The sequence below is a fragment of the Bradysia coprophila genome, unplaced genomic scaffold (assembly GCF_014529535.1).
Source record: "Bradysia coprophila strain Holo2 unplaced genomic scaffold, BU_Bcop_v1 contig_94, whole genome shotgun sequence".
Lineage (NCBI taxonomy): Eukaryota > Metazoa > Arthropoda > Insecta > Diptera > Sciaridae > Bradysia > Bradysia coprophila.
The window spans coordinates 4,587,501-4,712,336 of record NW_023504022.1 but is presented as its reverse complement, the minus strand read 5'-3'; the positions used below and the strand labels follow the sequence as shown (position 1 = coordinate 4,712,336).

At 34.6% G+C, this 124,836-nt stretch overlaps 4 protein-coding genes and 1 long non-coding RNA gene across 6 annotated transcripts; 2 read left to right on the top strand and 3 right to left on the bottom strand.

Moving 5' to 3' along the window:
• Positions 1-1,993: 1,993 nt before the first annotated feature.
• LOC119085048 (chromobox protein homolog 5-like) lies at positions 1,994-3,386 on the top strand. The gene is made up of 4 exons (XM_037195260.1): positions 1,994-2,161; positions 2,250-2,384; positions 2,448-2,547; positions 2,832-3,386. Exons 1-4 carry the CDS (start codon positions 2,159-2,161, stop codon positions 3,101-3,103), a joined length of 510 nt encoding a protein of 169 aa, XP_037051155.1. The 5' UTR covers positions 1,994-2,158; the 3' UTR covers positions 3,104-3,386.
• A 12,814-nt stretch (positions 3,387-16,200) lies between these two features.
• On the bottom strand, positions 16,201-52,861 carry LOC119085047. The gene is made up of 5 exons (XM_037195259.1): positions 52,124-52,861; positions 20,022-20,779; positions 19,694-19,923; positions 17,783-19,630; positions 16,201-17,717 (listed from the first exon to the last, which is right to left on the bottom strand). The coding sequence occupies exons 2-5, from the start codon at positions 20,609-20,611 to the stop codon at positions 16,294-16,296; spliced, it is 4,092 nt and encodes a 1,363-aa protein (XP_037051154.1). The 5' UTR covers positions 20,612-20,779; positions 52,124-52,861; the 3' UTR covers positions 16,201-16,293.
• A 9,149-nt stretch (positions 52,862-62,010) lies between these two features.
• LOC119085046 lies at positions 62,011-65,276 on the bottom strand. Its single transcript, XR_005089209.1, has 2 exons — positions 65,026-65,276; positions 62,011-62,927 (listed from the first exon to the last, which is right to left on the bottom strand). It is a non-coding gene; the product is annotated as an uncharacterized LOC119085046 (long non-coding RNA).
• A 6,207-nt stretch (positions 65,277-71,483) lies between these two features.
• Positions 71,484-89,470, top strand: LOC119085045 (heterogeneous nuclear ribonucleoprotein 27C-like). Of its 2 annotated transcripts, XM_037195256.1 has the most exons (8): positions 71,497-71,847; positions 73,662-73,865; positions 73,935-74,539; positions 74,612-74,710; positions 79,475-79,558; positions 82,868-83,002; positions 83,590-83,685; positions 83,817-89,470. In XM_037195256.1, the coding sequence occupies exons 1-8, from the start codon at positions 71,804-71,806 to the stop codon at positions 83,840-83,842; spliced, it is 1,293 nt and encodes a 430-aa protein (XP_037051151.1). In that variant the 5' UTR covers positions 71,497-71,803; the 3' UTR covers positions 83,843-89,470. The 2 variants fall into 2 exon arrangements, with proteins under 2 accessions (XP_037051153.1, XP_037051151.1); XM_037195258.1 differs by lacking the exon at positions 79,475-79,558 and having other exon boundaries at positions 71,484-71,847.
• A 7,411-nt stretch (positions 89,471-96,881) lies between these two features.
• On the bottom strand, positions 96,882-123,906 carry LOC119085044 (growth/differentiation factor 8). The gene is made up of 3 exons (XM_037195255.1): positions 122,126-123,906; positions 99,214-99,602; positions 96,882-97,932 (listed from the first exon to the last, which is right to left on the bottom strand). Exons 1-3 carry the CDS (start codon positions 122,982-122,984, stop codon positions 97,564-97,566), a joined length of 1,617 nt encoding a protein of 538 aa, XP_037051150.1. The 5' UTR covers positions 122,985-123,906; the 3' UTR covers positions 96,882-97,563.
• Between the last annotated feature and the right edge of the window lie 930 nt (positions 123,907-124,836).

Below are 124,836 nucleotides of genomic sequence, written 5' to 3'. Positions count from 1 at the left end.
ATGAAAAAATCCTACGTTACTTTGTTAGTCCGTCCGTCCGTCCGTCCGTGTTTCCTATCTTCTAAAGTCTTCTTTAGATTTTGTTGAAATTTTGGGAGTAGATTCTAGTCGTCATTCTAAGACATTCCAGAAAAAAAAATTGGGGGGAACCGGCCTCGTTTCGGAGCTAGGGCTCCTCGAAGTTCCCATATAGGCCCCATATAAGAACACCTTTAAGTGTGTGTGTGTGTGGATGGGTATGGTAGAACTTTGTTCGCTTTTGGTATTTGGTAAGCTCTGCTCGCCTCATTTTTTTTCCTAAATTTAGTATTTTTTAAATTTTTCAAAATTTTTAAATTTTTTGAAATTTTTCAAAATTTTTAAATTTTTTGAAATTTTTCAAAATTTTTAAATTTTTTGAAATTTTTCAAAATTTTTTAAATTTTTCAAATTTTTTTAAATTTTTTTAAATTTTTTAAATTTTTTAAATTTTTCAAATTTTTTTAAATTTTTTAAATTCTTCAAAAATTTTTAAACTTTTCAAATTTTTTTAAAAATTTTCAATTTTTTTTTAAATTTTTAAATTTTTTTTAAATTTTTCAAATTTTTATAAAATTTTCAAATTTTTTTAAATTTTTCAAATTTTTCAAATTTTTCAAATTTTAACTAATTCTTCCAAAAGAACTGATATCAGTCAAAAACACTCAAAAGAGTAAAAGTGACACAAGTCCCTGTGCATACTTCCAAAACAACTGATATCGCTGGAGGTGACGCATTCTGCGCTTGTACGCAAAAACTGTAACAGCAAAAATTTGACCAAAGAAATTCTAGAAATAAAATTTTACCAAAAAAATTTTGCGTCACAAGTGGTACACTCTTTTGAGTGTTTTTGACTGATTTCAAGCTTAATTTTTGGTAGTTGATTACCAAACTGGTAGTTGACGACCATGCTGATAGAGATGTGGAAGAGATGTTTACTGTTTGAGAGCTCACCGACTGATGAAATTATTTAGGCTGTTTATAATTCGATAATGTGGTAGTTGACTACTAAATTGGTGAAAGTTGGTGGAGATGTTTATTGTTCATCTGGATATCGACTAATGAAAATGTTCTTCCTGCTTACCTCCAGAAAAAATAGAGAAAAAGAGAAAAGACCTCATCAGGCTTTAGCCGGTCTATTCTTGTTATTTTACTGTACTCGGTTTCGCATCGAACCATTTACCATTTCTCGAACATAAAGTACTCTTTACAGTTCTTGTAGCATAAATTAACTAATATTTTACTGTTCACGTCGGTATGAAGTAACATTACAAAATTACGAGGGTTAAACAGCTAGCTTGAGCCATGCGATATGATTTTAGCTTTGTTAGCTTTCTAACGTCAAGGATATAATTTTACAGGGAAGGGCAATCAAATTTCGATCTTTCAGGTGAAAATCAGCTGCAGCAAACTTAGGCTGAAATTCGATTGCCTTTCTTTACCTTACATCTCCTTTATTTTATAGCCCGATTGCCTGATTTATTTGACCTGACCAAAAATGGTAAAACTTGATTTAAATTAGGTCACATTCAAGCACCTGTATTGACCTGTATTCAACGAATCTGAAGTGATGAATTTCATTGGGTTCAGGCACACTAATTGCACCTGAAATCTAAGAATACGCGCTCAGGTCAGGTCCAAGTGCATTAGCAAAAAATATTTATCAGCTGAATAGTTAACCTTACTGTGTTCAAAGCCGTTACCGTTATCCAAGCAATGAAAGTTTTAAAATTTTTAGACAGAAGGTACTAGTAAACTGAGGCTTCACTTGAGCCATGAAGAACACTAAGTCGCATCGCTTTTCCTAAAGTTAACAAATATTTGGCGTAAATGACAAATTTTTAGACCGAAACCGATCTTTCCCCAAATTTGTACAGAATTACGCGACCTGAAAAAATTGTTTACGGTTGTTGTTGTTGTTGTTGTAGCGACAAATAACATATGTGGCTTTGTTGAATGATTTGTTATCCTCTTGTTCAAGTCAAATTCAACTCCCTTGTTCATTGTCGAAATATAGCTGGGTCAGCTGCACGCGGTTCGATTTATTATTATTTTAGTTTTACTTTTATTGAGTGAATGTTGTGTTTTCGTCTTTTATTTGATTTTTTAACAAATTTCTTCATAAAAATTTTCACAAAAAATGGTAAGCGGCAAAATATGCTGGTGTTCTGTTTCCGAATAAAACCTTGCTTTTCACGAACCAACCTACCGCATTTGAATGTACAATGTAGGCACGAACTTTCGATAGAAAAGCTCAGGAATCATTCCGAGAATTGGAAGATGAACGGTGCTGCACACTATACGCCGACGATCCGAATGTTTTCGCTGTTGATGAAATCGTAGATATTCGAGCAGTCACCACTGAGGTTAACGATTCAAAGTTTTCATCGTTAATGTGATTAAGCGATTGATAACGATGCCAATTTCAGATTGAATATTTGGTAAAGTGGACCGGCTATACTGCGGTATGGAACGAATGGGTATCCGAGCGGAATGTGACTTCTGATTTGAAGAGAGAATTTTCAAGAGGTATGTTCTAATTGATCATTCTTCGGAATTAGCTTTAAAAACGGTTTTTCTGGTGATCCAGAATCCATTATGTCATTTCATATTGACATTGAATTATCGGTTCAGTAAGGAACTCATTTTTATACCGAAAGTTTCATCCAAAAAATTAGCAGAATTGAATTGATTTCAATTCGTTCCAATCCTTCACACAGAAGATGTTGAAATCTCACTCGATTTAAACCTAGATTGAATAAGATTATCAGATGACAAACCATATTGTCAAAGTGTTTGTTCCTTTGTTTCAGCGAACAAGGAGAAAGTGATGAAATGGATGAAGAGAGTAAGAGCGCTAGAGGAACGTCGAAAAAATATCAAAATTGAGACCGGCGCTACAACAACTATTAAGAAAGAATTCGAAGAAGAGAAGCCAAACGAATCTCAGCTTTCACTATGGACTGCTGTGAAAAAAGAAGACAATGAACGAGAGGTTACGCCGACGTCTGCGACATTGTCGGATCAATCGATCATTGGAAACAATATACCGGTATCGGTTCAGCTGAAGACGGAATTTGAATGAAGAAAATTGGTTCTTTCCAAGAGCGCGTAAAAGATATCTATTTTATTCAGTGGCCGATTAAATGTGATTTCTCGACCAATTTCGATCGCGGCGCGTTAACTTGTCAGTGAAAGTGATGATTAAAGATGTCAATTAACTTTGGTCGATCGTGTTCAAATAGTGAAATGAATGGAAATTATTTTTTTTTTGCATCGCTCTGAGAGTTGTAAAAATCTAGTTTTATTACCTCGTCGTTCCCTATTTTTAAATTTGTATATTTTTTTGTTAAACCTAATTAAATCCTCAAACGTTGTTCTGTTAGTTTTCATTTGAGAGCAGCGACGATTTAAATTGTAACTGAAAGACAATTTCAAACATATCTGTAAAACTGATACTCCTGGCCAATCGGGATTGTATCGTTACATGAACTGTCTTAGAGGAATCAAAGGGAAATTTAAAGGGAAAGTAAAGGCTGCATCTGATTAGCATAGAACTTATCATTCGCTATCCTCCAATTTTGTCAAGACGTAGTATTTTGCCTATTTCTTCAAGCAAATAAGCCTTAAACTAACTTCTATACTATCATGGCCGATTATTGGTAAAATAATTTACCGAAACTAACTGAAATTACCAAAATTAAGCGAATTTTGCTGAAATTTACCGCATCTGTATTTCGATAAATTCAGGAAATATTCGGTAAATTTCGGTAAGTTAGAGAAATAAATTTACCAATAATCGTCGTTCCTGCAAACCAAAGAAAATTTTTGGTGTATTTCCGTCAGCCTCGAGACTATTATCAATTTACTTGGATAGATTCAACTGACTGCTGATACATTTAAAACAGCTCTGAGAGAAATAAATCTAAATTTTTACCAACCTTAAAATTTATGGTGCCGATAATTTAATTGGTTCAATCAATCACACATCTTTTCATTTCACTAAATTGAAATTGACGAAATCTAAGTGAGTTTTGAGAAGTTTTTTCTTCAAAAAAAATTATGATAACCAGCTCAAAATCAAATTACATTGCAAGGCTCTGAAGAAGTCGAATTCACTCAATTACTTACTTTTAGAGACTAAGGACCTGTTAGGAGATTCTAAACCTTGAATACGTTCACCGCTGCATAAACGATCGGTGCAACGGGAAGCTGGTGCTGTTGGCTACAAATCTTACCAATTTCGATCTTTTGTCTATAGGTTTATCCCAACAAAAATCTCTTCGAGAAAAGTGTGACGCAGTCTTTGAAATACAATTTCTAAAATGAATGATATCGCTAGAGTTGACGCTTTCAGCTTCGTTACGCAAAAATTAAATTTTACACCCAATTAGTTCAAACAAGCTGGCTTAGGTTTTCTCATCATCTGCCAAATAATTTTTACAAAAAAAAATTTAGACTGGTAACAACCAAAATTTTACCAAAAAAATCTGCGTCGCAAAGTGGCAAATGTTCTGGAACAGACCAGCAAGAAAATTTATCTGCCACATGCGGTGTAAATGGGTGTAAAATTTAATTTTTGCGTAACGAAGCTGAAAGCGTCAACTCTAGCGATATCATTCATTTTAGAAATTGTATTTCAAAGACTGCGTCACACTTTTCTCGAAGAGATTTTTGTTTGGATATCAGTCGTTTTAGAAGTGTAATCAACACTGCTTTTTATAACAGTTTACAGTTTTAATTCAAAAATTTTACGAAATTCGAAAATTTGACTAAATTCGAAAATTTGATGAAATTTGACGAAATTCGAAAATTTAATGAAATTTAACGAAATTCGAAAATTCGACGAAATTCGAAAATTTGACGAAATTCGAAAATTTGACGAAATTTGACGAAATACAAAAAATTGACGAAATTTGACGAAATTCGAAAATTTGACGAAATTTGACGAAATACAAAAAATTTGACGAAATTCGAAAATTTGACGAAATTTGAAAATTTGACGAAAATTGAAAATTTGACGAAATTTCAAAATCTGACGAAATTCAGAAAATTTGACGAAAATCGAAAATTTGACGAAATTCCAAAATCTGACGAAATTCAGAAAATTTGACGAAAATCGAAAATTTGACGATAGTAATTCTCTATCTGTCACCATTCAAGAAATATCTCCAAAACCCCAATTGACCCACCCATTTCCAACTTTCGACATTTTTCACATATGCCCCTCTGATCTACTCGTAAAACTCTGAGACTTTGCCGAAGAAAGTAATTCTCTATCTCTCATAACCCAAAAAAATATTAGTCCTTTCATCCTACGCTCGAGTAGCTCAAAATTTGGTCACTCTAATCACTCTAGCTCAAACGAATCTGCCCCGATTTTTTTAATAATTTTTTTGTTCGAATCGTGTTACGAATACCTTTCATTTGATGGGTCGCACGCCTCTGTAGGTTTCAATACAGCTAAGCTACAGCCGAAAACGCGTTCCCGACCCTCGAAAACCACACTCAGAAACCACTTCGAGGCCAATAAAACAAAATTCTGGTTTTTCCTGGGGTAATGGCGTATCACATTTTCATTTTTATGCCCACCCTGAGGTTCCTGCAAAATTTCATGGAGATTGGCTGACTAGTTTTCGAGATCGACCGTCGATAGATAGACAGACAGATAGATAGACAGATAGATAGACAGATAGATAGAAACATATAGAGTAAGTTGAAAGATTTTGATTGTTTGGAAAACGTTAATTTGGTGCATTTTCTATGAAAAATGAGCAACTTCAAAACGATGTATCTCCGGCAATTTTAAAGTTACATAGTCGAGTGATAGCTCGATTTGCTCGTATTTGAAGCGCGAATAAGATAGAATAGGATTTGTGGTGATACAGGCCAAAGGAAAGAAACTTAAATTCTCGCCTATATATAGTTGCCGCGTCTCAAAAAAATTTCTTCGTTCTTTTTTTGGAAGTTAGACTGCGTCAAGTCCTCCGCTAACGCTCCGGGCATGATGGATCGATTGAGTGAATTTTCCATGATCAGAACCGAACTTAAACTGTTCCTAAGTAAGGACCTAACGTTAAGTGTAGTAGAACCAAGATTTATTCAACGATTCTAAGGGCCACCGATGCTTAGCTGAAATTGTAGCCTAAATTTGTGCGTTTCGTTATTTATTTTCTGTGATATCCTTTTTGAAAAATGTACGAGCGCAATGACGAGAACGAATGAGCAGCTTGTTTTCAATAAAAATTAAATTTGGTTGTAACAATTTGACTAGCAGTTTACACTTCCGTGGTGGTCATTGTGGTCTTCCATTTCTAGAAAAGGATTTTTATGAAAAGATGTCATCAAAAACACAGGATTCAAAAATTCCCTTTAATGTAGACCTTTCCGTGTAACCATCGGCGCCTCTTTATAAACAATTTATTTGAAGCGGATGATCTTCGCAGATACTCGAAAATATTAACTTTTCGCAATTATTTTACATTTTCTGACGTTAACAAAGTATTCGCTATTAGCGTCGACTCAATAGCGCAGTGTGTAAGTCGTTAGCCTCACACTGAATTATTGTGCTGAAAGTTCGTAAGTTCGAAATCGCTGACACATTAATAAAAAAATTATTAATGCTATGTGATATACGAATCCAACGAGCGAATACATCAGACACCAATCGCCATCTATCAGCAAATGGTGGGAACAAAAAGCTCTTCAGTCAGCAGTCAGCAAGCGATTTAGTAAGGTGCTTGGCTACGTCGTAGAAGACATCCTCATAGAATTTCTGGTCGGTATTATCATGGGAAAAGCTCTTCAATCAGCAATCAAGCAAGCGATATAGTAAGGTGCCTGGCTATGTCGTTGAAGAGAATGTTCTCAAGGTCTGGGTTGCTGAAATACAGATGTCGCAGTGAACGATGCTACCATCATCAAAATGAGATCCAATCAATGGAATGGAAAAACTCACACACGTTCGGCTGGTTGTCTCTAACAGAGAGACAGTTGGTAACATTTGTCATCAATAGTAATAAATTAACATATAAGTTAAGATTGTACTATAGCATACCAATAAAGGTGTCAAAACATGGTTTCATGCCATGTTTTTTAAAAAAAAAAAAAAAAATTAGCGACTAGCGCTACTAGCGAATTAACAAATAGTTACAGTCAAACTCAAGGAGCAAATATTCAGCCAAAAGGAAATCTTTCAAAATTTTACGAAAGCAAATCCGGAGATTCGTAGAAAATCCTCAAAAAAATCCACAAAATCATACAATTTGTAAACCAAGGGCTTATGCAGAATCAGTTGAACTTCACCAGCTGATCAACAAACACACTCTACTTGTAATATACAATCGAAACACATTCTAAACAACGAGTTTACTACAGTCATACGTGTTACGTGCGCTCATAGATGACCTTAACGTATGTAGCTTGCCTTTGAATTGTTTTCGATACAAAGGTATTGGCTCTGTCGACCAACTGGAGATGTTCAGCTGTTGCTGATTCTGTATAAGCCTTTCGTTTACAAACTGTAGAAAATCAAATTAGAAGAAGAAAATCTTTGAAAACTGAAAAAAAAAACTTTTGAAAAACCATCCAGAATCAGTCAAAAATGATTTTTGAAAATTTTTGTCAACGGAATTAACAAATAACTGCCCCTCGGTGAAAATCGACATGTTTTCTGTTTTGAAAGTTGTTGTGGTTTGTAAACTTGGGATGAATAGACCGATTTTTTACACAACAACATATTCAAGTAATTCCGAACAGAATGAGCCGCTAAATAGAATGCAAGATCATCACGACAAGTACTTTTCCGGTTGTGACATTTTTGATGATTCATTTCGGTCGTTCAAGAATTCGGTCATGAGCATTGGAATGAATATGGTATTGGATCAGTAGTGACTGGAATGGAAAATGGTTATGAGATTTGAATTTTCTTTAAAGATTTCTGTTTAAGATTTGTAAATGATTGATATATTATTGGGTCGAAAGGCCTGTTTATTGATCAATAAACGAATTAATAAATAAATAAAAGTAAATGATACCACACAAAGTTTGTGAATATAAAAATCAAGATTGTTTTACTTAAGTGTTTCATTCTTGTTGCGAGCACGAGCCTAATCAAAATTCAGAAAATAAAAATCTAGGTTTGCATTTGTTCAACAAAGTTCTTTCGGAATCAATTACAGTCATTCCACGCAAAATTGAAACGAAAAAAGTGAAAAATTGAGGGAAATTCTAGCAAATAGTTACTAAAAATAGTTGGTTTTTTGACCAAAAAGTTGGCCAAAATCTTGAATAAGAAGAGATTGGATAATATGCTCTAAGCTTTATTTATTCCAAAATAAATGTACATCACTTCACTATTGTGATTCTTTTGGGTTTCGCAATTTCGCTATAGTTGAGTGACCTGCATGACCATTGTCTCTTTCGAAAAGCGTTGCTAATGATAACTATTGATTGACTTTTAGGTTTTAGATTAAGTTTAACTCAAAGTAGAAGGCGTCTTTGTTATGGTAGTACCACATATGTTTACTTTTTCATTGTCATTAGCAGTGATCATATGTCGTAACGCAGAAACCTGCAAAACCTAATAGAAGTAAACATAAACTGAATAAATACGGGCATCAGACCCTACCATATGATGACTAAAATTTAGCTAGTAGATCCAAATAAACAGAACCGTTCGAGGTCTATACCAGGCGGCACATAGGGTTTCACAATTTTTGAAGAGTGGTTTCGAGACCAATGGGTGTAGACCTTTTTAGGCATGTATAACTCACCTTTGACAAAATACGTCAGATTTTCCGAAGTCGAAATCCAGAAGAACCACTCTCACTCTTTACTGCTGAGTTAGAGAGCACTGTAAATGTGACAGATGCACAATTACAATCCCGAATTTCATTCACAACTTGCAAATTAAGAATGAAAATTCGGGTTGTAATTCACGCATCTGTCACATTTACATCGCCCTCTAAATGGTCGATTTTGGTGGTATTTTCGAGAAAAAAAGTGAGTAAAATCGAAAATAGTTCGAAAAAGTGGAAAGTTAGGCAAATAGTGCGTCACTTTTTCATAACGACGGAATAGTTGGAAAAAGTGAGAAAAGTGAGTCACTGCAATTACAAACCACAATAACTCCCGAATTATAGAAAATATTTCGAATATCATTCACTGTACGATTTGTCTCGGAATCGACAAAAAAAATTTCGTAGAGGCGGCCATTTATCGTGTCTGCATTGATGACGAAAATAAGCTGTTGACGACACTTTAAACAAGACGAAGTAGCAGATTTTGAAGTTTAATTTTATCGTAATACACGTTTGTTGAATCTTGTACTGTGGATTTGATTGCTGCAATAGAAATTGGAAGCGAAAATCCGATTTTTTTTAAATTATTTTTATTATACACCGTATATTGTATTTTATTATTTTTTTGTTGGTTTTTCTTTTTATTTTAATTTAATTTAAATTATTTTGTACATTTACAAAAAAAAGACAATTTTCTCTTTAAATTATTATCATTGAAATTGTGTTTAATTATATCTCATATCTCAATGTTTTTTTTAAATCTTTTTTATCTTATTGTTATCCTCATTCATATTCATATACATACTGCCTTTCGCATCTTCCTTCTTCTCGTTCCATTTTCTCCTGTTTAATTTTAATTTATCAGTGAAGTGTTTTTTGTCCCTTAATTAATTATTTTAATTTTTTTCATTTTTAATTATTATTTTTTTTAAAGATCTGTTTTCTTGTTCATTCAAATATTCAAATAGCATTAATAATAACCACGTACATTATTATCGTTATTTTTATAAAAAATTATATATCCGTAAAAATCAATGCATTTGTTGGGTTTTTGCTTCTTTTTTTTTCTTTTTAAATTTAATCTCGCGCGTTAATTATTTTATACTTTTTTTTGTTCTTCTTCGTCATTTTCTTTATAACTTTTTTTATAGATATAATTATAGAATTGTTTTTATAATAGAAATTATTTAAATATTTTTTTGTTTGTTTTAAGAGTTTTTTGTTTGTTCATTTATTTTATTTTCATTAGATTAATTTCCCCCTCCCCCCAGGCACACAGAAATATTCGAATTTCTTTAAAATCAATAAAAAAGAAACATCAAAGTCATGGTAATATGGACCGAGAGCTTACTCTGCACATCAGTCACTCATAGGAGACACGGTTTGATATCTATTGCCATTTTGTTACACTATACCTAAGACGAAAAATGTTCGATCTGGCTCTTTTGATTCTCAGAACTTTAGTTTTGTCTACATCGGGTTGCATTTAATGCATATCCGAAAAATAATGATTGAATGGTGGATGAGGTTAGTGCAGTTAGAGGCAGTGAAGTTTCGGCATGAATTTGCCTCAGCTGTTTTTTAGCGTTTTTCACGCACGTGCGTGGTCGTGCTAAAACCGTATGAATACGCGTAAACAGTTTTGATTGTTATATGTGGATCAGCTGAAAACATCTGAAGCAAATTCATGCTGAAATTTCACTGCCTCTGACTGTAGTTAGAGACAAAAATATTTCGAAAGCGAATGCCACATTTCGCTCACAAAATATTCTTTTGACTCAAAATCACTGGAGAAATTTTTGATGAACTTTTTTCGAAACGAACTCAACCTGACTCTCATCCAACTGATCTCCTCGGCCTGAAAATATGTAGTACCTTCCAAGCACCACCAATTTTGAGGTTTTATTCGAAAAAGAAATGTAATTTTGGTAACGGATAGAGTGAGGTGATTCCAGGCTAAGGCTTTTAAACCGTAGAAACAACCAAAAGTTTTCGAAAAATTAAATTTTATTTTTGGTGTCATTTTCAAGGTATGGAGTCAGGTATTACAGCGGAACGACATCTGGGACGATTTTTTACCTCATTGTGGTACAGATTTTACAATACCTTAACTGTGGTAAACTGTGGTAGTAAGGTCGACAAGGACGATTATCTAAAATTGTTTTCTTTCAATTTCTTATAAATATCAAATTTCTCAAAGAAAATGTCTCAAATTTCTTACAAATTCTCTAAAAAATATCTCAAAATTACTCCCTGCCATATAACGTAAGCCAAGGCATATTACTGGGAATTTAATTTACTGAAATTCCTGAAGTTTTCCGAAATGTTTAGAATTTACTGAAATTTAACGAACAACTTTTTCGGTGTATTCTGGTAGATTTTCAGCAAATTAATTTATATATTTCGGTAATTTTCAGTGAACACTGGGACTATCCTCGTTACCAGGACGCATTATTGGTAAAATTTACCGAATTTCCTGAAATATACCAAATCTTCCAAAATTTACTGAAATTTATCGAAACGTAAGTTCGGATCAATAAATTTACCAATAATAAGCCCTGCTCGTTACGGTACTCGTAACACTCAAAAACAAAAGAGCCAGAGCCAACATTTTTCGTCCGGTAACAATGTGAGATCGGTATCGAACCGTAGCCCCCTATGAATGACCGATTCGTTATGTATGCAAGAAGACTCTTGGTCTAAAATATTTTTCTATTTTTTTAGTTTCCGTGTTCATTTTTAGTTTTATCGGGCTATTTTAGGGATTATAATAACTACATTGATCAATTATTTCATTCATTTTAAACCAAAAAAGAAATTTTCTCTTTTTTTTACATTTTTCTATTTTAGTTTTTTATGAAATTTTTTGTGATGTAAATTTTACCGGTGTGTGTGTGTTTGTCATTGCGACAATAAGAGTGAAGTGTTTGAATATTTATACATTTAATTTGAAGTAAATTTTCCATTGGCAGTACATTAGGGCATATTATCGATGATACATTTAAGTGATTTTGTTTACGTTAAATCTTAAGTTAGGAAATAAATAGTGATCAGATCGGGGGATGGTTTCAATTCTGTCAGTGTTTGTCATTACACCGTCAACCACAGTCTTCGTTTAACTTGATTGTGAATTCAGTTTGTGGCTCCTAGATATGAAGACAAAATGTTAGTTCCCTGCTGACAGAAATAAAGACAGCCACAGGTTAACAGGTTCAGAATTTTTAGCAAAAATGGACCGTCGTTACCCTACAAGGTAAAAGCGCAAACCAAAATAATTCGCAATCAAGCGCGTCAATGTCAATGTAAAATACACATCGAGTCTTCAATCACTCCGAAACGAAACATTTCCTAAATTTCTACTTTTTTTAAATACAAACAAAAAATTGTCATCACAACTTCGGAATCAGTCTTGGAATGAAGAGAAAAAAATACAAGAAAAATATGAGCTTAGGTCGGCAGTGGTGTTTCGGTCGCGAGTCGTCAACTTCTGGTACACTTGGTATTTTTACGAGAAACATCTAACTTGAGGAGAAACACGAAATGTTCGTCGATTTTGGATTTTCTTGTAAAAGAACCAAGTGTCCCAGAATTTGATGGTTCCGCGAAACAGCCTATTGAGTGAGCGGGAATAGACGTACAATATCTATGGGACACGGGACCCCCACAGAAATGTAAAAATAAACGAGAGCTAACGTCAGTAAATAAGGAACGCTTTTGTTTTACATTATTGAACAAACATAATTGTTTCGAAGTAAATCAATTCAGTCAAGCAGTTAGATTTGAGGCTTCATTTGAAGTTTTAAAAAAATGTCTTTTAAGTCGGCGGTTCGGTAAGTAAACTGTTAAAATCTATCAGTAAATGTAGCACGTATTCTCTCAAGATTTCCTCCTCAATTTTAAACCCAAAATATTTTTTTTTAAAATAATTTCGTAATCCTACTCAATAGCGGAATACAGTCAGAGGCAGTAAAATTTCAGCATGAATTTCGTTCGTCACACAATAATTAAAACTGTTTATACTTGCTTATACGGTTGGAGCTACTACACGCACGCGCGTTGGAGTGGTAAAACCGTATAAAGACGTATAAACAATTTTGGTTTTTTTTTTGTGAATCAGCTGAGAAACAGCTGAAGCAAATTCATGCTGAAATTTCACTGCCTCTGACTGTACTTTGCAGTTCGAAATTCTTTTTTGCACACAATTTATTAGAGATTATCTCGACCTAACTACTGAATCATAATTTTAAATTAAAAAATGTCCCATCACTGACGATAAAGTAAAATTTAATAAATGCAGGGAAACGTTCTGTCATCGCTGTCTGTACAAACTGTAATAATATCGGAAAACAGAGGCGACCGCCTTTCCCTGACTAGCACAAAATATTCGAAACGAACACAAAAAAAAAATATTTTTCTGTCTGCACTGCCACACATATTCAGTGACAATATTGAGTAATTCCTCGTGTGTGGCTGGTCTCTAAAATATGCTATACAATATACAATACACTTAATCTTTCTGTACAAACAATATAGGGGGTAATAGTCTATTCCTTACAGCTAATAATTCTTTTTCTTCTTAATAAATATTTACAGAAAATAATTCAATTTGCTTTTTCTCTTTATAAATTCTGATTCGTAATGAGCTTTTTCAATTTTATATTTTTAAAAAAAATTTCAGTTTTCGTTTTTTTTTTGTATACTTTACTCTCGCTCTCTCCCTATCTCCCTATCCCGAATGCATTGAAAATGTTTGCAATTTGTTCTCCTTCATCAAGTCATGGTGCAAAAATATGTTTTCTATAACAAAACATAGAAATAAAAGAAAAAAATTGATCGATAACGGTTTGACCGCGCCTCTACTACAACGTCAAGCAACAAATACTAATTTCATTTTCCACAACGAAACTATCCAAATCAGTCTATCCAATTAATGTTATTCTATATAATACGAGTGGGAGAGATGGGAAGGAGAGAGCCAAAGAGAATAAGAGAGAGAATGAGTCAACTAAGTTCTTATAGAAGAGAATCAAAAATTGTGACCATAATTGAAGGTAGCCATTCTGATTCCGATCAAAAAAACCCTTGACATACCCGAAATTTAGGTGAATTATTCACTCATCTCTTTTCTCCACGCGCGGTTTCCTCTAGCCGTTACTTCTCTTTAATCCGAAAATTAATTGATGCTTTAAACAACTTATATCACGGTGTCAATTAAGTACAATCGAAATCTTGTAGTTCCTTGCTAAACTTTAGGGAACGTCAGATGTTCTGAACAGGAAATCCAAACGAAAACACAAACGGAAACGCAAACGGAGAGGACAAGTTTGACAGATTCACTATGAAATAATTTAAATTCTGACTGCAAGGATTTAATTAAACAAAGTGTCATTGTGTAGGGCATGATCTCAGTCGTCCAGTAATTGATTTCTCAGTCAGGGCAATATTTTCCGAGCGATAAGACTTTCATCAATACGAATATCATATTTTCAAATGCTTATCGTTCGGCATATATTGGTCCGATTGAGGAAACAATTAGTTTGCCGGATTCCTGAGATCATGCGCTGCACAATGACATTTTGTTAGCCCCGTACGAAGTACGAAGGGGCTTATAGGATTACGATGCCGTGTGTAATTGATGGAATTCGAAGCAGACGGTAAGGGCAAAGTGTTTGCCTATGTTCATAGATAACGAATCCGCAATAAAAATTTTGTCCGTCCGTCTGTCACGTCGATATCTTGAGTAAATCAAATCCGATTTCAAATTTTTTTTTTTCCTTGAAAGATAGTCAAAATAGTGAGGCTAAGTTCGAAGATGGGCGATTTTGGGTCGACCCTTCCGGAGCTGGGGCCCAATAAGTGCCTAACTGTTTTTCGACGATATCTCCAGACATTTAAGCACTACACTTGTAAGTGATACGTCAAATGAAAGGTATCGACAAAAGTTTATGGAAATTGGATGACCGACTCGTGAGTTAGACCCCTTGGTGTGAACTAGGTAGAGGGCGGCAAGCCGTTTTTGCTTGTAGGTTGGTCAAATTTGAACGTATTTAGATGGATTTTGCTTTATTAGATAGGTATTGACCGTACCAATCAGGGAAAAAAATGATTATGAAATTCGATTCACCGAAGCGTGAGCTAGGTCTCTTGGAGTGATCTTATATGTGGCTACTCGGCCGTACAGTGAAGGTGGTGTTTTTTGTTTATATCTCGAGTAAACTTTGACCGAATTTCAAATTTTTTTTTGTTTGAAAGGTACTAACGAATGTAAAGCAGCCGTACTACTTTCCACCTCCTAACAAAATGGCCGTCGGCCGCCATTTTGGATTTTTGTAAAATCAATATAAATCGGTGAAAATGATACTTACTTAATTTTAGGTCAATTCGAAATTTGTGTTACATTTGAAAGGAACGTCGTACGGGGCTTCGTAATTGCGCTATGCGCACTTTTTAAGACGTACACATTTCATAAGAATTTTACTTTACCGACGTTTACGGGCGCAGTAGGCTTACGGTAAGAGTAGGGCGACGGACGAACTAGGGTCACGTACGCAATAGATGTACGGGTTTGTACGGGGCTCAGTCGCAGCAAACGCTCCGACTGTTCTGACAGCTCGTTTGATTAAAATCCTTGCAGTCGGAATTTAGCTATTTTTCAGTGAATCTGTCAAACGTGTCCTCTCCGTTTGCGTTTCTGTTTGTGTTTTCGTTTGGATTTTCTGTTCAGAACATCTGACGTTCCCTTTTTCCTCTTTCGCAGAAACAGTCCATTGCGTCGCAAGATAACTATTCTCAGAGATATGCATTTTACATTGTGATAGGCAAACTGTTATTTTAGGATGGTCGTTGGTCCATCAACTGCAATACTTGTAATCTCAATCAAAGTTTCCGGTCATGGCACAAAAGAAGTTCATTTGAAAACATGTAAAACTCGAGGTAAAACTAGTGTCAGAACAATTTAAATGCGACGATTGTCTCACTTCGATGACAATTTAACCGCATCAACGTTTCTCATTCTGACTTCTTCTACTAGTAACATGGATGACGTAACGTTTAAATGGACTCGAAGGAGATTTCCAACCTACGTTAAGTAGCTGATCATGAAATGGTTTTAGGTTGGCAACGTATCCTGTTACTGATTTATCACACACATTGACATTTACATATAGGAACACTGTTCACAGATGACCCCGAAAATTGAGTAGCAATTCTATCGAAGGAACTTGAGCAACTCTCTCTGGAAATGTTATCTTAAAAATGAGGACAATGTGGGTAAGCGAACGCAACGAACCGTTTTCATCGTCATTTCGATTCGTAAAATTTTTTCTCTTCGTTTTTATGGTTTAGGAAAGTTATGTTTCTCTTAAGCCTAAAATTCATTTTTTTTTGTTTAACGTTAGCTAGCTGGATTAAATACTTTACCTATGTGCAACTATGTACAACCATTGTCGATACCAATTGTTTTCTAGTAATTGTACTAAGAATTGGTGAATGCACGTTCTTTGCTACGTCCCGTTGTTTGGAATGGCGCGTTAGGATGTTGCTGTTGTGCTATGCCCGGACTATGCTTCATAATTCCCATATCATCTAATGCACGAAATCGAACAAAACCGTGTTCAGCTACCAGCATACTTCCACTAGTCGCCGAGTCGCCACTATTCTGTGCATCCGAACTTCCGCCGTTAATATCATGCTGTCGATGCATTTGCTTAAAATGCGGTCGCTCCGGTTGGTAACACACTCGAGTAGGCTGCATTCCGGCAGCACTTCCACCACTACAACTGCCACCATCACTACTGGCATTGCTTGCACTATCCAATTGACGTCCGCCACCGTAAGCATCTTCGGCCATCATACTGTAGCCAGATGCTAAATGACTTGTGCTACTTCGTTCAATCGACGACCTGTGACGATCCTTTCGTTGTTGTTGTTGTTGCTGTTGGTGTTGTTGAGATGATCGACCGGATGTATTCCTTTGCAAATGGTGATGATCTTGGCCTCTTAATGTCTGAACTCCGGACGCTCGTCCCGACGAATTGGATGATGACGATGTGCCACCATTATTCACAGCATTGCCACGTCCATGCACAGCACCGATATTGTTTAGTGTGCCACTTTTTCGTATACCACGTCGATCGAATGAATTACTACCGTGGCCGGCACCGTTGTAATTTAAATTGTTGAGCGTTCGGCCAGCGGTAGCAAATGAATGATTTGAATTTGAGCTGCGACGGTCCGGATTGTCGTAATGTTGTCGGTCGAGATGGTTCAAATTGTTTGCGTTGCTGTTCTTCATTGCCTTCAAATTTTTCGATGCTCGGAATTCCGTGCCGCTGTTTATCGGTGCCAAGGGTGTTGGTCGTTCGAATGTAGGTTTTTCGAAATTTTGAAAATCGAAATTCTGTTGATCACGGACGTCGTACCGTTCGCTGGCACCAGTTGGTTCGTTGCCAATTGGCTCGGCATAACAGTTATCCATCACCAATTGATGATGTCCGCCTCGTGTGCTCGGTCTCAATTCAAAGTCTGGATTTTCATAATGATCCGGCATGGCACCGCTGTCATTTAAAAATTCACCATCGGTCGCTTGGCGATCAGATGTATGGGTCGATGACCGGGCACTGCTAGTTTCGTATGTTCGAGTAAACTCATTCGAATTCGGCACTTGGAAATCGCTGACTGCCTCTCTGCCAATTGCTTGTTGCGGAACCGGATTGTCCATACCCAAGGAATTCAGTGCAAAGTTGTCGTCGTAGATTGGTTTACCCGTACGCATCGTATAGGTGTGTAGATTCGTGTTGGCGTTGCAAATGGCAGGATAGTCGGTCTCGAAATGTTCTTGACTGGAGCTTGATGTGCAGGGGAATAGAGCGAAGCCAGATACGTTGTGCGTTTCCATACCTAGACAAACAAATGGAAATGAATAAATTTGAACTGCGGAAACTTAAGCACCGCGAGCATCTTACCTTTCTCTCGCTGCAACACTTTCGAGGCTCCAGTTTTTAATCCGGTCACCCACGACAGTAGTGTTATGATGGCGATTTCTATCAACCGTAGCGAAAATTGATAGCCACATTGGAGCCAGTCGATTTCTGTCGATGACGAAATGAGCGGCCTAGTGGTCGGTATGCTAATAGCACCATAAACTTGAAGCAGAGCCAACAGTACGAATAAGAGTGCCGTGGCGATTGTAATATGAATTGCGTACGACAAATTCTGATAGCCGTGGATGTAGTTCTGCGACTTGTTATGGAGAACTCGCTTCAGTACCCGATACACATACAAGTAGAATATTCCCAAGCTTAAGCACACGAAAATGTAGATGATCTGACAGATAAGCGACAGCACTCTCGGTGGACTGTGATGAATGTTTCCCCGAAGTCCGTTGTACTTAGCTTGAGCATACATTTGATTCTGGTTGCTGTTGCTCTCCACGTAATGCAACGTAATGCACAGACCAACGTGAACACTACTACCCACCACAACAGTCAATGGTCGCATCAGTGCCGAGTAACGATTGTTTTTGTGATTCAACGATCTGATCAACAGGAACAGTATCAGGGTGGCAAAAGCCACGGTCAAAAATGTGGCCGGCAAATTGAGCAACAGCTCCGATATGAATGTGTGGAAGCTGGAATGAATGTTGTACGCATCGTAACATAAGAAGAAGATCCGTGCCAGGCAAATGATGATCAGAATCAGGTGGATGCAAATGAAGTAGCTCTGATTGAACAGATGCGTCAGCTTGTCGTAGAAAATCATTTTGAAGATGCTGTAGACTGCCAGAACGGTGAATAGTATAGCCGACAAATAAACGTGGATGTTCCATGCTACAGTCCAAGTAGCGGCACCATTGCTCGATTGATGATTCGGTTTGTTGCTGACACTGCCAGCAGGCAAAGCTGTCGTGTGCAAAACATTCCTTTCGTTTACATTGGCCAAATTTTGAATGATCTGTGTCGAATCGGCAGTATCACTTTCGTGGTAGGGCGACTGAGTGGATTTTGTTGCACTTTGTTTGTTCGTTTGCTGATTGGGTTGAGGTTTCGGTTCTTCTGGACTGATATCCTGTTCAAACATGTCAAAATCATCCGAGTCCTCTTCAGCATCTTCGTCGTTCTCATCTTCAACACTCAGACCATCGTTGTCGTCGTCTCGATTTTGGTTTAAGTTTGAATTGTCCTTGGCATTTGATCCTGAGATGGGTGTCTGTTCCACAGATCCAATCGGTGCTTGATAGTTAGGTCTTGCCGTAACTGATCGAAGTAATACTTCTGGAACGACTTCTTTGCGACCATTCGAACCTGATAGTATTCGCGATATGCTTGGAAAATGGAATACGCCGCCATTCGGTAGTGGGTCGCTTGAATTTCCATTTTCGGAACGATCACTTCCAGATGCGTCACCTTTATGTTTGTTCTTATCGGCTGGAGTATTCAGTGCCTTCTTTCGGTCCGAATTTGTTGGCGTCACTTGCTGATGTGATGTTTGTTCATGTTGCTGCTGAACAGCCGTTCCACTTCCGAGAGGAGACAACGGTGCCAATGGTTTTGCTCCTACTAAATCTGGCGGTCGAAACGGTATTCGTTCCTGTCCCGGCGTTAGACTAGGAGGAGGTATTGGTCGTCGGTTGATATAATTGTTTGTGTTGATGATTCCACTGTCGCTATTCGTTCCACGAAGCGTCGGCTTGTCAGCGAAAGGATGCGGAGGTTGTGGTGGCGTAAACGACGAACGTGCTGGCGGTGAATACGGTGGCAAATCACCCTGATGCATCGGAATCGTTGGCTGTCCTTTCTTCAGCAAATTGTGAACTGAAATGGAAGAACGAGTGTAAGCTACGGTATTGGAATGGAAAGTCTATAAAATTGTCATGCCTGATGGTGCCGGTGTTGAATTAATGTGCCGATGTCGATCGTGGTTATGGTGACGGTTCGGATTCGGATATGTTGGATTACTGTTACTCTTAAGTATGTCAGCATTTGGCGCTGACGTTGGGAGTGCATGGTCGCGTTCTAAATCAAATTCGTAGTTTCGATGATAGAGATTAATTTGTTGCTGATGATGATTCTTGTCGTCTTGAGATTCCTTCTCGCGGTCCCGATATCTGTAACAAAAATCAAAAGCGAACGAAAAGTCAGTTGAATGTACAACAAGTGGTGTTGGTTACACAACACACAATATGATGTATGGCAAAGAACTTACCGATACGTTGTCAATGGAGGTGTTGGTACAGTGGTCAAACTCGGTACGAACACATTATCGGGTATGCTACGTTTGGTCGTTGTCGAACCGTACGCGACTTTGTTAAACACCGCAGCAATACTTTTCTCTAAATTTCCAATTTTATCTAAATACAATCCACCGGAATTTCCGCTGCCTCCACTGCCAGCGCCACCACTTCCGCTCACACCAAAATTAACGTCACCATCCCCATTGATAGCTGATGAATCCATCAACAATGCATTGGCACATTCGGTTTGTATTGTTAGCATCGCTAGCAAAATACAAACAACAGCACAGCACAACGAATGCCATGTCGTGGTCTGGTATGGCGCTTTGATAAATGATCTATATCGATTAGATGTCACTGGCTGTGATGACGGTTTTGTTCGAACTGATAAGCTAGACGGAACGGTATCACGAGTATCACTGTCTGATTTATCAGTTTGTATTTTGAATTTGTTACGCTTGTGTCGATGGTATTTTCCGCAACTATTTTCACCGAATAATAACATCGTTAACGATGGTGTTATCGTTCTACTTTTGTGTCTTTGCACAGTTTTGTCACTCATTTTCTTATTTGACTAAAGTTTTTGTTTTTTCTATCGATTTATACGACAAAAACATAGTTCATTACACGCTCACATATCCGTTACGTTTCAATATTTATATACACCGTTCCGTGCTGAATCAGTCATTTTAGCTAAACGTAACGATGGTCCCAAGATGTTGTGTTTAATCTGCAAGAAAAGAGAGGAGAAAAAAAATTAATTAAAGTCGGTGCTACTACCTTCGTGGGATACATAAATTAATGCGAGTGCGACAATAAAAAAAAAATGAAAAGAAAAGAAAAAAATGTTTTGTACGCTGGCCTGAGCTCATTAGTCGGCATTTTATCCTGGATACACAACGTCGGATAATCCAACATTGTATCGTACCCAAAATACACCAGGAAAAAAAAACTCGTTCGGACATGAGCGTGAAAGCAATATTCATTGGAAATTCATTTCGCTCATCATCCGACCAATTTTTTTTTTGTATAACAAAGGAAAATGAGACATAGACGGAGAATGTGTTACATCAAATTTTTGTTGTGTGCATCCATCCACCTAGAAGAAATGAACGAACGACGATGGAACACACATTGTAGTTGGATACAAGGTATATATTAAAAGGTAGAAATCGATCGGTGAATGTAAATGTTCGGCTGATCAAGACAGTCAGTGCCGCATCTTGCATATTCAGAGCACTGGGACCATTCAGATCTCAGTCGCATATTTTTCTCGACCAGCATAATTAGGCAAAAATTAGTAAAAATTGTCGTTTCCCTTTTCTCTCGATCATATTCCATAGCCCAGGACCATGATCCAATTGGTCTCTATGAAGATACGGCACTGGATATAGACAGTTTGGATAAGGATGAACATTAAATTCGTTCTAGATGAAAGTGCCACGTTGGCAAGTTCCTCTTCTCTTCTTTTTTACTGAGCTTTAAATTTTTTTAGAATCATAACAGAAGAAAAAATTTCTTCGAAAAACGCTATACCATTACTTGGCATGGAGCTGAAAGAGTCAAGCTGAGCCAATGACTTTGATTTTTTCGGTTTATTTGTATAGTGACTTTTCTGGTCTCAGAACCATGAACTGCCGGAGCAGTTTCCACACTCAAAAATAACAAAAAATTGATGGAAAAAGATTTGGTTTCGATTAGTTGAAATTACTTAAATCAAAAGAAGTAGTAGATTGGATGTGTATGCTGTAAATGGTTAAATAGAATAAGAAACTCTTTCCCACGCCATTCATTTTTTTATCGGGGTCTGAACATCAAGCTCAACACCTCATTACAAGAAATGTTTTCTTCGAATGTATTCTAATGCATTCATCGACAGACCCACCCCACATATTGAAAAATTCTAAAAATTTAATGTAATGCATGTGCGTGCACGTTAATCATACATCTCAAAAACTGTAACAGTTTTACGACATCATAATTCAGCCGGGAATGAGGCAGGACATTGTGTACTTTAAAATGGGAGAGGATCTTAGACAATTATTAAAAAAGAAAGAAAATAGTTCGACGTGCAAACGAACCGAGCACTGGGGGCTTGTTCGCCATCTCTACATTTATATAAGCCATTTTCCATCCTCAACTTATTTTTCATTCTGAAGGCTACATAAATCTTGGGTACACCCTTTATATACGGTCTATTTTATGTGGCAGGCTCATGGTTTGTAATAAAAATCCGATATAAATATAGCTCAGTCCTGTATAGTGAATGAACAGACACAAGAAAATTTTAGTAAAATGATTTGTTTTTCACACAAAATATGTGGTGGGTTCGTTGCTTTATTTCCTTCAAAAATGCTTGTCATAAGAGTGAAATTAGTAGCACGTGCTGATGGTGTAGTAGGTGTGTTCTTGTTTTTTTTGACGTTTTGATAGTTTAGCTACATCACATCACTTATCTCGATTAGCCCTATAATTTGGCGAAACAATTTATTTGTGTGTGTGGATAAATCAAGAGTCTTTTGATGCGAAAAGCTTTTTAATTTCACCGAATAAATTCATTAAAAGTGGCTGTAATGCAATAAACAGTTACGAAGATTGTAAATGTTGCAATTACAGCGGAATAATGTTGAATAATAAATTTTAGTCGAAGAATTTGCTCGCCATCAAAATTGATAAATTTCACATTGATATTATCTTCAGTATTTTACCTAATTTTCAGGCGAGTCACCAGTCTCTCGTTTCTTGTTTCAGAAAACACAATTTTATAATTTAATCTACCACCACTACTGGTATAGTATATTATATATGCGCTTTATACGTTAAATTTCTTCTCTTTACAAGCGATATATATATATATACGTGTGTATACACTGTACACACTGTATCGTTTCCTAAAGGAACCCAACACAAAAAACGGTGTGCTGGTGTATAAAGAAGTATAGGTAGGTACCTTCACGGTAAACTGATCACATTAATTTGTCCGAATAAAATAACGAAAGCATCAATATCATAAAATATACAAAAAAAAAAAATTCTTTACGATACGATGCTTTAGTAAAAAAAAAACGAAAAAAAAGAAGAAATCCACGAAATTACATAGAAATTAAATAACAGAACAGTTGTACGGAGCGCACACAAAATGTAAGATAATCCATAGTCATGCATTCTTTTGAATTTCGATTCTAAGCTGAATGTTAAATTTTTAGGTATATTGCTTAGTGCTGAATTTCATTGTACAGAGCCAACCGACGTTGTTGTAGATTCGTTTTTTTTTGTGTATAGACATCTGTTCTGTTTATGCTAGTCTATATTTCAAGTTTACTTTACTTTCGTGTATGGTTGTATGGTATGTTTTTGTTGTTGTTGGCATTATGGTGATGTTTTCGAGTCTCTTTTAAAATTTTTATTGTGAAAAACTAGGCATTATATTAACGAAATTAGGGCCAAGAATCTATCATGACACCTACAAGTAAAAAAAAAACTTTCTGTTGAAAATTGTAGTTTAACGTCATATTTTAACCGACTGTATACCGCGCCGACGTTCCAACACAATAGACAATTGCCATTGAAAAAAGGCACTAAAATTGTGAAAGTTTCGATTGCTCAATCGGCCAATAAATAAATTCTTATTGTCTTCACTGAAATTGTTTTGAAAGAAGGATATAAGTTATTAATTGGCTATATACGGAGAGACATATTAAAGTTTACAGGCACAACGATTGGAAGAAAAAGAAAACATTTCCATCGGTTTATCCCTCTCATATTTTAACGTACCAACGAACCCACAAAATCATTTTCAATTCGTTTAGGATCAACATTAGTGTTCGTATTTTAGTCCTTGTCGCCGACTTTACGGCACAACATGGTGCTAAAAATGTCATATCATTCGTAGCCTCACTTTGAGTAGTGCACATAAAATCACCATAAATATATTCAGAAATTTCTATCGATTTGATATGAAGCCATCGGAAGCTATCGCTTTTTATTTTCATAAGAAATAGATTTTGATAACCTTAACAGCACAACTACCCAGCTCACATATTCACATTCTGTAAAAACTACAATTTATGCTCCTAATCACGATCACATTTTTTATTCACCTGCACTTAGAGTCGACGACAGCGAATTTTAGACATGAATTTGCCTCAGTTGGTCCACTCATACAAACAAAAGTTCTTTGTACGTCTTTATACGGGCTAAATTGTTACACACTTGCTTGTACACAAGCCATGGTTTGCATGAGTAGACCAGCTGATAAACAGCTCAAACAAATTTGTATCTAATTTTCACTGACGTTTACTGTATTTTGAGTGGTTCATGAAAGTAATCCACCTTGTCTATTTCCCGAGCCCTGGACTGACGCTTAAAGGGCCATCTGATGTTGCCAGAAGAATTGAATTTGCTCATCATCTTTCTATAAAATCATTGCAATTGTCCAGCAACCGTTTCATCCAGTACAACACAGAGAAGATATCAAGTGAATTTTCTCCTCTCGTTGTACCAATGGTTTCGAAACCAATAGGTTAATAGAGTCTAAAATCTTATGCCTGTCTTGAGCCTTAACAATTAGTTCCAGAAGAATAGCTACTCCGGCTCTGGTGCTCATTCTATCCAACTATATGTGGCTTTTGAGATACCAACCATCGTTAAACACACAATGATACCTTCGATGATAGTAGAAGATCAATATTTAAATTTTTAACACCCGAGCACTCGGTATAAATGTATTTAATGTATAACAGTACACTCATATTACACAAGCACTCTACCAACTAAATTAACTATTGGAGTTAAATAGAAAATCCGGAACAAAGTAAAGATTTCTCGAAATAAATAGCACACAAACACCGAGCATCAGTTGTCTAGTTGTAGAGTATATATTATGACGTAAAGTGTTGGTTTTTGCATGGAAAAGATGTATTCTCAGAATAATCCCTCTTTTGCAGGTAAATTTGCTAATTAGTTCGACTAATGACCGAGTTTTATTTTGTAAAACACAACGCTTAACAAGGGGTCGTTGAAGCGCTCGAAAAAGTAAATAAATTTTCGTTCCATTTTATTGTGCCAATCATTATATGTAGGTATTGCGTTGACCGATTATGGATAGACTTTCGTAATCTTAGAATTATTTCGTAATGGAAAAGGTAGACAATGAAGTATTCTCGTACAATATAATTGAATATCCATCCATTGAACTAATTGCTTTAAAGAAGGGGTTTTTTGATCGTAAGACTAAGGTAATAGTAACCAACACAAAAGTGCGTTGAAAAATGCTCATCATAAAAATTTTGACAGGATGAAAGGACTCCCAGGGCGAACGCAAGGTATAATTTTTTTCTTTCATAAAAGAAGCATTATGTGCTCTATCAATGTTCATATATGTACAGCATCTTTAACAGATCTCCTATTGTTAATAATATCAAGGTGTTATGAGCTTATACCGATTTAAACAGTTCGTTTATGTCAACCACTTTTTCTATACAGAGGACGTACCAAGCATATTGGATTAACAGCACCGACCCCATGCATACAATTTGGATTCAGATTTACTGTTTTCTTTTTGGCAATTGATAAGTACTACGGGAGAGACTTTATCCTCAATCATTGTCAATACAATTTAGAAAATGTAAATCGACAGCCTTGCTTTTCGATTTACAATAATCGAGACGATGGACTAGCCCACAATGTTGAGGCTAAAATATTGGAACCATCTCGATTATTTATGGTTATACTAAAAAAAAGTGGGCTGTGAAAAGGGGAACCACGTGATTTACCGTGGGAGCTATCATACGGGCATGTCATAAATAACAAGGTCAAACAGTGTACATTTCCTACGATGGTTATTTATATCCAAACATAAATAAATTTTCATAGGAAAAACCAAGAAAAAATTTCTTTATTTTCGTTCGAGAAATTTGATATAAGGAATCCATTGAACAACAAGTTCGAGGATATTCGACAGGATATTCATGTGGCTTAGAAAAAAAAATTTGATTTAATCGGATGCTATGCGGAAGAGTCTAAGTAACATTAAAAGTGATAAACAAAAATAAAAATCAATTCCTCCCACAACGTCGTCTGCGTCTAAACGCATTAACTGGTATTCCAAAAATACATTTTTTTTCCTTCAAATATTCTTGTGAACGATTTCATATTCATATCTGTGCGGAGGAAAATTATCATAACAAAAATGTAAATGTACACGTTCGTTGTGTTTATATGGGAGCTCCAGCACAAGGATATATTGTATACTAATATTTCAAAGAAAAGAGATGATTTCCTTTTGTATAACTAAAAGTTCACCAAATTATGATGGTTGATGATGGGTTGGTTTGGCATGGTTAGGTATATTAATACAACATTGGTATCTAGAGTATAAGTATGAATGGTAGAGTGAGAGAGGGTTTTCTGTCTGTATGCCTCTGCTGTCATTTATAATGGACACAATATATATACAACACATATAACACACACACGGTATACACACCATAATATATCATGAAATTCTTTTCATTCAAAGATTTATACTGTGATGATTGTTTTTGTGAGAAAAACATGTTTTTATTCTCGTCATGATGGTTTACAATGGGGTCGGGGATTCGGGGGAGTTGAAATTGTAATGTCGAAATTAAATGGAAATTTTTAGTTTTGTTGGATGTTCGTTTCATGGATACGACAAGACTATTATACAACTAATATAGAACTGGAAGTCATACAAATAGCAAATAGGAAAAGTTGTGCATTTTCAGTTTTTCATTGTTGTGAATTATAATTTTTCGCATCCGGAGTTGGTTGTCCCGTTTATTTTTTTTAACAAGCACTTCTGATAAATTTAATCCAATTAAATTCCATTTATAAAATTTCTCTACCACCGAGTTTCCCATTATAATCATCTTTGAACAGGAATCATATTCAGACAATAAACTGTTACGCAATATAATGCTGCTATTAATTCGTACAATGTCGCTATTAATTAAACTCTATAATAGATGGAACTAGTTTCCGGTGGTACACCTACCACTACATACAGTATATCGGAAAATTGTCCCACTTTTTTCTTCCTCTTTCTCGTTTGACAACTTTTCACTGGTTTTCGTTTATTTCATTTTTTTTCCCTAATCGATACGGTTTTAATACAATTACTTGTCATCATTTCCTCATAAAGCCTTTTGCGCCATAAATAGCAGCATATTTTATTGATCTGAACGATTATTAAAACGCCTTTCGGACGAACAGTGAACAAAAAAAACCTCTCGCTGCTGTTTTTAGATTGGAAAATAGGCATTCAAAGCAATGAAATTTTAATTAAAAAATAAATTCACACATCCAACGATTAGTAGTTCATGTATGAAGTGGAGGTTTCGAACCAAAAAAAAAACCAAAACGAAGAAGAAATGAATCAGACGGTAAAGTAGGATTACTTCATAAGCATAAATCACCGATCGAAATTTAAATAATTTATTGCAGTGAAACATTATAGACACATTAAAAGTTGGAGAACAAAAAAAGATTGGTGAGGTTTTGCTATGTTTTATTGCTTTTTGAAATCTTTTTGAATTTCGGTTTCACAGCGACATTCTTTGGCCTTTAATCGCTTTTTCATTTTATTGCACGAATATGGGATGTGAGTAAATACCATTCGAAAACACATAAAATGCTTAATTTGCCGAAACCGATATTATAGATTTTTCGTTCGACGAAAAAACAATCACTCACACACATCACGTTCGCCAAACAAGCCATTTTTCCGCTATAATCATGGTTCGATATTTTTATTTTTATTTTTAGCATGACTGACATCGGAAAGAATTTCAAACATAAATAATTTCTGTACAATAAAAACGGAACGTAATCAATCCTCAATCTCATTTGGTTTGTCGGATCCATAATTCGTTTCTGCGACCACAGCCGGACAGTTTTTATTATTTCGTTTTCACAAATCGTTGAGTTATAAAATCTTAAAGATTAAATGGGTTTTCGGGAGGGAAATAAATTTAGTTACACTCTGTGTGTATCCCGGACCTCTCTCCGATGATTGTAAATTATATATTTTGGCCATTAAAAACAAATTCGCAGTAAGACACTTCCAGTACTGAAACAAATTGAAAAGAATTCAATTTATCGTTGATAAAATCACAGGGAAATTAATACAACACAAAATTGTGAGTAATCTGTTTAAAGAAAGGATTTAAAAGCAGAAAAAAAAATTTATTCACAAAAAAGTAACCGCATTACCAGTGTTAATCCAATATATTAGCGTGGAAATATTTTTTTTCTCTTATTTTCGTTCGTCTTCTCCATTGGGTGTTGTAGACAAGCACAACATTGATTTTATATTTTTTACACAAAAAATATTCGAACTCTCATGTAATTTCTGGAGGATATTTTATGTGTGTTTTAATACCCTGTGTGTGTAAGTTTGCGCAATATTGGCCCAGATATATTGTATCGGCAAAATATGTTTACCGTACCATATTTTTGCACACACATCCTCCGAGCGCATAATGTATAAACAAATTGCTTCAAAGATAACCAGCAGAATTCTTTTATGTTGCGAGTCGATCGAATCGTGGTCATGACAACCTCATCTACTCCTCCTAGAAATTGACTTTATTATTGATGCAAAGCAAACAAATAAATAAACTTCGGGGCACTGTTGAATTTAACTCTTTGAAACTGATTGCTTGAAACCGAGAACAGGATGGAAAAGTAACAACTTTTCCAATAAATTAGACGGAGCAGAGAAACGCTTTGGAAAACATGAATGTAATAACTCTAGATGTGCATTGGCATTTCTAAAATTGGAAAAATTTGTTATATTCAGTTACACAGACTGCAAGTGCTATTTAGAGTAGCCATTCATTGGACCGTTGTCCCCCTTTGCTTAAGTCAATTTTCAAAAACAGCCAGCTATGACTTTATTAATAAACATCGCAGAGTTTATGGGGATTTGGTATTGTGAAATGTGGAGAGCTTCACGTGGAGACGTTTTCAATTAATTTTCGTCATAAAGAAATCTGATTCCAAACAAAGGCGACAATACTCTTAGCAGTTGTAGCAAACAGCGATTCGTTCCAGACAATGAATGTTGATTCAACGAACCCATAACAATATGCAAACAGTGTCATTCGGGTTTGAGTCCAAGCTCAAGCAATAGTGTCGCTTAATGAACAATTTTCCGAGAATTATACATGAATTGTCGCTATCAGCATTTCAGTTTACATATTGTATTTTAAAGACTCAAAGAAGTTTAATATCAATTCCGAATGATTGCAAAACACTTCAAGAAAATATGTATCAACCATTTCCAAAGCTGATAGTATGTGAAAGCAGGTCTTCTGATTTTGTTAAGTTGCTCTTTATATACAGCACATAAGTGTTTTGTGTATTGGAAATTCAATAATGTAAAAGCTGATCAATTCGCTGATACTCGCCGTACACATACGATTTTGTAAATGATTCAATAAAATCACATAATTAAGGATTGTTAAGGCTTTTATACACAACGAACATATATATATAGCGTTGTTGTTACGATCCATTCGGTTTTGATGTTACTTTCGATTTTTTTTTCAGAAAAATGGCAGCTTCAAAGACGCGTCTCGTTGTAACAAAACCTTATAGACACACGGTTTTACTATTATTATACACACGAATATGTATAGAATGCTCCACTCGGCTCATAAATATATGGCGGGTGTTACGCAATAAGCATATTTGTTGTATCGCTCATAACTTAAATCATATTGCTCACATTGTTCTGCTTTAAATATAATTTCCAATGAAAAGCATAATTGCATGTTTCGTAAGTTGGGAGTAATTGCTTCAGCATGATCATTATAGACGGTTCTTAATTAGACCGAACGAACGAAATGGAAAATATTATTTATAGAAAATGAACACAAAATTAATTTTAATTATATTTTTTGTGTGAATTGATTCCGAAATTGGGGCTAAAAATCACAATACCACAACCATGTAATATAGAGAGTGGTATATGTACGAAAAGGGAGTGTTAAATATATGAGAGATTTAGATGGAGATAATGAAAAATTTGTTATTCATAATGACTGTATGGTTGCCTCAGATCCTTCCATTGCATTGTTTGAAAAAAAAGAAGCAAAAAATGAACGCATTCGACGTCCCTTTCGTATAGGCATTTTTGTTACCATGTTTAAAATACTCGCAACAGATCGTGCTCTGCAACAAAAATCATTGAAATAATATTTCTCGGTGTAGTTTCTCGGTTGCTAATGCTCTGTTGTAACGATTCTACCCAACAAATAACAACGAAAAAACAGGTTTTTTAGTTACAAATCTCTGTGTTTCTCTACGGTTCACCATACCATATCATTCGAATTTATGTCTATATTTTTTTGTGTTCGTTGTTTATATTATATACCAGTCGGCAGTCAGTGCACTGATGTCTAAAATATTTCATATATATAGAGATACTTATACGTATAAATAAGAAGTTCGAAAAGGGAGAGAGAGTATATGGCTCTTGAGATGTATCTTAAAAACCATATGTTATAATACTCTGTTAATGCTATGGTCTACTTAAGTATGGTTTACGTATTCTCAAGTACTAGACAAATCGTGGTACAAGCAAACGAATATATTGGCAAGTCAATATCAGCATTTTAGAAACTTAGAAGCAAATCTCGTTTTTTCCCCGTTTCTGCTGATTTTTGTGAATGTTATTTTTCTGAACTCAGCTTTTAAAATTGTTCATTTTTACCAGGAGAGAAAAATGTTTGCCATTAAATGGATCGTAATTTAAATGTACCTGGCTCAAAATTGCGTTTAATGTTTGATGGAATCACGGAATATGGCTGAAATTGTTTGGTTTTTTTCGGAGAATGGAAGAGTAATTTTATTATGATGGCAAAAAAATGTTTTTGTATTTATATTGCAACATCACATTATTATTAGGTCACTTCCAGCGAAAGAATTCATTTACCTGGACAAAATTAAATTTCTGTGCGAGTGGGATACATTTCAATTAGAGCTTCAAACGGTAAAAAAGCTAAAACTAAAACTTGAAATATTTGTCGAAGTGCATTCAAGTGGAATTAAAATTAAAAATTTAATTCCATTTTACTGTGAAAATTACGATGAAAAATTTCCTTTATAATGAAAATTATGTTTACGTCGGATTGTTCAGAAAAATGTCTGGTCTAAGTCATTCGGCGATAATAACAGTCAATTCGAACATGCATTCACATTTTCTACGGATGCACACAAAAGCGCGCCTTTCCACAGGCACATTTCTCTTTTGTGACATCAGACATCGAATTTGGATTTTCTTCCACTGTCTTTTCTCATATAATGCCTTATTACCAATTCTTTTATGAGCATCCTCACACATCCTTAGAGCGGCTGGAAATTGTGTTTTCTTAAACGGTATTGCTTATGAAAAATGATGTCTCCGATGTCATTATAGGGCGTATGATTTGAATACAAGTTTTGAATGTACATTATGATCCGTAAGGCATGTTGTCACAGTTGTGTGCAGAGCGAAACATTTGCGTTCGGTATATCATCTTAACGTTATTGATAAAACGCAAAATATTTTCGAATTTATTCGATATTGCTTAGTCAAAAAACTGTTGATACAAGTGGTCTCTGCGTTGTGCACTTGATTTGGTTCAACATTTTTGCGTGCCTTTTCACAGAAATAACCAAAAATGGTTAGTATGGTAATTGCATGCATGGGCGTGGTATACACGTTTAATTGAATAAAATCGGTACTATCAAAGCTAGCAGCGTCATAATAGTTCTATCCACTTTCGATATTCATACATAATTGGCACTCATAAATACAACCGTTTCGAAATATAGAAGGATACCGATCTTTATGGAAAATAATTTTGCCCTCGCAGCGAAGAATAATGAAGTTTTCGTTTTTATTACTTCCTCGTAATTTTGCTTTGAGGGGACCCAATTCATGTGTATATACAACCCCTCGTTTTGAAAATGTTGCCGCATTCTCGTCTCTCACATTTTTTTCCGCCAGATATAAAAATTTCATATTTTTAATTATTTATTTTGGAAGTTTTGGAATAATTTCTCTCTACTACTCCCTAGTGAAATAGTGGCGTGGCGTTGTTTTTTTTTTCCCGTCTGTGCTCAACGACAATATTTTTCAACATTTGATGTCGTATAGGTCATATGTTACATTATATGTACGTACACCGATAAGTTTTTGTCTGATGTCGTGCGTGTATGTAAAGTTGATAGTTGTTATAACCGAAAAAATGTGTCGCTTTTGTAATTTATCCCGTCTTTCGTTGATAGGGTGGAGCTTTAAATTGAATATAAAGCTCTCGTTCATCGTTCGAATATAAATGCAATGGAAGGCAAAAAAGAAATAATATTTAACAGCCTGCAAATTGGAAGGAAATTGTGAATCAATTGATTTTTGCGTTTTTTCTTCTTCTATTTTTTGTAATTTCAATATTTTCTTTTCCATTTTATGTACAGAAAAATTGGAAAATATTATTTCATATAAGCGGTGTGGTTAACTTTATTTTCTTCACTCAAAAGATCATGAGAAAATGACGTTTTCATGATGCTTTGTCTGATAACAGTTCGGGAAAAAAATTTCCTTTTTCTTCCCTCTCGCTTTAACGGGGAAGAAAATAGACATTTTCTCAACCGAACTGTCACTTTTGATTTTGTTTTGAAAAATTGTGTTGCTATTTGTTCAAATAGCGAAAAAAAAGTTGGAAATTGCATTTCGACGATGCTGTTAGGTCACCTGAGAAAATTAAGTTGTTAAGTCACAACGTTTTTTCACAACAAAGTGAACGAAGTTTCAGGAGAGGGGAGAAAATGACTATTTTCTCGCCTGAATTGTTAAAATTGTTATTTTTGTTTCATGTTGCGATTCGCGCCCTTGCTCCGCTCTGGTGACAAGACTTCGCTCTTTTTGGAATTACCTATTTTCTTGCCTCGGTAAACAGATAACTATTCCAAGCCTTCGTATAATTCGAGCAAAAATAACAAAAAACTTTGCGAAAATAGTTAGAAAAACTTAAATTGACACAATTGCACGTACTTAACGCGTCTCTCCATGTAATCCATCAACAATCATGTACATTCGCTCTCAAGCACCGACTGAATAAGTACATCCTTCTCAATAAGTTGCCTTCGTTCATGGGTGAAAAAAATATGATCTGTGAGCATCGTATGACATAACATTTAACAGCGTGCGATACATTTGGTAGAGAAAAAAAACTTTAGTTTTGATATATAAAGGAATCAAGAACTGAAAGCGGGATGAACATTTTCGGGGAATGGGATTTGATTATCATTCGTGATATATACATAAACTGGTGGCTGCGTGTGTATATATTCTTTATCGCGAATATGAACTTTAATAATGTCAACTCCGAACGTATATGGTACGTACGTACATGTCACCTATATAAAACTTTATATTTTTGTGTTATAGGAGAGTGTCGTATCCATGAACATGAACATTGTACAATATCGCTTGATGTAAACTGTTAAAAAAAAGGAAAGCAGCAGCGCTCTATGCTGATCCCTCCGTATACCAGTAAAAGATTATGGATTTGGAGGATTTTCGGGTTTTTTTTTATGAATGGTGTGGCTGGATAAACATATGCGGAAGAAATGTTTATTATGAAGTGACAAGGGAATTGCTTTTTTTGCTATGTGAATTTTGAGAAAATATTATCGCGCGTTCATCGAATGACAACATCATGTAGACACACATTGTTTTAATTAATGTAAACAGTTCCGTGTTGTAGGAGGGGGCGGAGGTATTGCGGTGAAGGAGAACCGTTTGTTAAACGAGAAAGAATAAATATATTTTCGGATGAATGAAGCACGTGACACTGGTACATTGCGGTTTGGGATAATGTTGTATGTCAGAGGGGTGAGTGGTATATACAAGGTGTTATGTCTTCTATCTTGTTTAGTCACGCTATAAGTTAACGGTTTGCGTAAGGGGACGATGTACGGTATTATGTAACATGTTGTTTTCATACGTTACCATCACAACACGGATCTTGTATTTCCTTGGCAATTTTCTTTATCAATACCAGATACGTGATTGACCGCTGTTCAATAAATTGGTTAAATGTAAAAGGTATTTCGTGCAGCTTTTCTTCCATTTTTCTAATTTCCTTCTTGAATATTTTCGCTTACTTTCTGTCCAGTAATCACGTTTCGGAACATTTTAAACACGACACAGACAATAAATTTGTTTCGTCATTGTGTTATTGGAAAGTTTGGTGACATTGCGGTTTGAACGGCAGAGGACGATGGTATGTTTAAAGATAATAACAGGGACAGAGATAAAATCTCTATTCGAGTGACAGGAAAATATATATTCAAATTTCAACCATAACATGAAATTATGCTCGTCTGCATTGTCTTCGTTGTAACACTGAACATTGTGTACACTACGTTTAGTAGGCTGTACGTCGTATACGTACGAACACAATCATCTATATAATTACTAAAGCGAAAATATTGCGGATTTCGAAAACGAAAGTTGGTCGAAAAGAGATTTTTTTCGTTGTAAATGAATTTTCTTTCATTCGTTTCGTTTGTTATTTATCGAGGGGATGAGTGTATTTAAGGACGAGACTTGAGACTATACAATAAGCACCCTCCGTCGAGATTGGTGGATAAGCCATATTTGATTGAACTTTTGAAAGTGTTTTATATTGAACTATGTTTGCAATAAGAATCAAATTTATTTATTGTGTGTGGGCAGGAAAAATTCGGCATTCATTTGGGCTGTCGATATAGGGATGTCTGCCACATTTTTCATAACAAAAAATATTTTTTGTTCGATTAGTCGATATAATGAGTTGTGGTTATTGAAATTAGATTTATATTTCAGGCCACAATATATACACGATTTGCTGTTGTGTGGTTGGGAGTTTGTCAGATGAAAATCATAATTTAGCGGACGTGTTCGGCTTCTTTATTTTTGTAGCAATTTTCGTCGAATGAAGTCAATTTGCTAATGTCAAACCCGGTGACCTATTCCACGTTCACTGCACTAAACTTATCACAAGCTATAACAGACGGGAAATCAATTTTATTTTTGTAAAGTAAATGCGGAGGTCGTCGCATGTACCACTAAATAGATTGGAAATAAAAGTGTTCGTCATTTGAAATGCATAGTTTCGATTAGGAAATTTAATTATTTTTATGAAAAGTGGCAGTTCTTGATCAGTTTTAAGGTTGTTCTTTATCAAATGAAATATTCTCAAGAAAATGTATCGACACAAGTCGTCACATCCCTGTTTGCGAAGAGAGTTCCACCCTTTTTCGCTGAAAGAAGAAGTTCTTCTGAAGGAACTAAAACACAGCTGTGCCGTGATACGGAACATAAAATATGACCAAATTGACTATTCAACCAAAAACAGTTCAAAATTGTTCGAAGGGCGTTCTGTGTCACGATGTTCTATTTCTGGTGTTTTTGGTTGGATCAGTATGGAGCAATTTGCTGAAGAGACAGTCAGCTAACTTGAAAACAATATTTTTGAGCAAAGCGTTCGGGTTTCCCGAAGCATGTAAAACTGTGCGATGATATTTTTATTAACTTATGTCGCCTCTGCGCAATGTCGTATGAACGGATTTTATCGCATTAGTGCGATAAAGGATTTGCAGGGGGTTTATCGCACTTGTGCTGACGTCACACTACGATTATCTTCGATATTTATTCGATTTTCTTCATTGCATAAAACGTTGTATGCAACACAAATCGTATGCTGTTTATTATGGCACACGATGTCTTGCCAATCGGAGCCCTAGTCCCACAATCTACACATTTATGAGTGCCTAATGGAGTACTTTGCGAGGTACTTTGGATTCGATGTCATAAATAACTCTATTTTCACATCCCAGCACATAGCTTACGGTGCGTTAGTCTGTAATTTGAACAAACTTAATGTTTGTCTGGTTGTCTAATAGACGCCTGTATTACGCAGCCAACCACTACCGCACCGTTACTCGTTTTTCTTCAATGTACACTGTTCGACATGAGTGTGCAAGAACCCATGTACTGATATTCAATTGAAACGAAATGACGCTACAGTAACGATAACGCGACTGTGAACTAGGCAGATCAGAAACCAAATATTACAAAATATTTCGAAAGTGAAATCCACCTAGCCAAACAATATCGATTTCATACAGATATGTAATGCGTCTCCTAATTTCCATTCATTTTTATTTTCTGACATAAATATTTCATTGAGAGTGTTCTAACATATTACCTCTTTGGCCTCAGATAATAACAACCAAATATCACATCAATATCTTTCTCACATCGCCTAGCAAACAAACAAACAGTCGGATCTTAACCGTTTTTTTTTTTGCTTCGTATCCATTCGAATCGAGGGTCGAGGGATCATGGACCATATTAATATTTAATTTTACCTACAAAATATCCATGTTCAAGGTGATTGAATAACACACAATTGATTAATCTCCGTTTTATATGGCGAGGCACATTGATTCTTTAAAATGAATTTTGTGTACTTTCTATTGTTGTTGTTTGATTGTTTTTTTTTTGTTGTTTTCTGCATTGCTTGATATTTGTAATTGTTCATTACGATGTGGTAGCCAGCCATTATATTGCGTTATAATCAAGACAATGCATTTATAATCAATTAACGATTGAATTGCTGATGCTGACGAAACATATTCATTAATTAATCGGCAAAATATGCGGTCGTAACACTTTTGAAATGAGTCTAAGATTGTTCAAATGTTTTCTGTGTCTGTGCTTGCGTCTTTTTTGTTTCGCAGCCTTCTTCGTCTTGTGAATGAAGTCAGAATGACTGAAGAAGAAGAAAAAAACAGAAGTGAATTGATGTCAAACAAATGTCGTATCTAATGAAAGTAAATCAATGCTCCACACAGTCGACATTTTTCAGTAAATAGATTTTTGGTTTGGGAAATCTGCAAGATAGACCAACTTAATATTGGCACCGTTTCAAAGAACTAATAGCATAGGAATATTCGATGAAAAATGCAGACATTGTTGTTATACACTTAGCAGAAGAAAAATGTGTTTCGTTTTGGGAGCCAAAAAGTCAAACGGAACACCACGAAATAAAAAGAAAAATGAGAAAAATCTTTCGGATTTTAACAAATATAACAAAGAAAAAACGATACGAAAGTTATTGCTCAACCGAAAATTGGGAGTAAATGACTTAGTGGTTTGTCTATAATGGCCAAGGCTCTTATACCGTGTTCAATGTGTACACGAGAGAGATCATATTTCTCATCGAAATTAATTACAAAAAAAAACTTTTTTTTTCGTTATTATTCGCCTGGTACGCAAATATCAAATGACATGACTCTTGAAGTATGACTCAGTGGAGTCTTTGAATAATACAAAATTAAATTAATTGCCGCACCTTATCCTCTGATTGTGATTTTCTCAACCGAACGTTTCGTCTGAGAAACAATTTTCTCATTAATAAACAGTGCCGCTGCTCATGCTTATAATGCCTGAAATAACAATCGATGATAATTTGATGAGCATTGCGGTGATAAATGTATAACCGGCGATGGTGTGTATAAACTCTATACACATTGTGTTCATTGAATTTAATTATAGCTCGTGAAATTGTTGTGATGCAGCTAAATTTTATCAAATGTTTAGAATACAGAAATTAATTAACCTTTTTTGCGTAAACAAAATTTGATATTTTGATGATTATTCTAATGTAACGAGCTATCCGATATTTTAGTTATTTATTCGGTGTCTGGTGGTTGGTTCGTTGTTTGTGAGCGCATTTCTACGAAAAATAGTAACAAAATATCATGAACTAGTAGAGAGAGGTCATTTTACAGTGATCACAATTCGAATCTGTAATAGAATTCAATATGAATGGGTTTACGAAGTTATGCCTGCGGTAATATGGATTGGATAACAAAAAGAGCATTAAATTCAATTAAAAATAACTCAAATCCAGTTGCGATGTGATGGTAAAAATATGGCAAATTACGATGTAAGCTTGGATGTAAGCCCTAAACAAATTAAAGTAGTGAACGTAACGCTTACTACGGATTGATACCTTTTATTCAGACGAAAGTCTTTAATGTACAGAATCGTAGTTGGTTCCAGTGGTTTTATTGTAAGCTAAAGCTCATGGAAGAAGGTCTTTCATGGAAAACCGAGATAATTTTTAATCACGAAGATTTGTCACTTCTTCTCAAAATGAACAGGCTGACGTTTCTCTGCGTCTTTTTCTTTGTCAAGTCGTAAAATTTTCCTCAATTTTATGCTGTTTCTATGACACTATTAGACTCGACTATAGACTGTTCAAGTTCAGGAATTACACTAGATTACCCGGACGGGCTTTGGCAGCAGTGGCTTACAAAAATGTGTGATGCGTACTTTTTCGTAACATTTTTGTGTGCATCAGCTGTCCCTCGGGTAACATAGTAACATTCCTGAACTTAAACAGTCTATAAACTTTTAGGTGGGACTTTGACAGCTTCTGCATAGAAAAATGTTACGAAAAAGTACGCATCACACATTTTTGTAAGCCACTGCAGTTCCTCCGGGTAAAGTCTAGTATAATTTCTGAATTTAAACAGTCTATTTAAATAAAAAATAAAAACGAAATACGAATACTAAGACGTGTGCAAAACCGACTGCAACGTCACAGCAGAAACGTCGGAGTGTAAATAAACAATTCCAGAACCCAAAGACAACTTTTTAATTCAAAAAAACTGTACCCTCCGTCACCCTTGCAAACATTCTGCAAACCGTTGTTATCACATAAAGACGGTTTGTGTGCCCCATAAATATTGATGCGGCGACCTCATAAGCGAAAACATTGTGCATTACCATTATCACATAAATATCCAGATTTATGATCGGTTTATGTAAAGTAGGTTTAGGTTGTAAAAAATTCAACGAATTTCTTCACATGGCTGCCGCACCACATCACATCACACACAAGTACAATAATAAGAAAACTCGGTGTGTTATATTCACCCCGACCGACGCTTCGTATCGTACAATAATATCCATTGGTCAACAACAGAATTCTAAATCTGGTGGATGCAGATGAAACGTACAAAGCATATGAACGAATGAACGTGATAAGATTATTAGAAAAATGCTGTGGCTCTGTGACTAATTTTCCATTCAAATGGAAAACTAAAAACTGAATGTAATTGTACACCAAGGTCAAGTAACATGTCTCAATCATCGACACATAATTGAAAGCAGCATGCGAAAAAACATTGAAACCTTAAAATCAGAAGAAAAAAAAACTGTTTCGTACCCGGTTAGGGGGAACCATTGGCAACATCAGTTTTATGACTTTATGGACCCGAGAGACCATCTTCTATTGAATTGTATAATTAACCTGAACGAAACCATTTGCCAACATATTTATGTTGACCACACACACAACTAACTCGTTGGTTTCGTTTTTATGTGCATTTGACATTTTGACAATGCATTATACCGTGACGCTGTTGATGCAAAATATATATTTTCCTCGGAATCCTCCCTGCAGATAGGGATACAGTACAGTTGTTCAGCATTTAATTGGTGATGATTTGTACAATATTGGGTGGATGACTTCTTCAATTTTTATTTATGCCATGGCTTCTACTGCAGGTGTAAACGAGACCGTGTTCGTGTATGAAACTCGAAATGGAGATAAAGAATCTGATTAAATCAAAAAAAAAAAAATCCTTTTTCTTTGTCAATGTCTGCTATCCGACAAACAATTCAAAAACGTGCCTGCTAGCAACAAAATATTCCAAACATCATATTCAAATAAACATAAATGTATTGAGAACGATGATAATATTGATGAAGAAAAGCAAAGCAAAGGAAAAAAAAGAAGCAAGGGAATCAATATCTAACTAAAGCAGACTTTGCAATACTAAACATTGACTCGTCATGAAACTCAAAGAAGTAAAAGTTCCGAATGGTGAATTGATTATGTATGCATGTATATACATTGGGTATACCATATAATAATGTACCTCTATCTATATATACGTGTGCCTATCCTCCTATCCCAACTTATACCAACGACGACGTTTCGTTTTGTTGCTTCATAAAATTTAAAATTACCGAAGACTTTTTGATGTTTGTTAGCGGAGAGGTATAATATTATTTTTGCTTAGATTAACAACAATAAAAATAAAATAAAATGGAAACAATCACTTCACGTCAATATGCTTGGGTTATTTGTTGCTGATGTGGAGTGGAGAGAGAGTTCGTTCGTTTTTTTTTTATTTTCTGAATTATAGACACCGCGGAACGAATGGATGAATGGAGTAATTATTTTTGTTTGCCAGCAAAGCTTTTGCATATTTTAGTAATATCATGTCGATGATTATGACACAATTTTCAATTTACGATTTATTCAGCCGATTTAAAAGAAACAATTTCGGGGTATTTGAAAAAAAAGTCAAATACGGTAAGACAGATGGATGATAAGGCTAAAAGAGAGAAGAAATCGGAATTTAATTTGATTTATTATTGCCAGCGGTTTGAAGGTGGAAGATGCCAATTTCAATTAACGAAAGAGGCCAACATTATTGAGTTGAGACTCAGTACCCTCCATTAGAAAATGTATTTTTCCATAATTAAATATTAACCTTTCAGAAGTGGCAAACGTATTACGGTATATAATCGAATCTGTTACGTCTTGGGATTAACGTATACCGTCTCGTATTTTACGGGACAAAATCTTTTACTTCATTCGTTTGAACATTTGTCTTTCTCCAAACGAGGAATGACAAGCACGCAGAGACTATTTTTGTGAAAATATTTACTTGAAATTTCCTTGTATTTTTGTAGATTTTCCATATTTTTTCCCAAAAAATATTTTTATTGCCAAGCTTTCGACACACAGTTGTTGTCATCATTAGGGCTTAGGAAATACTTTCCCAAAAATATTCCCTGACATTATGGTAGATTTAATCAAATCTTTTACTTCATTTGTTTTAACATCGTTTTCAGCCGTGGCAGAAATGATAAACTTAGGAAAATCCCTTACCAAAAACAGTCCATAATCTCGAACTTCTTGGAATAACAAAATCTTTTACTTCATTCGTTTTAAACATCCATCTTGCTGTATATAAGAACCGAGTGTCCTTGCTTATTTTTGGCTTCGGTGTAAGACGATTAGCCGTTTTCGAAAAGTTGAACAACGAAATCATAAGGTTACTTGAAATACAATAAAAATGAGAAAACGATTTACGATTCACATCAATATTTCTTCTCTTGTCGGTCGTCCCAATCGGGGACAATAGGTACGGCTACGTTTTGATGGATAAATTTCTAATTTTTATCTCTCATTTTGAAAGTTTTCGGTAAATTGTTTGTATAAATATCGTTTGGTTAATTCATGTGAAATGGAATTGAATATTCAATGCATTTTACTACAGTAATTACGAATGAAAAAAGTAGCGTATGGACAGACACAATCTCAACGTAATTTATATCTTTTAAGCTGAAGGCATCAATTTTTCATCAATTTGAAATAATAGCAATTCAACAGAATGGAACTAGAACGAAAACAAAAAACTTTTTCTTGAACTGTTTATTGAATTATATTTGCTGCTTATTTAGAGGGATTCTTTTGAAAAACAGCCTACCGAAATCGGACGCATTTTCCAGTGGACTTTTTTCTATGTGCCTAGAAAGGTATTCGACCCTAGAAGTCAAAACCACTTTCAAAATAATTCTTCGAAGCTTGTGTTGCTAGTGTGAGGTGATCAAAAACCAAAAACTTGCACTTTTCTTACAAAAATTTATCCAGTTACACGAGCCGTACAGGGTCGTGTTGGGTGTCATTAGAAAGGTAATTACATGTACTTTCAGGGCAAATAGGGTCTTATTAAGGTTTGGGAGCATCTAGGACGATTTATGAGAAGTTGAAATGTTGAAGTGCTTCTATTGAATCACAGACACAACCAAACTTCCGTAAGCTCTACTTTACCTGAAAGTGTGTGCAATTACCTTTCTAATGACACCCCACACGACCATGTACGTTTCGTGTACCTCGAGAAATTTCCGTAAGAAAAGTGTGAGTTTTCAGTCTTTTCTCGGTTCTTCGGTTTCGGTTTTTCGGTTAAGAAGAATCCCTCTTGACAAAATATGTCTGTCGCGTGGACAAGGTGTTTCGTCGAATGCTTGTTATATTACCTTAATGCCATTTCGGCGTCATAATGGATTTTCAATTGCCATGCAAGCAGGACATTCAATTACGTGGAAGTGCTTTAAAAGCCAACAAAAGTGTGTCCACAATCAACGCCACTTTCAATTACCATGATTCGTTAACTTTGACCAAAAAATTTTTGAACTCGTCGTGTAATTAATACAAAGTCCATTCTATAATCAAATTTATTCAGAAATTAACAAACCGTATAATTTTCAACTTTATTATGGAATCGGAGTTTCCAGTAGTGTATAATTACAAATAATATCTGGATATGTAGCTGGAAAGTTACGAAAATATTTATTATCCGAATTATATTTCGACTGCCGAAACCATTGCCACATACAAATACAAATGTAGATCGAGAGAACCGAGTAAACCACAATTTGCCCACTGGAACAAACCCAGTTCTATCATAATAAAGGGTATGTGCTCCTTATACAAACAATTCTCTCGGGATCATCCAACAATTTTGTTTCCATTTTTTTTTTTTATTTTCAAAATGTATGAACTTTAATTAAGTGGAACGGACGGCAAAAGTTGTTACATTTTTAATCGATTGCGAATAATAATGTAAAAACGAACGTGCCTTCAGCGATACTGCGAATAACATGTAGTATCGCACAGGTTACTACTGTCTTAAGAGGTAAAAATTAAACGAAAACTATTTTCACTTTGCAACATTTTTCCTTATCCTTCTCCCATTTCAATGCAGACAAGAAAATGAAATTTTATGAAAGAATGCATTTACGTCAGCACAGTACGCCAGTAAGTACTTACGACTTGTTATTGTTTTTCTTTCTTCATTTTTTTCCCTACTTTTTAATTATAATGCCATATGATGTAGAATAATGAGGAAAGGAAAGGTATATATGAAAGGTGAAAAGAATGATTTCGCCCTTTTTCAACAATATTATTTGCGGCAAAAACATTCATTGTTAAATACAAAGGAGAAAAGAGGAAAATTTCATATTTATATTGTGCGGTGGTGGTGTTGGTACTGAGTGTACCCAAGAGAATTGTAACTATTTTGTATTTTCGGCATCTCACCCAGCCCAGCCAGCTCAAGACAAATATTAACCAATTTATAACCTTGTCGGAGTCAGGGGGCATTTCTCCCGAAAAAAAACCGAGAAAAATCAAATCAACCTCCCAGTCGGTTTCAATTTGAAGAAAAGTTCTTTAACAACACAATTCCGTACACAACCTTACTTCTCTTCAACGATAAAGTTCGTGCATATTTGAATATGCATGTTACCAGCAGCAGACAACAATTACTTTTTGTTATGAATTAAGTGCCGAAGATGTGTTTTTTCAACTATGAGAAAACAAAAACATAAATTCCAAGGTCCGTGACGAATGTAAATTAAGAAGAAACTCACTCTGCACTTCTAACATAGTTCTTTTAATAACATTAAACTCGAAAAACTTAACACTGGTCAACACTACAGAATGTATATGCACAACGCCACACTCTGTGCGCTGCAAATAAACTCCACTGTGAGAAAATACGGAAATTTGCTGACATCACAAAATCCATGACGAGACAAAGCTACAAACTTTTGAATTTTATTTCATAATAAGAAATTAGGCGATCTTTCCACGCCACTTTTTTATATAAAAAAAATTTCCTTAATTTTTCGACGAAAAGCACATCGCATTTCGAAGTTCAAAAACAGAAATTCCTGGCTTTCAAGACGGTTGAATAAATCTTCTATCCGATGTGTACCAGGAACGAGGAAATTGAAATTCATTTCGTTCATCAACGAATTAAAAACAATTTTTTTTTTGGTTTAGTTTGGTTTGGTTCCATCCACTGCTGGTTTATAATATAAAACGAAAATTCTATTTCCCAGAAAAAATGTAGAATTGTTCTTGATATAAACATGAAATATATTTTGAGTTGAAGAACGTTTATACGATGAACAAGAAATGTATCCGAATCGTCTGTAACCCCATAACCCAGGGAAATAGATAAATTTTAAATATTTAAATATTACCACATGTGGTTGCCGTATGCAGCTTTGTTTCGTTACAATATTATACGGAAAGATATCAGTAAAAATATTAAAGTCGTTAAGGAAAATAGATAAAAAAAAATATCGAGAAAAATGTAAAGAGCATCATAGATCTAAGGAAATTGTTTTCTTTTCGAAATTCTTTTCAGATATGACTGATCCGTTACATCGTTCTGTGCTCAATCAATAGAAAATAAAAAATATTTCGTCAAAGCTGAGAAAACAAGAATAGACCGGCTGAAGCATGGTGAGGTCTTTTTTCATTTTTTTTTTAATTTCTGTTTACTACTAGCTTGGTACTCATTCAAGTACCACTTTGGTATTCAACTACCAAATTTTGGAATTATAAATAGGCAAGCAAGCCGATTAATTTCATAAGTCGGTGTGGAGCTCTCAAACAGTAAACATATCTACAACATCAGTCAACTACCACTTTGGTAGTCAACTACCACTTTGGTAGTCAACTACCACTTTGGTAGTCAACTACCACTTTGGTAGTCAACTACCACTTTGGTAGTCAACTACCACTTTGGTAGTCAACTACCACTTTGGTAGTCAACTACCACTTTGGTAGTCAACTACCACTTTGGTAGTCAACTACCACTTTGGTAGTCAACTACCAAATACTCGATTTATAAATAGACCAGCAGGCCGAATAATTTCGTCAGTCGGTGTGCGTCTCTCGAGTAAGAAACATCTTTGCTGCTATATAGTTTGGGGGTCTAACTACCAACAACTACCAAATTGCAATGTTTGCTATGAGCGATCGGTTACCAGATAACAAATAATAATTGATTTGCCTGGTGTTGGTTTGCTCATAGTAGCATTGCAATTTACCAACGTGGTAGTCAACTACCAAATATTTGAGTTATAAATAGGCAAGCAGGCAGAATAATTTCGTCATTCGGTGCGTAGCTCTCAAACGGTAAACATCTCTGCTGCTACATATTTTGGGGGTCCAACTACCAACAACTACCAAACTTTCAAATTGCAATGTCTGCTATGAGCGATTGGTTACCAGATAACAAATAATAATTGATTTGCCTGGTGTTGGTTTGCTCATAGTAGCATTGCAATTTTAACTTTTATCAATCACATTTTATTTGTGACACATACGGACGGACGGACGGACGGACAGATGAAGTGCCCACAATAGGTCTTTTTTTCCTATGGAAAAAAGACCTAAAATGGCAGAGAAGTTATTCCACTACGTCGACGTCAACTGATTACTTAACTAGCTCTCACATCCTGATGTTATGCTAAAATACTTTCTTTCGTTAGTTAAGCTCGTGTACCGTAACTCAGAAGTCGGTCTAATTAAATTATTTTAAACTTTGTTTGCACATTTAGCAACACAAGAAGTTACGAACAGGAGTTATTATATGAAAGTAAAATAGAAACGCGTTGCTGTCATGTACACAATTTAAAAAAAAAATGAGTCGAAAGAATAAATTTGAAATAAAGAAGACGAAAAAAAAAATTGAATAATAAAAAATGCATCACATTAAGAGGCACCAGACCATTTAGAGTGATTAAGTATATTCGGTTGAGCCATTGTCATTCAATAATTCATGGACTTTATCATCATAATAAATTGATATATGAAAGACACAATGACATACTGTAATCAAACAACATTCAATTGGAATGAGTATAGTGTTTTGTGGAAGCGACGACGACCGCCGAATGGAAGAGTAGCTCGCATAAAGTATAATATAGCTCGCATATAAATAATATGTATAATCGTCATCGCACATCAATAATGTTAAAGTTTATGAAGAATTCGAGTGTCAATCGAAGATGCAAAAGTTTGTACAGAACGACACCAGTGATAGAGAGATTGCGAACGGTTTGAACAATAGATATATAAATATCAGATGAGGAAATGCTATTTTCTGATTTTAACGAAAGACAAATCATCGTTTATGCATTTTTGAATGATGTGCTCGATAGATTCATTCCCTCCACTGTTGAGTCAAGGGTCTTACGTCATAAAATACGCCCTAAAGTTTCACTATTATTGTCAAAAATTTGGTCTCAATCGACGAGACGTAAAATTTCTGCAGTCGAGTTCGTAGATGGGTAATATCGACCTAGTGATCCTATTCCTAAAAGAATTTTTTGTCTGGTTTTTGATGAATCCGAATCCGATAACCAGAGAACTAAAATTCTTCATTCTTTATGCATGAACGATGGCAAATCTGAAGTGGCAATATTCCACCTGAACAATCAAATGGCTGCACGAAAGCTCAATATTCACTTGGACGGTGAGGAAATTAAGTTCAACAGCACACCAACCTATCTTGGTCTTCCATTGGATCGGTCTCTGACATTCAAGCCAGCAATGTCAAAATTAAGTGAGTAGCTAAAATCACGTATCAATTTAGTGCAAAAACTGGTTGGTACGAATCGGGGTGCTAATGGCAACACTTTGAGAACTGCAGCGCTTTCATTGATCTACTCCGTGGCGGAATATTGTGCACCCGTTTGGTACCGGAGCAGTCATGTGAGCAAAGTGGACACACAATTGAACATCGCTATGAGAACAATCACAGGTGCAGTTGATTCGGTTCCATGGCTTCATGTTTTATCCAACATCGCTCCTTCCCGTCTAAGACGACAGGCTGCGGCACATAATTAGTGGGAAAAATGCTTCAACGCTTCCAGAAACTATACACTTCCGATCGTTGTCGAACTGGAAAATCTACCGCCGGAAAGGCTGACTTCGCGTACTCCAATATGGAATGATCATGTTATCCAAGCGCGAGATTTCAACATAAAAGATGCTTGGAAACGATATTGGACGGAAAGCACCAACTTTTCGAACAAATCTTTGATCGAATTCCCGAATGAAAAGTTGGATGGATACGATTTGGAGAGACGCGAATGGAGGATGTTGAACCGATTCCGATGTGGACATGGCTGCTGCAAACAACAACTACATCGGTGGAATTTCGTTGACTCACCGTTCTGTGACTGTAATAAGGTGACTGTTCAAACGATGAATCACATCTTGAGTGATTGCCATCTTAGACGTTTCTCAGGTGATTTGAGCGATTTAAATTTAGTGACGGTGGAGGCCGTTGAGTGGCTTAAGAACTTGGACTTAGAAATTTAGTGAATTAATTTAATGAAGATGTGAATGAAAATGTAGTGTCTGCCATACGATTAATAATAATAAAATTTTGGGTTCAAGTTCGTAGATGGTTTTCGAAATTTTTCTTTCCTTCATTGAAGAATCCATCTGATGTTCTGGGAAATATTTGCGAAAGAGGTTGGTCTGCATTTTGACGGCCCATAACTTATGTTAATTTTGAACCGATTTTCGAAACTTTCTTCTAATCGACGAAGAATTACAATTCATTTTGTCAAGTTCATACATGTATGTACCATGTCGGATTTATAACAATGAGTGTAACCATCTACCTCGGTCATAGTTCTTAAAAAGTTTTAAAAGAGAAAATTTCTGAAAATGTAAATCTTGCACGAGAGGGATCGCGGCCAGAGCGTAGCGAGACAATTAGAGAAATATGCAATCTCAGATGTTCATTTGTTTTTCAGAACTCATTTCATTGAACTGTAGAGTTACACTCGAGAGATTGCGTAATAGAGTCAAGCAACTTTTGATTTACGACTATCACCGCCATAGAACCACTCGAGTATAACACTAATGACTTAAGGGAAACAATCTATCTATCTATGGGAAAGAATGTTTCCATATATTTTGATAACTTCGTCAGTCAAGGGACCTGACCCACCCAATAAACCCTGGTTCGATTGAGCGATGAAAAAGCAATTCCATTCCAATGATTCATTCACAGCCATATCAGATTGGGGACAACTTATATCGATAAAAAGATCAACGAACGAAACAATTACAGATTACTTGAATGATGTACTCATTTCGATTACGCACTCGAATTGCATAAATGGTAGAATTCGACGAGAGGGCAGGACTAATGCGTACACAGTGAAAGTATCTAATTACTTTCGCTAAGTAATAATGAAATGCACAATAATATCGGATAACAAAACAGTTTCGTAATAGCAAAAGGGAGTTCGGTAATTGAATATACAAAATGTACGGATGATTGTTGCGGAAGTTTGCACAATGCACATCAACTGATTTATTGGCCAACAGTAGCTAGTATGCGAATAACATGTTTTAGATGTATTTTGCTGGGTTCTTAACACCGCCTAATGTGTAATTTAAGAATGCAAGGGAAGTGAATAATGTATGTAAAAGGTCATGTTTTCAATAAATGTGAGGCGATTTCTCGGTACAAGGGTTGGGCGATTGGGTATTATGTATGGCCATTCCTACACTTTTTTCAGGACATTTTTCACCCTCTTCCATCTTGTAATTTTCCAGTTACTTCCGTTCTTATGTAATCCACCCTTCTAGTCAACTCAGTTTTCTCTTTTGAATTGATGTGGAATGTTAATCAAAGAACTATTCTTCGAGTGTCAGCTATACGTTCAAATTTGAGTTTATCTCAAAGCGTTCATCAAATAAATGTTTTGATTTGTGAGATCAATTCGGCAACGATCCACATGCAAAAATACGAATTCCCAAAACGGTGCAACGTTTAAATGACAAACTACTGTACCCATCAAAAAGCCACTCTTCACGCATAGCGTAGGACGTCTCATTAAAATGAAAGGTCCGCAAAGACGGAAAACTGCTGAGTTAGTGGAAACGTTGGTATTTATCTAGGAAACGCTATTCCAAAGAACGTTGAAAGCGACAACCACAACAAAATTTCTCGTTGTAAGCTTTCAATTCTTGACACATCAGTTACTTTGTACCGTTTCTACAAAGCGTGACGTCGAGTTATCGCAAAGCCGATATTTTTGTGTGTCAAATCTTCATTTCGCTTCACTCCACATACAACATTGGTAGGTTGAATGTTGACAAAGAAATTGTATTTTGCTAATTATGCTCAACAAATTGAATTTCAATTACGATGCTAAAATATTAAAGGGCTTGCCAATATCCATTTTGAACATTCTATTCGTATGTTGCGTTTCATGTTCATTAAGATAAAATGTAAACCATTGATTGTGGAATATCTACAATGATATTGGATTCAAATGGTTTTTGGTATATTAGCGCTGGCAACATTGTGTATGTCTCAGTCATCGGAAAATTTTCAGAACCATTTAATATGTAAATTTTTCTGACATATATCTCGGTGTTCTCCATACCCACCTCCCTCCGCATCATCGGAACGCTTGTGGCAATTTCGGGGATATAATAAAGTGGAGATGGAGATGGTGAAGATGTTTTATTTGGACATAAATGTATGAGATATCGAGAATATATTAGTTTCGCCGTGTGCAAATTTCATTTGTACAGAATGACAACCTACAGGGTATTGTGTCTTCATCTGTTAAAGGGAATTTTATAGTCGAATGGTGGCATTGAACCGTAAATTATGAAATTCGGTTTCGTTCTCAATGTTTCATATTTTGCCACGGCAAGAGTAATATTTTTGGCTTTATGTTTGCTGAAAATGATTGCCATAAAAAATCGATATTCATTCGGTTGTGTTGCGGTAAAAATAAAATTGAAAGGAAAAGAAAAACAACAACAAAGAATTCGGTCGACCATTATGCAAATATCAGGTGACACAGTAACAGTAAGTCGATGCAACCTCGGATGCAATTGATTTACTGATGGAAGAATATTCAATTGTTCGTTATAAGAACCACATATTGTCTCTAAAACAAATTGCCTCAGGGCAATGGATGCAGCTTACTCTAGATTACAGGTACATCCTTATCCGTAAAATCATGTGTAGAAAAGGAGATTAATCAGCATAGTAAGCCAAAAACGGTAAAATTTATGTAGAAAATACCAAAAAAGGAGGACATAAAAGACGAGAAAGCTCAAATTTTGGGTCGTGATGCAGAAGGGGAAGCGTTTTTTAGCCTTTTTAGCTTAGTAGTGAATGGGTTCATGACGTCGATTGCTTGAATTATGAAAAGTGCGCATTTCGACGCATCTAGCAAGTAAAATCCTTTTCATGCTTCGGGCCAAAAATGAGGGCAATTTTCGATTTTTTCTCGAGTTTTCGGCCCTTTGCATGAAAACTCACATGTGTACCTGCTTTGGACGATTGATTTTAGGCACTTTCGCTTGTAGACCTCACTTCGTTCGGCCTACAATCCGCGAAATTGCCTAAAATCAATCGTGCAAATCAGGTACACAAATGACTATTCTGAGAAACATTCGACCTCGCCCCGATTAATAAAGTTCACACGAAAACTGAACTTTTCAACTTTCTATCCCTAGTTATGTAAGTGATTGTTGTATCACGAAGACATTTGAGTCGACTTTGATAAAATTTTATTTTTCCCTGAAAGGTAGTAAAAAGTAATGAATTTTGAGCTCGGCATGAAGTCAATCGGCCATACGGTTCGGAAGTTATTGTGGACTGAAAAGCCTACAGAAAATACGACGAAAAATGCTGATTTCACCTTTCAGGAAAAAAAAACAGTTTTTCAAAATCGGTTCAGTAGTTCCTGAGATATCGGAGATACGCCCTTTAGTCGTGTTGCCGACGAAATGAAGTAACAGATTTCATGATTGTGTTTGTAACTCTCGTATTTCGATGTTACTATGAAATGGGAGCCGCATGGGAACAAAAATTTAAAAATTTCCACGTCGTGCTCGAATAAAGCACCGATTCATTCTCTATATTCGGAATCTTTCTATATCTAATAGATGAAATATTCGACTTCTTTTCAGCGCTGAATTAATTATCGAACCGATTCTATTGTCCAATTTATTATAATTCAAGACTATTAACGCGAAATGATGTTTTATTGTTGAACGAAGACGAAAAAAAATGCCATAAAACGATTGCGACACACACAGTCAGTCCAAGGCAAAGATAAAAGATGCAAAACCAATTTGGTAAAATGGAAAATATCGAAAGAAAGAAAAAAAAATTAGCGTAAATTGACTATAAAGACAAAGACTAATCGTTGCGGTAGTCGTATAGGCGGTGTACAATGTATACGTATAATATAAAATGTATAATCCCAACAACATACAGGAATTCTAATCAATCCAATCAACCAAGCATTAAAAACAACAAAAATTTTAATTTTAATTTTAACAACATTACGGTATGGTGAATATGCGATGAGGAGGAAGATAAGGAAAATCGTTTAAATCGAAATCGACTCAAATCGGTTATATTCTGCTTTCCAATACCGCTCAGTTTCGAACATCTAAGGTAATGTATATAATGTACGTTATTGGAATCAATTAGATCCTCTTTAAGCGATTTTTAATGACATGCGGGTTCAAATTCTGGGATTATCTCTAGCGGATAGTTTCAATTTCTCTCTCTAATTTTTATATTTTTTATATGTTTACGTGTTACGGCATATGAAATATGCATTTACATTGCCCTAATCACGTAAAGCACAAGTACGTATGCGAGTCCAAATTTTACGTATATGTAACGTCCCAACTCGTCAAAATAAAAATTTGGACCCACGGACGTAATGTACTATTATATGGTAATCGGTAGGGCCTTTGCATCGATAACGCTGTAATGTCAGTGATGTTTTCGTAACATTGTCGTATGTTCAAAAAAACCATGTTACGAAAAGCATGTAAATTTATCGAACATGGTCACGGTTGAAGAGCTGACATACAACTTATAACTAGAGCTACGTTTTCGATAATCCGAAACAATTAAGTTATTTTCCATTGTTTCAGACTCAAAATAATTGTACTTCTAATTGATTTTTGATGAGACATAAAAATCAATAGTTTTACTATATACAACCGAAAAGGGAACGTTTTTTTTTGTAGTAGAAATATGTGGTTTGGCTTACCTGAAACACTGTAACTTGGTCGAGATGATGTAGGATATATTGTTCATGTAACACGTCGAGTGTGGTGTAATCCAAAATAAAATTTATAAATTATGTAAAAACCGAAAAAAATAATAAATTTTTACGTGCAAGACACGTATAATTATGCATAAGCACCGTACATGCTTACTATTGCACTAATAAAAAAAAAACAAATCACAGTCACAGCCCCAAATTCACTCGGTTCAAGAATGTTATAAAAATGTTCTTGCCCAAAATAATGATCCAATCAATTCCCGGGGTTCTTTTCGCCGTTTTGCATTTAAGTTTTCGTTTTATTTTTAGTTCCCTAAAATGCCGTACACATATTTTTTGGGAACAAAGAAATGCACAAAACACTCTTCACTGAAGAAACCACCTTCTGCCATATATATCCAAATATAATGTACATGAAAAAGCACCAATACCACGTCAAACAAACGGAGCACAATGCATATATGAACGAAACGAAAAAAAATTTAATAAAAATGTAGAAGAATCCTTCAATTCACTAAACAATTTTCAATGAAAATTCACATTTTTCAGCAAATAAATCGATTTTTCATTACGATTTCTGTTCAATGTTCGCTAATTAACAATTTTATACCGATTTTTGGCGATATTTGTTTTACTTTTTCGATAAAATTACAAAAGTACACGCAGAGAATACGAATCGGACCTTTCAATTCCATCGAACGGCCATTTTCTGAATCTGGAGTGGCTCTGTGTGTGTGTCTGACACTTTGAACGCAATTGGTAATAATAATGATTACTGTGTTATACCGGTAACACCTATTTGATCATTACCAACAGTACCACAAATGTACCGAAATGTTTTGAACCGGTGGCGGGTGGTATACATTACCGTGTCATAAATAAACATCGAATATGCTATTTCTTCTCCAAATTAATCAATTAAAATTTTATTATTTTTGTAAGAAAAACTTAGAAACGAGTAGAATAGTGTCCATGAACTGAAATTTTGATAAGCTACCGAAAAACGAGTCAAATAAATCGACTAACATTTCCTATGCAAATATGCAAATATGCAAATATGAAGAGTTTTTCGAACATAATTGGAAATTTCTGATCAAATCAATATCTTTTCAAAAATATAATCAGAAATTAATTAATTAATTTAATTGGAGAAGTCGATCCGTTTAACGAGTATTATCTGGAAGACCACATAGTAATCGGTCCAACCGGTTATATGAATTGGTAATTCAAATGGTAACCAAGCAGTGTCTACATGTTATATTCAACTTGACAAAACCAACAAATCCGTTTACAATACACGATGTCATGTACCCGGTGAGATCGGTAAATTATTGTACGCTGGTAAGTGTGTTGTAGCAAATATAGCGTACTACACAGAATAAGTTTGACCAAAATTGGACCAAACTGGTTTTATATTTTCAGTGAAATTTAAAAAACAAAACCAAGGTGTTCGCCCCCAAATTGTCATCAGAAAAATCATCAATAAATTGTCATTTTGTCAATGCAGTTGAAAACTTATTCATTAATTAATTAAACGTTATTTTCCGGCAGCAAGCAAACAAAAAACTGTACAGTCCAGTCTGTATTGTCTTGCTTGGAAATTTGAAGTATGGTGTGGGACAAACTTGCCACACATCTAAACAACAGATGTTCAAGTAATAATAAAAACGGTGAAACATGTTCCAAGTTTCTAGGGTTTTTCTAAAGCCTTTAATTCTTTTCGATCCGTTCAAATTAATTCACGCCGTAAGTATCAAAGTTCTGAAAAACTTTTTTTTTCTTCAAGTTAACATTTCAAACAATCTGTAATGAGTCTGTTCAATAAAAAGCATCTATTTGTCAAAATTTGTGTATCACCGCCTTCGTGGCCTTCGTGGTCAACTCAGAGTTGTCTTAACCTGTTCTTTCAGAACCTTGGTGCCTCGCTTGGTGCCTAAAAATGACGCTGCGTTACAAAGACTTGCGTGAGAAAGATTTTGAATTGATCCAAAGGCTCTCCACCTAAAGAGCTTGATTGATCTGATCTGATATATTTGCGACATAGCGAAGCCTTTTTCTGTTTATAAGGTAATTGAATAGTAGGCGATAAAAAATGACTGCCGTGGTACCGTTGCAGATGCTGTTCTAGCAGTTGAACCCCCAGAAAGAAGGAAGAAATCAGCATTTTGGCACCAACTTTTTTTCCAAGGCTCTCTTTCTGTAAGCTCTCCGCCTCACTATATTTTCGTGGATGTACTCGCACCAGCCAGTGCGTATACTCTACCTGTAGGTCTTTCCAAGGTCGACATTCGTACAACATTACAACAATTTAATAGTTATTTACGTATCGATTGAGGAGGCCGAAAGAGTTACGTATTAAGCTGTTTCTGGGGACGAAAGTTGAAAAATGTAAGGCCAAGGGCCGAAAGTGACAGAAAAATGTAAGCCAAAGGGTCGTGACATGTCTCTACTTTTTAACGCTTTTCACAGAATAGTAATTTGTGTACCTGATTTGCACGATTGATTTTAGGCAATTGCGCGAGTTGTAGAACGAACGGAGTGAGGCTTACAAGCGAAAATGCCTACAATCAATCGTCCAAAGCAGGTACTTATGTGAGTTTTCATGCAAACGGCCGAAAACTCGAGAAAAAATCAAAAATTTCCCTCATTTTCGGCCCGAAGCATGAAAAATATTTTTTTTTCGAAAAAGTGAAAGGTATTAGAATTGAAAGACGAATCCAACGAGCTATCACTCATTGAAATCGGAGACCGCTTGTTCCCAAAGTTAAAAAAATCACCTGAAGTTTTGGTGATATCACTCTTAAGCGGTTGATTTTAGTCAACTCAGCAAATTCCTAAAATCAAAACAAGTAACTGTTCTTCTTCAGGTAATTTTTTGCGGTAGTGTCAGGAGTTTCATTGAGCCATTTTGTTTTATTGAAATTATTTCAAATTCAACGAAATCGACTCATATCAGACATCTGGAATCTGGACTCTATTTGGCAGCTGTCACTCGAAGCACTTTTGTTTGTGTGAGTGGACAGTGGACCAGCTGAAAATCAGTTGAAGCAAATGCATGTCTAAATTTCACTGACGTCTTTTGTATCAAGAACTTTTTAGGAGTGTATTCAACATTCGTGTATAGCAGGTAACAACGCCAATGCGTTGCAGGTAGAAGAGTGACGAAAAAAAATTTGAAGGTTTGATCCTACGATCGATGACAGTGACTGAACACGGGTATAATTCGTCTGTATTCAATATAACATACACGCTAAATAGTCCGTACGTACTTTTCCTATACGTAATAACATGCCTCCCCCTCAAAAAACCACATGATTTAAGAATGGTTTCTTCATTGGACGCTCCATTTTCACCTATATAACTGTAATGAGTCAATTAAACACATACCGGTAATTGTATAGCAAGAACGCCGCATCAGTAATGTTTTTCAAATTATAGCGGGTCGTTTCGTAACACGTCAAGATAATGAATAAAAAAGAAGAGAAAAATGAAGCGACCATAATCAAAATGAACTAATTCATTTCGTTCATGTCGCTGATGTCGCTTTTTCAAATAAATCGTGAGTATGGCACTGCTGAGTTTTGTTGTTTTTGTTTCGTTTGTGGTTCGAGTTGTTGAATTTTGTGAATTTTCTCGATGTTTTTTTGCTGTGAATTTGTATGGTGAAGTTTTCGAAGCAGCCGTCCCTTTATTCCGAATTTCCATTATTAATGGCAACTTTTTCAAAATAAAATCGTCAACAACTTGTTCAACGTTGCAATTTTATGCTGTCTTGTGAACGGTGTTGACATAGCAACTGAGGATGGTCAGACCACACTGGCCAGTGACCGATGTCAGCACCTGAGGTCGAAACAGCAATTCTATCTCAAGATTTACTTACCGTGAGCCATGGGAGGGAAGAGAATCGATTTCTCTGTTTGTTTTAATGTTTTTTCTGATGGTCACTTAGCAATTTATCTGTAGGTATTTCAGCTGCACGGAAAAAAAATATACTGTCTGAGACGTACATCCAGCTACCACTCACTCGTACATAGCGAGGACAGAACCAACGGTTCACACAGACGTACATTTACTTCAAAATCGTACATTGTACGACTGAAGCGTAAACTCGTGGTACATTGTACAAATTAAAAAATTCTACGAAATGGCGTTTAAAGAATAAATTAGTTTCTAAAACTATAATATCGATGCTCAATGGTTTTCACTTGAATACTATTTAGAAATGCAAAATTTAAAAAAATAGCTCATCGCAATTTTTCAAAAGTCTTAAAAGTAAAAAATAGTATTTTGTATGCTTGCTAAGAGGACCGAAAGTAAAGCTGTCAATTCGCGGGGCGAAAGCTTTCGCTTTCGCCCCTTCAATTGACATTTCTTTACTTTCGGTCCTCTTGGCAAGCATACAAAACTTAATACGTAACTCTTTCGGCCTACTCAATCGATACGTAAATAACTATTATATGCTTCCTACTGCGGGACGAAAGAAAAAAATGTAAACCCACGGGCCGAAAGTGACAGATATGTAAGCCCACGCGGCGAAAGCTTCGCTTTCGCCCCTTTGGCTTACAATTTTCTGTCACTTTTACCCTAGGGAAAACAAAAGCATGTAAAATAAATTTAAAAATTGACGTTGACGAGCGAGTTAACTCAAAGGAAGATAAACAATTTAGTAAACAGTATCCTGTTTTCAATAAACCTGTCTTCTGAATTATACGTTCAAATGTAAAACGTTCTTCTTTTGTTCAACTATTCTGTAGTTTCAGTCTTTCGATAATGTTTGCCTTGAACTTTAATAAGGGTAATTAGTGTTGTATACTTACGTTGGGGGAACGTGCATAATCCAAACTGATATTTCTGTATCATATTTTACAAGAAACTGCAACACATTTTTGTTTAATAGTTTTTTTTAAATATTTCATTTTTATAATTCATTCATTTTCATTATGTATTATGATTATAATTAGTCGTTACTACAATTTCAAAAAGAATAAGAAAAATGGAAAAATAATAAGAAAACAAAAAAGAAAATTAAGAAATCAACAAAATATTTATATTTTTAGTTACAGTGAACGACATCTCAAATGTCTCACTGTCAAATTTTTCTGAGAATTTTATTGTGTCATTGCAAATTCACAATGACATTCTCTGAAAAAAATGACAGTGAGACATTTGAGACGTCGTTCACTGTAAAAATTTATTATAATCTTTCATTTTTTATTATTTATTTTTTTGCTTTTGTTTTTTTGTTTTGTTTTTTACTTTAAATATGCATGTTGTATGTCTGTGTTTTATAATTAAATACATAAAATATTTCTATTTTGTTTTTTGTTTAAATTTTTTACTTACGCAATATTTTTATAGGATAATTTTGTTTATTTTTTTATATTTTTGATAGGTTTTTTTTTCAATAGTTTTTTCTTTTAAATTATTCAATGCTTATCAATTAGAGAAATTAAAATGTACTCTATTGTTACATAGACACATTTTATTGATTAAATTTTGTTTTGTTTTAATATTAGTTTTTTTTGTTTATTTTAGTAAATGTATGCTTAATATTTTACGTTAATTTTACTTTAACAGAATAATTATGATTTTCAGTTTTTTTTTTTAATAATAAACACCGAAAATCGAAATACTTCGCAAATACTACATATACACTTCTGTGTCAACTGATATCATAAAAAAATATATTTGATAAATTATGGGTGAGAGTACCTAATGTAATCTCGATTTTTCTTGATCGTGAACAATTCAAATGAAGAAATTGGATTTTTACTAGATTTATCGATCAATGAGGAGTAACAGGCAAACATAGCTTGAGAGAAATTTTAATGGAATTAATTTTTGTCATTGAAATGACGCTCAGTATGAACTCAACTAGAACAGTTGTGTTCTTGAACATATTATTGAAGCATCAACATTTCGGCATATCGTGCCAATCGTCAGTCAAGTCATTCAACTTGATATGTTGATATGGGTACTGAACCGAAAGTTGTAAGTTCTATATGAACAATCTTCGGTATTATCTTTCTTTGCCTTGTTATCATATACAAATAAATTGCCGGAGGCAATATAGACAGCCCCGTACGAAGTCAACTTTCATAAATTCATATTTAAACAGCTATATACCGCTATATTTACCTATATTTTCCTATAAATAAACATTTCACAGATAAATATGCTATTATAGCTCTATATGCCTGTATATAGCTCAATATATGTGAATATAGATATATATAGATATTGATATATGGAATGCCTGAAACACCCCACACACATAACAAATTATTTCCATGTTAACAGAAACTCTGTAAGTACCATTTTTCCCAAGACATATCACTTTTATTAAAATCCAATATGGCCACCGGCAGCCATTTTGTTAGGAGACCGGAAATTTTACCGACGCTTCACATTCGTTAATACCTTTCAAACAAAAAAAAAAATCATGAAATTCGGTCAAAATTTACTCGAGATATTGACAAAATACTCCACGTTCACTGTACGGCCGAGTAGCCAGATAAGAGCTCACTCCAAGAGACCTAGCTCACGCTCCGGAGAACATAATTTCCCTGATTGGTACGGTCAATACATATCTAATAAAGCGAAAACAGATAGAAGCTTGATAGAAGCTTACTATATTGAGAAAATAATTTTGGATTCGAATTATTTTTGTTGTCTTCTATTTATTCTTCATCAAATTTATCTAACATGATACTTCAGAAGTTTGGTCTAGAAATTATTGATGAAGAAATTTTAAAATTTATTTCTGAAATTCCAATTGAATTTATTCCAGAAAATGAGGTATTGAGAAAAGAACAAAGAAATTGGGACCTACCTAAGATCAAGCATCAATTTAATGAGATGTTCGAATCTGGTGATCTTAAGACTCGTGCCAGACTACTTGCGTCATCGACTAAAGAATCTTCAAAGTGGCTGCAGATGGTTCCATCGAGTCAATTGGGATTGTTACTGGATAATAACACCTCTAGAATTGCTGTTGGTCTTCGACTAGGTTCTCAATTATGCGAAGAACATAAATGTGTTTGTGGTGAGATTGTTGCAAAGGATGGTTTACATGGTCTATCATGTGCTAAATGTGCAGAAGGAAAATTCGCTAGACATGACAGTATGAATATGATTTTCTCTCATGGTTTTTCTAGTGCAGGTATTCCTAACATAATACAGCCACCTGGTATCTCACGAGATGATGGTAAAAGACCTGATGGAGTGACTTTGATACCATGGAGTCATGGTAGATCATTGTTGTGGGATGTAACTGTGAGAGATACAATGGCTGCATCCTATATTACCGATTCATCAAAGAAAGCACGGTCAATTGCTGACAGAGCGGAGAGGCATAAACATAATCATTATATGAAATTAAAGCAAAATTATTTATTCACTCCGCTTGCTTTCGAGACATTAGGTTGCATGGGTCCTGAAACGAAGAAATTTGTGGACAAATTGGGATCATTAATGAAAAAGGCAACTGGTGAGGTTAGATCAAAGGACTATCTTTTGCAACGAATTTCAATCGCTATCCAACGTGGAAACGCTGCCTGTATTTTGGGCACATTAGAGATCGCTTTTTTACTGGCTGCGTCATTATTGTGAGCAGTCTTTTTTTGTTGTTGATATCTTTACTCCAAAAAGAATTGGATTTCTCACAGTGAATGGTGCAACTATCCGCAACGGAAATGTATATCTCTGTGTGTGTGACTCTATCGTAAATCGAATCTCGAAAACAATATAATTCAATCAAAATCGTGATATTGTATTTATTCCCTAACAATTACAAAAAACAGGAATCAGTCTCTGCGGATAAATAAAATGTTTTCCTTATAAGTTAATTATTCACTTAGCATAACGTACTTCTTCTGTATTTTCATTTTTTTTGTTCTAATTTATATTAAAATTTATTGGATTTAATTATTGGAAAAATTGTATTTTTATTTATTTAACTTTTCTTACGATTTTCTCTTTTACAGTGAACGACATCTCAAATGTCTCACTGTCAAATTTTTCTGAGAATTTTATTGTGTCATTGCAAATTCACAATGACATTCTCTGAAAAAAATGACAGTGAGACATTTGAGATGTCGTTCACTGTATTTTTGTTGTAAAAAATATTTTTTTTATTTTTATTTTTTCATTAATTTGTGAATACGCAACCACACATCCATACGACGACACACATATAGTTATATCATAAAATCATTTGTCAACCACAAAATGGCACTGCGCGAAATTATACCATTAAAATTAAGGGGACAATTTTATCGGTTTCTCTGTCTAGTCATAATAAATTTTCTCCTTTTTTGTTTTGAATCAAATTTATACTTAAAAATTCTTAAAAGTTTAGGGTTTTTTGATTTATCACGGTGGGGCTGAACAACTTTATTTATTTTGCGAAGGTCGTGAACATGGGATATTTTTATTGAAAATGATAGAGTGACATGCTACGAGTAATTATCAAGCGAAATGGAAATCCTTTTAGATAGCATATAAAATTTCCAAGTATTAGCTATTTCATGGGACACTTGGGGTACAGAAACAAATCTAAGTGGTGGTATATGAATGAAAGGAGCTGCTAACATCAATTCGAGACCCAATACACAACCATTTAGTCAAACGAAATTCAATTGGAGAAGATTTCATATCACCGCGAAGCGATCGATCTACACTTTAGGTTTGTTGTTCAAAAATTCTAATTTCCTCGCCTTTTTTGCAGGAATTTAAGTTTTAACCAAAAAACCGCAATATTTACATTTATTTAACGTTTTTTCCATTTTTTTTTTAAATAATAAAATAATAAACCGAGATCAACTCATCATTTGACTTTTCTTAAGAATCAAAAGAATTTATATCAAAAACAGCTTTTAACAAACAGTTTGAATATTCTTTGTGTGCAGGGTCCACCTGATAGTTTTTCCAGTACGATTTGAACTCGTGATGAATAGACTCCATAGCCTGTTCATTGTAAAAACCGTGAGATTTATTACATTTTCTGCAAATTTGTGGGAAGAGTTAATTAAGAGTCATATCGCCAAGACTTCAGGCGATTGGGGAACAAGCGGTCTCCGATTTTAATGAGTGATAGCTCGCTGGATTCATCTTTCAATTGTAAGAAACACGTATCTTTCACTTTTTCAAAAAAAAAAGTATTTTCTGTAAAAAGCGTTCAAAAGTAAAGACATGTCAGAGGGTACCGAAAACAGTTTTTCGGCAATAACTCAAGAAAAAAATATTTTAAATTATTGTAATGTTGTACGAATAGACCTACAGGTAGAGTATACACACTGATTGATGCGAGTAGATCCACGAGAGTTTTGACTAAAAATATAGTAGATGTTTGGAGAGTCCGCATCTTCGATGTTCCATGGAACTTCGAAGTCTTAGAAAAAAAGTTGGTGCCAAAATGCAGATTTTTTCCTTCTTTCTGGGGGCTTTACAGCTGGAACAGCGTCTGGAACGGTTCGACGGCAGTCATTTCTTATCGTCTACTATTCTTTTACCTTATCAATATATCAGATCCAGTGTTAGTAATATCAAAAAAATAAAAATTATTAAATTTTTCTCGGAGGATTTTAGTCAAATAAAGTGTTTGCGTATAGCATATGACCAATATGACCTCAGGAGTACGGAACAGTAATTAGTTTTTCAATTGCACCAATATTTTCTACGCGTCAGGAGTTTGGAAAACCGTTTGCTCCCACTTGATCATATCGTACCCCAGGCTATCACATTAGCAACACATTGATTTGAAATAATCCTACCGGAAAGGTATAAAAGTGGCCAAAGTTTGCCGAGGGTATTCTAAAAGTACAATTTCTGAAAATGTAACAGAGAACTTCGATTCAAAAATATTTGTTTTGCTATTCGAAAGGGTTTGCAAAACTAGTCTGGGATTACAATTTAGAGGCTTCCTCAGTTGCTTCGTAAGGGGTGTTAACAGTGTTAAGCATCGAATTATGATTTGTCATTTGGATTTTGTTGTGACATTTTTGTTGTGACATGAGAGTTCGGGAGATTTTCAACTCTTTTTTCTCAGTGAAAGTTCTAATTCAAAGTTCGTTTGTCATGATGTTGATTTAGCTTTAGACAAAGAATTTTTTTGATCTTGTCATTATAAAATTGAACTTGATTTACCGATTTATATGCAGTATAGATTACCGGTAATTTACCGGTAAATTTAATCAAAAATTTCGGTAATACCGTTTACCGGTTTTAGAAAAGGATTGCATTCACTATCTGTGGCTGCTCCCAACCAGATTTTATTCGTCCACCGGAATTGTAATTCTTCTTTCACTATAAATTTGAAGTCTATTTTGTCTTAATTTACGTCTTAATATTGTTTTTAGTAACGTTTCTTCTGTTTTTCTTACCGGTGCTACAAGATTTTTAAGTGACAAAATTGCCTCTCTCGCTAGTTCCATCTTAAGGCGAAATCGAGAGCCAACGTAGTCGTTATGAATTTCGAAGCTCGTAATCGCTGCACCACATATTTCCCCAACCTTTTTTTTTAAACTTTTCATCATCAAATTTCTTCGTAATGCACTCTGCTCCTTCGTATCCAAATGTATCCAAAACATCCGCAACTCGTTCTTTCACCAAGCGCGCCGCTTCCTTCAGTGGATTAGTTTTCATCTCCTGTGCTGCCACCCATGCATGCACCCATGAGAGGGAGTGAAGGAGAGTGGTAACCTTTTCGATGTCGAATGGTGACGGAGTGTGCTCAGCGCGACTGAAATCTCGCCCTCTTGATTCGGGAATTTGTGGATCGGCCATTTTTCTTAAAAAAAAAACAAATTGTCAATTTTGAAATCGACAAGCTCACTCCCAAAAATACTATAGACTTTGAGCAGTGGAAGGCAATTTGCGAAGAAGATTCAATCATGAACTGTATCAGCTGTACACAGAGCATGATATAGTAAAATTCATCCAAATCAATAGATTGAAAGATAGCTCGATCATGTACAAAGAATAAATGTGGAACATGTTCCTCTGAAAGTACTAAATACAAATCCAGATGATAACCACAGACTAGGAAAACCAAAATCAAGATGGAAAAATGCAGTTGAGTCGGATCTGAAAGCACTAAGAGTGACCGATTGGAGAACGTTAGCGCGAAATAGGTGCGATTCGAGGAGGATGCTGGAGGAGACAAATACCAATAGTAAGGTGACTCAGCTAAAAATATCTTACATTAGTGAATGAAAACTTAATTCCCTCGTGATAGTTTATGTTCCACCGTATCTAATGCAAGTAGCATCCTCTGTGAATGATTTTGCATTTATTTCATTTAGTCTCTCCGAATATAACGACAAAACACCAATTAATAACGAATGGTGCAGCAACATCGATCTTAATCCATGCATTCACTCGAACGTCGAACGCAAAATGCTGGGCTAAATACAATTTCATAATTCCTCAACAAATTTTGAAATTAGCACATTATTCGACAGAAAGTTTACGATAGAAAACAAGATTATGTTATTGAAGCTATTATTTATACTACAAGAACTGTAAAGGGTGTTTTATGTTCGAGGAATGGTAAATGGTTCGAGACGAAGTTTGAGATCATTTAAATCAATTTTATTTGATGACGAATAAGCTACCTACACAAAACAAAACTTTTTTTTGTTGTCAAGAGGGTATGAATCACAGGGGTGTAACTTAGAACAATTTTTATTGTCGCTGCCTTAGAACATTTTTGATTTTTGTACCAGCCCTGTTGAATGTCGTTCAAAAACATCGAATCGTTTTTTAATTTTCTGAATGAGCTCATTACCGACAATACCACAACATGTACCGAAATATTTTTTGAACCGGTGGGTGGCGAATTAAAGTCGCATTTGCGTCTAGTTCTCCAATTAATTTAATTAAAATCTGATTCTTATTGTAAAAAAAAACTTGGAACGAGCCGAACAATTCTTATGATCTGGAATTTTGATTACCCAACGCAGATCCAGTCAAATAAATCGACAAACATTTTAAATGCAAATTTAACCGATTTCTGTGATACAATTGGAAATTCCAGATCATACGAATTGTTCGGTTCGTTCCGAGGTTTTTTTTTAAATAATATCAAATTTTAATTAATTTAATTAAAGAAGTAGAAGCGCTTAACGAGTATTTTTCTAGCAGACCAGCTGGTAATCGATCAAATGGTAATTTACAGCCAGGTTCTACACTGAAATTCAACTTGACAAAATCAAAACCAAAATCTGCTGCCTTTTTCATGTAGTTCGTTAATGTTATAGTTTTCGGCAACAACGATTTTCTGTTATAGTAACTTTTAATTATCTTCGGCAATTGCCTAAAATCGATGGTATTTTACGACAATTTTTATGGTAAAGTGGTACACCCGTGGTAATCATAAAATTTTTGGTCAGAAATGCATTCGTGTTTCCAAATCGATTAAGTCCATAGGATTAATGAATGTTTCTGTTAAAATTTTCCACGGAAATATTTATCTTTTTTGTTCGGTATTTTAACACGAATTCAGAACAAAATGATCACAACACGAATTTACTTGAACATGTTTCTCTTTCGTCAATCGGAACGCGGTCTTTTTCGGTGTTTCTTTTTTTTTTGTTAAAACGAAAATAATAACTTTCAAAATTATTAAATACGCAATCTTTTGCTTATGTTAGATTCCAACGAACAACGCCAATGTTAACTTCTCACTTAAAATGATTAATCATCACAATGCCTTTTGGATATACACAAAAACATAAGTGAAACACAATATCGAATTAATGAATAAACTGGTCAAAAAGTTTGTTTATTAAAACGTGTGTATTTGCCGATTTATATGTACTTTACTCGAAAATAATAAAAATATAATTTATCCAAACAGAACAGCCAAATATAATAAGATCGTTCACCTTTGGACTTTTTTTTGGTCGTGAATTGTGATTATTGTGAAACCGCTCGCTTCGGGGAAGAAAAAAATATTTTCTTTCTTTACACGCCGATTCACTAATTCTTTGTACATTACGTCCAACTAGTCAGTCACACCGAATTATTTTACAATAATGTGTACACACTAGACAGATTTAGACGACAAAAATCATTGAATTACGATAAAAACAAACAAACAAAAGAAGAAGAAGATTGGAAACTATTCTCTCGGACCGAAAACATGGCAAAGGTATCACTTGTGTGTCGATGTGTTGGTGTCTATAATATTTTTTTTTCTAAGAAATTTGACGGGATATTTTACACTCGGATGCGTTCTTTTGGATGCGGTTGTGTGGCGTACTTTTGTGTTTTTAACGTCCCTCTCAATCGGTATTATTAGTGAATGAAATGAAGGAGAAGCCAAGGTTTGTCAAAATATGTGTGTCAGCCGCCCTCGTGGGTGTCTTAACCTGTTCTTTCAGTAAGTCAGACGAGTTTTTTAACGTTGCGCTTTCAGAACCTTGGGAGATGCAACATCAGATGTTATTTGGATAGATCGGTGTAGTGCATCTTTTACTATAAACAGGGGACTTTTGGTGAAAAGCTATGTTTCATTCACTGTTAAAATACGTCGTGTGGCACAATAGGGTCAAACTACCAACTACAGTTGCGAGATATCTGGAGTTTACACATTTTAAAGTTTTGTTTGTTTCTCTATTTCTCATCGACTTTAAACATATTCAAGTTCTCTCCTCTCCTCTTATGTTCTCTTCGTTTCTCGATTTATGAATTTTTATATGTGATTTACATGTGAACATCGGAATGGGAGAGAAATGAGAGAACTTCAAAACGAATTAGGTCGAAATGAGGTTTGAGAAAAAGAGAAATAAAGATAATTTAAAATGTGTAAACTCCAGATATCTCGCAACTGTATGAGTCCATGCTGTAATACGAACCCTGTTTTGGATTTTCTTTGTTCGTTCGAGCGAATAAATGAAAAGATAGAGTTCGTATCACAGCAGGTGCTCGTAATTGCTAGTTAGACCCTATTTGTTTCGAGATAGGCAATTGAATAACCCCTTGTATGGACAAAAAGGGATCCGCACAACTGCTTCAAGAACATTTCAAAAGTTAATTTTTTGACCTTTCCCTACTCCCACAAATTTGTTCTACCACACATCACTCATATAAAGGTGTTCTTATATGGGGTTTACATGGTGTTTCAAAGTTTGGAAGTTAGAGGTGTCCAAAATTGTATGGAAAAATTAAAGTTCCAAAATGTTTGGGGCGCAGGGCAGAAAATCATTCTATATGGTCCCCTGATAAAAAGTGTCTATGGGAACGACTCGATCCGAATCGATTTAGGGGTCGCTCAATGACGAAGTATGTGAAAAATAGCCAAAATCACTTGCAAACCAGGTTTAAAGAAAAAAAAATATTTTGGACTGATGATGAAGAGTGATGTTAGGACATCTTAGTTTATATTAGTGTAAAATCATCTCGAGAAAACACTTTTCAACTTTTCCCGTTTATCGGCACCTACTGTGTCCAGGCAGTGCTTGTCAAAGATCAGATTCATAGCGTATATTCTGAGAGCGAGTCCTTATCGGTGACGACCAAAACCCAAAAAATTATTATGTGGAAATGTTCAGCGTAACGAGGGCTTCAAGATAATGCAAAAAAAAGTTTCAATATTTCAGATTTGTTTGATACTTTTCAGATTAAACTTATTACTCTGTGTCCCCGGCGAACTTTGGTGAGTTGCACTGGACGTCCACGCAAAGGTTCCGATCTCTTTTAGTCATTTCTTGATAGCTTACCATGTAACCATTCAAAATAAACCAAATTGGTCAGAAGGTACAGACTAAGTCGACTTCGATGAGACCTAATGTGTGCCCATGTCGCATTTCTCGAAAATTTCAATATGAAAAAATTCGAAAATTTCAAATTTCATGATTTTTAGAACTTTGACTGAGCAGAGCTTATTTACGACACTAAATGAGAATATTACTTCAAAATTATAAACCTTAAAAGTGTGTAAGATGATAAATTTCAACTTTCGAATTTTTTCATATTGAAATTTTCAAGAAATGCGACATGGGCACACATTAGGTCTCATCGAAGTCGACTTAGTCTGTACCTTCTGACCAATTTGGTTTATTTTGAATGGTTACATGGTAAGCTATCAAGAAATGACTAAAAGAGATCGGAACCTTTGCGTGGACGTCCAGTGCAACTCACCAAAGTTCGCCGGGGACACAGAGTAATAAGTTTATTCTGAAAAGTATCAAACAAATCTGAAATAATGAAATTTTTTTTTGCGTTATCTTAAATACCTCGTTACGCTGAACATTTCCACATAATAATTTTTTGGGTTTTGGTCGTCACCGATAAGGACTCGCTCTCAGAATATACGCTATGAATCTGATCTTTGACAAGCACTGCCTGGACACAGTAGGTGCCGATAAACGGGAAAAGTTGAAAAGTGTTTTCTCGAGATGATTTTACACTAATATAAACTAAGAAGTCCTAACATCACTCTTCATCATCAGTCCAAAATATTTTTTTTTCTTTAAACCTGGTTTGCAAGTGATTTTGGCTATTTTTCACATACTTCGTCATTGAGCGACCCCTAAATCGATTCGGATCGAGTCGTTCCCATAGACACTTTTTATCAGGGGACCATATAGAATGATTTTCTGCCCTGCTTCCTCGATTACCATTTCTGACACAAACCTTTTCTCGCTGTCTAGATTCTTCTCCCCCGAAACTCTCCTTCTTGATTGTTTCTTATATTTTCTCTCGAGTGACTTGCTAGAATACCTGACAGACATATTTACAGCTTTGCCACCGATTTTAATGTATGATAGCTCGTTGAACGCGTACAGACGTCAATTTTTTAATGATTATTTGGAGTCGTGTGGAGCTAAATTAAAAATTAGGGTATATTGCAATTAGAACTTCAAACGTTTAAAAAAGCTAAAACTAAAACTTCAAATATTTATCGAAGTGCATTCAAGTGGAATTAAAATTCAAAATTTAATTCCATTTTACTGTGAAAATTACGATGAAAAATTTCCTTTATAATGAAAATTGTGTTTAAAACCTTAAGTATGCATGAACTGAAATTTTGATTATCTGCCGAAAAACGAGTCAAATAAATCGACCAACATTTCCAAAGCAAATATGAAGAGTTTTTCGATCATAATTGGAAATTTCCATTCAAATCAATTATTCTATTCGTTTCAAAGATCCTTTCGAAAATATTATCAGAAATTAATTAATTTAGAGCAGTAAATCTGTTTAACGAGTATTATCCGGCAGACCAGATGGTAATCGGTCCAATCGGTTAAATGAATTGGTAATTTAAATGGTAACCAAGCAGTGTCTACATCGTCTACATGTTATGTTCAACTTGACAAAATCAAAAACCAACAATACCGATGTCATGTACCCGGTGAGATCGGTAATTTATTGCATGCTGGTAAGTGTGATGTAGCAAATGTAGCGTACTAATGCTAAAGGCGATTACACAGTTTGTGAAGAATGACTGAAAAATCGACACTCTGCAAAATAATTGAAAAATTGCGACGCGTAGTTTTGAAAATGCGAATTAAAGTGTTTGGTTCATTTGACTAATTGATAATTTATTGGTTGAAATTCAATATTTCGTACTCCAGAACGAACAGGAAATAATTTCAACTAATCAATAAATCACATAAAAGAGAAACTTTGCACATTAAGAACTTTGCGCCGCAATTTTTCAATCGTTTTGCAGAGTGTCGATTTTTCAGTCATTTGCCAACATTTGACCGTACTTGTTTTATATTTTCAGAACTTTCAGAATTTTGAGAACAAAAACAAAGTTGCCCCTGAATTGTCATCAGAAAAAACATCAATAAAATGTCATTTGTCAATACAGTCAATACAAATCAGATACGCAAATAACTCTTCTTCTTCGGGTACTTTTTTTTGCGGCAGTGTGTAAAAAGTTTCATTGAACTATTTTGTTTTATTAAAATTATTTCAAATTCAACGAAATCGGCTCATATCAGCACAAGAAAGGAGATTTTAAATTTAAATCAATAAAAAAAATCTCTAAAGAATTGTGATGGGCTATAGGATGGTTATTCGTGCAACAATGTCGTACTACAGCAAACGTCAGTGAAATTAAGACATACATTTTCTTCAGCCGGTTCACTCATACAAAGTAAAGAACTTAAACTTGTTTATATAGTGTGTAACACATTTGTAAGTGTGAGTGGGCCATCTGAAAATCAGCTGAAGCAAATGCATGTCTAAATTTCACTGACGTCGACTGTATCAAGAACTTTTTTAATAATCGTCCAGCTTTATAATTAATAATTTATTGGAAGATCACTACACTCACTTAGTTGTTAGAGCTCAACGTAAAAAATATCAAACAATGACGCTGACGACACTGAAATGGTATTTGATTCAGGATATGAAGCTCGTATAGACTATCACGATTCAAGGACTGAATAAGAGGGTGGATGGACCGAGGAAGACAGTAGCTACGAAGTGCATTAAGATTGGCGAGGATGGGCTACTCTTTGGCCGGCTATTTGAATTGATTGACAACGAGATACAGATTGTACATGGGAAAAAGCAAGATAAGAAATCTGATATTCAGGTGGCGGGACATTTCGACACCGTCAATATCGTCAGGAACGATATTATCGTTTTTTTGGACGATACTATCATCTAAAAAACGATACTATCGTCTAAAAAACGATAATATCATTTTTAGACGATAGTATCGTCTAAAAAACGATATTATCGTTTTTTAGACGATACTATCGTCCAAAAAAACGATACCGTTCTAGCAAATCTAATGGATATTTTCGTTTTCTGTACGATAATATCGTCCAAAACGATAATATCGTCCTGGGCGATATTATCGTTTTCTTAAATGATAATATCGTCCAGCACGATACTATCGTTTAAAAAAACGATAATATCGCCCAGGACGATATTATCGTTTAGTTTTGGGTGGTAATATTGTCCAGGACTTAATTTTACTCAGAGGTGCAGCAAGAACCGAATTCTCTTCCAAAATATCAAAAAACAATTGTCAGAGGAAATCACCTACACATCAGTGTTTAAAAAAGGCGTTTAGTTCGTCCCTAAATAATTCATCTTTTTACGAAATGAATACCAACTTAGATTGTACATAAAAAGCGTTTTAACACGCCGAGCGATCCGGCCCATTGCCCCGGAGCGAAGCGGAGGGCCGCAATGCGAGCCGGGCGCCGGAACGGTGTCGGAACTTAGGAGTTAATTTTTTTTTTCTCGCATCGTCTCATAATTAGTCTCTGTAATTTTTCTATTATAAAATTTAAATTTACGGAACCAAATGAACCAATTTTTAATATATATTTGCCGTCTATAAAAAGGTGTTTATCTACAAGATTTTGTGTTTCGTCTTCAACAACCATCCAGAACGATAATATCGCCAGGACGATATTATCGTCTAGAATTTTTATTTTAAGTAAATTAAAAACGATATTATCGTCCTGGACGATATTATCGTCTCAAATTTAAAAAAATTAATAAATTAAAAACGATATTATCGTTCTGGACGATACTATCGACCAGACCGATATTATCGTCCCAAAAATTATCGACCAGGACGATAATATCGTCCAAAATAACGATAAATTTGTTCAGAAAAAGAAAATAACGATAATATCGTCCAGCGGATATTTTCATCCAGGACGATATTATCGTCAAAAAAACGATAGTATCGTCCAAAAAAACGATATTATCGTTTAAAAACGATATTATCGTTTTTTTAAACGATAATATCGTCAAGAAAACGATAATATCGTCCTGAAAATATTTTAAAATTTATAATTTTAGACGATATTATCGTCCTGGATGAAATTTTTTTAGACGATATTATCGTTTTTCAGACGATAGTATCGTCTAAAAAACGATATTGACGATATTGACGATATTGACGGTGTAGTTATGTCGCCTCACCGATATTCACCTGGTTGCAAAGACGCAGAAAACAATATGAATTGGAAAGTAGTGTATCCAACATTCGTGTATAGCAGGTAACAAGGCACCACTAATGCGTTGCAGGTAGAAGTGTGATGGAAAAATTGAAAGATTTGGTCCTACGATCGATGAAAGTGGATAGTAGGTATTTACTTTGTCTGTTTTCAGTATTATCTACACGCAAAAATAGCACAAGGTTTAATAGTGCTGTATCCGTACTTTTGTTATACCTAATAACATGATTTATGGACGGTTTCTTCTTTGTCGATTAAACACATACCGGCAATTTTCGCAAGAACTTTGCATCAGTAATGTTTTTCAAATTATAGCGGGTCGTTTCGTAACACGTCAAAATAATGAATAAAAAGAAGAAGAGAAAAATGAAGCAAACATACCAAAATGAACGAATTCACTTCGTTCATGTCGCTGGATGTCGCTTTTTCGAATCGAAAATGAACATGCGTATCTAATACTTTCCCAACACATTTTTAGTGTACTTGTAGTTTTAAATAAGGACTATAATTATATATTTAAGGAAGCAACTTCCAAATTTAATTTTTAGTTAAGTAGGTAAGAAACAGCGCAATTATATTTCCGATATAAAATTTGCGGCTTCTAAGTGATCGTAGACAAATTAAGTGCATAAATTGTGTTTTCGATAAGTTGAAGACGCGTGAATTTTTTTTTGTTTTTGCGATTGATTGGTTGTCGTAATATTTGTGGTTAGAAAGAGTAATGCGGATGATTCCCGACAATATGATGGACGATGATGAAAAGGGGTGAGTTTTGCCTAGTTCTTATAGCTGCCACATATGAAATAGCCGTATTTACGATACATTTTCATCGTTTTTATCGCTCAAATCCGACGAAATTCGGTCGAAAATTTGCAACACTACGATCCGATGATGCCTTCATCCATTAAATTATTTGCGGTAAAAATTTTTTTTACGCCATATGCCAAAAGTAGGTACATGTCGTACATGTATATCTAAATACACCTCGACAAATATCAAAACATTGTATTTGTTTTGTTGATCTTATTTTTCTCGACGTCAAATGCGATGATCTCAAATATTTTCATTTTCATTTACGAAGCGACTACAGTATGTTGAGTGTTTCGTTCGCTGTCGAACAACGATCTCAAAACACCGAACAAATTTCTTATGCAAATCGGAATGAAATTTTACTGTATCGTCAACAATGACATCCCAATCAGGGGCTGCTCGGTTGTAAACAACCAGCAGATGCTTTGTGCCGATCGTCCAACATCCGGAAAACCATTAAAAAATGCAAAAAAATCAACATCACGAAATAATTTATTTATTTCATACGTGGATGCCACGCTATCAGCTACAGTTTGTTATCAGAATAACAAATTTAGCACTTGCGACGTTCGGCACACTCTCGCGTTCTGAAGGTATAGGGTAGAGTACTCAAGTTTTAGTCAGGTCACAATAGGTTGGAACGAATTTTATTGTTGCCGATTAAATTTTCGACTTTTTTACAAGCCCTGTTCCAACTGACCGACTCGCCTTTCAATTTATCCAGAATTTATCAACAACAACAACGATTTATGTTATGAAATATTTCTATTTACGCTTAGGCAATTTAGTAAAATTCGCAGGTTTCATTTACGACTGTTTCTTGCTAAATAGAAGTGTCATACCCGTGGTTTAAGTATAATGTTCATATTACAATGTACTGTAACACTCATTGGTGTAGTTTGATCAATTATGTGACGCACTGAACAACTTTTCTTTAAGGCATTGACGTAAAATGTTTTCTGAAACCGTCTACGGCCAGCTGTTACGGTGGCATTTATTTTGTGTTATAGTTCTGAATCTTGAAGAATTTAGGAAACGAAAACTTGATTTGTAGAAAAATGTCGCTTGCAACTGAGTTATTTATATCGTTCGTTGAGAATATGACTAAAGAGTGTTACTGGTCATCAAGATAACGGCATATGGGCGACTTATAGTGTCAAAATTGACATATTTTTTTGTTCTAATGTCAATTTTGACACTATACGTCGCCCATACGTCGCTCTTTACATGGGCAGTTAAAAGAGAATATCAAAAAGAGTATTCACCCATCAAACTCAGTTAAATTAACTGGTTTGTTCCTAGTTAACTGGACGTTTACATACAAATTTTGACGTATCACCCTTCGAGACTAGTTCAGTAACTGGTCATTTTCTTTTCTTTTACGCTCTTTTAACACTGCATAGAGTGTTAAAAGAGAGTAGAAATTTGGACGTATCACCCATCGAGCTCAGTTAAATTAAGTGGGTCTTTTCCCCTGTGTCCCCTGTCCAGTCAGTAATGAACAAATCGTTCACAAGGAGAAATTCCGTGTCGCTATAATTTATTATGGATGATTTTTGATATAGTCTAGCACATAAAATTCTTCGGTTATCTATTGTTGAATTGAAGTGAATTTATGACACTCAAGTTGCTGAGTATGTCCCATATCGTTCAGTGAATGAATCGGAAAGTATTGTGCTTCTACTGTGGTGGTAAAAACAGTAAATGTTTTTTTCAAGTGGACCTTATTGTAAACGTTGAGCTAAACAAACTCAATTTTCTATTTCCAGAAAGTTGTTCGTTGGTGGTTTGTCATGGGAAACCACGCACGATAATTTACAGAGGTTTTTCCAAAGATTCGGAGATGTCATCGATTGTGTCGTTATGAAGAATAACGATAGCGGTCGATCGCGTGGATTCGGCTTTGTAACATTCGCTGATCCTTCACACGTTTCGTTAGTCCTGAACAATGGACCACATCAGCTAGATGGGCGGTAAGGTTTTTCCGTTGTTTTCCCGAAGATTTTGTTACCACGTTTCCTTTCGCGTCCGATATTTTCCAGTACAATTGACCCGAAACCATGCAATCCACGTACTCTTCAAAAGCCGAAAAAAGGTGGCGGCTATCCGAAAGTCTTCCTCGGAGGATTGCCGTCAAATGTTACGGAAACTGATTTGCGTTCATTCTTCAGTCACTATGGGAAAGTGATGGAAGTGGTGATCATGTACGATCAAGAGAAGAAAAAATCGCGAGGATTCGGTTTTTTGTCTTTTGAAGACGATGCATCGGTGGAACGCGTCACACGCGAACATTACATCAACTTAAACGGCAAGCAAGTGGAAATCAAAAAAGCTGAACCACGTGACGGATCTGGCGGCAGTAAAGGCCAGAATGACAATGGCCAATGGGGTCAACCTCAAGGCGCACCGATGGGAATGATGCAGGGTCCGAATGGACAGATTGGTGGTCCACCAATGAATATGGCGATGGGTGCTCCAAATATGATGCCGTCATATCAGGCTGCTGCATGGGGTACTTCGCAGCAACAAGGCTATGGATACAGTGCAAATGCACCGGCTTCATATCCGAATTGGGGAGCACCGCCTGGACCACAACAATGGAATAATTATCCAGCCGCTCAACAGCAGCCTAACTATAACAATTACGGTAAAACGACTTTGCTTTCGACTATTTGTATTGTCGGTGATTCGATTGATTGATAACCGTCTCTGAATGTAGATATGTACAACTCGTCGACTGGCCAAGGTGGAGCATCGAGTGGAGCTACTTGGAACTCATGGATGGCACAACAAAATTCATCAGGAACAGCTGGAACTGGTAAATGATTTTTGTTTCTATTTCCTTTCATTAGCATTAGCAACACCGCCAACGAACACCTACTTTTAAGACAATTTAATAATCTCGCAATTGTTGTTTTAACACTAATAGTTGTTACGGTTCCGATGATGTTATTTTACCAGTAGTACGATTTAAGCAACCTAGTTTTAGCCGACACAATTTGATTTTAAGGTTACTTTTAGCCGGCTGCTACATTCGTTAAATAATGTATGTTTCGGGCTCAGCGATGCAGCTCAACGAAATTTATCAACTAAAATGACAACAAACGATAGCCAGTCTTAGCTATGAATTACGCAATCTTAGGCGGAAAGCACCCGAGCAATTTTACGTTGATGGGATCCACAATTATGCTGCGTTTTCCACTGCAATTCGATATTCACCACAGACTAAACAATGGAAAACGCAGACACGATCCCATCAACGCTAAATTGATTGTGTGCTTTCGGCCTAAGTTTGGAAATGTCAAATTTATTTTCTTGAAACGCGCATTCGTGGATGGAACACATATTCCTCTGGCTTTAATGCTATTTCATGGAAACGCAGACGCAATTTTGATTGACATAAATGTCCCTATTCGGGCTCTGACGTACTCCTGAGGGTACAGTGATGTGGTGAAATGACTATTTCATTACACCAACTACGAAAGTTGTAATTTTCGCTTCTTGAATGAGATGCGAAAGTATAAAAAGTCAACTCTCAGTTAGCCACGACATCACAAGAGGTGTGAAAAAAATTTCGCCTCCCAACAGAGGAGCGAAAGTACTTTCGCCCCTCAAACGAGGATGCGAAAGTAAATGACAGCAAAAACATGTGTTCCGTCTGGTGTCGTTGTGATCACTGTGATTGTTGTGATAGAAAAGAACGTTGCCAATAATTTATAAATTTTCCTTTTACCAGGGGGCTGCCGCCCCCTGGACCCCCGCATATTTCAGCTTATTTCGGTAAATTTCATCAGTTGGAACGTGTTTAGGAAGCTCAAATTACAATTTTCGTAGTTGTTGTAATGAAAAGTTGTGTGGATCACATGGCACGACGTAACAAAATTCAACCTGTGCGATTGCCGCCCTGGCCTTCGGCCACGGGCTGCAAACTTCGCACACGGTTGAATTTTTTTACTTTCGTCCCTTGTGATCCAAATAACCATAGGATATGTTGTGTACGTTAGATCAAGGCTGTAAACATTAGAAGGGTCAATAACGTATCATAATCTGCATGACCTTCCCAAAGTTTACAACACTAGACAGCGAAAGAGCCAGTTCAATGTATTCAACTTAGTAACTTTGTGGACCTTTGCGCAGTTTCTGGATGTGCTAAGCGGTGCGCTTGTCGTCGTGTGGCTAACATTTTGAGATTCAAAGCAGAAAATATATTCCAAGCCAAGGTTGTTCGTTACATCTCCAATAATTTCTTTTTATGCGTTCCGTGTGGTTAACCTTATTTTCTCCCCACATGAGAAAATTGATTTTTGTTCACGATTGGTCGAATGACATTTCTAGTGAGCACTTTATCTCTCCCATCATGGGGAGAAAACAGAACTTTTTTTACTTGAACTGTCACTTTGTTTATGTTGTCAAAAATGGTACATTATGGTGAATTGATTGTTCTCGTAATTTAGGCCATTAGAATGAAAAGTTGTATACGCATCTGTTGTAGACGGTTGACTTTAGGCACTTTCGCTTGTCGCCCTCACTTCGTTCCTGTTTTTCGATAGAATACAGCTTACATTGCGAATTTTGTAGGGGTATGATGGGTGCGTCGGCACCCGAAGGTGCCATGGATCGACGCAGATTTTCATGAGCGACACGTAGATACCAAACATGGCCTAAAACTCGCGAAATTACCTAAAATCTACCGTCTACAACAGACGTTGTGTTCACCTCTGAGAGATATAGGAAATTCCAACTCAAGTAAACATATTTCTTGTCGGAATTTTCTATTTTCTTCCCTCTGTAAACAAATAACTTTTTCTAATTTTTCTAAGAGGGGGTGGGACATTGATATTCAGTTCAACGTATCAAAACTTTACCATGACTACTAGTCGCTCCAATTAGTACAGGCCAGCCTACACCTACTTCAAATTTATTACTTTTAATTCCCAATCGGCTCGAGTCGACCTTTCAGTTTTTTTTTTGTTTGAGTCAAATTCTTCGTTCTTTTCCACTAAATGTGCAAACAAATAATAGCGAGAACCATGTCGTCGCGCAGTACATAAAAAATGTACATTACCAATCCAGGTGTTTCTGTGACAGTTTGCTGACAGTGCACTTGTTGAAAAGTGTGATAATAAATTACACAAGTCGCATTCAACAACAAACGGAATTTAGTTCATTTTCTTTCACATATAAGTTGACTTTGACTCACTCATCGCATTGCATTCATGCACATTCTTAGCGATCGAATGAGTTCCTGCTGAACAACAAACATATTTTTATCGGTTGGCGTAAAATCAATTTGTTTTTGATTGTCAGTATGATGGCAGAGATGGCTATGACATTGATTCGATTCCATATTTTCGATTTTGACATGGAAATATGAATCGATTTGCTGGTTGTCTGTTCATGACAACAATGAATCATCATCATCTCTAGTTAGAGGTCTTCTATATTAAAGCGAAACGAACAGAAGTACAAGATTTGGTACTCGACGCTTGACCGTTGTCAAAATTACAATAAATTCAGTTTTTGTTCGATAACGAAAGCGCTGTGTAATATTCAGGTTGTAATGAATGTTTAGCGTACAGCTAACAGTATTAAGACTTTATAGTGTGAATACGTGGACCGAGAGCATTCATGCATCTCAGTTTGAATTAGGTTTAGTATCTGTGTGGTTGCACTGATTTCTTAACCGAATAATGTTTCTTTTGGCATATGATGAGTGCACTAAAGAGAGTAGGCTTGGTATTTGCCTCCGTTAGCTTACATTGCCAGGAAAATGTAATTGGTGTCAAAATGAAGGAGACTCATGAAGTATGACATTTCAGTCCCGGAGAAATAAAATCAAATATTTAACTTACCAGTCACGACAGATCTTCAAATAAAATTTTTTTATTTAAAATTTCATTCGTCGTTTCCGATCAATACCTTCATTTTGACATCAATTTGGTTACCCTACCTACGTTTTGTAAAACAACAAGGTCTACGCTCGACGAGGGCTGTCCAAGCTCTTCTAAGTGTCAGTAGCAAACCTTTTTCGTCTTAAGCAGTGTATTACGAGGGGCACCCTAAAAGTTTCGGGAATCGGGTATTTCCGATGCATAATAGTATTTAATTTGAACATATTCGTAAATTTCAACATTTTTTAAGGTAAATAGCCAACTCAGTTCGAAAAAATGGTGTACTCAGACATTAGGGCTTATCATTAAAAATTGAACTAAAATTTCACGACTTTGGCAAGTTTAGACCAGGGTTTCTGTTGTTTGGGTCTCAGTATCGATGTAATACCAGAATAGTTCGATAAAAGAATCCTAAAAATATGTATCTAAGGAATCCTAACAGATTTCATCAGAAATTTCGGGAAAAATCGAAAGAATTAGATTCACATGCAATTTCACTGCGAGAGCGGCCCTACAAAATGGATCAGTTTATTTCTAAAATTTGAGATGTAACATGACCTGTTTCCTAGTGAAACAATAGCTTATGTTTCAGTTATAAAAGTCCATCCCTTTCCAGGCAGAACGTGAGATGCCTGAGATATTAAGGCCGAGAAATTTAAATCACGAAAAAGCCTGATACTGAAGTCTCACTTTGAGATCACATTTTTTGTGCCTTAAGGCCTATATCGTGGCTGTTTCTTGGTTAATTTGCTTTGAGTAAAAGTGAGGAATATATAATCGAAAAAAATACAGTAAAAATATAAGTTCTTGGAAAGTTTTTAGCGAAATTGTTCTAGGACTACACAATTTGCCAAGGGACACTGACTAAGACCAAACTGGTTTTATCTGCGTATATCAAATTATTTCACATGAATTATGACTTTTCTGATAGCTGAGAGTCCAATGCAACAGCAAAGTACTTTCAATTATCAAAACCTGTTTTTGAGGCAGATCTGTGGAGCTCTGAATCCGTCAGCAGTAGGTGTTTTTAATTTATCGCATTACTACGAAGTGTCAACATTTGAAGGCCGCGTATATGACTTATTACCATTTAGATGGACCATACTTTACATGAGAACATAAAAATACTTTAATAAAAAATAATTATTTAAGAAAAAATAAAAAACGAACAGCACTTCAGAAAATGAATTCTTCCATTTTCAAAAATGGCCGACAAGCCTTTTTATAAATGTTCCTCAACTCACAACAAAATCTTTTTTTTACGATCTTAAGACGTCATTTTACTTAAAAAATGTTGAAATTTACGAATATGTTCAAATTAAATACTTTTATGCGTCGGAAATACCCGATTCCCGAAACTTTTAGGGTGCCCCTCGTAGCACGGCACAGGTTTCAGACTGATATGTACGACGACTTAAGACCTACAGACGTTAAAGAAACTTGTGATAATAATAATCGCACTACAGCTTCACCGAAATATATTATTCTCGACGCGACGTGTCATCAGTGGTCCGAAGGAGATGAACCGAGTTAATGTTATTTTTTTACGATTTAGTTGTAACCCAAATGTTTGTAATTTAATTTTAAAAAAATTCAAAAAGGTTCACATACCGCCACTACTATGCCAAAATCAGATTCAACAACAACGAAATTCTATTATTTTTGCTTTTTCGTTATTTTGTTAATTTAAGATACGAGGAGAGTAATGAAACGCAGACTCTCTCAAACTGATGATCGAAAATCGTCGCAACGGACATTGAAAGTAGTCAGGACTAGTAAGTATTGGAAAATTTGATTTTTTTTTAATTTACAAATTTTTTTATTTTGAATGTTTTTTTGTTCAGTTTTTGTTCAAAAACGAGGAGAATTTTCTATTGTTATTTGTCCGGAAAAGTTCAAACGTCCCAAGACAAATCGATTTATTACCACTTCGGTGTCCTTCTGGGAAAATGTCTTTTTCAGAGATAATTTAGCTAATGCATTGAACTTCTTACCATAACGATGGTCAGACACATTTTCCCGGCTATACATGGAAGAAAACTCATCATCTCGGGTTCATTGTTTCTATTTTTGTGTTCGTTGAATGTCATTATTAGGTTGGTGCACTCAATGAGTACTGTTCCACTTGAAGCAAGTCTAAATTGTTGTCTTCAACCTTCTACCATTTGACTGAACTCAGGCCCGGCCTGGTCCGAAGAGAGTTTTTTGCATGAACGAAGTGTTGGAAGTTGTGGACTGGATATTTCTAGTATAACTTGTATCCGGACCTCCAATAAAACGAGTCTGAGCCTTTTGGCTGTTCACTGATTTCATACAATTTTACGCTTTAGTGATCTTATTACTAAGTTTTTACAATCATTTAAACTACTTCTCTGAATTAGTACTTAGAATTATACCAATTGCATATTCCAAGTTGGAATTTCCAACACGAAGTTCATTGAACCATTTTCGTTATTCAGAAGGGCTTCTTGGTAGCCAGTTCGTCCATGATTGAACTGAAAGTTATCTAGCTCTGGCTAGTGGTCGCTTACATAGCGGAATGATAAAAATATTGAAGATTTGGATTTAGAACATGCTGACTTGACTGGAAGTAACAGATTTATTGATTTTGAAGCTGAACCGTTTCTAAAAAGTTAAAGTAAAGTTTCAGCGATATTACACACGTATGTTACTATCGTAACAAATTCATAGATTTGAATAGTTGTTTGCTCTAGAGCTAAACAGTTGAGACACAAGCTGTGTAGTGTATTTGCTACTGTATTGTATGCTAGGGCGTATCGAATTTTGCAAATTTTAAGGACCGCGATAGCCTGTGTGCGGAAAACGTAGATCATCGAAAACTGTGTCCGGGCATGTGGTTGATGGATCCAATGGAGCCATGGAAGAAGTCCCACCGGGCGGCTTTAAGTTTCCGATGGTCATAATTCGGAAAGTTGAGAGTATTTTTGAAAACAATGTTCTAGCGGGATGTAGAGCTTTGAAAACTCTACAAATCTACCGAAAAAACCGATGGTCCAAAAGGTGCCATTGCCAAGATTGATTAGCATCGAAAATGTGACCTTTTGGTTTTTGACTTATATTTCCTGAGAGACAAATGATTTTTTTTAGCCTGTGGTATGAGGTGGTAGAGGAGGTCGAGCACTACCAGTACACTAGGCATGTCCCGATCGGATATACTCTTGAAATCACTTTTATAACATTTGTGAATGGAATTTTTAAGAGTGGCCACGTCGCCCACGAAGCAAGTGCAGACACTGCAACCGGTGCTGTTGAGTCGAGGACACCTTGGCCAGTAAGTATGCATAATACTCCACGACAGTAGCTGAACTTTTTCACAAAATATCTGTGATTTCGATGTGGCACACTTTGTACTACAAAATCTGAATAAATTGAATTTATGAGAAAAACGAGAAATAATCGATTTCATTAGTTATTTCACCCACGAATAGTAGTAAGAAGTCGATTTCGTTGCAAATACACAGATTATACATATTAGTCGATATATTTACGAAAAATTGAAGTTCGTAGCATATTGTTTCAATACAAGTGCCACATCGAAATAACAAATATTTTGTGAAAGAGTTCAGCTACTGTCATGGAATATTATGCATACTTACTGGCCAAGGTGTCCTCGACTCACCAGTACCGGTTGCAGTGTCTGCACTTACTTCGTGGGCGACGTGGCCACTCTTAAAAATTCCATTCACAAATGTTATAAAAGTGATTTCAAGAGTATATCCGATCGGGACATGCCTAGTGTACTGGTAGTGCTCGACCTCCTCTACCACCTCATACCACAGGCTAAAAAAAATCATTTGTCTCTCAGGAAATATAAGTCAAAAACCAAAAGGTCACATTTTCGATGCTAATCAATCTTGGCAATGGCACCTTTTGGACCATCGGTTTCTTCGGTAGTTTTGTAGAGTTTTCAAAGCTCTACATTCCGCTAGAACATTGTTTTCAAAAATACTATCAACTTTCCGAATTATGACCTTCGGAAACTTAAAGTCGCCCGGGGGGACTTCTTCCATGGCTCCATTGGATCCATCAACCACATGCCCGGACACAGTTTTCGATGATATACGTTTTCCGCACACAGGCTATCGCGGTCCTTAAAATTTGCAAAATTCGATACGCCCTATTGTATGCCATGTGCGCACATTGATGACTTCAACAACGACGTCAACGTAGCAAAGACACTCTGGGTAAAGGGTAGCTTGTATTTCAATTGTTTACTTTACAAAGAGTGAACAATCAGTTCATTCTGAGCAAAAGAAAAACAGTGTACCTATTTCCGAATTCATTTCTGTATTCACGAAAGGATCAATTAGGTGCCTTCCGAACTATACCGCTTCAACATATGAGGCTCTTCGAACGTACTCGAAGGATGATTGTCCACTCCCGATCTGTTGTTGTTTCGTTGAATTTGAAAATGTTTTTTTTTCTCCTTTTTTATATTTAATTTTTGTTACATTTAGTAAATATTTCTTTGTTATTCCGTCGTCAATTTAATTTAATCGAATTTTGATGATAGAATTAGTATACGAAAAATTGAATTATTTTATAGAATTTACATTTAAGCAAATTATAAAGTAAACAAAATTGTTCGTAAGTTTTAATGTAAGAACTTGAAGTACGTTACGTGTTAAATTTTCCGTCAATTTGTTTCTGGTAGTTTTAATATGACCTCACATCGAGAATGTATCCGCGCGTTTCTACCTTTAATGTTAGACCTAACGAAAAATGTAAAATTAACTTTAACACTGGAACAATTGTCACTTAATTTTAATGAAAGATTTATACGTCTAGCTTAAAGAAACTCTCTTTTTAACGATAAGGCAAATTTTTATAGAAGCAAAACACAAGAAATATTTTTAAATTTAATAATAATTGAAATGATTTCTAACTTTTTAATTTTAATTTATCAATTTTTATGTTGTCTATAGATTTCAAATTATTACGATGTTTCTTCAGCATATTTCTTTATTTCAAACTATGCATTTTATAATTGATGGACAAAATATGGACGAGGATCCTAAGCTGTAATAAAAATTTACAATCTCTTCCATTGTTATGCGTTTCAGGCGGTGATATGTATTCACGTGGCCAGTCTGGAGCTGGTGCGCCGGCCGGTGCAGGTCCTGGTATGCCGCCATCCGGTCCAGGTGGAATGAATTCGACAAAATCGGCTTCAGATTACAGCAGCTATGGTGGCTACGGTATGTAATTTGAATTTTTAGTTTTGCTGTGATTTGCCGTTGTCTTGTCCATATTGTGAAAAGTTAAGAGTCATATCGCCAAGACTTCGGGCGATTGGGGAACAAGCGGTCTCCGATTTTAATGAGTGATAGCTCGTTGGATTCGTCTTTCAATTCTAGAAACACGTATCTTTCACTTTTTCTTAAAAAAAATGTTTTCTGTCAAAAGCTCTCAAAAATTTGTTTTCTGTGAAAAGCGCTCAAACGTAAAGACATGTCAGAGGGTACCGAAAACAGTTTTTCGGCAATAACTCAAGAAAAAATTATTTTAAATTGTTGTAATGTTGTACGAATGTTGGCCTTGGAAAGACCTACAGGTAGAGTATACGCACTGCTTGGTGCGAGTACATCCACGAGAGTTATGACTAAAAATATAGTGAATGTTCGGAGAGTCCGGATTCTCTGCAGCTTCGTCGTTCCACGGACCTATGAGGGTTCGTGTTGATGCATAGGTCAAAGTACTTCAGATAAAATCCCTTCCAAATATCTTAAATCAAATTCATCAGAAGCTAACTCTCGCTCACTTATTTATTATTGAATCGATACAGGAAACTATTCAAATGACCAACCATCGTCTTATGGACCCCGATCATACGGTAACATTGGTGCATCACAACAATCCGGATACGGAGCACCACAAGAAGGTAATTATTTCGCAATAAATTGAATCGATCTGCTTCAGACCATTATAGCAAAAATCTATAATTTTGCAAAATTGAATTTCTTCGAAACAAATTTAATTAAAATCCAAAAATTATTTCCTTGTCAAATGCAGATGAATTCCTTAAACAACAATATTAACGGAAACGACAAGTGGCTATTCAATTCTGCTTGAAATAATTGAAGAGAAAAAAAAATAATTTTTTTGTAGTTTATTTCATTATGCTCTTTCAACCATACAAAAAACAATTAAGATTATTCCGCAATTATGCAATATATATACGTTTCTCATACAAGGACTCTAACTAACGACCAATTATTGTTCAATAGAATAATTTTCATTTTGGAAGGAACCAATTTTTCCTTCTTTTGCCGTTTTTCTTTAATTTTTCTTTTTTAAATTAAGTTAGTTGTGTAAAACTTTGTTGGACTACAATTAAAATTAAGGAAATTTTGCACGTTAATTCGCTTAAAGAAATATACAAAGAAACAAAACAAATTATACAAAAAATAAATTAATCGAACGAAAGGAAAATATTTTGACAAATTTATTCTTTTTTTTTGTTAGGTTGGGTAATATAATTTATGTTGTCAATGTCTAAATGGAAGTAGAGTTTAAGCAACTGAATATGTTAAATATACCACCACAATTTTGTGACAAATTGAAAATTGAAATTTTTCCGTTTTCACTCATTTTTTCCCCCTCAATTACACAATACCATAGGTTGGACCAAAAATGCCGTACCAACATTTTACGTAGTCTTTGAAAGCCAATTCAATTTCCCTAATAGTTTCTTCATCAAGAAATTAACCCCGCTTTCGTTGGTAAAACCGGCTAAACAACTTGTAATAAATTCTTTGATAAATCCTTGTACCGTATTTGTCTGACTATTCTTCTTGTATTAATCGTTTTGTCGCTCACGGAATTCTACCGAATTGCTCGTTAATTCTAGCGACCCAAAGGAAACCATGTCACACCGTTCACACTATTTAAAACAGTTCAACTTTCAATCTTATTGACGAAACTCATTATTATATTACCTTTGCAGTCCACAGTAAAATTTAACCTTTTAGAAACGGCAAGAGATACATTCATTAAATCTGTTACTTCATTTTGTTTCAAGTGTCGCTTAGCACACACAATCTTGTACTTCATTTGTTTGTACCATAACATTTTGCTATAAAACAGAACATTCTTCGGTGTTCTGACATAATAACAGATTATCAGTCGTTTCTGAAAGGTCAAATCAGAGTAACAAAATTGCCGAGTTACGTAGAAACCCTTTTCGCGCATCGTAAGCCTTAAGCACAGATAAATTAATTATTATTTTTTTGTTCTAACGAAAGAAACAGAGATCATTGACGGTATTGATTAAAAATATTGGTTGAGTTTAAAATTTTATTTCTATAATACGAACTGTGAATTTATGTAAGATCCCCCATCCCTAAATGAAATTGTGTTAAATAGAAAATTTTCAATTAATTTTCGACTAAAAGAACGACTTTTAAAAATAAGTGCTATCATCATAGTTATTATAATCGTAAGAACAACTCAACAAGAAGAGCATATAATTTTTAAACAAAAAAAGAAGAGAGAAGAAAAAGCAAAACCTTAAAAAACGAAGCTAGAATTGTACGATAAAAAAATCTTTTTGTTTTGCATTTTTTGTTGTTTGTTTTCTTTTTCTTATTTCCTTTTAGTTTTCTCTTAAAAAAAAACTTAAACTTAAATTCAGGATAAATAATTAAAAAAACATAAATCAAAAAACCCTAAACTTTTAAGAATTTTTAAGTATAAATTTAATTCAAAACAAAAGAAATGAAAAAAGAGAAAATTTATTATGACTAGACAAAGAAACCGATAAAATTGTCCCCTTAATTTTAATGGTATAATTTCGCGCAGTGCCATTTTGTGGTTGACAAATGATTTTATGATATAACTATATGTGTGTCGTCGTATGGATGTGTGGTTGCGTATTCACAAATTAATGAAAAAATAAAAAAATAAAAAATATTTTTTACAACAAAAATAAAAGAGAAAATCGTAAGAAAAGTTAAATAAATGAAAATACAATTTTTCCAATAATTAAATCCAATAAATTTTAATATAAATTAGAACAAAAAAAATGAAAATACAGAAGAAGTACGTTATGCTAAGTGAATAATTAACTTATAAGGAAAACATTTTATTTATCCGCAGAGACTGATTCCTGTTTTTTGTAATTGTTAGGGAATAAATACAATATCACGATTTTGATTGAATTATATTGTTTTCGAGATTCGATTTACGATAGAGTCACACACACAGAGATATACATTTCCGTTGCGGATAGTTGCACCATTCACTGTGAGAAATCCCATTCTTTCCGGGCTTTATTTTCTCAAAATATAGTAAGCCTCTATCAACACCCAGTCAGAATCGTGGTAATATTTTTAATAGTAAAACACTTTGTTGTCTAAAAGAAATCTATAGAAATTTATATACAAAAAGAAATAGAACGTAACGATTGTTTTAGTCATTTGTCATGATGGATTGTGAGATGCGTTAAAGTTAAAGCCGAAAAATTATTGTCAAAGTGCATTGCATCAAATTAAATCTGCAAATCACGATTAGAGTTATAAAAGTTATCAGCAAAACTGGAGAACTTCAATTCGGAATTGAGTTTGTTTTTGACTTTCAATTTTTGAGCTGATATTATGGTAACAATCTTTACAGCCTTCATTTTAATGTATTAATACAGTAAAGTGATTTGATCTTCTTCTTGCCAAATCTCCATTTACTTACCTGCTTGTTTTTATTCATTGTTATGCGTTAACTATTTTTAAGAGTCAAGCTCGGAAAGCTTGGGAGGTAAGCAAATCTGCTCAAAATAATGTTAAAAAAATAAATTCCCATTCATTGATCGAAGTAGAGCCAATGGCACATCAATAAGACTGAGATTCCACAGAATCCACAGCTTAAATGAACCATGGAATAAAATGATCTTTCGTTTTGCAACTATTAAAATCTTTTACTTCATTTTCTGTTGTTTAAATTGTCGTCTAATGTTTAATACCGAATCTTGTACTTCTTTTAATTTTATAATCCAGTTCGCTATTTAAGAGCATCATAGCCATTTATTGGTGACACTGTTATCAGTAATAGATCCCTATTTTCAGTCCCAGAACTATCTTAACTTACGAACAAACCTCAAAAAGCGAATAGATTTTTATTCAATTAATTTATGTGTTCAAGTCGCTCTGGTTTAATCGCCTGGTTCTCTCTATCCCTAATCAATGCCAAATCTTTACCATTTAACTTTTGCTCGGCTGTTTAATTGTTTTACCGATTACGATGTGTAAACTGAACATGCATATCACTCACTGATGAAAAAAAGTGTTTCGTTGTAATTTAACATTGAACGCGATGCCTTTTTCAATTTTTTTTTTACTTTAAAGACTTTTAACTTTAACGGTTAGTAGAACAGCGCTTAAGTAATGGAACAGAGAACTTTTTTTTTGTTTGGAGAAAAATGGAGATAACAAAATATAGTTAAACGAGAAATGAAAATACAAAATTTATTTAATTAAAAAATAAACTAATAAAATATTACCGAAATGGCAAAAAAAAATGAAAGTAACACGAAGTACCTAATTAATAATAAAATGAAAAAACTAAAATAATTCAAATGAAAAAAAGTAAAAAAATTTTCAATATTTTATGGAAGAAAACAAACAAAATGGTTAGTAAAATTCCTGTTTACCTTATTATAGTGAATAAATCCAATTTTTAAAATTAGTTACAAGTATCACCTTTGCATAATTAATTGTAATTTTTGACTTTGTCAAATAATAATTTTTTTTGTTATTTTGTTTTAAAAGAAAACTTTCTTTGTTTTAAATTATTCGATGAAAAAAGTAAGTAAAATAAAAAAAAAATCCTTAACTAGTTGCTAGACGAATGATTGCATTTCTTAGGCGATAATGATTAATTAGGTATATGACAAAAAAAAAAACAAAACAATGTGATAATAAAATGGGGGATGTAAATTAGAGGTTTTGTGCACTAAAAAGAAACAAAGGTGAAAAATGTTCATGATTTATTTTTAGATGTTAGATTCACTATAAAAATTATGTTAAGTGTTTTAAATAAAATATTAAACTACAGCGTGACAATTTCACCGAACAACAAACGACCTAGTGACATAATCTTTTCTTTTCAATATGAAAAATTTCCTTAGACAACACATAACTGTTGGGTTTTATCAAATATATTTTTTTTATGATATCAGTTGACACAGAACTCGTATTTGCGAAGTATGTCGATTTTCGGTGTAAGCCGGCGAAGAGATCGCTTCGAGAAAAAAAAATAATTCGGCATTCTGTTGTCAACGAAACAAAGCGTTTTTAAATGTCTCTTTACTACTACTTGATAACTAAAACGAATCACATTGAAGTCTATCCGTCAAATGTTTAGTTTTTTTCATTAAATTAAATATAGAAAAATAGTTGTCGTACAAAACAACACAGCCCCTGGGAAAACTGTTTTCATTTCAATTATTTTTGAGGTTAAAAATATTATTTAACGAAATCTTCTTTTTTCGGAAAAATAAAAACTTTGTTTCTCCATTTTTTTTTATTGTAATTCAGAAATGAGATTTTTCTTTTTTAAACATAATAACACAATGAGAATAATGGTACGTTAACTTTAATCATATGAAATTATATTAAAATTTACAAAGTAAAATTAAACTTAAAGCAAAATAAAAACTGAGTATTAGCATGTACAGTGAATAAGTGACCACACATTTTATCATAAGAATAAACGATAAAAACAAAACAACACAACCACACACACACAATTTATAATATTGCATAATGTTCGTTTTTAATTGAAAAACAAAAAGTCTAAATAAAAAGAAATTATTGATAAATAAATTTAAAGAAGATGAAAAAAAATAGAATTAAAGAGTTTAATATCCCGACACAGACACACACATGAAAAAACACCATCCAACGATCTATTTAAAAAAATTAAAAAAACATAAAAATGGAATTACTAAATTTAAAAAATGGAAATTAATTAGGGTATCTTGTAAAAAAAGAGGAAAAACTATTAAAAACTATTAATTAATACTAAAAACAAAAAAAAAGAGAAAAACAAATCACGTATGTTAAATGAAAGAGAAACTCGTTGTAGGGAATTTATAATGATTAGATAAATGATGATGATGGCAAACAGCCTAAAAAATAGATTATAAAATGAATTAAAAGAAAAAGTTTCAATGTTAAGTGTTTCCCAGCTCGGAAAATCTAATTAAAATAAAACTTATCATAGTTCGCTTTTTTACTTTCCTTATTTTTGGGTATTTTTTTACTTCTGTTTTTTTATTCTCTTCGTTCCAATGATTTTTTATTCTTATTTAATTTTCATGATTTTTTTTGTATTGTATAACCAATGATGTTTTTTTCTTATAACCAAGCATTTCGTTTTAAATTTTTAATTCTTCTTTTTTGCGTATATAAACTTGGCATAATATTAAAATAAATAAACTTACAATATAAGGGTTATCTAAATGTATATGCATACTAATAATAAAGTAAAACAAACTAAAATAATTATATTAAACAAAAACACATAAATAAAATACAGAAAAAAATTCAGGTTTGGTTAATTTTAAATAGAAGAAAATATAAAAAAATAAAAATAAAAATTTTCGTATGTTGTATATAAAACATATTTATATACAATTTAGTGAGCATATTTGGTTTAGGAATATTAATTAAAAACAAAGGGAGAAGAAATTACTTACCATAAATACAAAAAAGAAAAAAATTTAATTGAGTTACTCGATACAATTAATGTAATAAATCAATGTCAAAATTGATTGTTTTTAATAACAATAAAATTCAGGTTTACTTATCTCATTAATAAGATTTATTAAACAAAATTATTAAAAAATAAAAAAAACGAAAACTGAAAATCATAATTATTCTGTTAAAGTAAAATTAACGTAAAATATTAAGCATACATTTACTAAAATAAACAAAAACTAATATTAAAAACAAAACAAAATTTAATCAATAAAATATGTCTATGTAACAATAGAGTACATTTTAATTTCTCTAATTGATAAGCATTGAATAATTTAAAAGAAAAAACTATTGAAAAAAAACCTATCAAAAATATAAAAAAATAAACAAAATTATCCTATAAAAATATTGCGTAAGTAAAAAATTTAAACAAAAAAACAAAATAGAAATATTTTATGTATTTAATTATAAAACACAGACATACAACATGCATATTTAAAGTAAAAAACAAAAAAAACAAAAGCAAAAAAATAAATAATAAAAAATGAAAGATTATAATAAATTTTTAACTAAAAATATAAATATTTTTGTTGATTTCTTAATTTTCTTTTTTGTTTTCTTATTATTTTTCCATTTTTCTTATTCTTTTTGAAATTGTAGTAACGACTAATTATAATCATAAGACATAATGAAAATGAATGAATTATAAAAATGAAATATTAAAAAAAAAACTATTAAACAAAAATGTGTTGCAGTTCCTTTTGTTTTCTTGTATAAAATATGATACAGAAATATCAGTTTGGATTATGGACGTTCCAAACGTAAGTATACAGCACTAACTACCCTTGTTCAAGTTCAAGGCAAACAATATCAAAAGACGGAAACTATATAAGAATGAAGTAACGTTTTCGCGAGGGGTTACCGGAGCAATTCGTCTAATTGCCGGATTTGCCCTATTTTCTCTCAATTCCTTTTAATTCCTTTCAATTTCTTTCAATTCTCTTTTAATTTCTATAGATACTTCCTGTCAATTTCTTTCAATTACCATTAATTCCTGTCAATTCCTTTTAATTCCTGTCAATTCCATTTAATTACCTCAATTACCGGATTCACTCTACTGCCTTTCAATTCATTTCAAATCATTTCAATTTCTTTCAATGGGTGACTGAAGCTTTGACAAGTTATTTTTAATCGACGTAAAACATTATTCTAAACAATAAATTTTTCAACAGTATGTCTCTAAAATGCACTGATCTTTTTATAGGTTCGTCTAAACTTCGAAACGTATAGTAAAAAAATTACAAATTGATGGCCCTATATTTTTGATTTTACACTGTTTTTAGAAATCCTTTTGATCAGAATTGTCGATACACATGTAGTTCTTGCTGTATCGAGACTGGAAACGGCCTCCGGCACATTTTAGGCGGCTGACAAAATTGGGTCGATTTAGGGTCGCACTTTGTAAAAAAAAAAAAAATTATAAAAAAATCTGTGCATTTTAGAGGCATACCGTAGAACAATTTTTTGCTTAGAATAACGTTCTGCGTCGAATTGGTCAAAACTTCAATCCCCCATTCCCTTTCAATTTATATAGATACTAACTGTCAATTTCTTACAATTCCCATTAATTCCTGTCAATTCCATTTAATTACCGGATCAATTCATCTAATTGCCGGATTCGCTATACTTCCACTTCCTTTCAATTTCTTTCAATTCCCTTTCAATTTTTAAAAGTACTTCTTGTCAATTTGTTTCAATTCCTTTCAATTCCCATTAATTCCTGTCAATTCCTTTCAATTCTTGTCAATTCCGTTTAATTACCGGATTCTCCGTCAATTCCGAGTAGGGTGTGTAATAGGGTGTAGCGTTTTGATGAAAGTATTTTGTTTTTTAAGGCCTGCGGGTAGGTTCGATGCAGAATGGTCCACTGAACACGAAAATACAAAAAAAAATATTTAAGTTCGAAGCTCCCATGCGCACCTCTGAAAACCGACCAAGGTCATGGAATCTGCAACCCGGTGAATCTTTACGTCGAGTCTATATTCGTTTGAAAGCTCTTGAAATTCCCTTTAAAATGAGCTACGACAAGACTATATTCCTTTCCAGTGACATATTCTAGAAAGCTTTAAATCCAAAAAAATGCTGAAAAAGTCATGGTCGGGAGCACTTTTTGTAATAGTTCAACGGTGACTCAATTTTTTTTAAATTTTAAAGTATGCCAAATTGAAGCCACTGTCCCTACGATTAATTATCATATAGACTTAAGATATATTTTTCCGCACAGCCGGCAGAACTAATCTCACTATGGCTTTGGGACCAAAAAAGTCTGTTTTCAGAGGTGCGCATGGGAGCTTCGAACTTCAATTTTTTTTTTGGTATTTTCGTGTTCAGTGGTCCATTCTGCATCGAACCTACCCGCAGGCCGTAAAAAACAAAATACTTTAGTCAAAACGCTACACCCTAGTGTGTAATCAATTACCCGAGTTGGTTTCCCCCTCGTATTTTCGTGAGATTGTTGTCCTCGACTACGCCTCGGATCAAATTCACACAAAGATTGGACTTTTCATATATAACTTATAGCCTTTTCTTTGCTTTTCCCACGCTAGAAGAATTGTATTTTTTCGTATTGTATGGCTTTAGAAGAATTTACTCTAAGATCGGACCTTTTTAACCATTGCTCTGAACATAAAATTTTTGAAATTTTTGAAAATTTTCAACCCTAATAGGGAACCAGAAACCATTGATATAGAGTAAATACGCAAACACGAAAAACGTTTATGCGGAAAGAATGTATGAATGATGTGTAACGTAATTGACGATCTGAAAACGGCGCGTAATGATTTCGGACAAATTATTTGAAGATGCAAAATTTTGTGTTGGATGCTGATGTTCACGATAGGTGGCACCCTTTATTATTTGTTCTTCGTGTTTGCTTATCTATCCTATGCTATATCAATGCCATAAACTTATTTTCACCTAGAATGTCATACAAGTCAGTGAACATTACATTCGGAGATATATAGCCTTCTTGAAAAGTTCAATATAAGAAACTTCATTATCAAAGTATTTCTAAACTTCGGGATACTGATAAGTTTTCTTAAGAGGAATGGTAGAATGGTAGAATCAAATCTTACGCTACCCCACATGTATGAATTGACCTCTAACATACGTCCACTGATACTAATGGCGTTTTGTTGTATTTTCTGTTCATTTGAATTTTGTATTTTGTATTTTTAGAGTTGTTGTGGTTTTGTAAATGGAAGAATTTCGTTGAAGAAATGAGCATCTAGATTTTATTGAAGTAATTCATTCTTGTTGCGAGTGCGTGCCTAAGAAAATTCAGAATATAAAAATCTAGATTTTCATTTGTACAACAAAATTCCTGTGGAATCAATTACCAATCATTCCCAAATTATAAAACATGTCGAACTTCACTTTCATCTCCCTGAAATTAACAGCTGCTTCATCGTTATAGCAAACGAGAAACTGGTCTGAAAAAATAGACTTCTAGGCACAACAACGCGCAATGTTTTCACGTAATTCATTGAATTCGGTAGAACTGTGCCCACAAGCGGAGACCTGTAAATGTTGCAAACAAGTCGGTCAACTCGTATTTCCGAAGAAATTTGGGGTCTAAGAAGTAGTGCTTACCACAAGAAGTTCGGATACAAATTAAAATCGAAGAGTAGTGCCGGAGATTTTGGAAAGACTTGAAACTGGAAGACCTGGGAGATATCGAACAAATTTTGGGGTAGGGTAATCTCGCACACCACACAAATTCATGGTGTGCGAGATTCACCTCTAAGTGGTGAATCTCGCACAGTCATGACTTTTCGTTACATGTCGTAAAAGGACGCATACTATGATCGCGTGTGCGAGATTCCCCGACACCCAAATTTTGTATTTCATGTTTCTAAAATTCAGGGCCATAGCTAGGAGATATTGGCTACTGAGTACCGACTCATTTGTAGAATGATACCTGTCTAAAAAAACGCATCGGATAAATGCGTCCCTTTTAAGAATTTTTTAGGACAGTATTGTGGTGAAAGTAGAAGCACTGAAGAAATAGGAGTGCTGAATTCCATCTTTCTTATGAAACTTAAATTTCCATAAGCAGTCGTTGGCACCTCCAAACTTACATCCTTAAATAATTAAAAGTGTTTTAAAACTAAAGAAGTAAAGGATTCTGTAGCAGAAAGTAAAATAATCACGGAGAAAGTGAAGTATGCACAACGCACTTATACTTATTTCGACTTTCGCTGAACAAAATGAGCAATGGGAAGTATACATCATATGGAAATATAAAGAATTTGTGAGAGGTAGACACGTACACTTTTTGTAGACATAGATTTAGTGCTGCAGTACGCTTACCCCTAAAAGATCATGTGAAGCTCGGTCGACCTGCGACCATTAGCGAGTTAGGTGTTCTCGACTCTTCCAAAACACTTTATGTGAAGTGTGAGGTTTTTTTCCTTGGGACCCAGTAAAGGGAGATTGTAATTCACAACGATCCGAAAACTGGAGAAAATGTGATGTTCGGGTTGAAATAAAATTGCATTTTCTTTTGTAATTTATTTTCTTTTTAATTAATTTAAATTCTAGATTTACATTGTAATGATATCTGTAGTTTTATTGTAGTATTATGTTAGGCAAATGAATTCATTGTTTGTCTAATTTATTTAATTAATTTTTCATATTTTTATTTTTTGTTTATTTACATTATGGGGATTTTCATGTAAATAATTGTTGATCTTCATTTAAAATAATACTTATTTTATAAAAACCATCAAAATTTTCTTGTTATCAATCTCTCTCTCGGTATCGACACTACACTTATCATACTCTCATGAAAATATTTCCATCACACAATTTAAAACAAAGAATTCTAATAATATTTTGTAGCTCTAGTCTAATTCCATAAAGTATAAAAAGGAAATTATTTTGTATAAAAAATGATCCTAAAATGCTAAATTTATTTCAAATTTATAATTTCACTTCGTATTTGATAAAATATTTTCAAGTTTGCTGTTTGTGATAAACCTGCATAGCACTGTTCCTAGCATGAACACTGAATTGACAGGTGTCAAATTCGGAGCGTTAAAAGCTAACAAGTCTATCTATCTTTACAAAAGAAACACATTGCATACTGTGATTTTATCAGCCAACGAAATCAGATCTGTAAATGCAAAATAAAGGGACATTCGGGACGTTTCCATTCAGAATGTGTTTTTATGTGGAAAAATGGTGAGCAAAGTATGAGATGTAGTAAATCTCTTAGAAACGGTTGATCAGCAACGTCGACAGCAACGTTAAAAATGTGCCATAACCCCCACGTTAAAATGTTAAATAAATGTTAAAACAAATGAAGTAAAAGATTTTGTATCGAACATTAGGTGATAGTTTAAACAGAAGAAGTGGCAGATTTAATGATTATAGATTGATACGTCTGCGATACGTTCATGGACATAGACAGTGCTCGACACGTGCGAGTTTTAAATTGAAGGTCATGACAAAAATGTGATTTCTGGGTCAACAAACGAATTTCTGTTTGATATAAGAAAGAGTCGATCTGTCAATTGAAAGAAACACTTGACGGCTTCCATACCTTCTCAGAATCTAGTAAAAGTGCATCTTTGTTGACAAAAATGTATCTGCATTCCTTCCCTTGCCTTCAAGACTTTATAAATTTGAATTTGAGTATCTGTATGACCAAGGAGACTCATATTTAGAAAGAAATTCGAAGAAACATTCCGAGGAAACATTTATCAACTGCAGTTTGCTATTCATATGAAACTATGCACTTCCAGCGAAAACTTACTATTTTCACAGCAGTGAAGTTGAGCTGTGATGCTTCAAGTGCTTTCATGGGTAACGCTGGTTTAGTCATAATTTTGACGAGAAATGAAATTTACGAAGACCTTCGACCGAAGAATGTGTCTTGATTAGTTTTCCTTTTATCGATCCAGTAGCAGATCAGAACGACAGTTTTGAGTTATAGCTGGCATATATACTAGAGCTTCCAAGAAGGAAGTTCCAAATTAGAATCATAATAATAATTTATTAACCTTTTCACGGCAAGACGAAACAAGCAAACATATCGAATCTGTTGTACTTCTTCCAAACGAAGCATTTTCGACAGATTAAAACAAAAGACGTAATATGATCTTGTCGCCGCTGAAGGCAACAGCCGTCTGTAAAAGGTGTTATTCATCTAATGCATTACAGAGTAAAAAAAATCTTTTTTTTTTCTTAAAATTAAAATTACAAAACTGGCTATTTGGCTACATAAGGCATAACTTAATACTATAAAATGAACTTACAATGCAAACACAAATGATATTTAAATAACTTACATTCTAAATTTGTAATCCAGTTTAGGGCGGGCTTATTAGAACGTTTGTGCGACTAGCAACAAACAAGACACACAAAAAAACAGTAAATTATTCGAGGCCAAAAGTTATGTGTTGTACTACGTTGTATCCACCATTTACAACTTTATTTTACAAAAATGATAAACCGTTCAACTGGCAGTTAGTTGACAAGATAACTCATTTCAAATTTTTGTAAAATTGGATTTAACTAATTGTCTAGCTACACTTGAAATAATTATTTATTTGCTAACTGAAACGTTGTATACAATATTGCAGCTTGTAGAAGTCGATCATTCCGACGGGGATTAGTTGGTGTACAAAAAAAATTAATTTGAAATGACATTGTGAATCAGTCTTCGATTGTTTATGCTGAACACGGACGATCAATTGCAAATCTTTTCCGATCAAAACTATTTTTGTCAGAATTTCGTCTTCAAAACCGGCGTTAGATATCAAAGAAAATTTTGATCGAAACAGATTTTCATTCGTTGGCTATTCGGTACTACTTAAAGGCAATGAGTAACTGACATGAAGGACGTCCTTTTTAGAAAAAGTCAAATTAGTTTCTTGAGAATTAGATCTCCGTCTACCATTGGTATTGAGAGGGTTTCTCGGTAAGAGAATTACCGTTTCACTTTTATCAAAAAGATCAACCGCACCTTACAGAGGGCCTATTTTCGGGGAATTAATTCACTAATTTTTCCGTCACGTTTTGTCTGTTTCTCTAAAATAACAATAGTTCGATGAGCTGAGCCTTCGTTTTTTTTTTTTGCATTTTCAGATGTTTTTCAGCTTCTTACATTCGGATGGTATTATAGAAGATTTTAAAGAAACCAGAACTCATGAAATTTCGGGAATTTTTGGAATGTTAGCGAATTCAATTCCCTAAAACAGGCACTGGTACCATGTAATCACCAAAAAATAAGTTACTTTCACTCCCATGTGTGGTACCGAATAATTTTAACCTTTTAGGATCGGCAATCCTAACCAGTTAGAGTTAGTAGTTCCGACAAGCCGTGTTTCTAAAATGGTTGAGCCAAAATTGCATTACACAAAGACAGATTCTAAGTGGTGAATTTAATACAGCACACAGATTGTGTATGGACTTCAATATAACGGACGTATTATGTAAAATTAAATGATATCGGTCGATAAGTGACACTTGATTTATAGTAATTTCTTAGATTGCCCTGCCTCTGTACTGAACTAAAGTCTGTTTTAATTAACTTCTTCTTAACTCAAGTCACTTTATGTGTGTACTGGTGTATTAAGATGGCATTATCGTGGTTTTGTAAAATAATTATTTAAAATTAATCAAAAAAGTTTACCGTTAAGAGCTTTATAAATCTAACTGTTGAGTATTGTTATGTTGGCGTGTTCAACGTTATTTATTTGTACTAACCCTGCGACTATAGATATAGCACACTTACCAAATTGCATTTTTTTTAGTAAAACTGTGTCTCTTTTCAAAATAACCATAAATGTTAAGCCAAATATATTCGAGCATCGAACAAATTGCATTGTGATTGTTGGCCGATTAATCAGTTTTAGGAATCAATGCCACTTCTCATTTATCTAGCCGTAAATATCTTAACCAATCAATCACAACATTACAAAATCAAAAAAAAAAATCTATGAAGCGACACGAAAACGTGTCACTTCTAACATAAGAAGTAGTAGACAACAACAGAGAATTCCTTATGAACAACTACATTTATCAACTGCCATATTTGGTATTATGCTATGAATCACTTGCTTATTACTATCGTAATATAAAAGACTTAACGACGACAGTTTTTTCGGAGAACAACACGGTGAAAATGATGATCCCAATTGAGATACATAAGAATGATGATATCTGGGCAGATAGCCTTGCGGACAATCACCCGCACAATAATAGGCATCGTAAACATCCGGTGCAATCACCCAGTCCCAGCCGAATTGACGGAAATCAACACGTAGCGGATACCTACAACAACGCGTTTCACCGCCAGTATGTGCACAATCCAGTTGGCGCTTGGACCGTTTGCGTCGAATCTCTTTGGTTTGGATTTCAATGTATGGAGCCTGCAAAATAAAGCAATTTTTGATTCGCTTCAATATTTAAGTTAGTTGGCGAGGAGTGATTATTTGCACTGGTATTCAACAATGTTACTCTACACCATTTGTTTGTTGATTTTGAAACGGCATATGACAGGGTTTTTCGGAGGAAACTATGGAATGCGATGGTGGAACTTGGTTACCCCAAAAAACTTATAGATTTGGCTAGAATGACCCTGTCACATGTGAGAGCCAAGGTCAGAATTCGGAACAATCTATCTGATACCTTTGAAGCCTTGGAAGGACTTAGACAAGGCGATGAACTGGCAGCTTTACTCTTCAACATTGTTCTTGAGAAGGTGATAAGAGAGAGAGCGACGTGGAAACCAGCGGTACAATCTTCATAAAGTTGAGTCAGTTGTTAGGATATGCTGATGGCCTAGACTTAATTGGACGGAACATTGACATCGTTAAAGAGAATTTCACGAAAATTGAAGATAGGGGCGCTGAGTTCGGTCTCAAGGTCAGTGAGAGAAAAACCAAGTACATGACAACTTCATTGTCTGATGGCAGATCAACGGACCATACGCTGGAGGTGAATGGAAAACACTTCGAGACTGTCGACAGCTTTATTTACCTTGGGTCCCTGGTCAATAGTGATAATAGCATCGGAGAGGAAATCCGTAGAAGGGTAACGCTTAAGTGCGAATTGTACAGATCGCTGATTCGACCAGTTGTAGCATATGGATCGGAAGCTTGGTGCATGACACAAAGTGACGAACAGACACTTTTGGTTTTTGAAAGGAGAATTCTTCGATCAATTTTTGGAGGTGTCAATGTGAACGGCAACTGGAGAAGAAGATACAACCATGAGCTGTATCAGCTTTACAAGGAGCCTGATATAGTCAAATTCATCAAAATCAATCGATTAAGCTGGCTCGGTCATGTACAAAGAATGAACGAAGAACGTGTACCACTGAAACTGCTAAATACAAATCCCGATGGAAGACACAGACCAGGAAGACCAAGAGCGAGATGGAAAGATGCAATTGAGTCTGATCTAAAAGTACTAAGAGTGAGTGACTGGAGAACGTTGGCGCGGAATAGGTCCGATTGGAGAAGATTGCTTGAAGAGGCCAAAACCAATAGTAGGTTGTAATGCCCGCCTAAGTAAGTAAGTAAGTATTCAACAACCTAATTTTGATATAGCATGAACCGAACCATATCCTGACCATTAGTAGGTCATGGTTCATTGCCTCACCATATCAATATCTCGGAAAAGGACATAGAGTTGGTGGGAATACTCACATTTTTTGAATTCGAATCCAACATTATGATCTGCCTCATCCATTGCTTGGTTGTTTTGATAACAATTTCTTGTGGCGTTTGTGGATGCTTTATCCAATCGATAACCATGTCCGTAACATTGAACTGAACATCGAATCCATCGCCCTTCGGAATAGGACCTCTGTAGTCGCTATCTGTACGAGTGTAGCGTTGCAATGTGCTTCGCACTAGACGATTCAATGATATACCGATGGAGTCATGTCGATGTTCTTCCAGAAGTGATGGAATATTTTCAGCAATCCAATCGTCGCCGTGAATATGCAGGTGGAATATGGCCTCACTGATTGCAAGGTTATTGCTGTGGTGTATGGTGAATTCCAAAATGTCACCGCGATGACGAGCTTTTGATACTGTGGAAAGACGAGGGTAGAGTCAAATAAAATAATTTTTTGAAAAATCTCGGTACGAGTAAAGGGCATGCAATACGGGACATGTAATTTTCTTAGGTCAATTTAGAAAACAATTTAACAAAAATGCAGATGTTAAGTGGATCAGAGTCAACAAAAAGAAAGATCTTTGCCCACGAAGGTTTCAGTGATAATGTTTCTGTAAATTACAATTATATTTGTACTTTCTATTTTGCAGCACGTGTCGACTATTCGACTATTAGTGGAGCACTGTGACTACGAGCACAGGTGGTATTTCTACCGGCTTGGTAAGTTATTTATAAAAAATCATTTTTAGCCCCGTACGAAGTACAAAGGGGCTAATAGGATTACGATTCCGTGTGTAATTGATGGAATTCGAAGCAGACGGTAAGGGCAAAGTGTTTGCCTATGTTCATAGATGACGAATCCGCAATAAAAATTTTGTCTGTCCGTCTGTCCGTCACGTCGATATCTTGAGTAAATCAAATCCGATTTCAAAAAAAAAATTTCCCTGAAGATAGCTAAGTTCGAAGATTCGGGCATAGTCTTTCGTGAGTTAGGGCCACCTAAGTGATTTAAGGTCTTTTGGTGATATTTATGGCAAAATAAACGATGGAAATGTAAATGACACGGCAAATGATAGGTATTGCCAATACCAATCCACGTTTTTGAAAATCGGGTGAGTGGACCGTGAGTTAGGGCCTTAGAAGTGAAATGCTACTAGGGCCCTATGTGTATTTTTCATAGAACTCGAGTAAATTTCATCCATTTTTCGTAATTTTTGTTTCATTTGGAAGGTAATCAAAGGCCGAATAGAATGTTGTTGAAAAAAAAGTAAATTTGGGTGCTCGGACTAAGGCCGGTACTAGGGCCCTATGTGTATTTTACATACAACTCGAGTAAATTTCATTCGTTTTTTGTAATTTTTGTTTCATTTGGAAGGTAATCAAAGGCCGAATAGAATGTTGTTGAAAAAAAAATTAAATTTGGGTGCTCGGACTAAGGCCGGTAATAGGGCCCTATGTGTATTTTACATACAACTCGAGTAAATTTCATCCATTTTTCGTAATTTTTGTTTCATTTGGAAGGTAATCAAAGGCCGAATAGAATGTTGTTGAAAAAAATTAAATTTGGGTTCTTGGACTAAGGCCACTACTAGGGCCCTATGTGTATTTTACATAGAACTCGAGTAAATTTCATTCGTTTTTTGTAATTTTTGTTTCATTTGGAAGGTAATCAAAGGCCGAATAGAATGTTGTTGAAAAAAAAGTAAATTTGGGTGCTCGGACTAAGGCCGGTACTAGGGCCCTATGTGTATTTTACATACAACTCGACTAAATTTCATCCGTTTTTCGTAATTTTTGTTTCATTTGGAAGGTAATCAAAGGCCGAATAGAATGTTGTTGAAAAAAATTAAATTTGGGTCCTTGGACTAAGGCCACTACTAGGGCCCTATGTGTATTTTACATGGAACTCGAGTAAATTTCATTCGTTTTTTGTAATTTTTGTTTGATTTGGAAGGTAATCAAAGGCCGAATAGAATGTTGTTGAAAAAAAAATTAAATTTGGGTCCTTGGACTAAGGCCACTACTAGCGCCCTATGTGTATTTTTCATAGAACTCTAGTAAATTTCATCCATTTTTCGTAATTTTTGTTCCATTTGGAAGGTAATCAAAGGCCGAATAGAATGTTGTTGAAAAAAAAAGTAAATTTGGATGCTCGGACTAAGGCCAGTACTAGGGCCCTATGTGTATATTACATAGAACTCGAGTAAATTTCATTCGTTTTTTGTAATTTTTGTTTCATTTGGAAGGTAATCAAAGGCCGAATAGAATGTTGTTGAAAAAAAAATTAAATTTGGGTCCTTGGACTAAGGCCGGTACTAGGGCCCTATGTGTATTTTACATACAACTCGAGTAAATTTCATTCGTTTTTCGTAATTTTTGTTTCATTTGGAAGGTAATCGAAGGCCGAATAGAAAGTTGTTGAAAAAAAAATTGGGTCCTTGGACTAAGCCGCTACTAGGGCCCTATGTGTATTTTACATATAACTCGAGCAAATTTCATCCGTTTTTCGTATTTTTTGTTTCATTTGTTTTCATTTCTCGGACTGAGGCCGATACTAGGCCCTTCAATAAATTAAAATTTTAGGGCTATTTGAAATTTTTGTTTTATTTGAAAGGAACGTCGTACGGGGCTTCGTAATTGCGCTATGCGCAATTTTTAAGATGTACACATTTCATAATAATTTTACTTTAACTACATTAACCGGCGCAATAGGCTTACGGTCAAAGTAGGGTGACAGACGCACTAGGGTCACGTACGCAATAGATATACGGGTTTGTACGGGGCTCAGTCGCAGCAAACGCTCCGACTGTTCTGATGGCTCGTTTTTTGTGAGCGACAAATCGACATGATGACCAACTCAGACAATCAGCGACACCACCGATATACTTATTCCGTCTAAAATGTTCAATCACACTTTCAACAGACAGAAATGCGGTCACATATATTTCGGCATTTCATTTCAATAAAACTGATACAATTGCGCTTGTCGTACGGCATCATCATCACCATACACTGACGACGATTGGGGTCTTTTTCAGAATATCGAGAAATTATCGTTCATAAGCTTAGACCAGCTTTCTGTTGAATTAAAAATACCGACATCTGTTGATTAAACAGAGAATATGCGGTTCAGTATACACATATATTGTGCGAGTGTACTGTACTGTACCATACACGCTGAAATCGAAATCAATTATTTGTCTAGCAACTTTTCTAGACGAACTATTAAGTACCATCAACGGACGGACCGTTTGACTGTATTTTATGAATCGAATCAAAAATTTAAATTTCTCTAAGCGATGTACATACAGCTCTTTTCATACATGCCCATCAAATTTTATTCCATCAATGTAACATATAAGTAGTGTATTCATATAGGTGTACATAGCTCTGGGGGATATAGATATGTTCTTGTTGACCCCGGAGCTGTAAAAGTGTGGCCTAGTTTTTCACTTTTGTGGCGCCTATTTGTCTGGCAAAATTCACTTTGTATTATTGCTAGACGCATGCTACAACATCATTCTATAATCTATAAAGTCATATGTATACATATGCTGTTGCTTCCATGATGTTATATTGCGGTCTGTGCGCGCTTGTGAGCATATGATAATAGTAGATTATAGTTTCTTCGCATTAAATATATATTTGGTTTAAAATAATTGATACTGAGACCGCGACAGACATTGACAGAGACAATGAAATGGTAGCGCGACGGTTAATTAAATTGGTGATAAGTGGAGTGGCTGTGACTGTGCATTTGAAATTTAATTGAATGGATTTTTGTTTTAATTTTATTTTTAGTTTTCTTTATTCGATCATCATAACTTTGAGGTAGACGGTTGTTTTTGTTCAGTGGTCGTCTCAATATGATTTGTTTTCGCTCTCTGTGTGTAGCTGAAGGTCTCAGTATTTCGTGCAGTAAACTTGAATGAATCGGAGATTATTCGATGAAGATTCGCAGACATCTTCAAAGAATACCTACACCATGACGACAGCCAATAACTGTGTCTACAAATTGTCTTGCTAAATTTTGCACATCTCGAAGAGACGCGCACACATTACACACTCCATTATGCATCGATTATTGACAATTAAATATTTTTCATTGAATAAATTTCATTGATAAAATTCGCGCAGTGAGTTTCGTTTTTTTTGGTGTAGATCTGATAGCATGAGCTGGTTGGTCGTCGAATATGAAAAAAAAGCCGATAAGTATTTTATATTGACAAGGCAGTGAAATAATGCAAATATGAGCGATCGATAGTGGAAATTTATGCTCATTTCTGTCGGTTTTAGTTACGATCAAACCGTAGCACAGATCAATTAGTTCAGATTCAAATAAAATTGAGATTAGAATTTGTTGATGTAATTAATTCCATTACTCAGCCAAATTCTAATCTTAAGTACAAGTTACTGGAGTGAGACAGAAAAAACGCGAATAAAATCCTTAAATCGAAGCAGCAAGTCCGGTTGTCAACCGATTCAAAGAACAGAATACCGGATCCAGAACCGGTATCGTTAACCAGTTCCTCCTAAACCGAAACCGGTTATGTAAATTTGATATCGCTGTCTATAAAAAAGCTTTTTCTTCACGTATCTTCTACTTAATTAAGTACCTATTACTGGCACGTGCCTTCAAATTTTATGTAAAAATAATTATTTGCATTGCTTGGGAGCAAAGTCAAGTTTTCGTGGGGATTTTGATGACCCGATGCGAAACCAGGTTAATCACACTGATATGAGACTGCGGTGACCGCAGTACGTCAATGAATGCCCTACAAGACATCCCATTTCACATACTTAAGAGCTTCTAATCGGATCAACAAATTCCTCACGATAACTTGACTTGATTTAGAATTAACATTCACAGACCCTGAGCCTTTAATATGTTTTTGAAGAATAAATATTTATTTCATTGACTGTAAGTCATGGGTCTTACAAACGAAAATTTACACCGTACGTAACACGTTAGCTATGAAAATGACATTAAAAAACGTTAAATGAAACAATTTTGTACTCTTTGAGTAAATCTCAAGCGATTTAAAAAAAAAATTATTCGATGAAGTATTGAAATCCTCAGGTCAAGTTCGAAAATGGTTGGTATCGGTTCAACCATCTGGGAGTAGTTCTCAAAAGAAAACTTTTCCTTTTGGTTAGGTTCCAAGATGGATTATGTTGTTCTAACGATCTAGCTGTTTTAACGAGTGTGAAGTTTCACACGAGCTTAAGTTTTATTGAAAATATACGCCATTTTTTACCGGGGCATTTTATAGTCAACGTTTCGAAGATTTTCAGTGAAACTAAACAAAATTAAATTATTAATGATTTAGACCGTTCTTGTAGTTCTTCTTCAAAATATGTTTTTGTAACGATCAAAATTACATTTCATTGAAATAAGTCAATAAAAATTCTACTGAGAAGTTACAGTCAAGGGATCTGACCCACCCAACAGGTGGGACCTATTAATAAAGTTGTGTAATAACTCGGGATAAAATGCTAAAAAATTACGTCTCGGATCAACAACGTTCATTGATAAACTCGACTTTTTATCCGTAGTTATGTACTAATAACTCATTGCGTCCATTGCATTCAGCACAGTGTATAGACTTCATATTTTAGACACATTTTGTGCTGAGTACGGCTGCTCATTTTTTTGCTAACGACAGCGGCCTTTTATAGTAAAATGAATGTTAACACCAATGAAGTAGCAGATTTTATGTGAAACACCAAGCGAAACTTTAGACAAGAGAAGTAAAATATTCAATTACTTTCGTAATAATATGAAAATATACCAACAAATCAGTCGAAAACAAAGACACAACGTCGTGCAACCGTTCGTTGCATTTAATATAAGAATTCTAGCCAAACAGTTGAAAATAGAAAAATTGTTGGACGATTTATTAGTGCGAACCCTTTCGTACTTATCAGTAAGCAATGTTAGAATTTAATTTAATACTTTATAAGCATTAGGGGGGACATAATAATTACTCTACCCTATTAACATTATATTACGTATAATGTCATGTAGCATGCACACATGAAATGAGTGAACGAACATTACCTCAGAATTTTTTTTTTTTATTATTTCGAATTGCCTATGCGAAAAATAATGCGAATCCTTAGAACATATAGTGTTACGCATAAAATATTACACTTATGTTGTAGCTGAACACAGAACAAAAAAACACTCCTGTTGTAGATCATAATAAGAAACTACTCGAATTAGCTGGGGTTAGGGTTACGAAAATGTCATAGTAATGCACATAATTATTGCGATACGAAATGGGGGATGATGTTCTTTACCCAATGTAATTATACAAGTGCATGTTTCGTTGATGATTTAGGTATTATAGATTGCGATATGTACGGGATTGTTGACTTACACAATACGCAGCAAATTTGAATTGAAGGATTTATGATCTATATTTAACAATGGATTCGATTACACTTTGTAGTTTGTACGCTTAGCCATCAGTTTGCACTTGCAACAATACCTTGTTTGTTGTGTATGATTGATGAAACGTGTTCGAAGCATTGCGATTATTTTTTTTTTTTCTGTAGCTAGTGTTACAGTGTCGTTATAATTAATTATTTTTGTTCCAAGAATGCGTACAGCATATTATACAAAAATGAACTCATTTAAAATAAGGTCACGTTGAATTTATAAATAAATGAAAATGTTACATTTTATCCGTCCACCTGCTATTAATGTGCGGCCGCAATTATGATTGTGGAAACGAACTTCCTATAAAACAATTTCGAACTGTTCCATAAAATAATCTGCTGAAACCGAGCTCTTGGAATGATATCGACAAATGACGGTTAAACGGTGAATACAAACAGATTTTATCCATTTCTGTAGTTATCACGGAAGCTCGTGATGCTTAGATTTATTATGGATTGTATGTGAGATGGAGACATTTGTAGCTAGAAGCCTTCGAGTTATTAATTTTACTTGCATATGAAAAGCATATGACGGTAGAATCATTGAATCTGTTATGTCTTTCGTTTAAAATGCACCACTTGACATGCAATCTATTACTTCATTATTTTTACTATAATTGTTAATTACTGTGTAAGAAAACATTAGCCCAATTTTATCGCTCGTTCTGGTCATTGTTGTCGATAACAGCTGATTAGCAATATGTAAAAGTATTTTTTGAAAGATTTGCAGGATTAATCTTAATTTCATTTCGTTTCTGTTGAGGTGGACTAGGTCACAACGGACTATTTTATTAGGGAATGCAATACCGGTACTAATACCGGAAATATCCAATACCGAATACCGGTTTTGACCAAAAAATACCGGTATTAATACCGGAAAATTCATCATAGTTTTTAAAGGGAAAATGTACGCAAATTCAAAAAAAAATGAATTCAAAATTGCTCTTGTAAGTTGTTTATTCTAAGTACATCCCGTTTTATTAAGTTTACTTCTTATGAGCTCACGAAAACTTGTTATCTAATGTTTTAGCATTTTAACTTAAACTGTTGTTAGAGAATTTGGATTTATCTATAAGTGAATCTTTCACGTGTAGTTTTGAACGTAAAAATTACAAAATTATCTTGGCTAGACAGACAGTCACAGTGTCCAAAAATTAAATGATTTCTAAAGTGAAACAGTGATGTTTCATCCTTCTATTAACTAACGCAGCGAGAAATATTCCCCTTTCGCGATATTTTCATACAAAAGTGATTGATATATTCCAAACAAGTTAAATAGCAGGATATATTCTTTGTACACTCAACCTTGTAATCGACCAATGGTACAAAACTTTATTTTACCTGGAAAACATACTAATTCCAGGGGTGGCGTTATCTAACATGCAGAACAAACACCAAAACAAACAAACAAACAGAGCATAATTACTCTTCCCTTTCCCATGGATCGCGTGAAGCGAAAGAGGAGATGAAATGCTGTTTCGACCTCCGGATACAGTGGCGGTCAGAGGTGAGCGTGGTCTAACCATCTTCAGTCGTTTCCAATGGTCCGTTACACGAGACAGCAGTAAATTTTCTGATCGAACTAGTAATTTGAAAATTTACAATAAAAGTTCTGCCACCTTTCGATGGAAATTTCGGTGTGTTTGGGACTAAACTTGCCTTGCCATTGTAATCGGCCAATGGTACAAAACTTTATTTTATCTGGAAAACATATTAATTCCAGGGGTCGATTACAATGATTACAAAATTGAATCATAGTGATAGTTTTCCAGGCGTAAATATGGAGCGTAAGGGAAGAACAAAACAAATCTCTGCTCAAATCTGTTCATTGTTTTTTTTTTCGAATATTTTGTCAGTTTTTAGCTCGAATTTATAATGTATTTCAGATTCATGCGAACACAAAACTGAGTTTGAATTTATGGAAAATAGGACTGAAACCAAAAGGATAGCGTTCAAACCCTTTAGGAGTGAAACAACAAGGATGGCGTTCAAACCCTTATATTTTCCTTATGAAAATATTGAGTGAATTGAGCTTCATTTTAGGGATGCTATTCTTTGCATGACATCAACGACTTTTGTCTGCTGCCTAATCCATTGATTTGTCAATCTGTCTCTGCGAAACGGAGGTTGCACAGGTATCTTCCATTTAAGTTAATTCCCATTTCGCTCCAGTTTAATTTCTTGAAAACACTCTCCAGAGTTGCTGTGAATAACTTCGGTGAGACGGTGTCACCCTGTCTTACACCTCGAACGAGCTTGAATTTGGCAGTGTTCTTTTGTAGTTTTATACAGGACGTAGCGTTTTCGTATATATAGAGTACCTTGAGTCCACTCTATATTCGTCTAATGAGTCCAATATTGACCATGTTTCCACTGAATCGAAAGCTTTCTCAAAGTCTATGAACATCAAGACTATGCCAATCTTGTATTCGTTGCATTGTTGGTTTTTCTAATGGTAAATTTAATGCCTTTTGTATATACACGGATAAGCCCAATTATTCATTTCAATTTAGTTTTAGTGATACAATCCGTTTTTTCGTTCTACAATTCTTGACTTTAACACCACTTTAAAATACCGAAAATACCGGTATTGGAGCTCAAAATACCGAATCCCGGTATTGAACAAAACGGTCCGGTATTGCATTCCCTATATTTTATACAACATGAAGATAAAATGGATAAAATGAAATTCTTTTACAGAATTTACTGAAATTTACCAGATTTTAGAAGTATTTACCGAAAATTTACTGATTTTATCAAAAGGCAAATGTTTGGTAAGTTCTAGTAAATTCGGTAAATGAGTTTACCAATAAAAGGCCCTGTAAAGGAATCAATATTGCAAGGTCTAACTTACGACTTCTTCAACAGAAAGAACCGAAACTCAAAGCCGAATTCTCTTTGTGGAAAACGCTGTGAGGGATTCTTTTGAAAAACAGCCTACCGAAATCGGACGCATTTTCCAGTGGACTTTTTTATATGTGCCTAGAAAGGACTTCGACCCTAGAACCCAAAACCACTTTCAAAAAAATTCTTCGAAGCATTTGTGACTGGTGAAAGGTGATAAAAAACCGAAAACTTGCACTTTTCTTACCAAAATTTCTCCAGGTACACGAGCCGTACAGGGTCGTGTGGGGTGTCATTAGAAAGGTAATCACATATACTATTGAGCCGAATAGAGACTCATTGGTTTTAAAATTAATCCACACTGAAATATGTGCAGTTGAAGTTTTCAACCGAAAACTTGCACTTTTCTTACCAATATTGCTCCAGTTACACGAGCCGTACATGGTGTGTGGGGTATCATTTGAAAGGTAATTTCATGTGCTTTTGGGCCAAATAGGGTCTTATGGGGTTTGGATGCATATGCGATGAAATATGGGCACTTAAACATTTCAACTTCTCATATTTCATCGTAGATGCTTTCAAACCCCATAAGACCCTATTTGGCCCAAAAGCACATTAAATTACCTTTCAAATGATACCCCACACCACCATGTACGGCTCGTGTAACTAGAGAAATATTGGTAAGAAAAGTGCAAGTTTTCTGTTGAAAACTTCAACTGCACATATTTCAGTGTGGATGAGTTTTAAGAGCAATGAGTCTCTATTCGGCTCAATAGTACATGTGATTACCTTTCTAATGACACCCCACACGACCCTGTACGGCTCGTGTACCTGGAGAAATTTTGGTAAGAAAAGTGCAAGTTTTCGGTTTTTGATCACCTTTCACCAGTCACAAATGCTTCGAAGATTTTTTTTGAAAGTGGTTTTGGGTTCTAGGGTCGAAGTCCTTTCTAGGCACATATAAAAAGTTCCACTAGAAAACACGCCCGATTTCGGTAGGCTGTTTTTCAAAGGAATCCCTCGTCTTATTCATTCTTTATCGAAACGGAATCACCTTCTTTCTAGGGCCTATGTAGGCCTGTCACCTCACATACTACAGCATATTTGCCTTCCAGACAACTAATTTATATTCCAAAATATAAATTTGCTGCGCGCTAATTATCAGTTTACCGTTTTTTTAATTTTTTTTTTTGAAAAACAATGTCTCTTCGTACAACAAGCGATGTCTTTCAAGTTAGAAATATATTGTGTTGAATATCATACGTTGTTTTCATCAACAGATTTAAATTAATGATCATGTATTCAATAATGTACCTATGCGTTGTATACAGTGCGAAATATAAATTCTGATTACTGCATTTCATGAGAGTATAACGAACTGATAATTTTGTGAAAAGAAAAAAATCTTCGTTCCATAACATGCATCAAGAGACCGTGGAGCGATAAAAGAAAACACCAAATTTTTTAAATAAAACAGAGAACTTTTGATAGGGCAAAAAAAAACTAACCCATTGTCGTTATAGTAGACGAGTGCTTTATATATTCAACATTAATTCAATCATCAACTTGATGCCAGTATACGTGCAAAATTCAATCGTTTATGTGTATTCCAAATGCTGAAATTATTTATGTGGCTATAACATGTACACATAAGTGATAGTGTGATGTGTGTTTCTTTTTTTTTATTTGTCCCAGCACCAACCGAGCGGGTTCTTTGAACCATTTTTTTATTTACCACTTCACTTTCGATTGAACTACCTAAATTGACCATGAATCTTGTACTATCGCACAGCGGAGAGTCACTGTATTTAAATTAATCCCATTCTATGATATAAATTAGAGAGATAAGAACCGTCATGTTGATGCTCGGATGCAATAAAATGTTGTTTAAAATTAGATTGCGATTTTCGCTTTCTTTTTTGTGAATTTTCTTAAAATGTTGTTGTTGTTGTGGTGGTTCGCATTTGCCTAGTCACAGTTGTGTTGAACCGCATGATACACGGCCGCAGAAAAGGAATTAATGCGATTTTGATTTTATTTATAACGAAGTTGCATGCATTCTTGACCCATATAATATAGTCTCAGCTATGTCTATAGATACGGGTACAGACAACGCATACATTTCATTTTATGTATAGCCCGGTGTGTTTGTATATACGTGTGGACATATATTTCGGCTCGCATATATGTACGGTCTGTAATTATTATTATATTGAATTGGAAGAATACATCGTCCGTATATATAACGCGTTGGTTTAGAAATATCAAAAGGTTTCTTGAACCTAACCAAATTGTTAAATGACTTAATTTAATCATTTGATACAAGCGCGAATTTATATTTTTAAAGGTTGTTTGATCACATTATTCGGCGTTGAACTCACTGTGACCAAATTATTTCATACTGCTGAAGTTTAGCCACAATCAGGTGCGATTCTGATTTTTATGTTTGACGATTTTGGCACCGAATGGAAAATCTTGAGGACGATTGATAATAGAGGATTGGCAATGAAAGGAGAAATTTATTAGTTATTGCAGCCTGGAAAGGTGCGGACTGCACTGCATTCTTTCAAAATTAATTTTTAATAATTTTGTAAGAATTTTAAGGAATTTTTACGGATTTAATTCCAAAAATAGACTGTTCCTTCACAGTTTTACTTCTAAAAACCTTTGAAAAGAATAGGGTTAAAGAAAGGTAATATTGCAAGGAAGATCTGGATTTTCAGACTTTAAGCATTGAGATGTGTGAGTCTTCGAATTTTACCATCAAAGAGTTAAGAAGCGTTGGCGTCGCAAAGGGTTCGATGGTCCCCTTTTTCGTAGAAAATTTACGAATGCTTTTTTATGCACGAGATGTGTAAATTGTCACTCTTGCAAATCTTGTTGCTAACTTATGTCGAAATTGGAATTTTGCGTATGTATTGTCAACCTCACCTTCGTCTCGGGTTGACAATATTCACATACATTACGCAAAATTTCCATTTCGGCACATGTTAGCAAAATAGCTATATCTCCGAGAAGCAATTTTGAACTATTACTTCCCAATTATCCTTTCAATTCATTTCATTAATCATTAAATCTGTTACTTCTTTTGTTTCAAATATCGCTTAGTGTTTGATGTAAAATATTCCACTTCTTTACTTTGGCTTCACATTGATTTATGTTATATAAGAGAACTCCGACCGTTTTTTTTCGCTGTAGATAACAGATGACTAGGTCGTTTCAAACATAATGATCGTTAGCAATTCAACACAAGAAAAAACATTCACACACAATAATCTCAATTAAATAAAAAGGTGGGCATAGCAGTTTCAGTTTTAATAACAAAAAAAATACTTTAATCTAAAACTACCTCTTGATAGAAAAAAAAGGTCGTAATGACTGCATAACAGTGAATACTGACCCAACTCAACAAATATTTTATTTTACAATAAAACGAAGAGAAAACTACAAAGCACCTGACAGGCCCGAAACTTGATATCATTAACCCATTTCAACCATCAACGGAATAAAATAAATAGAACCAATTTACAGGTGCATAAAAACGACTTCTTTTTTATAAGAATCTATTTACAACCACCATCTATCAAAGTTAAGCAAAAAACCGAAATAACGCATATTAAAAGGTGCACCATGATAATCAAACACACACATGTAACCGTACTTAATCACAATAAATTTTCGTAACAAAAAAAAATATATTTTTCCTATAAATAATAGGATGGAACCATCGAAAGGTTGATTTTATCAGTGGGAACAATAAAAAAAAACGTTGGAAATAAGGGTGCTGAATAAAGCTAAATTCCTTTAGAAATAAAAAAAAAGGAATTAAGTCCATTGAAAGAAGATGAAGGAAAAAAACGTCATTGTAACATATATTTCTTAATGCAGGTTGTGTATTAATGATTTGTTGGGTGTAGATAATTTGTTATCAGAATTTTATTTTCTACAAAAGCACAAACATTTTTCATTTTTAAGATTTTTGTATTTTTTGTTGTTCAAAAATTGATTTTTTTTATAGAATTATTGGATTAGTGGTTCAATGGTTCCCCAATCGCTTGATCAATATGAGAAAATAAATAGCGCAACTCGGAACATTTATTATGTGTTCTCGTTCCCAGTGGTCTCTTCTTCTTCTTTTTTTCGTAAATCATTTTTCCCTTTTGAATATACTAAATCGTATATTAAACGATGAATCCGTGCTCTTATTCTAAAGTGAGTTATAACATGTGCGCAATAAAATTTATTTCAAGGTTTGAGGATCATCGAACCCGATATTGTGTGTAAAGCGGCATCAAGAATCAACCAAAGAACACAGAGCGCATCATCATCTTTAAGCACAAAACACATAGCATCAATAATGAATTCACTCTCAGGCGCATTTTGCACAATATTATGTATATAAAAATGGATATATATGGGATATATATACGTATATATATGGTGTGTTTTCTGGTCGTACACATATATATATATCTAGATATGGATAATATACATAACCATCTCTCATATTATTTTCTTTTTTCTCAATGAAACCAAAAGCATTTGAAAAATGAACTGACGCAATCAAAATGGTGGTGGGCATTAAATTAATAAATTATTTATTATTGAGAATTATGATGGACTGACTATAAGGATGTGGTATCAACACTGTAACAAATAATATCACAACAACGATAATGTTGCATATATTATGGTCGGTGATGCGAGAGCGCAAGTGGATCGGTGAAACGGTTGGGTTAAGGTGATTTCATTTCACAGTAACGGTATATTAACGGCTAAATATTGTGCACGATATGCAATCGTTACATATCGTTATGAATCTATTACTTCTTTTGTTACTTCTGTAATATTTAAGCCTTAGATTTGATACAAAATCTTTTACCTCATTATTTTGAACAATTGTTCTATTTAAGATCATACTGGAGCTTACGACCTTTCTCTGTCTCCATTATTGATAGTAGAACATAGAGCTGTTTCTAACAGGATTACAATAAAGGGATGCAACTCAAAGCTTCGACATTGAATCACTTCGACCCCAAAAGTATTTATTTCTTCAGCCTGTTCTTAGTCAACACCAAAGGCCATATGGTTCGTTAACCTCCCCATTAAGCGCGGGAGAGTAGCAATTTAATATTATTTTTTTTCTTCATTTAAGTAATAAAAAAGACACAACATTTAAATATCACTTAATTTAGCATTTATAAACACATCTAAGTGGCATGGCGTCGGAAAACAATGAAGATATTTGTTATATACCCATAATATAAATAATGTTCGAAAGTCGAACGAAACGAACTAAGCACAAGATTATTTATATAAAACTGCATTTCAAAGTTGTTGAACAACTCCTGAGACAAGAATGCTAGGACATACGAAAAAAGTAAAGAAGCTAATGATATATACTTAATAATAATCTTAATGAACGTGTTATGGTAGAAAACTTTAAGCGAAAAAAAAACGCTTTTTGTTTTGTTCTGTTTATATTGCAGTTATTTAAAAATTCAATAAATGACGTTAAGGTTAAACATCGCTTTAAAGCTGAATTATGGCGTCAATTCAGCTTTTGTGATTAAAATGCAGGTGATGTCAAACGGAACAAACATTTGTTCTTAGTTAGTCATACTATTTGTCGAAAATAGAAGAATAAATGGATAGAAGACATGAGCCCGATCCGGATGGAATTCTTAAAACCAGAGAAATCGAAATTCGAAAATAATTGACTCGGGTTAAGGGTATCCGATAAAAGTTTTATTTAATAATTTACAACGATGATGAAGTTTATTAAGTAACTAATTGATACTAGACATCATGCCTTGTTTCGACATGTTTTCTAATTTGTGTGTTGTTGCGCTTTGTAATTACACAAAAATTTCGTTGAACAAATGAAAATCTAGATTTTTATTTTCTGAATTTTGGCTGAAATACTAAAATTAAAAAATCTAGATTTTCATCTGTTTAACAAATTGATGGGTGGAACCTTCTACAGTAACTCCAAAAAAAAAAACAGGTTGAATTTCACTTTTCTCTTCCTGTAACTATAAATTTTAAAAATTTCATTGAAAAGCCGGGCTCTAGGAGTTTTGAGTTCGGAATCTCTAGAAGGAAGTATTGAACAAAGTTATAAGAACTCCTAAATTTCGGATGAATCTAGGGCTTCAAAGAATGTGATCATATGTAACAAGGATTTGCATTGGTTGAAATTTGTCAGGCCACTTTTCATCATTATAAAAATCACTAAAAAAGTGGAAAAGCCATGAAGAGGCACCGAAAAACAGATTTAGAAGACAGAATACGGCATAGTGATGAGGTAGATGTATTCTGTCTATAACCCTCGCACAAGAGCGAGTCTCTCTAAGTTTTTTGTAAAATTTCCATTTTGACAAAATAGAAATCGCATAATTTAATGAGTATATGGCGATACACTAGCCCCGTTGAATTTTATGATCATTCGAACGTTGTTCAGCCTTGCATTTCCACAGCTCAGCATTTCTTTTCTTAGAAAAGTAATTTTTCGTCATAAACGAAAAATATTAGTTGGATCAAGAATCCCTAATTACAGATTCCTTAATACTGATCCGCACATGTAACGATATGTCGTTTTGCATGTATGTATATATTGTCATTGTCCATAGACCATAGAGCAATAAAATTTATAAAATTAGACATTTTCAAGTAGCATTTATGTCATTCATTTCATCATGCGAAAAAAATTGCGTAAAAAAAATAATTCATAAAACAGTCTGGATGGTGGATATTAATGAGCTGTCGTACATTATTGTGCACATAGCAAACGATACACTCCATAAATATTGTGATTGAAATTAATATGGTTTGTAGAGACCGAATTGGATCAGACCATGTGTCTATTTTATTATGGCTCTTTGGCATTTAATTTATCTTTAGATATCTTGGATAGATACGATAAATGGTGTAGCTGAACAAGAGAAAAAACTTGGCTTTCAAGTAAATTAATTGAACCTTTTCGAAGGCCGCTAAAATTCAACAAAATAAAAGTTGCACGTGTAACCAGGACCTTGCGATAACACTGCAATCGTTATTGACATCTACACTGAACCTACAGTACTAGGGGTTCTATAAAAAGCCAATAAATATTATGATAACATAGAATGTTCAAATCATTTATCAGTGATCACAATATATATGACGTCCAGTGAAATTAATAATATTGAAAATAAGTCTCAACATTGTGTACATATTTTAGTGTTTACAAACACTATGAGATGCCAATACTATTTATACAAAATTTAATTTAGATGTCTCACGAAAATGCTGGTGCAGTAATTTAGATTTCAAGAACATACTCACTGTTACCGACTAGAGTAAGCATTTTATGCTTCCTAGTGGAGGCTTACACAATTGTGTATTGAAAATGAAGGAAGCAAACTTGACAAAAATTAGGAAAATAAAATCTTCAGATCAAAGTGGTTCTTTGGTTACATTACTTTCGTAAGTTTCCAATTTTACTCAACTATGATTTTAGATAACACGACAGCTATTAGTTTTCTTTAAACCCAGATACTCCAGACACACTAAACATGTTTAGAACCTTTAATAGTTTACACAAGGACTATAATGGAATGAACGATACGAGGGCTTCAGCCTATAAGGTCTATTTAAGTACTGACGTGTCGAGTTGCGTTAATAACCTGAATGATCAGTACGAGCTCTATTCATGTACCGAGACCATATTTCAGCGGTTTACTCCTATAATAGGCAAATCTAGCTCGAAACTGTTAATAAAACCAGAAAATAGTTGTCGATATTACGAACGGTCACTCAATCAATGTCAACGGCCGAAAGTCGTTGTAATATCGCTGAGTCGACCGTCGTTTCCTCGCAAGTTATCAGTATTACACCCAGTTTCACTAAAAAACAGGGAAAATGAAGAGATACGTGACGATAACACCGTCGCAAAGCTCCAAGAAACATCGGTTTTTATATTTCGACTCTCCTATATTCGATTATCGTCGAGTCTACCATAAATAACGTTATTATGGTACTGTGTCAATGCAAGGGACTCGACTATAAATTTAATATTTTAGGCCCATTTTCAGTGGGTTTGAGTGCTATAATCAGCCTACTATAGGCGCCAATGCAATAAGAGAATATGGACTATTATCAACGTGACTCAGGGAACGGAACAAACGATCACCAGATCTGTGTCTCAAGATCACTAGTCGATCATCGTTACAGTGATTAATACAGTGATTAACAAGCTCGTGGAACGAGACATACTTAAAGAATGACTCTTTAGTAGACTGTGTGAAAAGAATCCAGCATTTTCGTCCAAAGTGATGGTTGTTGAACAATCTTATATGAGTGTTATGATGTTATGGCCGTATAACAAAAATATAAAGTTTGACAACAAATAAATCATGCACCGTCGCATTGCGTTGCAGATTATTATGTTCACATGACTTTTACTTTCCGGGCAAAATTCCTTTTTTTATTGTCGTGAATGCGTTCCACCCAACACTGTTCCTAAACATCAACTAATTGCCACAAATTATATCGCCTTAAGTAAGATATATCACGAACCAAAACAAGCTTGTGAGATGTACACATATGTTATACAAAACCCTTCAATTTATTTGACCTACATACTCATAACTTAATCTTTCTTTCTTTCTGCATATCAATTTCCATTCATTGCTGGCAAAGTAACAACAAAATAACAATAAATTCGCAGAGCAACGAAAAAAAAGGAGAAGAAAAAATATAATTGACAGTATAATGATAATCGCTGGAGATTAATGCAGACGTAATAACTTTTTATATTTTTTTTTTATTTCTGTTTGTACTTCTGTCGATTTTATGCTTTAAAATAATAATAAAAAAAATTGCTCATTTTGTATCAATTTAATAAATTTGTTATACACCGAGAGTTGTAGTAAAGTGAAGTACCGGTGTGCGAAGTAAAAAACATGGACATATTTGGATATATGCCGCATATAATGAAGGTGTATAATGCAGTTAAGGTAAACTTTTTTTTTTGCGAATCTAAGTTAATACATTTTGATGTAATAACAGATTTATGGACATCACAGAAAGTATGGGAGAGTCATCTGGAATATTATTATTTTGCGTTTTTACAGAAGTTTATTGTACGTATATGGACAAATTGAAGAAACGAGTCCTTCAGTTTTCATTTTGTAATAAACAAATTAATTGCCACAATGCTTGGAGGATCTGCTGTAAACATTTCCGAAGCTGCTGATACATTTACGAACAGCAACCATACGCACACTGATTTCTTTTTCGTTCAATTTACTTTGGCTACAAACTGCCACTGTTTCGACAAATATAATAGTTATTTACCGCTGTGAGTTCGAAAATGGGAGACATAGCATGTCTTGGACGATTGATTGTAAGAACTACGCTCGTGTTCCAACAAGGGATATTACCTAAAATCAATCGTCCAAGAAAGACTCAAAAAAACTGCGTAAGAAAGTGATATTGGCGTGGGTGACGCTTGTAGCCCACATCGAAGGTGTACGAGTTTAGTATCCACAAATAATGTACAAGACACCTACTGCATGGTAATAGTATTTTCTAGAGATAAAAAGATGAAAATTAGAATTTTTGTGTGAATTTTGTTGATCCGAGGCAAAGCCGATGCCCATAAACACACAAAAACAGGACTTCAAATTTTTAGTAATGGATTTTACATAGCCAGGTCGTCAAAAGACGTGCTTCAAACATCAAAAGTACGGTTTTCGACTCATGTAAAAGCTGTTACATGGTTCGGATGGCGAAACTTCGTTCTCTCCGCAAAAAAAGAGCCGAAAGTGCAGGGTGAAAATGAAGTTCCTGTCCCAAAATAGTAAAATTAAATTCATCGTAGCTTGATTGAAGGCGTAGAATTTTTATGAGACATTTTTGGATTACAAAAAAAATGGCATCGAACGTTTGCAAGGCGAAAATGTCACAGTTTATCCATACTAAAAGCAGTAAAATATGTTTTGGTACACTAATTGATAGACATTCCCACTTCGAAAGCAGAACTTTTTCAGACAATTTTTTGCATTCCGTTGAAATGTTAGTAACTGCGTTAGAGCTTAGATAGCCAACGATATTTAAGAAGAAATTTTTTTTTTAGAAGATTCGGTTAAAAAAAGCTCACCCACCCCATTTTTTATTAACCTGTTACAGACTGGAAGCATATCAGCAGTATTTTTATCGGATCTACTACTTCTACAGATAAAAGTAATTTTATTTCATTCGAATGATTTCAAATCTAGTACTTCGATTCTTTGAACAAGCAAAGACCGCATTAGGCAGAGATTGTCGTTTATTTTAGGCGTCGTTTTTGATAACAGATGTAACACTAATCCTCAGCAATCAAGGGTAAGAGTTCGATTTGAGGTACGTTGGAGTGAAGCTGAATAAAGTCAAGGTGCAAAATTTTTTCGGTTTTCATAAGGTTTACTGGAGGGGTTGCTGCTCACTTTTTTTAATTAATTTGATTTACCAGTGAGTTACCATGATTAACCATCGATTTATTATTGATTAACCAAGTCAAACATCGTAACTTAGCTTGAAATCGTGATAACTCAATGAAATATAATCATTTTGCTCGGGAGATCAAGGTCTTAATTTTTGGTAAAGTGAGCAACCCATCGGGTTTACTTAAGCGTAAATTATTGTTGGCGAACGTAACACGCTTAATTTGATTCCCATTTTAAATATGGATTTTATCAAACCCTATTCACAAGCAACTTTAAGTGAGGAATCAAAAGTGCTAACGGATTTTTTGTCAGTAAATATCAGTTGTCAGTAGTCAATATTTCAATTTATTTGTTTATTTAAATGAAATGTTTTGATCATTATATCATCTCAAATCAAAACAAATTAGCTCGTGTAACTCATTGTAGTCCCATAAACGTTATTTTGTTCAAACGATAGCAGTACGATCTTCAAACGAATAAAATTATTTTTTATGGCTCCTTGTACCTCTCGTAATCAACGTTTTAATTCTGGAAAACAAACACTGCGTCAACTTTTTTTACAATGTATAGTTACAGTTGCACCTTTAGATTGTAGCGAAGTTGTTTCATATGCATTATGGGTTTACGCACTGTGTTGATCCGGTTAAATGCTATTCGAAATTTACCGACGCACAGTGTTCTTCAATTTCGAAATTGATATACTCTTTAGTGAACGATTAGAACGTAATCAATTGCAGTAACATAAACGAAAACACACCTCAGCAACAATTTTAAAGGAGCATTTTAATAAGGCAAACTTTGTATTGGAAATGGACATGTGATCAATGTACATGAACACAGAAGGTAATACAAATGCGCTGTTACGCACGAAACTCTACTTTAAGGTGAATTCATTTACGTCAAGTTGCAACTAGTTGTAAGGTGAATTCGATACAAACTTAGCAGATGCAACAAGATTAGTTACAAGAAAATATGACGATGACAAAATTGAATTCACCTGAAAGTCGGTATCCAAAATAACTCTGATGATCAGCTGAGGTATTACATTTCCTTCAGTGTTTATATGATGGGGAGTTCAGAGGATAACCTTAATGGAGTACTGACTGAATGTCCAATTAATTGCTTGATTGACACTATTACGTACATCGTTACGTTAGTATCCCCTCTACCGTGATAAATAATCGAATTGAAGATATTAATTTTCCCAAAATGAAATTGCTTGTTTATACGATTCAATATAATTGTCGAATTAACGATTTACTTGTTCGACTGCCAACGTTGCAGCACAATTTATTGTTATCATTCCACTGGTATCATATTTGTTGCACATTTTAAGTACAAAAATATTAACGTACACGAAGATGAATATTATTTTTGAAAATGTTTTATTTCGTTTGTCATACACTCTGTGTGTAAACCAGTGCAAGTAAACTTTTATTTTACGCCTCTGATTTTCCAACCTTAATAATTTCGATTTGTTCAATTATTTTTTTTTGCTTCTTTACTCGGCTTTCTTTCGTTCCCTCATCTCAGCTACTATAAATAAATCAATGTGTGTAATGCTTTTCTCAATAACCTTTATACATACCAGATTCAATATAATCTTATCAGAAAAAATTGCGTCACTCATATGTGCTGTATGTACTAAACCATCTCAAGGATATATAATATTACTCTGAAAGAACTCTGAAATCTGTCGAATATGAAGTCAACTTCATTCTTTTATGATACTACGTATGACTACACTCATATAAGGTGTATCGGCCGGTGTCATGCAAATTATTCGGTTGTTCGTTATCAGTTGTGATTCGGAAATTTTTATTTTTTCGACCAAAATGATGTATAAGTTGCAATAAGTTGCAGTATATCGTCTACACCAACACGAACGGAATGAGATTACAAATTATTACCGGCAAACTTTGATAATTGCTGTAATCGACTTTACTCCCATCGTATCATTTTGAAACATGTAAACAACACTCATAAGTGGAACTCGAAGCATTTGCTCACATAATAATTCCAAATCTACGAACTAATATCAGCAGTTTTCGGTTAGCTCGTCGAGAAAGAGAATTGAATTTATTAATTGTCGGGAGTATTAAGGGTGGTAAGTTTGGCCACAAAAATTGGACTTGTTGTGGTGAGTTTATCACTGCTGTTGTAGTGATCTTGTCTTTCCTACTTTGGCTTTGCGAAAGAGAAACCAATCTCATTCTTCCTATTGTAGTATAGGACTGTGATTGGAGTCAGCAGAGCATTTTAGGCAAGAAATCATTTTTAATCAATTGTGGAAGTCTTGTCTCTAATAGGTTATTAACACTGTTTATGGTCAATTAGAAAATTTCTTTCCCGACATCATCTAGCAAAAAGATAATTTTAACTTTCTACCCTATCTTTCGGTGATTTTTTTTTCAAATGTGACGCAATTCCTTCTAATTTCAATGATTATCTCAAACTCTGTCTTCAGATAATTTCAATGAACGAGATTCTCATCACTGAAATGACGAATGAAACATTATGTTTGTCAAAAAGAACAAGACAAAAAACGTAAGTAGGTCACTCAATTACATCTTCAACCAGATTATGAATTTTAAAAACATTTTTTGCGGCAATAAAATTGAACGCGCTTCTAATTAGCAATAAATTTTTATGGACGGGACATTAAGATACTTGTTGATAATTGCCTTGAAGGAAGTATAAAAGGAAGAAACGATCGCGATCGCATTAATTTTATGGTGCAATGAACCATGATGAATAACTCACACGAACGATATTTACTTTTATGACTAACCATGAACCATTTGCTTCAATTGAAAGTAATTTATTTGATCCTGCAACGCCCCAGCTAGTTGTATGTTGTAAACAACATCAACAAAAATAAGAGATAAACTGAGGCTAGTCTTGTATGTAGCCGAACTTACGCTAAATAGATTTTCCATAAAACACTTAGCGTTGCTAAACAACAAAAGAAGTACCAGATTTGTTGATTATTCGATTTCCATTTTTGTGAAAGCTTTACATGAAAATGAAGTGACTTTACAGCAAATCCATCTGGAACACAACTAACTAATTGGTATCTGCAGAAAATTTTGGGAGGATCACGTAATCTATCTAGAGTTCTACAGTTGCAAACAAAAGTACTAGGAAAATCATTGTCGTATAATTTGGTGTATCAACTTACCATTCGGAAATGAATAAATGCTTTGGGTGGACGAAAAGAATGGTTCGTCTTCATCTTCACCGTCATTGTCGTCGCCAACTTTATTCTCATCCCTTTCATAATTCTTCGGCTCGTCACTCATCATCTCGTCCATATAGTCCCGTCCATTCCGTCGAATGTACCGTTCACCGTATTTGTTGTAAAAGTTAGCCAGCACACTCTCCGAAACGGTTGTGACCGATTCCATCGATATATTCGGTGCATGGTCAAATCGGAGCCGTTGCAATATGTGACTTTTGAATGATCTCAGATTATCGGCTTCCACGTCCTTCAGCTGTGAACATGAATGGCAACTCGGTCGTTCACTGATTTCACCGTCCGGATTCGCATTGAAGTGTTCTTTTCGGATGTTATTATTACGATTATTGCGGGCCGTTCTTTGTGTAACCGAACCGCCAGCGGTGCCACTGTTTGAAATAATTTTATTGTTGAAATTTTGTGTGATTGCGGCCGATGTTCGATTCGATTTGAGTGTTTGAGCGTTTGTTAATAATATGGGTGAACTGTTTATGGCATACATGAGAATAAACAATGTCAGTAGGTATCGGTAGATCCATTTGCGATTGAAAAATGTTGTGGAAAATTGCCGGCATACAGTGGTGGAAATGATGGACATGTTTGAATTGTTGATGAAAACTGACTCATCGACGATGGTTGGAATATTATTGCCACACGAATGTGCATGACTGAGACGGCTATTTGATTTATGTGCTTGGAAAGTCTTCATTTCTTCTTGACTATTGGACAGTTTGTCATGGCAGTGTGTTGATTCTGTTGATGGCATTTTAATAGTGGCCTGGATTTTGCATGTGACACTCATTGTACTGTTCTCGTTTTCCCGTTTAACCAATTAATTTGTTCCTCTAAATTAATGTCCAACCTTTAATTTAGCTCTCTTTACATAATTTTAAATTGAATCGACATAATTTCTTTGGCTCGGATTTTATTATTACCACACACACCACCGGTGCTATTTTTTTTACTTTTGTTTGTTTGTTTTAAAAATGCACACGAATATTTCAATATCAAATCAATTTTACTTTATTTAATTTTATTTAACCTTTCCATATAATCACTGCAATCAGCACTCTGCACTTGTTCAGTTTAAAAAAAAATGCGAAAAATTGCATACGCGTTTTCAATTGAAAATTTCTTTTCGATTTATTTTTTACCGAATTTATAATGTAACAAATTTTTGGATGACGTTGAATTTAATTTGTAAATCGGACAACCTCACACCACACTCATATATAATTTTGTATAAATTTTAATTTAGTTTATATTAAAATATTTAATTTTTTTTTATTAAATTCAGTCCATTAAGTATTATCACAAAAATTTCAAAAAAAAAGAATTCAAATTTTAACATTCGCGTTTCACACAGCTGATTGTTTACTTATCATCGTTTTTACCATAAAAAATTTGATTTTTTTTTTAGTTCGGAAAAAGAGATGAGAATTAAATTAATTTTTTTTTCTTCTTCTGTGAGACAGTAAATTAGCTAAGTGTATTACTATCAGTGGAAAGTGTAATGTTTACTTATCGAACTAAAAATATTGAATAATTTTTGCGTACATCCAACAACCATGATACTCAACATAGTAAATAAATTAAAATTTGAGACAAATGAAAAAAAAAGTTAATAAAAAAGAAAAAAAATGAAAAAACTCGACTAAAATTATTATTATTGTAATTCGACTGCTCGCTGTGGATATCCCGAGCCTACTGACTTTACTAAATGATTACCAGCCAGTATTATATGAAATCGTGTTATTCGAATAAATATATGATTCTTATATATGCGTATACACTTCTCTACTTGCCTCTGGCTAAAACAGAGTTGCAATCAGAGTCGAACATTTTTTGATTGAACAATATACATTTTTTGGATGTTCTTTTTTAACATGCTTTTTTATAATATATATCCCGTATGAGTGAAAGTATATACATATATAAATATAAATATACAAATATGCTGGCACACACAAAGATAATAATATACTGTGCCCGTGTCTATACCTGTGTCACGCATGTAAATCGAAAAAAAAAACGATTCGCTGTGTTTAGTGCAAGATCTCTGGTGATCATAACTTTTATATCCACAATTTGTTCATTGAATTTTGTGATGTCCGATGAACGAAGAAGCGAACGAAAGCAAAGATGTAAAGATGTGAACTGAATGCATTCTACTATAGTGTTAGGCGAATGAAACGTTAAGTATACGGACTGGGGCCAGAAACGAGACAGAAATCTTGTTAATATAGGCGAACTAACATTCGTTTCAATAGTCGCAGGACATATTTCCTTTATTCGGTGGGTACTTGGAAATGGAAAACAATGATGATCATAAGAAGAATTCAAATTTTGTAACATTGGTCCCGAAAGCGGGAATTTACAACAGAGACACTGCTAGTTATGATAATAATAGGCAGTTTGCGCAAATGAGGTATTAAATATTATGCATGTGTGGGAACGAGTTACCGTATAATCGGTAGGGCGAGTATGTCAATCAGATGTCGAACGATGATGCTCATCGTTCTCTCAAACAACGAGGTTAAATGTAAATAGTCGTGGGCGAAACGTAGAAAGGACAACACTTGTATTTCACATCACTGTGAATCAAATAAATAATTGTTCATTTTATGGAATCGGTTGGCGTTTTTATTCAACTA

Excerpts from the sequence above, each read along its gene's own strand:
- LOC119085048 (XM_037195260.1), top strand. Across the intron at positions 2,385-2,447 it reads TTCGAGCAGTCACCACTGAG|ATTGAATATTTGGTAAAGTG; the intron begins GTTAACGATTCA and ends TGCCAATTTCAG. Across the intron at positions 2,548-2,831 it reads GAAGAGAGAATTTTCAAGAG|CGAACAAGGAGAAAGTGATG; the intron begins GTATGTTCTAAT and ends CCTTTGTTTCAG.
- LOC119085047 (XM_037195259.1), bottom strand. The coding sequence starts at position 20,611 with ATGAGTGACAAAACTGTGCAAAGACACAAAAGTAGAACGATAACACCA. Across the intron at positions 19,631-19,693 it reads TTCAACACCGGCACCATCAG|TTCACAATTTGCTGAAGAAA; the intron begins GCATGACAATTT and ends CTTCCATTTCAG. Across the intron at positions 17,718-17,782 it reads AGTGTTGCAGCGAGAGAAAG|GTATGGAAACGCACAACGTA; the intron begins GTAAGATGCTCG and ends TTGTTTGTCTAG.
- LOC119085045 (XM_037195256.1), top strand. The coding sequence starts at position 71,804 with ATGCGGATGATTCCCGACAATATGATGGACGATGATGAAAAGGG. Across the intron at positions 74,540-74,611 it reads GCCTAACTATAACAATTACG|ATATGTACAACTCGTCGACT; the intron begins GTAAAACGACTT and ends CTCTGAATGTAG. Across the intron at positions 83,686-83,816 it reads ATACGGAGCACCACAAGAAG|ATGAATTCCTTAAACAACAA; the intron begins GTAATTATTTCG and ends TGTCAAATGCAG.
- LOC119085044 (XM_037195255.1), bottom strand. The coding sequence starts at position 122,984 with ATGAGTGTCACATGCAAAATCCAGGCCACTATTAAAATGCCATCAACA. Across the intron at positions 99,603-122,125 it reads CATTTATTCATTTCCGAATG|TATCAAAAGCTCGTCATCGC; the intron begins GTAAGTTGATAC and ends GTCTTTCCACAG. Across the intron at positions 97,933-99,213 it reads TGGATTCGAATTCAAAAAAT|GCTCCATACATTGAAATCCA; the intron begins GTGAGTATTCCC and ends TTTATTTTGCAG.